General features: G+C 42.4%; 1 protein-coding gene and 10 non-coding genes across 11 annotated transcripts; 10 read left to right on the top strand and 1 right to left on the bottom strand.

Moving 5' to 3' along the window:
• Positions 1-15497: 15497 nt before the first annotated feature.
• LOC137327534 (acyl-coenzyme A thioesterase 9, mitochondrial-like) lies at positions 15498-52038 on the bottom strand. The gene is made up of 8 exons (XM_067993435.1): positions 51924-52038; positions 47762-47807; positions 44065-44235; positions 41958-41995; positions 39491-39576; positions 20053-20138; positions 19153-19240; positions 15498-15764 (listed from the first exon to the last, which is right to left on the bottom strand). Exons 1-8 carry the CDS (start codon positions 52036-52038, stop codon positions 15513-15515), a joined length of 882 nt encoding a protein of 293 aa, XP_067849536.1. The 3' UTR covers positions 15498-15512.
• Positions 49216-49288, top strand: trnar-ccu (transfer RNA arginine (anticodon CCU)). Its single transcript has one exon. It is a non-coding gene; the product is annotated as a tRNA-Arg (tRNA).
• Positions 52039-62242: 10204 nt separating the features above from the next.
• On the top strand, positions 62243-62315 carry trnar-ccg (transfer RNA arginine (anticodon CCG)). The gene has a single exon. It is a non-coding gene; the product is annotated as a tRNA-Arg (tRNA).
• Positions 62316-67634: 5319 nt separating this feature from the next.
• trnar-ccg (transfer RNA arginine (anticodon CCG)) lies at positions 67635-67707 on the top strand. The gene has a single exon. It is a non-coding gene; the product is annotated as a tRNA-Arg (tRNA).
• Positions 67708-73119: 5412 nt separating this feature from the next.
• Positions 73120-73192, top strand: trnar-ccg (transfer RNA arginine (anticodon CCG)). The gene has a single exon. It is a non-coding gene; the product is annotated as a tRNA-Arg (tRNA).
• Positions 73193-83921: 10729 nt separating this feature from the next.
• Positions 83922-83994, top strand: trnar-ccg (transfer RNA arginine (anticodon CCG)). The gene has a single exon. It is a non-coding gene; the product is annotated as a tRNA-Arg (tRNA).
• A 5927-nt stretch (positions 83995-89921) lies between these two features.
• trnar-ccg (transfer RNA arginine (anticodon CCG)) lies at positions 89922-89994 on the top strand. Its single transcript has one exon. It is a non-coding gene; the product is annotated as a tRNA-Arg (tRNA).
• Positions 89995-95283: 5289 nt separating this feature from the next.
• On the top strand, positions 95284-95356 carry trnar-ccg (transfer RNA arginine (anticodon CCG)). The gene has a single exon. It is a non-coding gene; the product is annotated as a tRNA-Arg (tRNA).
• A 5327-nt stretch (positions 95357-100683) lies between these two features.
• Positions 100684-100756, top strand: trnar-ccg (transfer RNA arginine (anticodon CCG)). The gene has a single exon. It is a non-coding gene; the product is annotated as a tRNA-Arg (tRNA).
• A 5403-nt stretch (positions 100757-106159) lies between these two features.
• Positions 106160-106232, top strand: trnar-ccg (transfer RNA arginine (anticodon CCG)). Its single transcript has one exon. It is a non-coding gene; the product is annotated as a tRNA-Arg (tRNA).
• A 24438-nt stretch (positions 106233-130670) lies between these two features.
• trnar-ccu (transfer RNA arginine (anticodon CCU)) lies at positions 130671-130743 on the top strand. Its single transcript has one exon. It is a non-coding gene; the product is annotated as a tRNA-Arg (tRNA).
• The last annotated feature ends 3324 nt before the right edge of the window (positions 130744-134067 follow it).

Below are 134067 nucleotides of genomic sequence, written 5' to 3'. Positions count from 1 at the left end.
GAGTTTTTCCTCATGTCGCCTTTGGTTCTTTTGCTAATCACCTTAAATGTATGTCCTCTGGTTCTTGACCCTTCCGTCAATGGGAACAGTTTCTCTATCTACTCTGTCTAGACCCTTCATGAAATTGAATCTCTCTTATCAAATCTCCTCGCAACCTTCTCTGCTGCAAGAACAGCCCCAGCTTCTCCAGTCTATTCACATAACTGAAGTCCTTCATCCCTGGGACATTCCAGTAAACTTTTTCTGCACCCTCTCTAAGACCTTCACATCCTTCCGAAAGTGTAGTGCACAGAACTGGACACAATACTCCAGTTGTGGCTGAACTGGTGTTTTATAAAGGTTCACCAGGACTTCCTTGCTTTTTGTACTCTATGCCTCTATTTATAAAGCCCAAAATCCAGTATGCTTTTTTAACTGCTTTCTCAACTTGCCCTGCCACCTTCAACAATTTATGCTCATATACTTATAGATCTCTCTATTCCTGAACCCCTTTTAGAATTGTACCCTTTAATTCTTTCTTTGCATTTTTCGGTTAAATTTCGGCTGCCTATGCCACCAGCCTGTCTATGTCCTCTTGAAGTCTATCACTATCCTGTTCACTGCACTTCCAAGTTTTGTGTCACGTGCAGATTTGGAAATTGTGCCCTGTACATCCAAGTCATTAATATATTTTTAAAAAAAGCAGGGTCCTTGTACTGAGCCCTGGGAAACACCACTCCCTCCAGTCTGAAAAATAACCATTCACCATCACTTTCTGTTTCCTGTCACTTAGCCAATTTCATATCCATGCTGTCACTGCCCCTTTTTATTCCATGGGCTTCAACTGTCATGACCAGCCTATTATGTGGCACTTTATCAAACATCTTTTTGGGAGTCCATATTTACCACATCAACAGCATTACCCTCATTGACCCTCTCTGTTACCTCATCAAGTTATGATGTGGAGATGCCGGTGATGGACTGGGGTTGACAATTGTAAACAATTTTACAACACCAAGTTATAGTCCAGCAATTTTATTTTAAATTCACAAGCTTTCGGAGATTTTCTCCTTCCTCAGGCAAATGTTTCAAGATCTCCTTGAAGCCTACGCATTTATACATATTGAACAATAATACATGGTGTTTACAGACTGCCCCTGCAACTGCCCGTTGCCAAGGCAATCACCGTGTTCAGACAGAGAGGTGTTACCTGCAGAACCTCCGAATACACATTCAACAAAAAAACAAACAGGGAAAAAAAACAGAGAAAAAAAAACACAGAGAGAGGCAGAAACATCCGGAAGGCAGAGAGAGCCAGCAAATGACCCATTATATTAAAAACAGATAACATTTGTTCGCTGGTGGGGTAACGTGTAGCGTGACATGAACCCAAGATCCCGGTTGAGGCCGTCCTCATGGGTGCGGAACTTGGCTATCAATTTCTGCTCGACGATTTTGCGTTGTCGTGTGTCTCGAAGGCCGCCTTGGAGTACGCTTACCCGAAGGTCGCCAAACAGGAGGGTTCCCTCCCAGTCGGGGAACACTTCAGCAGTCATGGACATTCATCCACCGACCTTCGGGTAAGCGTACTCCAAGGCGGCCTTCGAGACACACGACAACGCAAAATCGTCGAGCAGAAATTGATAGCCAAGTTCCGCACCCATGAGGACGGCCTCAACCGGGATCTTGGGTTCATGTCACGCTACACGTTACCCCACCAGCGAACAAATGTTATCTGTTTTTAATATAATGGGTCATTTGCTGGCTCTCTCTGCCTTCCGGATGTTTCTGCCTCTCTCTGTGTTTTTTTTTCTCTGTTTTTTTTCCCTGTTTGTTTTTTTGTTGAATGTGTATTCGGAGGTTCTGCAGGTAACACCTCTCTGTCTGAACACGGTGATTGCCTTGGCAACGGGCAGTTGCAGGGGCAGTCTGTAAACACCATGTATTATTGTTCAATATGTATAAATGCGTAGGCTTCAAGGAGATCTTGAAACATTTGCCTGAGGAAGGAGAAAATCTCCGAAAGCTTGTGAATTTAAAATAAAATTGCTGGACTATAACTTGGTGTTGTAAAATTGTTTACACTCATCAAGTTAGTTAAACACGATTTGCCTTTAACAAATCCATGTTGGCTTTCCTTAATTAATCCCCACTGTCCAAGTGACTTAATTTTGTCCTGGATTATCGTTTCTAAAAGTTTCCTCACCACTGAGGTTAAACTGACTGGCCTGTAGTTGCTGGGTTTATCCTTGCACCCTTTTTTTGAATAGTGGTGTAACATTTGCAATTCTCCAGTCCTCTGGCACTACCCCTGTATTTAAGGATGATTGGAAGATTATGGCCAGTACCTCCGCAATTTCCATCTTTACTTCCCTCAGCAACCTAGGATGCATCCCATCCGGACTGGGTGACTTATCTACTTAAATACAGCTAGCCTTTCTAGTACATCCTCTTTATTAATTTTTAGTCCATCCAGTATCTCAACAACCCTTTCTGTTACTGTGACTTTGGCATCTTCTTCCTTGGTAAAGACAGATGCAAAGTACTCATTTAGTACCTCTGCCTCCATGTGTAGATCTTTTGGTCCCTAATCGTTCCCCGCCCCCCCCCAGCCTTACTTCCCGTTTACTGCTTATATGTGTATAGAAGACTTTTGGATTCCTTTTTACGTTGGCTGCCAGTCTATTCTCATACTCTTTGCCCCTCTTATTTCCTTTTTCACTTCCCCCCTGAACTTTCTGTATTCTGCCTGATTCTCATTTGTATTATCAACATGGCATCTGTCATACACCCCTTTTTTTTTCTGCTTCATCTTTCTATCTCTTTCGTCATCCAGGGTACTCTGGCTTTAGTTGCCCTGCGTTTCCCCTTGTGGGCATGTACCTGGGCTGTACCTGAACCCTCTCTTTAAAGGCCGCCCATTGTTCAGTCATAGTTTTGCCTGCCAATTTATTACCTGGGCCAGATCTGTTCTCATCCCACTGAAATTGGCCCTCCTCCAATTGAGTATTTTTACTTGAGTGTCCTTTTCCATAGCTAATCTAAACCCTATGATACTATGATCACTGTTCTCTAAATGTTCCCCCACTCACACTTGCTCCACTTGACCCACCTCATTCCCCAGAACCAGATCCAGCAATGCCTCCTTCCTCATTGGGCTGGAAACATACTGGTTAAGAAAGTTCTCTTGAACGCACTTCAAAAATTCCTCCCCCTCTTTGTCCTTTACACTATTAATATCTTAGTCGATATGCAGATAGTTGATGTCCCCCATTATCACTACTGCATGACTCTGCACCTCTCTGTAATTTCCTTGCAAATTTGTTCCTCTATATCCTTCCCACTAGTTGGTGGCCTATAGAATACACCTAGTAGTGTAGTGGCACCTCTATTATTTCTTAACTCTTACCAAACAGATTCTGTCCTTGACCCCCTCCAGAACATCCTCTCTGTCTAGTTCTGCAATATTCTCCTAAATCAATATTGCCACTGCCACTCCCACCCCTCCTTTCTTTACCTCCCTATCTTTCCAACACCTTGTATCCAGGAATATTTAGTACTCAATCCTGCCCTTTTTTGAGCCAGGTCTCCATTATCGCCACAACATCATATTCCCATGTGGCTAATTGTGCCTGCAGCTCACCAACCTTGTTTACGAAGCTGTGTGCGTTAACACACATGCACTGCAAATCTGTCTTAAAGCTTGTATTCTCCCATAGTCTGTTCCCATCTAATACCGGACTATTTCTTACTCTAGTGCTATCTGTATCTCTCAATCCTTTGCACCTTGTTTCTCCCTTCCAATGCTACATCCTGCCAAATTAGTTTCGTATAACGTTCAGGGGGGCCTTACTGATTAAAACTTGTAGTTGATTAGAGCACTGTATATTCATTCTTCAACAATTTGCATTTATATAATGCCTTTAATGTAGTAAAAGCATCCCCAGGTGCTTCACAGGAGCATAATCTGACACAATTTGACACCTAGATTAAGCCAGGTGATCAAAAGCTTGGTCAAAGATGTAGGTTTTAAGGACTGTCTTAAAGGAGGAGAGAGAGAGAGGTGGAGTGGTTTAGGGAGGGAATTCCAGAGCTTAAGGCCTAGGCAGCTGAATGCACAGTCACCAATGGTGGAGCGATGAAAATCGAGGATGGACAAGAGGCCAGAATTGGAGGAGTGGAGGATTGTGGGGTGTAATAGAAATAGGGAGAGGTAAGGCCACGAAGCGATTTGAAAACAAGGATGAGAATTTTAAAAATCACGGGGGTGCCGGATTGGGAGCCACGTAGGTCAGTGAGCACACCCAAAGAGCCCTGTGGAACTCCAGTCTGGCCTCAATCACCTGCTTATATGATTTCAACCAGCTACCTAGCCAATGTAATAACTGTCCAACTTTGAGGTTTGTGAAAATACAACAATTGGAATATTTTACATTTTCTTGTGCGCCCAGCAGGGTAAGCGATAGGGAACAACAGGGAACAACACAGAAGTGGGCTCGCAGATTGGGTGCCATCCAGAGGCAGAGTAAACCTCTGCTCTCTCCAATGTCCATTAGCTGCTGACCTCAGGTGAGCACTTCCTGCTGTACCAATGGTCCTTCCAGACTTCTCAACTTAGAATGTCAATTTATCGTTGTTTGCGAGATGTTTTGCATCAATCAGAGCTAAACAGAGTGCCCAAACTCAACTGACAGCGGGTCCTTACACACATATTTATTGCACTAATTGGACTGGATTCAAACCCAGATCCCAGAGATGAAAATTCAGTCTACTAACTCACTACAGCATAAATCTTTATTTTGAGGAAATTATCAACTCAAGAGCTGAACTGTGAACTAATCTGTGAAAACAGACAGAACCCTGGAAACTCACTAATTTATGGGAGCAGCACAGAAGTAACTAATAAGGGACAATGATGATTCTGTAAGGAAACCTGCAAGTTTAAGTTGTGACTGAAGAGCACAAAATCTCTTTAATGGCACAAGTGTGAATTATTCAACCCATGTAGGTTTACAGTGGAAACCTTCAGGTGAATTTCACAATCTACAACACATTTTACACATGGAAGTTTGCAGTTATTGTAGGTCCTATATACTGTGTTTCAAAACATTAAGACAAGTAACTCTAAATATCCCAGCTAGCATTACTTTGACACTGAAGGCAACCCATTCATTTTAAATGGGTTACTGTGGCACTAATATAACACTGTACCTGTGCAGAGGACTTCTTTACCCCATGACACCAGTAGGAAGCTAGCAAAGAAAATAGCTCATGCAAATATATTTGGATATACGCAGAGCAGCAAGCTTGTATTTCAGTTCCTGTGCATTAATTCACTTTGGCCAAACTAAAACCAAAGTATTTATAACAAATACATTTTTGATACATGGTTTGAATTTTCAGTAAAACAAATATAAAATAAACAATTCTGCAGCAGACATTTAACGAAAGTAAACAGTGCACTGATAACATGACAGTTTCTCACAACTGGTACTGATATCGTACGTAACACAGCTTCTCACACCCAGAACTGATATAACACGTGACACATAGGAACATGAATAGGCCATTCAGCCCCTTGAGCCTGTTCCACCATTCAATGAGATCATGGCTGATCTGTATCCTAACTCCATCCACCTACTTCGGCTCCATATCCCTTAATATCTGTGGCTAGCAAAAATCTATCGATCTCAGATTTAAAATTATTCATTGAGCCAGCATCACCTGCTTTTTGCGTGAGAGAGTTCCACACTACTACCACCCACTGCCTGAAAAAGTGTTTACTAAAATAACTCTCGAATGGCCTGGCTCTGATTTTAAGGTCATGTCCCCTTGTCCTAGACTCCCCCGCCAGCGGAAAAAGTTTCTATCTACCCTATCAATTCCTTTCAAAATCCTAAACACCTCAATGAAATTACCCCTTAACCTTCTATATTCCAGGGAATATAAGCCTAGTTTATGTAATCTCTCATAATTTAACCCTCAAAGCCCTGGTAACATTCTGGTGAATCTGCACTGCACTCCTTCCAAGGCCAATATATCCTTTCTAAGGTGCGGTGCCCAGAACTGTATACCATACTCTTGCACCAAGTATTGATACTACATGTGACACATTCACACACCCAATACTGATATCACACATGACACAGCTTCTCACACCCAGCACTGATATCACATGTGACACAACCTCTCACACCCTGCACAAATATCACACAACACAGCATTTCACACCCAGCACTGTTATCACTTGTGACACAGCTTCTCACACCCAGCACTGACATCACATGTGACACAGCTTCTCACACCCAGCAGTGGCCCACACAGCCCAACGGTGCCTGGACGAATAAACTCGGCCAAGGAACTGAAAGGACTAAAGGGTTACTGTTGCTGATAATCATCAGCAAAGTGATGGAAGGTGTCGTCGACAGTGCTAACAAGCGGCAGTTACCAATAACCTGCTCACCGATGCTCAGTTTGGGTTCCGCCAGAACCACTCGGCTCCAGACCTCATTACAGACTTGGTCCAAACATGGACTAAAGAGCTGAATTCCAGAGGTGAGGTGAGAGTGACTGCCCTTGACATCAAGGCAGCATTTGACCGAGTGTGGCACCAAGGAGCCCTAGTAAAATTGAAGTCAATGGGAATCAGGGGGAAAACTCTCCAGTGGCTGGAGTCATACCTAGCAGAAAAGAAGATGGTAGTGGTTGTTGGAGGCCAATCATCTCAGCCCCTGGACATTGCTGCAGGAGTTCCTCAGGGCAGTGTCCCAGGCCCAACCATCTTCAGCTGCTTCATCAATGACCTTCCCTCCACCATAAGGTCAGAAATGAGGATGTTCGCTGATGATTGCTCGGTGTTCAGTTCCATTCGCAACCCCTCAGATGATGAAGCAGTCCGAGCCCACATGCAGCAAGACCTGGACAACATCCAGGCTTGGGCTCATAAGTGGCAAGTAACATTCGCACCAGACAAGTGCCAGGCAATGACCATCTCCAACAAGAGAAAGTCTAACCATCTCCCCTTGACATTCAACGGCATTACCATCACCGAATCCCCCACCCTCAACATCCTGGGGGTCACCATTGACCAGAAACTTAACTGGACCAGCCATATAAATACTGTGGCTACAAGAGCAGGTCAGAGGCTGGGAATTCTGCAGCGAGTGACTCACCTCCTGACTCCCCAAAGCCTTTCCACCATCTACAAGGCACAAGTCAGGAGTGTGATGGAATACTCTTCACTTGCCTGGATGAGGGCAGCTCCAACAACACTCAAGAAGCTTAACACCATCCAGGACAAAGCAGCCAGCTTGATTGGCACCCCATCCACCCCCCTAAACATTCACTCCCTTCACCACCGTCACACTGTGGCTGCAGTGTGCACCACCCACAGGAAGCACTGCCGCAACTCGCCAAGGCTTCTTCGACAGCTCCTCCCAAACCCACGACCTCTACCACCTAGAAGGACAAGGGCAGCAGGCACATGGGAACAACACCCCTCCAAGTCACACACTATCCCGACTTGGAAATATATCGCCATTCCTTTATCGTCGCTGGGTCAAAATCCTGGCACTCCTTTCCTAACATCACTGTGGGAGAACCTTCACCACACGGACTGCAGTGGTTCAAAAAGGCGGCTCACCACCACCTTCTCAAGGGCAATTAGGGATGGGCAATAAATGCTGGCCTCGCCAGAGATGCCCACATCCCATGAACGAATAAAAAAAAAATAATGGTGAATGGATACCTAATGTGTTCATACTGTAGTCCTCCATCTGCTGGGTTAATGCCTGCGTTAAAATAGCAGGAGAGCATCGTACAAACACATTAGCCCCTCATCCACTGTTATCACAGGTTTTGTCACAGAACTATGTAGTTAAATACATGTGTCTACTGTAAACTGTACGCAGCAAACAAAAATCATTTTAAGTTTTGTCGTAAACATAAAGCTAGTGGAGTAACTCAGATACTAAATGTCTTCGAATATTTGTTTAAAAGTATAAAAGTACATCCTTAATTATCGCCAATCCCTCAGAAGCCAGAATCCAAATAATTTTAATATTTAATTTGTCTTATTCACGGACATCTGCCTTTTCAGAATGACCCACTTATTTTCTGTCCAGTTGGCAGCGAGTGGGCTGGCCAGACTTTGGTTTTCGTTGATTCTTGCTTTAAAATGTCGTTTTCCATTCAAATAAAGCATAGATTCTGTAAGTAGAAACCAGAACATCAGAATAGCCGGTATATGTTTAATAACAGATGATCAGCAGTGCATCTTTGTATATTCAAGACTGAGATCGGTAGATATGGGGATAGGGTGGAAAAGTGGAGTTGAGGTCAAAGATCGGCCGTGATCTTATTGAATGGTGGAGCAGGCTCGAGGGGCCATATGGCCTACTCCTGATCCTATTTCTTATGTTCTTAAAAACAATTGAACAGGAAAGAAAAGTTAGAGGAACCTTTTTGTGGGTACCAGGATGATGTGTAAGATTCTCAAAATTCACAGATTCCCCAAAACTCGGAGGAAAACCCTAAAGAAAAGGACTTTGGACTCTGTTCAAACCATTTCAGGGTGATGAAATATTGGACTGACTCACACACACGCCGCACCAGGAAGCATCAACCAGGGAAAAGTACTTTTCGAGGAATCCACGTCCTTTAAGGGACTCGCTTCCTCGTAGGGGCGACTGTAAGAATTCTGGGAATTCACCTTTTCCCTGAGTATGGAAAACTTTGGCCATTGACTAAAATCCTAAGATGGAAGGATAGGTGAGAGGTCACCAGATGAATCAACAACACACACAGTGGAATGTGGGAGAATTACTGCTTCAATCATGTCTCTGTGTTAATGCAAAACCTACAGCAGGTGGTCAACACTCAGCACTAATTCGAAAGGCACTAGGCCATTGAAAGAGGCAACTGCTCCAGACATGATGGGGCCATGTCTTTGTTTTAAAGCAAAACCTAGGACGTTGGATACAAAAGGAAGCCTTGTGTGACAAGCTCTAAAAATCGGAATTAACAATGACCCATCGGGAGAAGCAATTGTAACATGATGAGGGACCATCAAAAAGCCATCAAAGATTCTTAAGGACTTTGTAAGAACTGTTTAAACAGACATGAAGTGCCTTTTTTTAAGTGACGAAGACCATTGTAAGAGAGGGATATAGAAGTGGAAACTCGAAACCTCTCTCTCTGGCTCTTGCTGGCTCTTGTGTTCTGCTGCTCTTGTTCTGCCTGTCTCAGTTCAATTGTAAACAATTTTACAACACCAAGTTATAGTCCAGCAATTTTATTTTAAATTCAAAATAAAATTGCTGGACTATAACTTGGTGTTGTAAAATTGTTTACAATTGTCAACCCCAGTCCATCACCGGCATCTCCACATCATGTCTCAGTTCAGTTCAGCCAGGAGTTCGACACCTCGGGAGGCGACAGTTCAACAAGGCGAGGGGGCAACAGAGAGAAGGTCAGCAGCTCTAGAAGCAGGCCGACACACAAGAAGAAACCAGAGCAACAGCCCCAGTGACCATCAGACACCTCACGGCAACAAGGGCCTTACGAAACAACCAACCGAATATTACCACCAACCAACCGGGTAATATTGGGCCGCCGCGACCAAAGAAAACCAACTCGGGAGAAAACTGAAGATCCACAAAGTTTCCACTCGACAATCTATTCCTGACTTACCTCTGGGTGAATTACTGTCAAGGATTCGTTTGGTGAGCGTTATCTCTGGTCCTTTAGAGTCCAATTAAGCGAGTACAGTGGGATTGGGAGGGGTGAGGTATCATTCCACTGTAATTTCCCTCGTGTGTACCGAAGTGTTCCCCATTTTATTAGAGTGTTAAGATTGTCGTGTTGTATTTCCTCTCTTGAATAAAGGTCAAAGTTTCTTGCACCAAAACCAGTTGTCTGCTGCACTGTCACAACCCCCAAATAAGTCCAAGGTCTAGAACCCAGGGAGTGGGAGTGATTCGAACCGCTCAGAAGTCAGAGGCGAAGCTGACACACACCACCACCCCCTACAGATGTAACTTTAAGGTCAGCCCTTTATTTGATAATAAACTCCCTGTATTTTCCTTCTCTGGTCACCCAACCCAATATCCCGAGTGCAGTTGAAGGGATTGGTAGCTAGCGCTGCCCTGGGCTGGACATTCTGATGTTAATGAGAGCAAGCCAGAGGTTATGCTCTGCTGGTCTGTGAGGCAGTTCCTGGCTTCTGTTCATCACCTTCCAGCAGGCACCTGGCAGTATGGTGAAATTGCTGAAGTTTGTATCCTGTGTGGTACATGTCATCTCTTCTCTTGCCAGGCCTTGAACCCTCTCGAGTTGAATACTCCTGAGTGCATCGCACTGTGCTGCATTGGTGTGAGTCGAGACGGACTGGGGGGGGGGATTCTTTGGGGAGGTCTTTTTTTGAGGATAGATTTTGTCGAGGCTGGCAGGGAGATAGTGTCATAGCCTGGAACCTGGCCTCCCCAGAAAGCCTATGGTCTGTCCCCTCTCTACTGCCTAGTGACAGTGTCAGAAATTCAGGAAGTCAAGTTTCCCATCCTGAGTTGGCAGCTGTGAGCATTCAAGATGTATTCGAGCCCAGTGGTCAGTTCAGAGGATCATGGAAGTTGCTCCAGTCCCACAATAGATTATTGATTCAATGCACTCTGAAGTGGCTGAGCAAGTGCAGACTTGTTAAGGATGGGGAATAAACATGGTCTTGCCAGTTTCACCTACGCCCCGAGAGCAAAAAACTACTTTCTACAATAATGACTATGAAATCAGTCAATGCCATTTATTTTATTTATGAAGGAGGCTGATGTAACTAACTCATTACATGAGTTATGCAGTCCCAACCTATTGCAGAAAAAAACACACGGGCAAAAATTGGATAAGGGTCCATTCTGGGCGATGATAGCTAACACCCCGCGCCCCACGGACCCTGCGCAGGCAGGACGCAAGTTTGGTCCCAAGGGAGCACTTACCTGCAATCAGCATTCCTTTCCGGGCCTTGCACCTGGAATCAATGCAATTTGCACTTTCCACCACCAGAGGGAGCCCAATCTCTTAAAGGGAGGATGTTTCTTAGAAATCTCTTAAAGGTAGCTGGTACCTGTTATTTGCTGAAAATAACAGACTACTGTCTGCACGGAGTCTGAACGGAGATCAGACATCGCACACATAAAACACAGATGCAGGTCCCATCCCTATGTTTACACACTGATGAGTTTTGTTAAAACATTGAATAAATGTTGTGCACTAAATCCCACATCCTCCAATCTGCACACCAGACCTCACCAATCTGCCGATCTGAGTTGGTACCAGGCCTGCGAGAGTCCGTGCACCAAGGTTCTCTGTTGATGCACTAGAGACCTTGGGTGCAAGAGGTGGACGGAAGGAGGGACATCCTATATCCGCGGGGGTGGGGGGGGGGGGGCAAGAGGCCTCCAGACGTATATCCAAAAGGCAGTGGGAGGCAGCGGGGGATGAAGTCAATGCCAGGCACACAGCATCATGAACATGGATGCAGTGCAGGAAGAAGTTCAATGCTTTGATATGAGTGGACAAAGTGAGTGAGGTCAACTGTCAAGTGGTGTCTCCTACCAATTGCTCCACGTACTACACCCCCATCACCCACACACCAATAAACTCTTTCCATCAGTACTCAACTCTTCCAATCAGATGCATCCTCTCACCCTTACACATTACCACTGTTTGAAGCCGCCCACCCACAACTCACAGGCCGCACACACTGGCAGATATTCAACCATGACAGGCACATCACCCAGACACACGTTCCGCTTTCTTGCAGGAGAAGGTGGCACATATCAGGAGGCAGCAAGTGGCAGTGCCATTTTTTTTTATTCGTTCATGGGATGTGGGCGTCGCTGGCGAGGCCAACATTTATTGCCCATCCCTAATTGCCCTTGAGAAGGTGGTGGTGAGCCGCCTTCTTGAAACACTGCAGTCCGTGTGGTGAAGGTTCACCCACAGTGCTGTTAGGAAGGGAGTTCCAGGATTATGACCCAGCGACGATGAAGGAACGGCGATATATTTCCAAGTCGGGATGGTGTGTGACTTGGAGGGGAACATGCAGGTGGTGTTGTTCCCATGTACCTGCTGCTCTTGTCCTTCTAGGTGGTAGAGGTCGCGGGTTTGGGAGGTGCTGTCGAAGAAGCCTTGGCGAGTTGCTGCAGTGCATCCTGTGGATGATACACACTGCAGCCACGGTGTGCCGGTGGTGAAGGGAGTGAATGTTTAGGGTGGTGGATGGGGTGCCAATCCAGCGGGCTGCTTTGTCCTGGATGGTGTCGAGCTTCTTGAGTGTTGTTGGAGCTGCACTCATCCAGGCAAGTGGAGAGTATTCCATCACACTCCTGACTTGTGCCTTGTACATGGTGGAAAGGCTTTGGGGAGTCAGGAGGTGAGTCACTCGCCGCAGAATACCCAGCCTCTGACCTGCTCTTGTAGCCACAGTATTTATATGGCTGGTCCAGTTAAGTTTCTGGTCAATGGTGACCCCCAGGATGTTGAGGGTGGGGGATTCGGCGATGGTAATGCCGTTGAATGTCAAGGGGAGGTGGTTAGACTCTCTATTGTTGGAGATGGTCATTGCGTGGCACTTATCTGGCACGAATGTTACTTGCCACTTATCAGCCCAAGCCTCGATGTTGTCCAGGTCTTGCTGCATGCGGGCTCGGACTGCTTCATTATCTGAGGGGTTGCGAATGGAACTGAACACTGTGCAATCATCAGCGAACATCCCCATTTCTGACCTTATGATGGAGGGAAGGTCATTGATGAAGCAGCTGAAGATGGTTGGGCCTAGGACACTGCCCTGAGGAACTCCTGCAGCAATGTCCTGGGGCTGAGATGATTGGCCAACAACAACCACTACCATCTTCCTTTGTGCCAGGTATGACTCCAGCCACTGGAGAGTTTTCCCCCTGATTCCCATTGACTTCAATTTTACTAGGGCTCCTTGGTGCCACACTCGGTCAAATGCTGCCTTGATGTCAAGGGCAGTCACTCTCACCTCACCTCTGGAATTCAGCTCTTTTGTCCATGTTTGGACCAAGGCTGTAATGAGGTCTGGAGCCGAGTGGTCCGGGTGAAACCCAAACTGAGCATCGGTGAGCAGGTTATTGGTGAGTAAGTGCCGCTTGATAGCACTGTCGACGACACCTTCCATCACTTTGCTGATGATTGAGAGTAGACTGATGGGGCGGTAATTGGCCCGATTGGATTTGTCCTGCTTTTTGTGGACAGGACATACCTGGGCAATTTTCCACATTGTCGGGTAGATGCCAGTGTTGTAGCTGTACTGAAACAGCTTGGCTAGAGGCGTGGCTAGTTCTGGAGCACAAGTCTTCAGCACTACAGCTGGGATGTTGTTGGGGCCCATAGTCTTTGCTGTATCCAGTGCACTCAGCCGTTTCTTGATATTACGTGGAGTGAATCGAATTGACTGAAGACTGGCTTCCGTGATGGTGGGGATATCGGGAGGAGGCCGAGATGGATCATCCACTCGGCACTTCTGGCTGAAGATGGTTGCAAACGCTTCAGCCTTGTCTTTTGCACTCATGTGCTGGACTCCGTGATCGTTGAGGATGGGGATGTTTACAGAGCCTCCTCCTCCTGTTAGTTATTTAATTGTCCACCACCATTCACGACTGGATGTGGCAGGACTGCAGAGCTTTGATCTGATCCATTGGTTGTGGAATCGCTTAGCTCTGTCTATAGCATGTTGCTTCTGCTGTTTAGCATGCATGTAGTCCTGAGTTGTAGCTTCACCAGGTTAGCACCTCATTTTTAGGTATGCCTGCTGCTGCTCCTGGCATGCTCTTCTACACTCTTCATTGAACCAGGGTTGATCCCCTGGCTTGTTGGTAATGGGGCCATGAGGTTACAGATTGTGCTGGAATACAATTCTGCTGCTGCTGTTGGCCCACAGCGCCTCATGGATGCCTAGTTTTGAGCTGCTAGATCTGTTCTGAATCTATCCTATTTAGCACGGTGGTAGTGCCACACAACACGTTGGATGGTGTCCTCGGTGCGAAGACGGGACTTCATCTCCACGAGGACTGTGCGGTGGTCACTCCTACCAATACTGTCATGGACAGATGCATTTGCGACAGGTAGATTGGTGAGGACGAGGTCAAGTAGGTTTTACCCCTTGTGTTGGTTCGCTCACCACCTGCCGCAGGCACGGTCTGGCAGCTATGTCCTGTAGTACTCGGCCAGCAGTGATGCTACCGAGCCACTCTTTGGTGATGGACTTTGAAGTCCCCTACCCAGAGTAAATTCTGTGCCCTTGCTACCCTCAGTGCTGCTCAACATGGAGGAGGACTGATTCATCAGCTGAGGGAGGACAATAGGTGGTAATCAGCAGGAGGTTTCCTTGCCCATCTTTGACCTGATGCCATGAGATTTCTTGGGGACCAGAGTCAATGTTGAAGACACCCTCCTGACTGTATATCACTGTACCGCCACCTTCTGGTGGGTCAGGACATATCCAGGGATGGTGATGTTGGCTGAAAGGTCTGATTCTGTGAGTGTGGCTATGTCCGGCTGTTGCTTGACTTGTCCGTGAGACAGCTCTCACAATTTTGACACAAGTCCCCAGATGTTCGTGTGGATGACTTTGTAGGATCGACTGGGCTGGGTTTGCCTTTGTCATGTCCGGTACCTAGTGGTCGGTCTGGTTTTATTCATAATGTGACTTTTTTTAAAGCAAGATTTTACAACTGAGTGGCTTGCTAGGCCATTAAGAATCAACCACATTGCTGTGGGTCTGGAGTCACCTTTCGGCCAGACTGGGTAAGGACGGCAGGATTGCATTATGACAATCCGGTAGTTTCATGGCCACCATTACTGATACTGGGATTTTAATTCCAGATTTTATTTAGTTAATTGAATTTAAATTCCCCAGCTGCCATGGCAGGATTTAAACTCATGACTCCGGATTATTAGTCCGGGCCTCTGGATTACTAGCCCAGCAACATAACCACTATGCTACCGAGCCACTCTTGGTGATGGACATTGAAGTCCCCCACCCAGAGTACATTCTGTGCCTTTGCTACCCTCAGTGCTTCCTCCAAGTGGTGTTACTATACTCCTGCATTCTATTAATATACCCCGCGTTCTACTAACACATCCCCGCGTTCTATTAATATACTCCTGCGTTCTATTAATATACCCCTCCCAAACCCGCGACCTCTACCACCTAGAAGGACAAGAGCAGCAGGCACATGGGAACAACACCACCTGCACGTTCCCCTCCAAGTCACACACCGTCCCGACTTGGAAATATATCACCGTTCCTTCATCGTCGCTGGGTCAAAATCCTGGAATTCCCTTCCTCACAGCACTGCGGGAGAACCGTCACCACACGGACTGCAGCGGTTCAAGAAGGCGGCTCACCACCACCTTCTCAAGGGCAATTAGGGATGGGCAATAAATGCTGGTTTCGCCAGCGACTCCCACATCCCATGAACGAATAAAAAAAAAACACGCCCCTGCGTTCCATTAATATACTACCTCTGGATCCTCCCAGTCCTAGCGATAACACACCATGCTTGGGTATTATATTGTTCCGAACATTTCCAGCTATTCACTCTCCTCACTAATGCATTACCTCCGTAGGTCTTTGGGATAATCTGCATCATTTCTTTCTCAGAGTCGAAGGTAAAGTGGAAGATATTAGTGGTGCTGTGCTCTTTTGTAAGCGGGTCGACAACCTCACTGTGCACTCTGACCTGGATATAGTTCTTTTCGGTGTAACATATCTGTAGAGTGAGGAAAGGAAGTTGTCAATGAAATAATACAAAACAGCAGGTTCATCTTGTAAGGCTTTAATTTCCTTAATCTTAAAAATTACTAAATCATTTTATAAGATCACTGGAATAGATAATACGAGGGGACTACAGTTCAATAAGTGTGAATACCACAAATTGACACCTAAGCACACTGAGTCAGTGCAGAGACAGCCCTGCTGAGATGAGCAAGCTTTTCCACTGCTCTATAATGAAATGGATACCTTAGGGCCAACTTTATGAATGAACTGTACCGACGAGGGACCTTGCTGCCAGCCGCATGCATCAGGAGATGATTGGAGGGGCTGCCGTTTGTTTCTGTCCATTTTGGATATATGTGGTCAGTTTGTAACATGCATTTGTAAAATCAGCCCTCCTGTTTCTTACATTCCTTCAGAATTTTCAAGCCTAGGGCCTTGAACAAAATGACATGAACAACCAGCAGCTCTCGAGGTGATGTTCATGGGTTGTCTGGAACACATCCTCAGAACGGATCAGCTGGGCGGGTGGGAAATGTTACATTGTTTTACAGCAAAGCTGAGCATTCACAGAACGTGCCGGGACTTGCAGTTTATAAATGCTGCGGTTTAGTAGGAAACGCAACATGGGGCCAGAGAGCAGAGCAGAGCAGTTCGGCCCACGCTGAAACATGGATGAAACGAGTTCAGTGTCCTGTTACTCGGTAACTGGGAGTGATGAAGTGGAGGGTCTGAAGCCGGCGGAGGCTGAGGATGGGAGTGGAGGGTGGGTTAAAGCTGCATTATTGTTCATCAGGCATTACAGGCTCTAATACATAGTCAGTTATATGGTTTATCCTCTCAGTGTTATCCCAGTTATTGCTCATGCTTTATTCTGTTTCACAACAACCTTCAAAGAAGATTAACTGGTCTTAATGATGGCTTCTGCTGTGTGGATTACACTCAGAGAGGCAGGCAGCCTAAATCTGCATTGGAGGAGTTATAAGAACATAAGAAATAGGAGCAGGAGTAGGCCAATCGGCCCCTCGAGCCTGCTCCGCCATTCAATAAGATCATGGCTGATCTGATCCTAACCTCAAATCTAAATTCATGTCCAATTCCCTGCCCGCTCCCCGTAACCCCTAATTCCCTTTACTTCTAGGAAACTGTCTATTTCTGTTTTAAATTTATTTAATGATGTAGCTTCCACAGCTTCCTGGGGCAGCAAATTCCACAGACCTACTACCCTCTGAGTGAAGAAGTTTCTCCTCATCTCAGTTTTGAAAGAGCAGCCCCTTATTCTAAGATTATGCCCCCTAGTTCTAGTTTCACCCATCCTTGGGAACATCCTTACCACATCCACCCGATCAAGCCCCTTCACAATCTTATATGTTTCAATAAGATCGCCTCTCATTCTTCTGAACTCCAATGAATAGAGTCCCAATCTACTCAACCTCTCCTCATATGTCCGCCCCCTCATCCCCAGGATTAACCGAGTGAACCTTCTTTGTACTGCCTCGAGAGCAAGTATGTCTTTTCTTAAGTATGGACACCAAAACTGTATGCAGTTATAGTCCACATAGTGTTTGCACAGAATGACATTGATGAACTCAAAGTTGTATCCCACTTCCCGGTCGAGGCTCGTCATTTCGGGAGCTGACAGCTGACAGTTATAACTGTGGGAAATCTCGTGAACGCAGTCCCAGGAACCTGAGAGGGGGTCAGGTCTCCAAAGGGAAACATTGTTGGAGAGATTTCAAATACAAACAGGACACTGATTGGGTAAGTTTAATGATTTGGTTGTGAATTATATATTTTAAAAATATTTGTTTTATTACAAATCCTATTTTAGTATTATGAACTCTGGCTATTGGCAAAATAAGATGGTAGACAAAAGTATTTTCAAAATATACATCGAGTAATTTCATTCATTCTCCTCCTTGCTCTTTTTCGGTAACTGTTTCCTGACTGTGGATTTTTGATTCTGTTTTTTTTTTACTTCCACCACTTGCTTCTCAGAGTTTAATTGTTATTTAGTCAGGAGACTTCTGCTGAGTGGAATGTACTCGTTAGTTTCAGGCTATGGTTCAGTAGCGTCTAACAGTGTATCTGTAGTAAAGCAGTGGTGTGTGCTACATGCACCTGTTTAAATATAAAGGCCCAGAATTTGCTGTAGCAGGACAGCGAACGGCTCCTGCCATTACTTAGACTCGCCCTGGCCCGTTTAATCTCCCAGATATTTTGTGCAGCAAGTTGCTGGAAGTGGGAGATGGAAAGGGCACGGTGCCCTCTACAGGGCATCTGGGATCTTTGTGAACAGGGCAAGTAACTGGGTATCTCCTTAACCAGATTGAAGGACTGCGAAATGAACAGCGCAAAGACTGAGAAGGAAGTGTAAATTAGAGAGGGTGAATTCAATGTCAAATCAGGTACAGAAAGAGAAATAAAGAGAGGGAAAGAAAGATTGGATTAAGAGACAGAGAAAAGAGACAGAAAGGAGAAGTTAAAAAAAAATTTTAATTAAAAAAAAAAATCTCCAACAACAATTAAAACCTGAAGGAATGAGACTCCACACTTGTAATAGTTAATTTTCAGTGCCAGAGAGGTTGACTGGCAGTGATTAACATTTATCACATTGTTAAAAAGGTACTTAGACTGAAATGGACAAGACTTAACTTTCTATGGCGAGTTTGTATCTATTGCAAAAATACAGCAACTTCACGCCGTTCAAAGCATTTCGAAGATGAGGCAGACAGCGAGATGCCGTTATCGCGAAGCTAACGACAGAACGGCACATCTTGGACAGTAACTTTTGAAATTCCGAGTTTAACCACACATCTGCCCCTTGCCTGAAGTTGCTGTAACATTTGTGCATAAATAATAGCGAGCGCCATTACCATTAGCCTCATCGTTACTTTGACAGCAAAACCTGGGCCAACATTATATTACTGGTCGATATCCCCTGACATTGTTCACGGTAAAGAGGATTAAATGCTGCATTGTAATAATAGGAATATTAGACCATATAATGCACAATGTATTGTTTTGGTGCTGAGGCGTTTAAGTTGGCCTAGCCAATTAAGGCCAGAAGGTCTACTTATTAAACGTAGAAACAGTCTGAAGTCACTCCGAGTTTAACTGCTATTTGGTCAGGCACGAGTGCTATTAGTTATACTCAGTGCTGTGTGGATCCAGGGTACATCTTGGGAAAGGATAGAAAAGTTGGCTGAAGGTTGGAGAACATGAATATGTCGGAGTGGGGGAGGGGAGGATAGCCAGTGAGGTGAACCAGAGCTCAGTGCTGGGTCTTTCTGGCTGGATCAACTACAATGGGCCAAATTATCTCGTGCTCAACAACACCGTAAACTAATACTGACATTTCATACTGTAAATCCATACGTTACCTGTGATGAAAGGTACAGCAGGGAACCAATCTCAACTGGTTTCTGAAATATGATGTCGTCTACAGCGATCACATAAGGTCTTGAACCCCTGAAAGAAATCAACAAGGAATTGAACAAGTTACAGACATGAAAGAGAGGATTTCAGCAACAATGTATTTAAAAATAGAATTAAAGACATAGTAACCGCTCTGCTCATACAAGGGTAACACTCCCTTTATTTCTTCCCTGCCCTAGTTTCCCCATGTCACACACTATCTGTGGTCAAGTGGGAGACCGATTCCCAGACCTTGATCAATATAATTCTGAGCCAGCTGTGATGGCACTGAACCAGCTGTGATGGCACTGAGCCAGCTGTGATGGCACTGAGCCAGCTGTGATGGCACTGAGCCAGCTGTGATGGCACTGAGCCAGTAAGCACGGATACCTGAACCATCAGATACCAAGAGGGGTGCACTGGTTATCCTGGCACTAATGGACAAACCTTTTCCACTTATCATTGTTAGCTTTTTGCGATGCCAACTGACACAAAGAGCCAAAGAGTGAAATCTGTCCATAAAGATGGATTACCTACCCAGGGCTAGACTTTTTGAAAGACTACTGATAATGTAGGGCCAAGGTTAAACGATTGCAGAGAAAGCAGGCAAATCTGGACTTCCTGAAACATTTGCCTTACTGCAGCCTATTTAATTATCTGAAGCCTGGAAGCAGAGTTTTGGAGAATCAGGGTCAAATCAGTCAACTAGAAAGTGAGATGTGAAAAACAGGAGCATCAATAATGGGAGGAGGAAACTCCACATTGTATTTAACGATCAATGAAGTGTAACTAGTGTTTCCATTACCAAACTCTCTATAAATACAACTGTACACATGCACAATATATACAAAATATAAGATTCTTACCCATAGACACAAGCACTTGCCCATGCCAACTCAAAGGCTTTCCTCATCAGAAACCCACCAAAGATTTTGTTGTAAATATTACGTTCCTGATTTTAAAAAAGACAAGTTACTGTACTGTTCACCTATAAGGTTCACTAACATTTCAACCACAGATCCACTCACCTTTAATAAGCACACACTTCAATGGGAAAGGGAACACTCCAACATTTAAATGAGCAGAAATGGTTTTCTTCGGGGAAGGGGTCCATTTTCAATTAGTTTCCAGGGGGTGTGGGAAGAGAATCGGACAAACAAGTATTAAATAATTAGTTGATAACCAGCCTGCCTCTTTAGCTGTTTAAACAAACCCTTGAAATTTTACCTCAAAGGTTCCAAAGTTCATTTTTACCAAGTGCTGATGTGTGTGGGAGGAAAAATACTCAATTACTGCTACATCCTCATGTTGGAATAATGTAAGGATCACCTGCAGGAAATCACGCTGATATATGTTCGGAGCTTTCTGCCCCGTGTTTACACAGACTGACCGCAGTGCACTGGTGATTATAGCAGCACCTGCCTGCTGGGAGTTCGAGCTGTTGGCTCCTCAGCTGCTGGGAAGACAAACTCAAGTTCTGTTCTGGCTCAGTGGCTGCACTCTTGTCTCCGAGTTAGAAGGTTGTGGGTTCATAGTCCCAGTACAGAGACTTGAGCGCAAAATCTAAGCTGAGACTTCAGTGCAGGACTGAGGGAGTGCTGCACTGTCGGAGGTGCCGTCCTTTGAATGAGACATTAAACCAAGGCCCTTCTGCCCTCTCAGGTATTGTAAAAGATCCCAGGGCACGATTTTGAATAAAAGCAGGAGAGTTCTCCCCGGTGTCCTGGCCAATATTTATCCCTCAGCCAACTTCACTAAAACAGATTACCTGGTCATTATCTCATTGCTGTTTGAGGGACCTTCCTGTGCGCAAATTGGCTGCCACATTTCCTATGTTACAACAGTGACTACACTTCAAAAAGTACTTCATTGACTATAAAGCACTTTGTGATGTCCTAAAGTAATGAAAGGTGCTGTAGAAATGCAAGCCTTCCTTTCTTTGAAGGGCTCGTTGTTGGGACTGGTATTCTTCAACATGTTTGGAAATGATCTGGAAGAGGGTCTAGTAGCTTCATCCAGATGACACTAAAATAGGAGTGGTTAATACGGTGGAATATGGGGATAAACTTCAGGAGGATCTAGATTGCTGAGGTGGCAGACAATTGACTGATGCAATTGAATGTGGATAAGTGTGAAGTCACTTAGGGGCAAGGGACAAGCAGAGAAAAACTCAAAAATCACTTTAAACAGGGAAATATACATTTAAAATTTGCATTGAGAAATCCCATCAATACACACAGAGATTCAAGCACATTGCACGGTCTGTGTTCAGGCTTTTGAGAGCGGCTGAGGCCTTTAAGTAAAAACATTAAGACAGGTAATTAGATAGTACATGAGGGAGAAAGGAATAGAAGGATATGCTGATAGTGTGAGCTGAAGAGGGGTGGGAGGAGGCTCGTGTGGAGCATAAACACCAGCATAGACCAGCTGGGCCGAATGGCCTCATTCTGTGCTGTAGACTCGATGTACGAACATACGAATTAAGAACAGGAGTAGGCCATTCGGCCCCTTGAGCCTGCTCTGCCATTTGATAAGATCATGGCTGATCTGATTGTGACCTCAACCCTACTTTCCCGTCTACCTTGGAAATATATCGCCGTTCCTTCATTGTCGTTGGGTCAAAATCCTGGAACTCCCTACCTAACAGCACTGTGGGAGAACCGTCACCACACGGACTGCAGCGGTTCAAGAAGGCGGCTCACAACCACCTTCTCAAGGGCAATTAGGGATGGGCAATAAATGCTGGCCTTGCCAGCGATGCCCATATCCCATGAATGAATAAAAAAAAACTACTATAACCTTTGACTCCCTTGTTAATCAGGAATCTATCTAACTCAACCTTAAAATTATTCAATGACCCTGCCTCCACCGCTCTCTGGGGAAGGGAGTTCCACAGACTCACGACCCTCTGAGAGAAAACATTTCTCCTCATCTCCTTCTTAAATGGGAGTCCCCTTATTTTTAAACTGTGGCCCCTAGTTCTAGTCTCTCCCACAAGGGAAACATCCTCTCAGCATCTACCTCTTCTAGTCCCCTCAGGCTCTTATATGTTTCAATAAGATCACCTCTCATTCTTCTAAACTCCAGTGTATACAGGCCCAACATGTCCAACTTTCCTCATAAGATAACCCCCTCATCCCAGGAATCAGTCGAGTGAACCTTCTCTGAACCACCTCCAAAGCAATTATGTCCTTTCTTAAATAAGGAGACCGAAACTGCACACATTATTCTAGATGTGGTCTCACCAATGCCCTGTACAACTGTAGCAAAACATCTCTACTTTTATATTCCATTCCCCTTGCAATAAATGACAACATTCCATTTGCCTTCCTAAGTACTTGCTGTAGCTGCATATTGACTTTTTGTGATTCATGTGCTAGGACACCCAGATCCCTCTGTATGTCAGAGTTCTGCAATCTCTCTCCATTTAAATAATATACTGCTTTTCTATTCCTCCTGCCAAAGTGGACAAGTTCACATTTTCCCACATTATACTCCATCTGCCAAATTTTTGCCCACTCACTTAACCTATCTATATCTCTTTGCAGACTCCTTATATCCTCTTCACAACTTACTTTCCTAACTACTTTTGTGTCATCAGCAAATTTAGCAACCACATTCGGTCCCTTCATCCAAGTCATTGATATAGATTGTAAATAGTTGAGGCCCCAGCACTGATCCCTGTGGCACTCCACTCGTTACATCTTGCCAACCTGAAAATGACCCATTTATTAGTACTCTCTGTTTACTGTTAGCTAACCAATCCTTTATCCATGCGAATATGTTACCCCCTACACCATGAGCTCTTATTTTGTGTAGTAGCCTTTGATATGGCACCTTGTCAAAAGCTTTCTGGAAATCCAAGTACACCACATCGACAGGATCCCCTTTATCCACATTGCTTGTTACTTCCTCAAAGAACTCTAATAAATTAGTCAAACACGATTTCCCTTTCACAAAGCCGTGTTGACTCTGCCTGATTGCATTGAGATTTTCTAAGTGCCCTGCTATAACCTCCTTAATAATAGATTCTAGCATTTTCCCTATGACAGATGTTAAGCTAACTGGCCTGTAGTTTCCTGCTTTCTGTCTTCCTCCTTTCTTGAATAGAGGAGTTACATTCGCTATTTTCCAATCTGATGAGACCCTTCCAGAATCTGGGGAATTTTGGAAAATTAATACCAATGCATCTACTATCTCTGCAGCCACTTCTTTTAAGACCCTAGGATGAAGTCCTTCAGGACCTGGGGATTTGTCAGCTTTTAGTTCTAATATTCTTTTCAAAACCCTTTCCCTGGTGATTGTAAATGTTTTAAGTTCCTCCCTCCCTTTCACCTCTTGATTCACAATTATTTCTGGCATGTTATTTGTATCCTCTACAGTGAAGACGGATGAAAAATATATGTTTAATTCATCCACCATTTCCTTATTCTCCATTATTAATTTCCCAGACTCTCTCCCTAGAGGACCAACGCTCACTTTACTTACTCTTTTCCTTTTTAAATACCTGCAGAAACTCTTACTATCTGTTTTTATATTTCTAGCTAGCTTTCTCTCGTACTCTAATTTCTCCCTCCTTATTATTCTTTTAGTCATTCTTTACTGTTTTTTATATATTGTCTAATCTTCTGACCTGCCACTAGTCTTCACAGAATTGTATGCTTTTGTACTTTTCTACGAAAGGTAATCAGTCACTAATTATTTTTTATGTAGGTTTTATCAGGTTACTGTGAAGTACGCCATTTTCCCAATGTTCTTATTTTTGACTCGGGGGAAATAGCAATACTTGAATAATTGGCACTCTCCTTTCTAAGAATTAGAATTAATAAATTTCTATATCAGTCAATCAGCTACAAGAAACTTGGAGACAGGAAATTTACAACTGGAATCATTTGAATATAAGATTTGAACCAGAGCAGCAGAGGGTGGGTGATGAAATCTTATGCTCGGTACATGGTTCGAAAAGATTGATAATTTCAAACAAGAACAAAAATAATCCACAAATAAATCAAATCACATTGCACTAAAAACATTAATATGATTAAAATACTGTACCGTTTAAATGAATAGGATCAAACAGAAACAGCAGAGAGAAACACACAAGAAATGAAAATGAATTTTCTGGCAAAAGAACCAAAGGTGACCTGAGGAAAAACTTTTAACACAGCGAGTGGTTAGGATCTGGAATGCACTGCCCGAGGGGGTGGTGGAGGCAGATTCAATCATGGCCTCCAAAAGGGAATTGGATAAGTACTTGAAAGGAAAAAACTTGCAGGGCTACGGGGAAAGGGCGGGGGAGTGCGACTAGCTGGATTGCTCTTGCAGAGAGCCGGCGCGGACTGGATGGGCCAAATGGCCTCCTTCCATGCTGTAACCTTTCTATGATTCTATGATTCAACTGCTTGTAAAGAGATCAGAAAAAAAAGCCAGAATTACAAGTAGTGTATTAAGGGTGTTATCAAATGGAATGATATTTAAAAATGAAGCAAAAATATTGAGTCAGTTGGAAAAGATGAGAGATTTGAGCACGGTTCACAAAAATCCCTCTATTTGAGAAATAGGGTTGGACATTTAGGACTGAGATGAGGAGAAATTTCTTCACTCTGAGGGTGGTGAACCTGTGGAATTCTCTACCACAGAAGGCTGTGGAGGCCAAGTCACTGAATATATTTAAGAAGGATCTAGATAGATTTCTAGACACAAAAGGCATCAAGGGGTATGGGGAGAGAGCGGGAATATGGTATTGAGATAGAGGATCAGCCACGACCATATTGAATGGCAGAGCAGGCTCGAAGGGCCGAATGGCCTACTCCTGCTCCTATTTTCTATGTGTCTATGTTTCTAAAATTGTGTAAATCATTCCAAAAGCAGGACGGATGTAAGCACAGAGCTGTGACTAAAACTGTAGTGTTCATGGGCCTACTATCTCTGTATTGCAAAATTGATTGGTTTCCCCTCCCCCACAGATTGCACAAATAACATGGGCTGAATTGCCGTGTGCAGATGTAAAGGCCTCTGAGAATTAGTCACGAGCAAACCACAGAGTTATTTTGGAGCCTTAAAAATACCAGATTACTTTTCATAGTTCAGCCTCCATTTACAAAACACCTTTCCATCCTACGGCTTTTCACCCTAACTGGGACCACTTGAAAGATCATCCCTTTTGTCTGTGCACTTGCCCATTTTTACTCTGCCTCCACTACCTCCTCCTTCAATGGGACTGAGGTACAATTCTAAAGGGAGGTCTAAAATACGGTGCGTGCTGGAGGAAGCAAAGTGGCTCAAATAGCTCCTGCAGAGACAGGAGGGCAGCGTCCTGTGGGTTAACCTGCTTGAATGACAGCCTCTTTACTCATGTGGAGGATGATTTAGTCAGAAAAAAAGATGGAAGGTGAGTAAAAAGGATACAGAGGCACTGGGGAAGGTGAATAAAAGGTTTAAAGGATGATACCAGAACTGAGGTTATAATTATCAGGAAAAACTGAACAGACTGAGGAGTGACCTAATAGAGGTCTTTAAAATTATGATGGGGTTCGAAAGGATAGACGTAAAGAAGGTGTTTCAACTCAGAGTGGGGTCCAAAACTAGGGGCCATAAATATAAGATAGTCACTAATAAATCCAATAAGGAATTGAGGAGAAACCTCTTTACTCAGAGAGTGGTGAGAATGTGGATCTCACTACCATATGGAGTGGTTAATGCGAATAGTATACTTTCATTTAAGGGGAAGCTAGATAAGTACATGAGGGAGGAAGGAATAGAAGGATATGCTGATAGGGTGAGATGAAGTAAGGTGGGAGGAGGCTGGCGTGGAGCATAAACACCGGCATGGACCTGTCGGGCTGAATGGCCTGTTTCTGTGCTGTAAACATTATAATGTAATGTATTCAATAAACCTCCACACACTAATGGATATTAGCACAGCACAGAAAATGAAGGTACAACACTTAGCTGTGGATATCATTATGCCAAATATTATACCTTAGAGACCATGTAATGCTGGTACATGAATGTTTTTAATGAGGGTTATATTATGCTCAAGCACACACACTGCTGGACATACTTCCAGTGATGGTCTGAGTCAATGTAGTAAAGGTTAATGCGATTTTCCTACTTTTCAGATGTTCACAATCTGTTTAAAGATGTACAAACTTAACATTTAGCAAATTCATAATGGAGGGCAGAAAATTCAGCATGTGCCTCAAAGCTTAATTTGCCTTGGAAGAGGAAAGGAACTGGAGGCCTGCCTAAAAACACAAAGTATTGCTCTTCTTTATCTCTGCAAATATTCTGTTAAATTAATATAATTTCCCAGGAGCAGCACCATGGAGAAGGCCACAGTTATCAGTGGGATCATGGAATGCAGAGAATGGTTCAACACTTACACTGTTTCCTATCTGTGGTGAGCTGCTTGGATGTTGAATGGTGAACTCCTGCCTTTTCTGCCTCTATGTCCCTGCTTGGGGCTGTTATTTTAGCACCTCTCCTACTTACAAAGCTTTCTTGACTCAAGACTAACTAGAGGGATGACAAGTTTCCCTTCAATCCTTTTCAGAATCCTAAACAAAAACATCACACAAGGTTTGAGATCTCTCCAAATATATCAGGACAGTTTAACACAGTGTTTGATGCTGATGCTGGCAAGGATTGCTAATATTGGGGAAAGAGCACACTGTGTGTAACAAAAGCATAAACCTGTACTTTATAGACAGCACAGACAGAAAGCCTTTCCCCACTGTCATTAACAGCCTTCCAAAGAATTGGAGGGGAAATATGAGGTGTGAATTTTAATTACAAGCAGGAAAGGGTCATTGTTTATCTATACCTGTGCGTAAGATGATAAAGAGGTCACCGTTTGGGGGTTTACTGGCTGTGGCTGTGTTATATACATATCCTGGCTGGATATGTGAAGGGTCGTGAATCTTTGGAATTCTTTACCCCAAAAAGCTGTGGAGGCTGAGTCATTGAATACATTCAAGGCTGAGTTAGACACATTTTTGATCAGCAAGGGAGTCAAAGGATATGGGGAAAAGGCGGGAAAATGGAGTTGACGTAAAAATCAGATCAGCCATGATCTCATTGAATGGCGGAGCAGGGCTCGAGGGGCCGAATGGCCTACTCCTGCTCCTATCTCTTATGGTCTTATGGTCGAATGGATTTCCATCCTGGCAGAGTAACTTAGCCAAAGATGGTAAACTCGACACCAGCTCCTTTCCAGTGCACTCCTATCACCCATTTCTTGGAGGTGCTTCAATCTTCAAGTGCGGTGATATTTAGATGGTAACTCTCCGCCATGACTTCAGTCCCAATTCCCACTGCCGATTTTAAATCTTCTCTCCCTGAGCTGTCTCCAATTAGAAATCAAATGCAAGTGCCCAGAGTGGACTGAAGACGTGCCATTTAAATAGCACACCAGGGGGAGTGAGAGAGAACATGCAGCTGACAGAGACAAGGGGGTCAATTTTCGGATAGTAGAGTGGGTTTGTTGGGGGAGCGGGGGGGTTCGCAAAATGGCAGAATCCCGGAGCAGGTTCGGAGCCCGGCTCCAACCCGTTGACTTCCGAGTTCCCCAGTGACATCTTCAGGTGGGTGTGCACCTCCCGAATGCGGGACTCCCACCGGTAATTAAAGCCAGCGGGATGCTGCTTTATCGTTAGGCAAATGTAAGGAATCTTACAACACCAGGCTGGAGAACAGCGTCCACGACACCACACAACCCTGCCACGGCAACCTCTGCAAGACATGCCAGATCATCGACACAGATACCACCATCACACGAGAGGACACCACCCACCAGGTACATGGTTCATACTCCTGTGACTCGGCCAATGTTGTCTCCCTCATACGTTGCAGGAAAGGATGCCCCAGAGCATGGTACATTGGCGAGACCATGCAGACACTGCGACAACGGATGAATGGACACCGCGCAACAATCACCAGACAGGAGGGTTCCCTCCCAGTCGGGGAACACTTTAGCAGTCAAGGACATTCAGCCACCGATCTTCGGGTAAGCATTCTCCAAGGCGGCCTTCGAGACACACGACAATGCAAAATCGTCGAGCAGAAATTGATAGCCAAGTTCCGCACCCATGAGGACGGCCTCAACCGGGATCTTGGGTTCATGTCACGCTACACGTAACCCCAACAGCAGGAAAAAAAAGTTATCTGTCTTTAATACAACTGGACATTCTCTCTCTCTCTCTCTCTGCCTTTCGGGTCTCTTTCTCTCTCTGTCTATGTAATTTGACCCATTGTGTATTCAGAATACTGGGACCTACTGTTTTCCGTGGCTAACCTGTCTGAACACCAACGACACTTTTGATTGGTGTGATGGTGTCCCAGCCTAATATAAGATATGCGATTTGAGAACCTCTCATTCACTCACTCACTTGATGAAGGAGATAATCTCCGAAAGCTTGTGATTTTCAAATAAAACTGTTGGACTATAACCTGGTGTTGTAAGATTCCTTACATTTGTCCACCCCAGTCCATCACCGGCATCTCCACATTATAGTTAGGGAGATAGTTGAGGTACTTGAGAGACCTCATTGAATGGAGATTTTGGCAGGGGTGCAATTTTAAAGGATCCTCAGCGTGTTTCCTGTGCTGTGGGAAACACTCCCTGTTGGAGCAGTCATGTTTCAGCCAACAGCCAGTGGGAGATGCAAAGGATTATTTGACAGGTGGGGGGAAACCCTCATTTATTGCAGCAGGGCACTCTGTCACTTCAGACAAAGTTTTGGCTGCAACACCTTTGTCTTTCCACTCAAAATTCTTAATTTATACCCATGCTGTGCAAACACATTTACCGACTTTGCGAACCCCATCAAATTCACACCGTCAGGATTGGGGGGGGGGTGCGGGCGCCATGGCTGCATTCATCACTTCATCCGAGGACGAGCAACATCACCAGCCTCGCCAGGCACGCCGTCCACCTCCGTCACGTGGAGCTCCACAACACAGTGCTGCGCCACAGGAACCTGCACGACAGCACGGAGGGCAACGACAGAGTGACATCACAGGAGGCACCAAGAGTGGCTCAGGTAGCACCTGAAGGACATAGCTGCCAGACTGGGCCTGCGGCAGGTGGTGAGCGAAACAACACGAGGGATAAAACCGACTTGTCCTCATCCTCACCAATCTACCTGTCGCAGATGCACCTGTCCATGACAGTATGGGAAGGAGTGACCACCACACAGTCCTTGTGGAGACCAAGTCCCATCTTCGCACTGAGGACACCACCCAACGTGTTGTGTGGCACGACCACCGTGCTAAATGGGATAGATTCAGAACAGATCTAGCAGCTCAAAACTGGGCATCCATGAGGTGCTGTGGGCCATCAGCAGCAGCAGAATTGTATTCCAGCACAATCTGTAACCTCATGGCCCGGCATATTCCTCACTCTACCATTACCAACAAGCCAGGGGATCAACACCTGGTTCAATGAGGAGTGTGGAAGAGCATGCCAGGAGCAGCACCAGGCATACCTAAAAAGGAGGTGCCAACCTGGTGAAGCTACAACTCAGCACGCTAAACGGCTAAGCTCTGCAGTCCTGCCACATCCAGTCGTGAATGGTGGTGGACAATTAACCAACTAACAGGAGGAGGAGGCTCTGTAAACATCCCCATCCTCAATGATGGCGGAGTCCAGCACGTGAGTGCAAAAGACAAGGCTGAAGCATTTTGTAACCATCTTCAGCCAGAAGTGCTGAGTGGATGATCCATCTCGGCCTCCTCCCGATATCCCCACCATCACAGCAGCCAGTCTTCAGCCAATTCGATTCACTCCACGTGATTGCAAGAAATGGCTGAGTGCACTGGATAAGCAAAGGCTATGGGCCCCGACAACATCCCGGCTGTAGTGCTGAAGACTTGTGCTCCAGAACTAGCCGCGCCTCTAGCCAAACTGTTCCAATACAGCTACAACACTGGCATCTCCCCGACAATGTGGAAAATTGCCCAGGTATGTCCTGTCCACAAAAAGCAGGACAAATCCAATCCGGTCAATTACCGCCCCATCAATCTACTCTCAATCATCAGCAAAGTGATGGAAGGAGTCGTCGACAGTGCTATCAAGCGGCACTTACTCACCAATAACCTGCTCACCGATGCTCAGTTTGGGTTCTGCCAGGACCACTCGGCTCCAGACCTCATTACAGCCTTGGTCCAAACATGGACAAAGGAGCTGAATTCCAGAGGTGAGGTGAGAGTGACTGCCCTTGACAACAAGGCAGCATTTGACCGAGTGTGGCACCAAGGAGCCCTAGTAAAATTGAAGTCAATGGAATCAGGGGGAAAACTCTCCAGTGGTTGGAATCATACCGAGCACAAAGGAAGATGGTAATGGTTGTTGGAGGCCAAACATCTCAGCCCTAGGCCATTGCTGCAGGAGTTCCTCAGGGCAGTGTCCGAGGCCCAACCATCTTCAGCTGCTTCATCAATGACCTTCCCTCCATCATAAGGTCAGAAATGGGGATGTTCGCTGATGATTGCACAGTGTTCAGTTCCATTCGCACCCCCTCAGATAATGAAGCAGTCTGTTCCCACATGCAGCAAGACCTGGACAGCATCCAGGCTTGGGCTGATAAGTGGCAAGTAATATTCGCGCCAGACAAGTGCCAGGCAATGACCATCTCCAACAAGAGAGAGTCTAATCACCTCCCCTTGACATTCAACGGCATTACCATCGCCAAATCCCCCACCATCAACATCCTGGGGGTCACCATTGGCCAGAAACTTAACTGGACCAGCCACATAAATAATGTGGCTACAAGAGCAGGTCAGAGGCTGGGTATTCTGTGGCAAGTGACTCACCTCCTGAGTCCCCAAAGCCTTTCCACCATCTACAAGGCACAAGTCAGGAGTGTGATGGAATACTCTCCACTTGCCTGGATGAGTGCAGCTCCAACAACACTCAAGAAGCTCGACACCATCCAGGACAAAGCAGCCTGCTTGATTGGCACCCCATCCACCATCCTAAACATTCACTCCCTCCATTATCGGTGCACCGTGGCTGCAGTGTGTACCATCCACAGGATGCACTGCAGCAACTCGCCAAGGCTTCTTCAACAGCACCTCCCAAACCCATGACCTCTACCACCTAGAAGGACAAGAGCAGCAGGCACATGGGAACACCACCACCTGCACGTTCCCCTCCAAGTCACACAACATCCTGACTTGGAACTATATTGCCGTTCCTTCATCGTCGCTGGGTCAAAATCCTGGAACTCCCTTCCTAACAGCACTGTGGGAGAACCGTCACCACACGGACTGCAGCGGTTCAAGAAGGCGGCTCACCACCACCTTCTCAAGGGCAATTAGGGATGGGCAATAAATGCTGGCCTCGCCAGGGATGCCCACATCCCATGAACGAATAAAATAAAGGAGGAGGTTCAGGGGGATTCCTTGCCGAGATATACAAAATATTAAGAGGTACAACTTGGGTAAATGAGAATATTACATCAAATAAAGCCAATAAGCAAAACATAAATTTAAATTTTGAAACAAATATTAGGAAGGATTTCTTTACTAAAAGTGCGATAAAAATCTGAACAATTTCCCAGAGGGGGCAGTAGAGGCAAAAACATTCGAGCATTCAAAATCAGACTGGAAGCTATAATGGAAGAGTTATGGTACAAGAGGGAGAGCTTTGTTGAGCAATGGTTTACTACACCATGACTTTTATGTTCTTGGGACAAAGTTCAACTTTCACATAAAATCAGGGAACGACCACCACGTGACAAAGCACTAGGAATAAGATTCCTTTAAGGAATTTCTACTCGACACATATGGTGAGGCAGGACATCAATTCTCTGCTGAACGACTGTCTCCACCTCTTAATGGTGTTGTTTTCAGTTACTGAGTACCTGTTAGCCTTTCTTATTGTGTTTGATGTGACTTGAGTTTTAGGGGGATAAATTCAATCAGAGCTTGTGAACTGTTTACTTGTATTATATTAGCTCAGTTTACTCGGCATTTGGTAACCAATCAGTACTCAGTAATCAACACAGCCCACTAGCTGATTCAGTACCTGGCCTGAAATCACTGCAGCTTGCCAAGGGCTCGTCCTTGCACTAGACACCTGCCTCCATTACCTGACACTGACCCACAACTTTTCTACATGACGTGAAGCTATTCCGGACTCAGTTAAAGGGTTTAATGCAAATGTTCACTCCAGGATATCCAAACTAAACTCCTAGCAGTGCCAGTTCACCTCAAACCACTGCATCAAAGCAGCTTTCAACTCCCAGGTCTGAAAATGAGTTCAACCTTGGTAGAGAGTGGTGGTAAGATCAACCCCAAAGGTGCACCTGTTAAGCTGTGTTTACATCAGCTCCTGGAGTCTCCCAGCCCCCCCGGCCGGTGACCCCCCGGGGTCTCCCAGCCCCCCCGGCCGGTGACCCCCCGGGGTCTCCCAGCCCCCCCGGCCGGTGACCCCCCGGGGTCTCCCAGCCCCCCCGGCCGGTGACCCCCCGGGGTCTCCCAGCCCCCCCGGCCGGTGACCCCCCGGGGTCTCCCAGACCCCCCGGCCGGTGACCCCCGGGGTCTCCCAGCCCCCCCGGCAGGTGACCCTCGGGGTCTCCCTGCCCCCGACTTTAATTTCGGCACCAATCCACCAAAGCAAAATCCATCGAGGAACTAAGAAAAGCAAGGCATGGACTGAGGAATTGTACTGAAGAGTCTAGTCCTTACCGAGGGAGTGCAACACTGTCGGAGGCAACATCTTTTGGATGAGATGTTAAGCCGAGGTCCCGTCTGCCCTCTCAGGTGGATGCAAAAGATCCCATGGCACTATTTCGATGAGCTGGGGTGTTCTCCCAGTGTCCTGGACAATATTTATCCCTCATCCAACACCACTAAAAACAGATTATTTGGTCATTTATCTCACTGCTATTTGTGAGACCTTGTGTTCAAATTGGCTGCCACGTTTCCTACATTACAACAGTGACTACACTCAAAAAGTACTTTGTTGGATGTAAAGCACTTTGGGACGTCCTGAGCATGTGAAAGGCACTATATAAGTGCAAGTTCTTTCTTTCCTTTCTTATTTAAGAATACGTTAGGTAGGTGGTTGAAGAAAGGGGCAGGCACATGGGGCAAGGACTACTGTTTTCGTGGAAGATAAACAACATGGACTGGTTGGGCAGAACGGCCTGTTTCCTTGTTGTAATTTCTATCCAATTCCGTGGTCCCTGCAGATGGTAAACCTCTGCTGCCATCAGACATATGTGCAAAGCTCTTTTGAGCATCTGAGTTAGTCAATCCTAGATGGATTACCCAATCTGATTCCCTCTGCTCCTCGTTCAACATTCCCTGACTTGACATGCCCCCGGTCAAACCAGTCAATGTAGGGACAGCTGGCTTGAACATGAGTGCTGCCTGAATATTGGCAAAGTTCTGTATCTTTTAATTTTTAGGGTGGGAGGAGCAGTAGGAAATATGTGCATTTCACTGGAAACCTGAGTTCAGTTCATTCACTGGCTTATTTTACATGGTTCACAGTGGTGCCTCATCTCACTAAAGTACTTTTCAGTTTGCCTTCTGTGAAGACAGGAGTGTGTGCATGGAGGTACACACACGATCACAGTCCATTAACAAGGGTCTGTATTATACTATCGTTTAACTAGATACTGGGCGGGATTGTTGGGGATGTACAGGAATGACCAGTGACACCAAACCCAGGAGAATATCTAGGGAATATTATTATTTATGATAATCCATGAAATCCATGAAATCTGTAACAGATTAAGTCACTAAGTTGCTCTGCTTGATACTACAAATCTTCAAAGCAAAATAGTTTAATAAGATTGGACAGCTGAAGCCTGTGATGTATGGCTCCCTAATGACATGGGAGGTCCTGTATGCTTCCTATGCCCAGGGTGACCACTATGTGCAGGAAGTATCTCTAACTGCTTGTGCTCCTCAAGGTTTGTGAGTTTCATCAGCAGCTGGCAACACTCCATCACATACAAGAAGCTGAAGGGTTTCTGGAATGCACATTCTGGCAGAGCAAGCTAGTGAGGAAGGGAAGAGGGTGATTATCCATTGGGGTAGGATGAGGAGGTAGGCGGCAGTGCAGTGATCGGCTGAGAGTGCTGAACTGACAACAGGTAGTTAGCACTGAAGACCTGTGACAATCATAACTCAAAGGAGGGCACCAGAAGGCAAACCACAGCACACTATGGGGCAAGTGTTTGCCAACGGATGGGGGAGGTGAACTGCAAAAATGTAGTAGTAATAGGGGTTTCCATAATCAGAGGAATAGACAGGCACCTTTCCAACCACATCCAAAAGCCCTGAATGGTTTCTTTGCCTCCCAAGTGCCAGGGTAAGTGATATAGTGGAGTGGAGAAGGAAGGGAAATTGTAGCTTATGTTGGAACATAAGGCATAGGAATGAATAGAATCGAGGTCCTGCAAAGTGAGTTTCAGCAATTAGTAGATTGATCGAACAGCAGGATATAATTTCAGGATTACTCCTCGTGCCATACACTAATCAGTATTGGAAAAAGCAAGATAAGGGAGGTAATGCATGGCGAGAAAGATGGTGTCACTTTTCTCTCTTTTCCCTTGTTTTAAATAAGATGTGCCGCTGAAGTGGAGACGCTGATCACCTGTTAATAAAAATATACTGGCTATTGTGATGTTTTGGCTTCTACTCTCAGAGTCCATGGGCCAGGAATTGCTGAAATGGTGATCTCACGGTGAGCGGCACTAATTGATAATGGAGCAATGATGTTAATGTCACATCTGGGACCTCCTGAACATCGTGCCCAGTGGCCTCTCCTTAACCAATGAAAGAAAAGGACAGAGAAAGAAACAGAGCAAACGATGGAGAAGGAAATAGGGTGAATTAGAGTCAAATTAGATACAGAAAGAGAAATAAAGAGGGAAAGAAAGGGTGGATTAAGAGAGAGAGAAAAAGAGAGACAGAAAGGAAACAAAAGAAAAAAATTAAAAAGAACAAGCAGAAGAGGAGGAAGATGTTGTATCACAGTTGTGTTTGAGAATTGTTGTATTGGTCTTTAAGAAGTCAATGAGTGAATGGCGGAGTCGGTGTGAGAAACGTACAAACATTCTTGACCCATGACATACAGAACCAGCCCCGTCCAACACGATCAGGAACAGTGAAACTGTTTTCATAGGAACAACTACTACTGGGGGATGGAGCAAAGCTATCCTGTCCTAAAGAATAATCCCTCCGGATTTAAGTGTCTTATATAAGTGTCTTATATAAGTTCCTTTGTTGAGGTTGAAGAGGAGACAGGGTCTGTATACTGAAAAATATGCCTGGTAGAAAGGTAGTGACTTAATCAACAAAATAGGATCAGTGAGAGCATGGCCCAAAGATAAAAACTTCAACATAGAACAAAGCATTTTACAAAAATAAAACTGCACAGTACTGGAGACAGGATGATATGTACAGTGACTCAGGCTGAGCAATGCAGAAGAATGTAAGCCTTTGATTACTACAAAAACGAAAATGAGTTGAGTTTCCCCCACCGATTGCTCAACTTGTACATACACCACATTGTTGGACTTAAACGTAGGGGGCATGATTAAGAAGTTCGCAGATGATACAAAAATTGGCCGTGTGGTTGATAGTGAGGAGGAAAGCTGTAGACTACAGGAAGATATCAATGGACTGGTCAGATGGGCAGAAAAGTGGCAAATGGAATTCAGTCTGGAGAAGTGTGAGGTAATGCATTTGATGAGGGCAAACAAGGCAAGGGAATACGCAATAAATGGGAGGATACTGAGAGGTGTAGAGGGACCTTGGAGTGCATGCAAACAGATCCCTGAAGGTAGCAGGACACGTAGATAAGGTGGTTAAGAATGCATATGGAATACTTTCCTTTATTAGCCGAGGCATAGAATATAAGAGCAGGAAGGTTATGCCACAGCTTGAGTACTGCGCACAGTTCTGGTCACCACATTGCAGGAAGGATATAATTGCACTAGAGAGGGTACAGAGGAGATTTACGAGGATGTTGCCAGGACTGGAGAATTTTAGCTATGAGGAAAGATTGGATAGGCTGGGGTTGTTCTCTTTGGAATAGAGGAGGCTGAGGGGTTGATTGAGGTGTATAAAATTATGAGGGGCCTAGATAGAGTGGATAGGAAGGACCTATTTCCCTTAGTGGAGAGGTCAATAACCAGGGGGCATAGATTTAAAGTGATTGGTAGAAGGATTAGAGGGGAGCTGAGGAAAAATCTTTTCACCCAGAGGATTGTAGGGGTCTGGAACTCACTGCCTGAGAGGGTGGTAGAGGCAGAAACCCTCAACTCATTAAAAAAGACCTGGATGTGCACCTGAAGTGCTGTAACCTACAGGGCTACGGACCAAGTGCTGGAAAGTGGGATTAGGCTGGGTGGCTCATTCTCGGCTGGCGCGGACACGATGGGCTGAATGGCCTCCTTCTGTGCCGTAAATTTTCTATGATTCTATGATTGGCACTGAGTCACAGAGCATTTGGAATAATGCTGACAGGGAAAAGGAGCATCAGCTTGGGTTCTTAATGCTGATCAGAAAACCCTGTTGGGAGGTGTACATTTCTGGACTCCTGCTAACGGTTGGGTTGAACTGTGATGGCCCTCATGCTCACTGCCCATGAACATACATGAAGAATACGGTTACCTGGGTGAAATATTGGAGGGTTGCCATCACCCATTGAACTTTACCTAGTATGAGTCACTGCTTTCAGGAGAAGAGGAATAAATAACTTGGAAATATATCGCCGTTCCTTCATCGTCGCTGGGTCAAAATCCTGGAACTCCCTTCCTAACAGCACTGTGGGAGAACCTTCACCACACGGACTGCAGCGGTTCAAGAAGGCGGCTCACCGTCACCTTCTCAAGGGCAATTAGGGATAGGCAATAAATGCTGGCCTTGCCAGCGATGCCCACCTCCCATGAACGAATAAAAAAAGTGAAAAACAGGGAGAGGGAAAGGAATTGTACGGAAAGGGTTAATTCTTCATCTTAACTTTTAGTTTTTTGCCTGTTAATTAAGTTTCTGTTAGAAGGCTGGAAATGTTAGTTTCAGTTTCATATCCAGTGAAATGAAAAGCAAAGACAGAGGGGACATGTAGCTGGTGAGAGTTCAGCAGAGGCAAGGATAGGCTTTCTTTGTTGGAGTGCTGCATCAACCTCCATAGGTCTTGCAGCCGTGAGATAATTGACAGTCTAACGGTGCTGGCCATTCGAGAAGCTGTCGCTCGGATGGTCAACTCCTCTGCGAACATTGAGAAGGAATGTGGTCAAGTGAGAAGGAAAGTTTTGGGCCTCTGTAACTGTCTCCAGTTGAATGATTTGAGTGACAGCTCAGACAAGGAGAAGCCGTGATTAAAGTATGGGGAGTGATTTCTGTTAAAACTGGAGTTGTGGCAGCTAATTGGATGAGGTAATGTGGAAACAGGCAGATTCTCACATAGCAAGTGAAAGAAAGGTAAGATAATAAGGGTCTAAATGGGGTAGAGGAGCAGAGGGATCTGGGGGTACAGATACACAAATCACTAAAAGTAGCGATGCAGGTTAATAAGGCCACAAAGAAAGCAAATCTAGCACTGGTGCATTTCTAGAGGGATAGAATTGAAAAGCAGAGAAGTTATGTTAAATTTGTATAGAATCTTGATTAGACTGCACTTGGAGTACTGTAAACAGTTCTGGTCTCCATATTATAAAAAGGATATAGAGGCACTGGAGAAGGTGCAAAAAATATTTTGATGATACCAGAACTGAGAGTTCATACCTAACAGGAAAGATTGAACAGGCTGGGGCTTTTTTCCCGAGAAAAGAGAAGACTGAGGGGTGACCTGATAGAGGTCTCTAAGATTATGGAAGGGCTTGATAGGGTAGACAGAGAGAAGATGTTTCCACTTGTGGGGGAGACCAGAACTAGGGGCCATAAACAAAAGATAGTCACCATTAAATCCCTCTCTTTACCCAGAGAGTGGTTAGAATGTGGAACTCACTACCACAAGGAATGGTTGAGGCTAATAGCAAAGATTCATTTAAGGGGAAGCTAGATGAACACATGAAGGAGAAAGGAATAGAAGGATATGCTGATAGGGCTAGATGAAGTAGGGTGGGAGAAGGCTCATGTGGAGACACTGGCATGGTCCTGTTGGGCCGAATGGCCTGTTTCTGTGCTGTAAATTCTACGCAATTCTACATAATTTCTAAGGTTTAAAAGGTGTCTGATTAGAATAGATACTTCAGAATTCGATTAAGATCTGACCACCCAACCACAGAGAGCTCGGAACTGCAGTGTGGGTGAATTCTCCGGTAAACTCGCAATGTATCGCCAAAAGTGTGCTGTTAAGTGTATGGGTAATTAATGTCAAATAGTAGTTTTCACTAGGTTTAAATTCTGTAAACATCAACAATAAATGTTTTTGAACCCAATTATTTGGAGGAGTAACTTATAAACTTATAAGTAAGAACACCAATTCCCTAACAGAATGTGAGGAAAAGTGTGAAAATGTTTTTTTTAATAAACAGCGAAACCTCCTGGAAGATCATTCTGGGCATTAATCACTCTGCATAATGAGGGGTGTCATCATATTCTGTCTGATTCAGCTTCTCCTGCAACTCCCATAACACACCATGCTTCCCCCATCACCTGGAGTGGTTCTTCATCGCCCAACATCTAGTAAAAAAGTCGAGTTCTCGGAGATTGTAACAGAGCCCTTGCTCTCCATATCAGCAACTGGAACATCACACATGCATTCTCCTCTTTTTACAGATGGCGGACAATAACCGTGCTCCACTTTTGGCACCTCACTGGGGGACAAACAAATGTAGGAAGATGGAAATACCTCATCCAACTTTCCTCACCCTCTGTGGGGAGATTCCAGTTCCTGAAATCCCAAACCCAGTCTAAGGGGTGGGGTGGTGGAGGGGGAGGGGGCTCAGACTCGGCCTCTTCCACTCCATACTACTTAGAAATGGCTCAATAGCTAAAGACTGAGAATGATTTTCTATTTAGACTTAGATATCTAACTGTATCAGGCCAAAGATAATCACATCCAAAGAGAAGCTCCAGCTGGCAGTTTTAGTCATTATCAAAGTCACTTATTCCTCTATTATGACTAGTTCAGCAACACTTTCATTTATATAGTACCTTTAATGTAGATAAACATCCCAAGAGTAAGAAGCAAATGGAAGTAGGTGAATAGAATGGACCTGTAGCAATACTCAGGATAGCTGTAGTTCGTTGAGCAGATTTAACAGATGTTATAACAAGAAATGAGTTTTATTATGCTTTAAATGGTTGCATTGAATGCTTACAGATGTCACCTACCTCTGGATGACATATCTCCAGACTTTTAAGAGTTGTATCTGCCATCCACACTGAATTCTTTGGTAAGATCCGACTGTGGAAGCTTACTGTCCTAAAAAATATTAGTTAGCAGTTAGTTTATGAAGAGGAGCAACTAAAGATGATATTTTTTTCTAGTTCTCTCTTCTTTCAATTACCCATCTCCACATCACTCTGCTACACTTCCAGCCACTCTAAACTCAGCACACAAATGGTGGCCAAAACTAATGGATGCTTATCTTTGGAATATCCCATTCAAATCTAAAAGCCAACAAAGAAATTGCTACAGAATTTATCCTAGAACTGGTGTCAGCCTCGGCTCTGATGGTAGCACTCTTGCCCCAGTCCGAAGGTCCAAAGTTCAAATCCACGCCAGGACTTGAGCACCTAATCTCGGCTGACTGTAGGTTTTAGGGATAATATTGGAAAAATGACTGTTAGGATAACTTGACATGAGCATAAAGCACCATGGGTTAACTAGTATACAGGGTACAGCATGTGTCTAAAACATCTCTGCAATAAAAACAGAAAATGCTGGAAATACGCAGCAAGTCAGGCAGCATCTGTGGAGAAAGAACAGGTCGTTGACCTTTCGTCAGAACTGGAAGATTTAACAGTTTTTAAGCAAGTTCAGAGCCAGGAAAAGTGGGGGGGGGGGGAAGAACAAAAGGGTAAGTCTCTGATAGGGTGGAGGGCAGGAGTGATTAAATGACAAAAGGGATGATGGTGCAAGGCAAGGAGGGTGGTAATGGGACAAGTAAAGAAACAAAAGATGGGTCCAGAGGAGCTGTAAATAAGTTATTGAAATCAATATTGAGTCCAGAAGGTTGTGAAGTGCCTAATCGAAAGATGAGGTGCTGTTCCTTGAGCTTCTGTTAATCTTCACTGGAACAGTGTAGGAGGCCGAGAACAGAGAGATCAGAGTGGGAGTGGGACGGAGAATTAAAATGGCAAGTGGCCGGGAGGTCAGGGTCACGCTTGAGGACTGAGCGAAGGTGTTCAGCAAACCGATCACCCAATCTGCTTTTGGTCTCCTCAATGTAGAGGAGACTGCACCGTGAGCAGCGAATACTGTATACTAAATTGAAAGTCGTACAAGTAAATCGCTGTTTCACCGTTCCTTTAGATTGGAAAATTGCATGTCACTCCGCTATTTAAGAAAGGTGAGAGAGGGAAACCAGGGAATTGTAGACCACTTAACCTAAAATCTGTTGTCGGGAAATTACTAGAGTCTATAATTAAGGATAGAGTAGGAACATTTTCAGCTGATCAGAGAGAACCAGCATAAATTTGTAAAGAGTAGGTCATGCCTGATGAACTTGATTGAGGGTGTCGCAGAGGGAACAGTCCCTTCGGAATGCTGAAAGGGGAGGGGAAGATGTGTTTGGTGGTGGCATTGCGCTGGAGATGGCAGATATGGCAGAGGATGATCTGTTGAATGTGAAGGCTGCTGGGGTGGAAGGTGAGAACAAGGGGGACCCTGTCGTTGTTCTCAGAGGGAGGGGAAGGGGTGAGGGCAGAAGTGCGGGAAGTGAGGCAGACACGGTCAAGGGCCCTGTCAACTACAATGGAGGGAAATCCTTGGTTGAGGAAAAAGGGAGCACTGGTGTGGAAGGTGGCATCTTCAGAACAGATGCGATGGAGAAACTGGGAGAAGGGAATAGAGTCCTTACAGGAAGCTGGGTGGGAGGAAGTGTAGTCAAAGTAGCGGTGGGAGTCGGTGAGCTTATAATAGATATTGGTTGACAGCCTATCCCCAGAAACGGAGATAGAGAAGTTGAGGAAGGGAAGGGAAGAGTCGGAGATGGACCACATGAAGGGGAGGGAAGGGTGGAAATTGTTGATTAAATTTTTCAGATTGGGGCGAGAGCAGGAAACGGCACCAATACACTCATCAATGAACCAGCAAAAGAGGTGAGGATGGGGACCTGAGTAGGACTGGAACAGAGAATGTTCCATGTATCCCACAAAAAGGCAGGCATAGCTAGGATCCATACAGGTTCCCATAGCGACACCTTTTATTTGAAAATCCCAAACTTTGTTGTCACCGAATTGCTATTTCCTGATTTGCCTCATCATCTACTCAATGCAACCTGGGCTTTGGCCTCTCATAGATTCCACACTGACCAGATAGAACTGTGACATTGCTGCATTCAGAATCAACATCCCCCAGTACTGCTCTACACACATCTCCCGTGTAGTGTTCAGTATATTTCCAAGTTTGTTGATTTAAAAAAATTACCAACACGGAGCAGGATAACAAGCTGATCATTGTGATTTAGGATCTGAAGATGCAGTAGAGGATGCCATGTACCCTCGACTCTTGTATTATCTTTACCATTTACTACCCTTTCAGACATTTCACACTATCTGCTGTTCTTGGTGTGCCTCTTGCTTAAGCCAAAAAAATTCCAGTAGCTTTTTAAACTGTCGTCTACCAGAGTTTTACCTCCAAATGAGTCGAGGTCTTCAAGGATCCTGCCAAATCTGTGTAAGGAAGAATACACCAAGACTCAATATAAAAATATCATATGTAATTTGAGAACGTTTGATGCCACAGTTAAAAGGTAATTGAAACTATAAATCATAATTGATCAGCTGCTGTACAAAAGGCTAAGGACGGAGGAAGCCCTAGAGGAGTACAAAAAGTGCAGGGGGATACTTAAAAAGGAAATTAGGAGATCAAGGAGGGGCCATGAAAAAACTCTGGCGAGCAAAATAAAGGAAAATCCTAAGATGTTTTATAAGTATATTAAGGGTAAGAGGATAACTAGGGAAAAAATAGGGCCCATTAGGGACAAAAATGGCAATCTGTGTGTGGAGCCGGAAGATGTAGGAGGGGTTCTAAATGAATTTTTTGCATCTGTTTTCACTATGGAGAAGGACGATGTAGACATAGAAATACGACTGGGGGACTGTGATATACTCGAACATATTAACATCGAGCGGGAGGAGGTATTGGCGGTTTTAGCAGGCCTAAAAATGGATAAATCCCCAGGCCCGGACGAAATGTATCCCAGGCTACTGTGTGAGGCAAAGGAGGAGATTGCGGGGGCTCTAACACATATATTCAGAACCTCTCTGGCCACAGGGGATGTGCCAGAGGACTGGAGAACCGCTAATGTAGTACCATTATTCAAGAAGGGGAGTAGGGAAAAACCGGGGAACTACAGGTCAGTGAGCCTAACATCAGTGGTAGGAAAATTATTGGAAAAAATTCTGAAGGACAAAATTAGTCTCCACTTGGAGAAGCAAGGATTAATCAGGGATAGTCAACATGGCTTTGTCAAGGGAAGATCATGTCTGACTAATTTGATTGAATTTTTTGAGGGGGTGACTAGGCGTGTGGATGAGGGTAACGCAGTGGATGTGGTATACATGGATTTCAGTAAGGCCTTCGATAAAGTCCCCCACAGGAGACTGGTCAAGAAGGTACGAGCCCATGGAATCCAGGGTGCCTTGGCACTTTGGATACAAAACTGGCTTAGTGGCAGAAGGCAGAGGGTGATGGTCGAAGGTTGTTTTTGTGACTGGAAGCCTGTGGCCAGTGGGGTACCACAGGGATCTGTGCTGGGGCCCTTGCTGTTTGTGGTCTACATTAATGACTTGGATATGAATGTAAAAGGTATGATCAGTAAGTTCGCTGATGATACAAAAATTGGTAGGGTGGTAAATAGCGAGGAGGATAGCCTCAGTCTGCAGGACGATATAGATGGGTTGGTCAGATGGGCGGAACAGTGGCAAATGGAATTTAACCCGGAAAAGTGCGAGGTGATGCACTTTGGAGGGTCTAACAAGGCAAGGGACTACACAATGAATGGGAGGACCCTAGGCAAGACAGAGGGTCAGAGGGATCTTGGTGTGCAAGTTCACAGATCCCTGAAGGCGGCGGAACAGGTAGATAAGGTGGTAAAGAAGGCATATGGGATACTTGCCTTTATTAGCCGAGGCATAGAATATAAGAGCAAGGAGGTTATGATGGAGCTGTATAAAACACTGGTTAGGCCACAGCTGGAGTACTGTGTGCAGTTCTGGTCGCCACACTACAGGAAGGATGTGATCGCTTTGGAGAGGGTGCAGAGGAGATTCACCAGGATGTTACCAGGGCTGGAGCGCTTCAGCTATGAAGAGAGACTGGGAAGATTGGGTTTGTTTTCCTTGGAGCAGAGGAGGCTGAGGGGGGACATGATTGAGGTGTACAAAATTATGAGGGGCATAGATAGGATGGATACTAAGGAGCTTTTTCCCTTCGTTGAGGGTTCTATAACAAGGGGGCATAGATTCAAGGTAAAAGGCGGGAGGTTTAGAGGGGATTTGAGAAAGAACTTTTTCACCCAGAGGGTGGTTGGAGTCTGGAACTCACTGCCTGAGAGGGTTGTGGAGGCAGGAACCCTCACAACATTCAAGAAGCATTTGGATGAGCACTTGAAATGCCATAGCATACAAGGCTACGGACCAAATGCTGGAATATGGGATTAGATTAGACTGGGCTTGATGGCCGGCGCGGACACGATGGGCCGAAGGGCCTCTATCCGTGCTGTATAACTCTCTATGACTCTATATGCTCATGTACATTCACGTACTTTTCTCTTAGGGCAGGCTGGCTTCCCAATGGTAGATAAGCCTCCAGATAACTGTCCTTCATTCGTCGACATGGCAAGTCTTCCTGGCGACTGACCAGTTGAGAACTTAATGAAGTTCTTTCCTTTACAGATTGGAGATGTTCACTGGAAAAGAGTTAAGATAAAACTAGAACTGCAACCAATGCAGAATATCCAGTGAAAGCTGGATGGAAAGACATCGAGGTAAGGGTGCAGGAGACAAGAGAAAGGTTTTAAAAAGAAAGGGAGGGCAGGGTAAGGGATGACAGCGAGGGCAGTGCAGGGCACCTTTAAAAACTGACAATGGTGATATTGTAAATGAAAATAAGGAAATGGCAGATGTTAAATAATTACTTTGCATCAGTATTTACAGTAGAGGAAGAGGACAGCATGCCGGACACCCCAAGGAAACTAATTTCGAATCAGGGATGGGGACTCACCATAATTAACGTAAACTAATTAACAGTAACGAAGAAAATAATGGCACTAAAGAGTGACAAATCCCCAGGACCAGATGGTTTCCATCCCAGGGTTTTAAAGGAAGTAGTTGAGAACATTGCAGAAGCCCTAACTATAATCCTTCAATGTTCTCTTGATTCAGGAACCGTTCCTTTAGATTGGAAAATTGCACATGTCACTCCACTATTTAAGAAAGGTGAGGGAAGGAAACCAGAGAATTATAGACCAGTTAGCCTAACATCTGTTGTTGGGAAATTACTAGAGTCTATTATTAAGGATAGAGTGACTATCCTTGAAAATTTTCAGCTGATCAGAGACAGCCAGCTTGGATTTATAAAGGATAGGTCATACTTGACGAACCTGATTGAATTTTTTGAAGAGGTGACTGAAGTAGTGGACAGGGGAATGTCAATGGATGTTGTTTATATGGACTTCCAGAAGGCATTTGATAAAGTCCCACATAAGAGACTGTTAGCTGAAGTTGAAGCTCATGGAATTGAGGGCAAATTATTGACCTGGTTAGGAAATTGGCTGAGCGACAGGAGACAGAGAGTAAGGATAACGGGGGTGATTTTAAACTCCAAGAACAGGTGGGTTAGGGGTGGGTGGGAGTTGAAAATAATTGTTTTTTGGGTCTCAACCGCAACCTGGCTTCACTTCTGGGTTTAACATTGGTGCGTAAAAGTATCGGCTTCCCACTGGGAATACAAAGTCCAAAGATTTTGCAGTTGTGACCCAAAAAAACAACTATTTTCAACTCCCACCCGCCCCCAACCCACCCGTTCTTGGGGTTTAAAATCACCCCCAATGAGCAGGTACTCAAATAGGCAGGATGTAACTAGTGGTGTCCCACAGGGATCTGTGTTGGGGCCTCAACTATTCACTGTATTTATTAACGACTCAGATGTCGGGATAGAGAGCCACATATCCAAGTTTGCTGATGACACAAAGATAGGCAGCATTGTAAGCAGTGTAGGTGGAAGTGCAAAATTACAGAGAGATATTAATAGATTAAGTGAATGGGCACAACTGTGGCAAATGGATGTCAATGTAGGCAAGTGCGAGGTCATCCTCTTTGGACCAAAAAAGGATAGATCAGAGTACTTTCTAAATGGTGAAAAGCTCAAAACAGTGGAGGTCCAAAGAGACTTAGGGGTCCATGAACATAGATCATTAAAATGTCATGGGCAGGTACAGAAAATAATCAAAAAGGCTAATGGAATGCTGGCCTTTCTATCTAGACGACTAGAATACAAGGGGGTAGAAGTTATGCTGCAGCTGTACAAAGCCCTGGTTAGACCACACCTGGAATACTGTGTTCAGTTCTGGGCACCGCACCTTAGGAGGGATATATTGGCCTTGGAGGGAGTGCAGCGTAGGTTTACTAGAATGATACCTGGACTCCAAAGGTTAAATTACAAGGAGAGATTACACAAACTAGGGTTGTATTCCCTGGAATTTAGAAGATTAAGTGTTGATTTAATCAAAGTTTTCAAGATATTAAGGGGAACTGATAGGGTAGATAGAGGGAAACTATTTCTGCTGATTGGGGAGTCTAGGACTAGGGTACACAGTCTAGAAATTAGAGCCAGGACTTGCAGGAGTGAAGTTAAGAAACACTTCGACACACAAAGGGTGGTAGAAGTTTGGAACTCTCTTCCGCAAACGGCAGTCGATGCTAGCTCAATTGTTAATTTTAAATCTGAGATTGATAGATTTTTGTTAACCCAAGGTATTAAGGGATAAGGGGCTAAGGCGGGTATATGGAGTTAGGTCACAGATCGGCCATGATCTCATTGAATGGCAGAACAGGCTCGAGGGGCTAAACGGTCTACTCCTGTTCCTATCTTCCTATGGAGCAATAGTGGGGAAAGGAATAGGAGAATGTCTCCCCTCTGAACCCACAGCGATCAAATCCCCTCTTCCCCACATTCCATTGAGCCTTTCACCGGGTACAACTGCTCTTACCCTGGTGGGGGGGGGGGGGGTTGGTGGTTGTGGGGGAGGAAGGGTGATGGAAGTGAGGGAGGGAGGGCTAGAGATTGAGTTAATGGGAAAGAGAGATGATAGGGAGGGGAGGATATAGGCCTGGAGGGATGGTGCAAATGGGAAGGGATAAGGAAGGCAAAGGAGGAGGGAGGAAGCAGGGTGGATGGGATGGTAGGTGAGAGGGAGATAGAGACAAGGAGCAAAAGGCAGAAGGAGCAAGCTGGATGGAGAGGAGATGGAGTGTTGGGCTCCTGAAGCAGATATCAGGCAAGGGGATAGGGGCACAGCCCGAGTTGCATTGCTTTCCTTTGCTGTCCTACGGACCTCTTACCCACCATCCCGGCCTGTGACCTGGACAGATCCCGTCCCCACCTGCAACTAGAAACCTGCCTACAGCCCTGACCAGCTTCCCAACAATGAAAAGAAGAGAGAGGTGAGCGAGGGCAAAAGAACAGAGGAGAGCATGAACTAGTCAAAGTGAACCGCCCCCCCAGCCTCCGTCTCTCCAGTCTTTTATCATAACTCAGGCCTTCAACACTGGAACAGCCTCGTGCCTCTTCTCTGCACCTGCCTCCGTGTGTCAATGACTCACTTGTGTTGCAGTGACCAGAACTAGAAATATTATTGGAGGCCAGGTCTGACCAGATCTCCACTTCCTCCATTTAACTATGTAGCTCAACATTCTGTTGGTTTTGTTGATTGCTGCTGTGCATCGGTTGGACAGGTTTAGTGTCAAGACTCCCTAGTTTCTTTCAGTTTCAGGTTCAGCTATTTCAACACCATTCGTGCAGTAAGTGTTGCCTATTTTTACTTCCTACGTGCGTTACTTTGCACTTGTCAGCATTACATTGTGTCAGTTATTCTTCTACCACATATATAATCCGTCCAACTCACTGGGTAATTTCTCAACTCCCTCCTCTGATCACGCTGCCCCTCCTAGTTTATCATCTGCAAATTTTACCACTTGAAATACGGTTCTGAATCAAGGCAATTTATTCAAATTAGGAACAGCCGTAGTCCCATCACTGAACCTTGAGGCACCTTGCTTACTATCTCCCCACCCCGACAGTTAGCAAAAGATTACTCAATACCCAAAGGCTACAAGAGAAAAATGTACATCATATTCTTATATTTCCATTATTACAACATACTCTTAAAATTACATTGCGCATTTGTTAAATAGTTGAACCTTGTATCACCATACCTCCAGTTTTTAGACGCACCAACGATATTCTGCAGTTCCAGCCGTACTGAACAAAAAAGAGGGTCTTAATTAACGTCAAATCAGATTTAAACTTTTATCTTGAAAAAGTATTTTCCTTCAAATACATTTTGCTTCTGCTGAACTGATAACTGCCAAAACAGACACAAAAAGTAAAATCTTGAAACTAAAATGATATTTTATTTTAGAAAACAAAAGCAAAATACTGCAGATGTTTGAAATCTGAACTAGAAACAGAAAATGCTGGAAACACTAAGCCGGTCAGGCAGCATCTGTGGAGAAAGAAACAGAGTTAATGGGGCCGATTTTCAGATGGCCGAGCGGGTGCGTTGGGGGCTGGGGCTCCTAAAATGGCGGAATCCCGGAGTGGGTTCGGAGCCCGGCTCCAACCCGCTGACTTCCGGGTTCCCCAGTGACGTGTTCGGGTGCGCGCAGCTCCCGCATGCGGGACTCCCACTGGCAATTAATGCCAGCGGGATGCTACTTTACATTGTTGTTTAGATACTTGAAGTACTTGAAAGACCTCATTGAGTGGAGATTTTGGCAGGGGTGCAATTTTGAAGGATCCTCAGCATGTTTCCTGTGCTGTGGGAAACACTCCCTGTTGGAGCAGAAGTGCCCTCCACCATCACAGCGGTCGCTGAAGGCCCTGTAAGAGAACAGAAGGCAATATTAACCATGATGACAGATATTGAGGTGCTGAAGATGGCGAGGCATGTTAACATCATTTGCTATTGTGAGTGCTGAATGTTAAAGTTCTGTCACCAGACGTTTGTCGGGTGGCAGTCTCGGCGTCCCCAACGGACAGGCACTCGAGGGTGCGGCTCAGTTCAAGATCCTCCTGCTCCGCATCCGTGAGGACGACCTGATGTTGTGGCCCCCCCTCCTGTCTTCGCCCTCTCCCTTGCATTCAGGAATCTAATCTCTGAAAAGGGGAGAAAACAGAGAGGGGTGAGTGAGAATGTAGAGCACTGACCAAGTGCATCAAGGCTTCATGTACACTTATGTGGCTCTAGTGGCCTAATGGATAAGGCACTGGCTTCCAGAATCAGGGATTGTGGGTTCGAGTCCCATCTGGGGTGAGTTTGGTTTTAAATAAACTTCATTCTGTGAAAACCAGCTCTTTGGCCTCATTGCTCAAATAACTTCATTCTGGAGTGATGTCTTGCAAATTATTGAAACTTACACCAGGGCAAGCAAGGAAACATCTACAAAGCCACTTGCTTTTCACATAAAATCAACATTTTGCCCAGCACTCAACTGTACCAATTGCTGAAGCACAAAAGCAAGTCAGATCCTGTCACGTCATTATTGGGATCTTTGGAACTGATACAAACTGAAAAGAAAGGGATGGCCCAAAAAAAGGCATCAAATTTGGCAGTGACGAGATAGAGACAAAGGGGCATGTTTCAAGCACCAAGCTGCTATCATATACAGCCCCAGTGGCCTAATGGATAAGGTACTGGTCTCCTAAACCAGTGATTGTGGGTTTAAGTCCCATCTGGGGTGAGGTCACGTTTGGCTGTGAAACAAACGCCAAAGCATCTTCCGTCAGCATTCCATGACAGTCAGGTAGCTTTCCTTTTAACTTATCAAGCAATCCAAGCAGTTCTTGTTCAGCACCCTTCTCACTCCATCACTTGCTTTCCAGTGGCACAAACCAATGTGATGCTTCTACCAAGCTGTGTGCCATCCCAATACTCAGGGAACAATGTCACCTCCACTTTCCAGGCAAATCATGTCCCTTTAACACATGTCTTCCTTTTACCCAACGATCCACTACATTGTGCCTGAGCCCATTCCATCATTTCAGAATTATCCCAAATCCAGACACATTATTGTTGGACTGACAGGACTTGTCAACGTACAATTTTATTTCCCCCCAAAATACTTTCTTCCTCGATTCACAGCATTGGACAGGAACCATTTAGACTGGACTCCTTTTATTTTAAAATAGAATTTGATTATCCCCTTAAACTACAGGTAAATTTTACCTTCTCGAGTCCACAACACCTATCAATTTATCTTATCAATTCGATTTTCAGATACCAATTATGTCCAGACTTTGTGATTTTACAGTAGAGACAGAAGTGTTTGTAATTATTTTTGGATATATTTCCCCCAGCCCCCTCCCCCTCACCCCACCCCCCACCCTATACGCACTCTGTCTCAGAAAATAAATGGGTTAAAGCAAAACAAATCAAAACATTTTCAAAAGAGGAAAAGCAACTTGGTATATTCTTCGTTAAGTATAGAAGATATTTGATCAAGGCTGATGATTGTTTTTCCTTCTCTATGTAATTCTGAATTTTCAAAATCCAAGTCATAAGCCTTAGTCCAAAACATCACCATGCTGTGAGATTTGATATCTGCTGATGATTGTGGATAAGATCTTAAATTCTTAACACCACAGGATCACTTCCTGCACCAACACTTTTCCAGCAAAGGTTGTTCCGTAAATTTGTGAAACTACTGTTATGTCAAAGAACTTCTCTTGGTAATCCTGCATCAACACTCATGCCGTCCCAAAGACCATATCCGCTGTTTAAAAAGAAACACAGAAAATCCGTTTTGACTTTTCTTGAGAGTCCAGGGGTTAAATTTGTTGATTCATGATTTCATGATTCCATTCTGTCACCGTGGGGAAATATCCAATTAAATTTTGTCAATTATTTTAAATAAATGCAAAGATTGTTGCTTGGTGAATTATAAGCAGATGTTGATGTCCTTGAAAGGGCTTAACTTTTTAGCAGAAACAAAACACTGGAGCCAGATATCATCAGACTCACACAACGTACGTCAGCGAATGTCAAGGTAGCTTTCACGTAAATTTTAAAAAACCTTTTGTGTCGGGGGATAGCATTTCAGTTCAATCATGTCCGTTTTTTTTTAAAAGGAATACTTGTGCTTGGCCTTTTTATCCACAATCTTTGCAGATTAAATTCCAATTGTTGTTAAACCATTTAACATTTATTTAAGCGATGTCAAAGATTTATTAACTCTTGGATAGTCCAACGACACGACATTTCCCAATTCTTCTCATGGAGATACGAGATCCAAAGGGTAAATTTTTTCTTTTCTCAGTCGCTTTTTTTCTGACCACAGCCAATCACAAGATTAAAGGGATGCTGTCTGTTTGCTAACAGCTAATACATTCCAGTACAACCAAGATGATTATATAAAAATTTTAAAAATTGATGTCCTGTACTAGATAACAAGATATCGTTCTTCGGTTACAGATACACACAACATTAACTCCTTATAGATCAATTCACACTCACCAATACACAACACAACTTCAATCAGATCAATTCACACTCACCAATACTCAACACAACTTCAATCAGATCAATTCACACTCAGCAATACTCAACACAACTTCAATCAGATCAATTCACACTCACCAATACTCAACACAACTTCAATCAGATCAATTCACACTCACCAATACTCAATACATTGAGCATTTAAGAAATTCAAAATACCAATTTTCGTATTTGATATTTTGAGACCCTCACATTTAAATTGATAAGAACCAGAATTTCACTGTGGCCTCATTAAAAGTCCGGTTTCCACAATCTGATAGTTTAGTTAACCTCAATAACTTCAATTTTAATTCAACAATATCAAAATCAAACACAAGACAGAACAGATAAAATTATCAATATAGCACATGCTTACTAAAACCCAGTAAATTACATTATTTTTCATTTTGTTTGTTCTTCAGGCACGCCTTTCCAAAAACTGTAAAAATACTGGAAATAACTGCTTTCACATCTATGCAAAATCTCTGTCACATTATACAAAAGACGACAACACAAAACAGGCATTAAAAAGGATCCGTAGACCGCAAAAGCGAAAAGAAAGCACTCACAGTGGGGACAGGCTTTGTTGAGAGTCAGTACACTGAGAACAAAAGAACACATTCTGTACCTTGTGACACTTTCCCTTTCTCCTTTTTGATTCCATCATAGATTAGCCTTTTTATACTTCAACCATATTTTAATTTCTGATAATTCTGACTTAACTCCATTCCGAACTGACTGAAAGTCTCAAGCTCACAGTCTGTATCCTCCAGCCTGGTGTGGTGAAGGTCCCACCATCTTTCTTCTTCTTCTTCTTTCTTCCTTATCTTTCAACTTACCCTTCCGAATTTCACCTTCCTCTCTCAACCTCACTAACTCTTGTGGCTGAAACAACAAGACTCCCGCTTTCCAATTCTGCTCTTTAATTTTCTTCACCTTTACCAGTTTCTTCATCTTAGTCTCCACCTCACACAAAGTCTGACAGATTTTCAATGATACAGTACAAGTTCCTTTGTTCTCCAAGATATACTTTGCATCAGGTTTTTACCTAATTCCTTTACAGCCTCTCTCTGCTGTGAAAGGGCTCATTTTAACTCCTCGTCCTCCTGCACAATTTCTTTCCTCTTCTCTCAATGGCATGCATGACCCGAATGACTTTTCCACGTATATGTCGATTGTCGAACATAAACCATCCGGTGCACTCGCCATGGTTTATTCTCTTTTGGGTTTGAGGGTTGGCTCCCTTTAGCTCACTTGGTGACAACCACCTATTCCCCCTTCCCCTCACATCTCATGGGGTTGAAGGGTTGCCTACCTTTCCTTGGCTTCCAACTATTTATTCCTCCTTCCCAGCTCGTTTTAATCACTCAGTCAATCTCCAAAGAATAGCTACTTTAAACCTTTAAAACTCCGACCCATCAAGGGACAACAATTGTTTATGGATTTTCCCATTACTGTCGTTTCAATGGGTTGTTAATCCTTCAACAATAACTTCCGCGCAATACAAGTCCGAGTGGTTATAACTGTTGGCCAGAGGCTGCAGAAGACTGCTGAGCTGAATTCAAAGTGCTAACAAAGACACTGACCTTTTGAACTGAGGTGACCTGGAGTTCAGTCACTGGTCTGAACTGGCCAGAACCGGTTTGAATTCGTTCCGCTTCTTACAGAGACAAAGAAACGGTGTGCTACCTGAGCTCTTGGAACAGAGCCAATCAGGGGATGACATCGGTCACTCCAGCAACTCTGAGCCAACCGGAGAAGACAGCATCGTTCGAAAAGACAGACTTGGGGAATAAAAGCTGAGGAGTTGCTGGCTTGGGCTCAGTGTGTGTCTTTGTTTGTTTGTGAGCAAGAGAGAGAGAGTGTGTGTGTGTGTGTGTGTGTGTGTGTTTTTGTTGGTGTGTCTTTGTTTGTGAAGGAGACTCTGGGAGACTCTGGAAACTAACCCTCGTGGAAGTAGGAACCCTGCGTCAAGGACGTGGAGACGACGTCGGGAGTAAGAGGGAGAATTGCCTGGCCAGCAGCGTCTCTCTTTTCCGGGTAATATAATATCCTTTCTATTCTGGGACCACTCTGGGAGTGTCGTCAGGAAACCTAGTGGGTGTGCGTTTAAAGCCTGATACTCGGGGAGTATTAATAGGAAACCTAGTGGGTGTGCGTTTAAAGCCTGATACTCGGGGAGTATTAATAGGAAACCTAATGGGTGTGCGTTTAAAGCCTGATACTCGGGGAGTATTAATAGAGAAACCTAGTGGGTGTGCGTTTAAAGCCTGATACTTGGGGAGTATTAATAGGAAATCTAGTGGGTGTGCGTTTAAAGCCTGATACTCGGGGAGTATTAATAGGAAACCTAATGGGTGTGCGTTTAAAGCCTGATACTCGGGGAGTATTAATAGAGAAACCTAGTGGGTGTGCGTTTAAAGCCTGATACTTGGGGAGTATTAATAGGAAATCTAGTGGGTGTGCGTTTAAAGCCTGATACTCGGGGAGTATTAATAGAGAAACCTAGTGGGTGTGCGTTTAAATCCTAGTTTGAGTATAAACCTGTATAACCTGCTGTAAACTACATGCCTATATCTAACTAGACGTATAAGCGGTATGTACATGATCTAATAACGTTAATAAAGCGAATTGAGAATTAAGAGAGAATTGACTCTTCCTCTGTGTACTAAGCTAAAACCGTTAACCGGTGACTTCCGGTCAACATATTTGGCGTCCCTGGGTGGGCTCGAGGATAAATCTCTCCGTTGCGTCAGTGGGAGCCTCGAGGCGAACCGAATTTGGCAAAGTATACAGAGAACAGGAGTTTGAGTTAATTCATAGTTAATAACGTAAGATGACGAATAAAGGGAAATCACCAAGCCCTGGGGACTTGGACTGTTTTGATTGGAAGGGACTCCTTCAAAAATACGTAATAGGGAAGTGGCCGCAATACGGGGAGTATGCGGGTCACATTGGAGACAAGGGAACGCCTGTTGGGGAGGCCCTTTGGAAAATTGCGCAAACAAAGATGTCAGATAGGAAATTTAAAAAGATACAAAAGTCCGTAGCGATCAGATGTTTACTTGAGGAATGGATAGAATGCCGACAGCAGGCTAGGAGAGAGAAAGAAGAGACTCAGAAAATCCAAGATGAATTAGGGAAGAGAATAAAAAACTCCGTGAGGAGATCGCCCGCCTTAGTGAGAAGGTAACTGATCTACAGGGACAGAGAAGTGCAGATTTGATGCACATGAACCAATATCAGTTACAGTGCGAAAAATTGACTCATGAAAAGAATAAGAGGGAGGGAGAAGCCCAAGCAGCTAAAGCTGAGGTGGAGAGATGGAAACAACAATGTGGTGATTTAAAAACTGCTATGAATGTGATTCACAGAGCAGCTCAGGAGAAGAGGAGTAGTACTGGTGATCACACAACGTGTCAGAAAGTGATAGGGAGGCTGCAAGATCAGCTAGCCGCACAGAGGGGCATATTGTGTGCTTTTGCACCCGGGAGAGGTGAAGAAAGTGGTCTAGGGGATGTTGATTGGGATGATTCAGCAGACAAGGCGGATAGATACAGCAGCGGTGATAGGGAACCTCCACTAGGGGACCCACCGCCAGCATATGCTCCAGAGCAGAAAAAACCGTCTGCCCCAATGGCCCCCCTGGTAACTACTAGAGCACAGATGGGGGAAGATGGCCAGGATATGACATATTCCACCCCACTTGGGGTACAGGAACTGAGGGTTATTGCGAAAGATATTGGAACGTGTGCACCTGGGGATGATCCTAGGGAGTTGTTCCTAGCGGTCAGGCAACAGAGAGCGATACACGGCTTAGATGATGCTGAGGAAAGGAAATTAATCCTAATGTGCCTACACCCACATATACACTCCGCCCTACCGGAGGAACAAAAACTTGGTAGAGGCACAAATGAAGCCTTAAAGGACCAGGTATTATCTGTCATGGGCGATAACAGAGGGGATCCAGTGGAGGTGCTGATGAGATGCTATCAAAGGAAAGGTGAACACCCCACTGTATTTTCGGCTCGCATTTGGGCGGTGTTTCAGGGGGTCTATGGTACAGACTTAGACAGGGATAATTTACAGCGGGAGGTTAGGAACCGATGGCTGAGAACACTAGTGTCGCATGGCACTGAGGAGTCGAGGAAGGCACTAGATCAGTTTGACCCCGCTGATGACACACATACGGAACCCTGGATAATTAGGAAGATGGTTAGAGTATGGGAAAGGGAAATACCCAAACGATCCAAGGCATCCGGGGACAGAGCAATGCCTGTTAAAGATCAGATGATAACCTGGAGAAATGAAGGAAGGGGACCTACTCAGGGGGAACCTCCTCCAGCTTATCAGACAGTGGGAAGAGGCAGAGGCAAAGGAAACTTCTCAGGAACGGGGAGAACTCAAGGCGAGGTGTCCAAATGCTATAACTGTGGCCGAGAGGGACACTTCGCAAGGGACTGCCCGAACCCAAGACGAGAGAGTGCAGGTCGGGGAAGGAATCAGAGCCTACCCGTGGAAGGGCCGAATAGACCAAGTCCTCAGTGTGATACGACAGAAATATCACCCAGTTCCGGGTTGTACCCTGAACTGCAATGACGGTGTCAGGCCTCTCCGTTATGGGTGTGTGACGCGCGGTTGGATGACATGGGGAGACCCCTAGTGGATGGTAGGGTCGGAGGCCGCCCTCTTACATTTCTTTGGGACACAGGGGGATCCCGAACCACCGTTAACACCATTCAGATCAATGACACAGATTGGAAAATTCAAAATAAAATTATTCTAAGTGGATTCACAGGGCATTCACAAGTGGGATATGTGAGTGTACCGTTGGCAGTCGGTGTGGGAGACATAGTGATAGAGCATTCAGTGGTTCTTATTAAATTATCTAGAGAACAAGAACATATATTAGGGAGTGACTATATGGCCAAAGCGGGATTCTGCTTCGACCCCGTTAATTGTATGATTTGGCAAATGCCTTTGGGTATGGGCAGTATAAATCACACACTCGTCCCGGTGGGGGAATATCAGGATAGGATATGCACGATCGGGGAAATGTGGATAGAACCAGGAGAAATGAGTAACGATCGTGAAGTACAACAGATTATTGTACAAAACTCAATAGTATTTGCCCGACATAAACATGATTGTGGGAAAATGACCGGGAGTGTGTGTATACAAGGTCCAGACCCCAAACCACAGAAGCAGTATGGTTTCCCAAAACAAGCAGAAGAAGAGATAGAGAAGGTGATACAGAGTCTGCTGCAGCAAGGGATATTAAGACCAATAGCTTCTACTAATAACGCACCTATTTGGCCAGTAAGGAAACCCGACGGTAGCTGGTGACTAATGATAGACTACAGAGAATTAAATAAAGTCACCCCGTTAACAGCCCCTACAGTAGCAACTCGCCCAGAGACAGTAGTTCGACAAAATGAGGATGCGCAGTGGTTTACGGTTTTGGACATAAGTAACGGTTTTTGGTCTATTCCACTGGAGAAAGAATGTCAATATAAATTTGCATTTACTTTCCAAGGACAGCAATATACATGGACCGCCCTGCCGCAGGGGTTTCACAATTCCCCGTCCATATTTCACCAACGACTGAGGGAAGGGTTAAAAGGATTCTCAAGGCCTGAATGTCTAGTGCAGTATGTGGACGACTTACTCCTACAAACTGAAACCAAGAAGGAACATTATCAACTGCTAAGTGAATTACTGCAGTTGTTACATGACTTGGGATTAAAGATTAACCCTAAAAAAGCGCAGATCATGAAACAAAAAGTTACTTACTTGGGAGTGATTCTGACGCCGGGACAAAGGGACATTGACAAGCGAAGGGTAGAGACAGTTGGCAGACTCTCTGTTCCGCGGGATGTGAAAGGGTTAAGGTCCTTCTTAGGGTTGGTGGGATATTGCAGGGACCATATTGATGGATTCGCCACAAAGGCGGCCCCACTGATGGAATTATTAAAAAAGAATGTGGCCTGGGAGTGGAAAACAGAACACAGCCAGGCCATGACTGATTTAAAGCAAGCACTAGCTGTTGCGCCTGCTTTAAAAACCCCAAATCAAACTGAGCCGTTTGCATTGGAGGTGGCTACCACAAACACCACCCTCTCGGCAGTTCTATTACAGGAGACACACGGGAAATTACGACCAGTAGCGTACGCCTCACGTATGCTCTCACCAGTCGAGCAGGGGTATAGGGTATGCGAAAGACACTTGCTAGCTGTCTTTTGGGCAGTGCAGCATTTTACTTATATAGTGGGACTAAATCCACTTACAATATTAACAGAACACACCCCAGTACAGTTACTGTTAGATGGAAGGATTAAGGATGGTTCAGTTAGCCAAAATAGAATCGCTAGATGGACATTGTTGCTGCAAGGGAGAAATATAACCATAAAGGGGGTAAAAACCACCACTATGTTAGCAGACAACTTAGTTTATCGGGGAGATAAACATGAGTGTCAATTGATGATAGCAAATGACCCCAAGGGCCCATTTGTATCAAAACAAAAAGGAGGGGGTAAGACGGGGCCTGAAAGCAGAAAGACAAAGGAAACAGGAAAGGAAGAACCCTCTTTTAAAATTTTTGTGGATGGCTCTTCATCAGTACAGGATGGGGAAAGGAGAACTGGCTGTGGGATCTAGATAGAGTTGAGCCCTGGACAGAGAGTAATGATTAGAATATACCAGCCCACCTCATTCTTGAGTCCAAAGTTTGCCGGTCCCTATGAGATAGTAGACAAAGCTAGTCCATCTGTATACAGGATATTAATGGCACCAGATAAGAGTGGCTGGTACCACATTAATCAGCTAAAGTTGGTAGGAGAAAAACAAGATAATCATCATTGGCATGTGCTGCTCGATGCTAACGATGTTCTGAATTCTGAAGGTCAGGGAGATCACGAACAGGACCAGCTACAGGTCCAAGAGGAGGTGATCGAAAACAAATTTGATACTGTGCGTTCGCATGCAGAGGTGAATCCAGGAACAAAATGAAGGGAAAATAAAACAAAAAGGGGGAGTAAGTGGGTTCGAAGAAACGGACGGTTAGAATCTGAAACAAATTGGGAACAGGATTTGGACGGTCTGGCTCAGTATATGGAGAGACTGGACTTATGATAGTACCTGAAAGAAACTGTACATAAGAGCAGAAATTACGCTTGTTTATTCCAGGTCCAGCCTAGAATGAAGGGGATAATGCATTTTGTTGCTATCGGATTGATCGTCATCAGAACTGTGGTTGAACCTGCCTCGGAGTCGTCACGACGAATGAACATGCCTGAAGCAGTGTCGACAATGGAAGGATATCCCGAGACCAGGGACAACTTTGCTCTGCAGAATAAGACAGTCCGAACCAACAAAGGGAAAAGAGGGGATTTAAATTTGTATTATACGGGAGTGAATGGGTGAGCGTGTGTAGGAAAGACTTTGGGTATACCGGAGGGAGCGGGAGTACGGTTTTCATGTAACACAGTTCTAGAGGTGACATTATCGGTAATCCCAGAGGGAAATATTATTAATCAATTTGTGGGTCCATTTATGGAGCGACCATCGGGGAGCGACGGTCGAGGTAAAATTATGGTCCACTGGGACCACACCTATGTAAATATTGATTGGGGTAGTGACTTAAAGGGAAATATTACGTTGGGGCGGTGTTTCATATTCCCCGGCACGGAAACAATTTGACCTATCTGTTAAAAAGAGTTCATAACGTGGGCAAGTATCATGAGGGTACTTGGATCTCTTTGAGCAATCCACCATCTCATGCTATTGTAATGGACGGTGCTGAGAAAGGGGTAGAGTTGTCAAAGTGTCACCAAGGAGGGAATCACTGGGCCTGTCCAGAAGAGATAACGAGACAGAGACTTACTAATTGTGGGTTCAGTACTTATGAAAATTGTTCATTGTCCATTTTGCAAGTTAACAACCAGTCCTTTTTACAATACGCCCTTGTGGGACAAACTTATTACATAGCCACGGCGGCTATGAGCTATAACAAAGGATGGAAACAGTGCCCTCTGGAGGGACACAATGTGGCCATTAACAATGTGACCTCAGACTTGGTTGTCGGTGGACATGTTCTGCTTAAGCCAATAATGAGGATGGTAATAAACGAAAACCTCACAGTCCAACGTACCGATATAGACCAAGATCTGTGGAAATATGTTCCTACCGAACTACCACCCATTCCGCACCTGACTGCAGATTGGATGCAAATAGCGGAGGAAGCCAATGAGATAATTCATCAATGGACTAAACACACTAAAATAATTAAAACGCATGCTGATAAAGCAGGTGAACTGTTACGGGACCCCGGGTTCTGGAATAAGTTTTGGAATTGGGGATCTAATGTTCAAATACATCCATGGGTCAGGATTTTATCACATGCTGCTGTAATTGTGATTTTATGTGCATTAATACTTGTCATATTTAATGTATATCAGCTTAGAAGGTGGAAAAATGAAATTTTGCAACAATTGAGTGTTAGTGCTATAATGAAACAGAAGAAGCGATTATCAACATAAGGACAGTGTGTGAAGTATATTTTATACGCTTCCTTTTTGTATTGTTTATATAACCATTTAGATATTTTTTCTATAATCATATGAAATCGCGGATGTAACATACCCATTGGGGGACAATGACGGCCTCAGGAGTGGTACCCAGAAAGGGAGAATAATGATCCTAAGATAGGCATCTTTGGATCAAAAGGGGGGAGATGTTGGCCAGAGGCTGCAGAAGACTGTTGAGCTGGATTCAAAGTGCTAACAAAGACACTGACCTTTTGAACTGAGGTGACCTGGAGTTCAGTCACTGGTCTGAACTGGCCAGAACCGGTTTGAATTCGTTCCGCTTCTTACAGAGACAAAGAAACGGTGTGCTACCTGAGCTCTTGGAACAGAGCCAATCAGGGGATGACATCGGTCACTCCAGCAACTCTGAGCCAACCGGAGAAGACAGCATCGTTCGAAAAGACAGACTTGGGGAATAAAAGCTGAGGAGTTGCTGGCTTGGGGTCAGTGTGTGTCTTTGTTTGTTTGTGAGCAAGAGAGAGAGAGAGTGTGTGTGTGTGTGTGTGTGTGTGTGTTTTTGTTGGTGTGTCTTTGTTTGTGAAGGAGACTCTGGGAGACTCTGGAAACTAACCCTCGTGGAAGTAGGAACCCTGCGTCAAGGACGTGGAGACGACGTTGGGAGTAAGAGGGAGAATTGCCTGGCCAGCAGCGTCTCTCTTTTCCGGGTAATATAATATCCTTTCTATTCTGGGACCACTCTGGGAGTGTCGTCAGGAAACCTAGTGGGTGTGCGTTTAAAGCCTGATACTCGGGGAGTATTAATAGGAAACCTAATGGGTGTGCGTTTAAATCCTAGTTTGAGTATAAACCTGTATAACCTGCTGTAAACTACATGCCTATATCTAACTAGACGTATAAGCGGTATGTACATGATCTAATAACGTTAATAAAGCGAATTGAGAATTAAGAGAGAATTGATTCTTCCTCTGTGTACTAAGCTAAAACCGTTAACCGGTGACTTCCAGTCAACATTACATAACAAGCTTTAATAGATTGACTCACACAGTATTATAGTTATAATACAACCATCTTCGGATTACATTGAATGACAAGAAATTAATACAACTTGGTTTTACTTCACCACTCCCAAAATTGATCCAATCTGACCTATGTGGATTGCCTGGGCAATGGACTTCCAACCGTCCTCACGAGAACGCTAACTCTTAGGGGGGAGCTTCCCGATCTTTACATTCTGCGGCTGCATCGTTCTGCACATAATCATCTTTGTCCTTATCTCCTGGTTGTAAATTATCCCACTGTGCTGACCCTGTGAAAACACCCAAACATGAGTCGTGGCTGTCTCATCCCTTACCTCTGTTGTATAAACATCTGATAGTGGTTACTGTGGATTCACTCATGGTGTTGCATGGCCCAATCATGTCTCCTGTTTATGTAGCCTTTCACTGTAATCAGGTTTTAGAGTATGTGGTTTCTTAGCAAATATCTGGTACAAACTGACTCTAAACTTTGGTTGTTTTGATCATTCTAATGCCTCAGCTTTCTTTCAATGACCTCTTGGGGTTCTAAGTTTTCTTTCTCATAAAGCTGCTGAACTTTGTCCCCCCTTTAACATCCACCCTCTTGCTGCAATGCTTGGTGCTATTCTTGTCTATGCTTGTTTCAAACCATGTCCTTACACAACCAATCTAGACAGTTCCTGTTTGGCACCCTTCTCACTCCGTTGCTTGCTTTCCAGTGTCACAAACAAATGTAACGTTTCCACCAAGCTGTGCACCATGCCAACACTAAGGGAACAATGTCACCTGCACTTTCCAGACAAATTCTGCTCCATTAACTTCATCCTCATTTTACCCAACACCACAGGCACAGTTGCTACTTTGAAATGTCGACACCCAATTACATTACATGTACGATTCAGGTTATCAGATTCAGTGACCAAATACAGAGCACATTCTTTCTCCAAGTGAGAAAATTCGAGCTTCAGATGCTCTCTGGGCTAGAACATTACAAAAATACTCAGCAGACAAAGGCACAGTGTGCTGGGGTACTGAGTTGCACAGACCAGGCAGTTGCCAGGCTCAATACCTGCTGTGAGCTGAGGTTAGCTCCTCTCAGCCAGGGGAGGTAGTGAACAGATACAGTAAGCAGATTGACAATAATCAAGCTTCAATCACACAGATTTCTTGAGACCCACCTTGTACACTACAGCATTGAATGCCTCCACCTTCATGGTGTGGAAGTAACATAATGATGTTTTTGTTGATGATTTATATCATTGCCTTGTATTTTTGAAAACTCGTGAATACTCGCGAATCTCTGATGGAGCCCCAATCCCTCTAACATTTGTTATCAAATATCAAGGTCCTTTATAAATCAGAGCATATATCCAGGAACAGGAGGCTAATCAATGTAACCGTGCTTGTCAAAGTGAAGGACATCATGCTGAAGGAAAACTTTGTCAACCTGCCAATTGACAACCAATCACTGCTAAAGTGTATGGAATTGGTGGGGATGTTGATGGAAACAAAGGGAGTGGTCACAAGGACAGGTAGAATATAGTGAGAATATAGAGCACTAACCAAGTGCATCAAGGCTGCTAATACACTCATGTGATCCCAGTGGCCTAATGGATAAGGCATTGGCTTCCGGAGCCAGGGATTGTGGGTTCGAGTCCCATCTGGGGTGTGCTTCATTTTAAATAAACTTCATTCTGTGAAAACCAGCTCTTTGTCCTCATTGCTCAAATACACAAATAGCTTCATTCCAGAGGGATATCTTGCAAATTATTGAAATGGACACCCAGGGCAAGTGAGGAAACATTTCCAAAACCACTTGCTTTTCACATAAAATCAACATTTTGCCCAACACTCAAATGTACCAATTGCTAATGCACAAAAACAGGTCAGATCCTGATACAGTGTGATTGTGTATGAAAAGGACCGGCCCAGAAAAAGGCATCAAATTTGGCAGTGACTAGGCAGAGACAAACGGGCAAGTTTCAAGCACCAAGCTGTGATCACATATTGCCCCAGTGGCCTAATGGATAAGGCACTGGCTTCATAACCCAGTGATTGTGGGTTTCAGTCCCATCTGGGGTGAGGTCACTTTTGGCTGTGAAACAAACGCCAAAGCATCTTCCGTCAGCATTCCATGACAGTCAGGGAGCTTTCCTTTTAACTTGTCAAGCAATCCAAGCAGTTCTTGTTCAGCACCCTTCTCACTCCATCACTTGCTTTCCAGTGGCACAAACCAATGTGATGCTTCTACCAAGCTGTGTGCCATCCCAATACTCAGGGAACAATGTCACCTCCACTTTCCAGGAAAACACTGCCCCTTTTACACATGTCTTCATTTTGCCCAACGATCCACTACATTGTGTCTGAGCCCATTCCATCATTTCAGAATTATCCCAAATCCAGACACATTATTGTTGGACTGACAGGACTTGTCAACGTACAATTTTATTTCCCCCCAAAATACTTTCTTCCTCGATTCACAGCATTGGACAGGAACCATTTAGACTGGACTCCTTTTATTTTAAAATAGAATTTGATTATCCCTTTAAACTACAGGTAAATTTTACCTTCTCGAGTCCACAACACCTATCAATTTATCTTATCAATTCCAATTTCAGATACCAATTATGTCCAGACTTTGTGATTTTACCGTAGAGACAGAAGTGTTTGCAATTACTTTTGGATATATCTCCCCCAGCCCCCTCCCCCTCACCCCACCCCCCACCCTATACGCACTCTGCCTCAGAAAATAAATGGGTTAAAGCAAAACAAATCAAAACATTTTCAAAAGAGGAAAAGCAACTTGGTATATTCTTCGTTAAGTATAGAAGATATTTGATCAAGGCTGATGATTGCTTTGCCTTCTCTATGTAATTCTGAATTTTCAAAATCCAAGTCATAAGCCTTAGTCCAAAACATCACCATGCTGTGAGATTTGATATCTGCTGATGATTGTGGATAAGATCTTAAATTCTTAACACCACAGGATCACTTCCTGCACCAACACTTTTCCAGCAAAGGTTGCTCCGTAAATTTGTGAAACGACTGTTTTGTCAAAGAACTTCTCTTGGTAATCCTGCATCAACACTCATGCCGTCCCAAAGACCATATCCGCTGTTTAAAAAGAAACACAGAAAATCTGTTTTGACTTTTCTTGAGAGTCCACGGGTTAAATTTGTTGATTCATGATTTCATGATTCCATTCTGTCACCGTGGGGAAATATCCAATTAAATTTTGTCAATTATTTTAAATAAATGCAAAGATTGTTGCTTGGTGAATTATAAGCAGATGTTGATGTCCTTGAAAGGGCTTAACTTTTTAGCAGAAACAAAACACCGGAGCCAGATATCACCAGACTCACACAACGTACGTCAGCAAATGTCAAGGTAGCTTTCACGTAAATTTTAAAAAACCTTTTGTGTCGGGGGATAGCATTTCAGTTCAATCATGTCCGTTTTTTTTTAAAAGGAATACTTGTGCTTGGCCTTTTCATCCACAATCTTTGCAGATTAAATTCCAATTGTTGTTAAAACATTTAACATTTATTTAAGCGATGTCGATAATTCATTAACTCTTCGATAATCCAACGACACGACATTTCCCAATTCTTCTCATAGAGATACGAGATCCAAAGGGTAATTTTTTTCTTTTCTCAGTCGCTTTTTTTCTGACCACAGCCAATCACAAGATTAAAGGGATGCTGTCAGTTTGCGAACAGCTAATACATTCCAGTACAACCAAGATGATTATATAAAAATTTTAAAAATTGATGTCCTGTACTAGATAACAAGATATCGTTCTTCGATTACAGTTACACACAACATTAACTCCTTATACATCAATACGCACCCACCAATACTAATCACAACTCCACAATCAGATCAATTCACACTCACCAATACTCAACACAACTTAAATCAGATCAATTCACACTCACCAATACTCAACACAACTTCAATCAGATCAATTCACACTCACCAATACTCAACACAACTTCAATCAGATCAATTCACACTCACCAATACTCAATACATTGAGCATTTAAGAAATTCAAAATACCAATTTTCGTATTTGATATTTTGAGACTCTCACATTTAAATTTATAAGAACCAGAATTTCACTGTGGCCTCAATAAAAGTCAGGTTTCCACAATCTGATAGTTTAGTTAACCTCAATAACTTCAATTTTAATTCAACAATATCAAAATCAAATACAAGACACAACAGATAAAATTATCAATATAGCACATGCTTACTAAAACCCAGTAAATTACATTATTTTTCATTTTGTTTGTCCTTCAGGCACGCCTTTCCAAAAACTGTAAAAATACTGGAAATAACTGCTTTCACATCTATGCAAAATCTCTAACATTACACAAAAGACGACAACACATAACAAGTATTAAAAAGGGGCCGTAGACCGCAAAATCAAAAAGAAAGCACTCACAGTGGGGACAGGCTTTGTTGAGAGTCACTACACTGAGAACAAAAGAACACATTCTGTACCTTGTGACACTTTCCCTTTCTCCTTTTTGATTCCATCATAGATTACCCTTTTTATACTTCAATCATATTTTAATTTCTGATAATTCTGACTTAACTCCATTCTGAACCGACTGAAAGTCTTAAGCTCAAAGTCTGTGTCCTCCAGCCTGGTGTGGTGAAGGTCCCTCCATCTTTCTTTTTCTTCTTCTTTCTTCCTTATCTTTCAACTTACCCTTCCGAATTTCACCTTCCTCTCTCAACCTCACTAACTCTTGTGGCTGAAACAACAAGACTCCCGATTTCCAATTCTGCTCTTTAATTTTCTTCACCTTTACCAGTTTCTTCATCTTAGTCTCCACCTCACACAAAGTCTGACAGATTTTCAATGATACAGTACAAGTTCCTTTGTTCTCCAAGATATACTTTGCATCTGATTTTTACCTAATTCCTTTCCAGCCTCTCTCTGCTGTGAAAGGATTCATTTTAACTCCTCGCCCTCCTGCACAATTCCTTTCCTCTTCTCTCAATGGCATGCATGACCCAAATGACTTTTCCACGTATGTGTCGATTGTCGAACATAAACCATCTATTGCACTCGGCATGGTTTATTCTCTTTTTGGTTTGAGGGTTGGCTCCCTTTAGCTCACTTGGTGACAACCACCTATTCCCCCTTCCCCTCACATCTCATGGGGTTGAGGGGTTGCCTACCTTTCCTTGGCTTCCAACTATTTATTCCTCCTTCCCAGCTCGTCTTAATCACTCAGTCAATCTCCAAAGAATAGCTACTTTAAACCTTTAAAACTCCGGCCCATCAAGGGACAACAATTGTTTATGGATTTTCCCATTACTGTCACTTCAATGGGTTGTTAATCCTTCAACAATAACCTCCGCGCAATACAAGTCCGAGTGGTTATAACATAACAAGCTTTAATAGATTGACTCACACAGTATTATAGTTATAATACAACCATCTTCGGATTACATTGAATGACAAGAAATCAATATAACTTGGTTTTACTTCCCAACTCCCAAAATTGATCCAATCTGACCGCTGTGGATTGCCTGGGCAATGGACTTCCAACCGTCCTCATGAGAACGCTAACTCTTAGGAGGGAGCTTCCCGATCTTTACATTCTGCGGCTGCATCGTTCTGCACATAATCATCTTTGTCCTTATCTCCTGGTTGTAAATTATCCCACTGTGCTGACTCTGTGAAAACAACCAAACATGAGTCGTGGCTGTCTCATCCCTTACCTCTGTTGTATAAACATCTGATAGTGGTTAGTATGGATTCACTCATGGTGTTGCATGGCCCAATCATGTCTCCTGTTTATGTAGCATTTCACTGTAATCAGGTTTTAGAGTATATGCTTTCTTAGCAAATATCTGGTGCAAACTGACTCCAAACTTTGGTTGTTTTGATCATTCTAATGCCTCAGCTTTCTTTCAATGACCTCTTGGGGTTCTAAGTTATCTTTCTCATAAAGCTGCTGAACTTTGCCGCCCTTTAACATCCACACTCTTGCTGCAATGCTTGGTGCTATTCTTGTCTATGCTTGTTTCAAACCATGTCCTTACACAACCAATCTAGACAGTTCCTGTTTGGCACCCTTCTCACACCATTGCTTGCTTTCCAGTGGCACAAACAAATGTCACATTTACACCAAGCTGTGCACCATGCCAACACTAAGGGAACAATGTCACCTGCACTTTCCAGGCAAATTCTGCTCCATTAACTTCATCCTCATTTTACCCAACACCACAGGCACAGTTGCTACTTTGAAATGTCGACACCCAATTACATTACATGTACGATTCAGGTTATCAGATTCAGTGACCAAATACAGAGCACATTCTTTCTCCAAGTGAGAAAATTCGAGCTTCAGATGCTCTCTGGGCTAGAACATTACAAAAATACTCAGCAGACAAAGGCACAGTGTGCTGGGGTACTGAGTTGCACAGAGCAGGCAGTTGCCAGGCTGTGAGCTGAGGTAAGCTCCTCTCAGCCAGGGGAGGTAGTGAACAGATACAGTAAGCAGATTGACAATAATCAAGCTTCAATCACACAGATTTCTCGAGACCGACCTTGTACACTACAGCATTGAATGCCTCCACCTTCATGGTGTGGAAGTAACATAATGATGTTTTTGTTGATGATTTATATCATTGCCTTGTATTTTTGAAAACTCGTGAATACTCGCGAATCTCTGATGGAGCCCCAATCCCTCTAACAATTGTTATCAAATATCAAGGTCCTTTATAAATCAGAGCATATATCCAGGAACAGGAGGCTAATCAATGTAACCGTGCTTGTCAAAGTGAAGGACATCATGCTGAAGGAAAACTTTGTCAACCTGCCAATCGACAACCAATCACTGCTAAAGTGTATGGAATTGGTGGGGATGTTGATGGAAACAAAGGGAGTGGTCACAAGGACAGGTAGAATATAGTGAGAATATAGAGCACTAACCAAGTGCATCAAGGCTGCTAATACACTCATGTGATCCCAGTGGCCTAATGGATAAGGCATTGGCTTCCGGAGCCAGGGATTGTGGGTTCGAGTCCCATCTGGGGTGTGCTTCATTTTAAATAAACTTCATTCTGTGAAAACCAGCTCTTTGTCCTCATTGCTCAAATACACAAATAGCTTCATTCCGGAGGGACATCTTGCAAATTATTGAAATGGACACCCAGGGCAAGTGAGGAAACATTTCCAAAACCACTTGCTTTTCACAAAAAATCAACATTTTGCCCAACACACAAATGTACCAATTGCTAATGCACAAAAACAGGTCAGATCCTGATACAGTGTGATTGTGTATGAAAAGGACCGGCCCAGAAAAAGGCATCAAATTTGGCAGTGACTGGGCAGAGACAAACGGGCAAGTTTCAAGCACCAAGCTGTGATCACATATTGCCCCAGTGGCCTAATGGATAAGGCACTGGCTTCATAAACCAGTGATTGTGGGTTTAAGTCCCATCTGGGGTGAGGTCACTTTTGGCTGTGAAACAAACGCCAAAGCATCTTCCGTCAGCATTCCATGAGGAGTCAGGTAGCTTTCCTTTTAACTTATCAAGCAATGCAAGCAGTTCCTGTCCAGCACCCTTCTCACTCCATCACTTGCTTACCAGTGGCACAAACCAATGTGATGCTTCTACCAAGCTGTGTGCCATCCCAATACTCAGGGAACAATGTCACCTGCACTTTCCAGAAAAATAATGTCCCTTTAACACATGTCTTCCTTTTACCCAACGATCCACTACATTGTGTCTGAGCCCATTCCATCATTTCAGAATTATCCCAAATCCAGACACATTATTGTTGGACTGACAGGACTTGTCAACGTACAATTTTATTTCCCCCCAAAATACTTTCTTCCTCGATTCACAGCATTGGACAGGAACCATTTAGACTGGACTCCTTTTATTTTAAAATGGAATTTGATTATCCCCTTAAACTACAGGTAAATTTTACCTTCTCGAGTCCACAACACCTATCAATTTATCTTATCAATTCCAATTTCAGATCCCAATTATGTCCAGACTTTGTGATTTTACAGTAGAGACAGAAGTGTTTGCAATTACTTTTGGATATATTTACCCCAGCCCCCTCCCCCTCACCCCACCCCCCACCCTATACGCATTCTGTCTCAGAAAATAAATGGGTTAAAGCAAAACAAATCAAAACATTTTCAAAAGAGAAAAAGCAACTTGGTATATTCTTCGTTAAGTATAGAAGATATTTGATCAATGCTGATGATTGTTTTTCCTTCTCTATGTAATTCTGAATTTTCAAAATCCAAATCTTAAGCCTTCATCCAAAACAGCACCATGCTGTGAGATTTGATATCTGCTGATGATTATGGATAAGATCTTAAATTCTTAACACCACAGGATCACTTCATGCACCAACACTTTTCCAGCAAAGGTTGCTCCGTAAATTTATGAAACTACTGTTATGTCAAAGAACTTCTCTTGGTAATCCTGCATCAAAACTCATGCCATCCCAAAGACCATATCCACTGTTTAAAAAGAAACACAGAAAATCCGTTTTGACTTTTCTTGAGAGTCCACGGGATAAATTTGTTGATTCATGATTTCATGATTCCATTCTGTCACCGTGGGGAAATATCCAATTAAATTTTGTCAATTTTTAAAAATAAATGCAAAGATTGTTGCTTGGTGAATTATAAACAGATGTTGATGGCCTTGAAAGGGCTTAACTTTTTTGCAGAAACAAAACACCGGAGCCAGATATCATCAGACTCACACAACGTACGTCAGCGAATGTCAAGGTAGCTTTCACGTAAATTTAAAAAACCTTTTGTGTCGGGGGATAGCATTTCAGTTCAATCATGTCCGTTTTTTTTTAAAAGGAACACTTGTGCCTGGCCTTTTTATCCACAATCTTTGCAGATTAAATTCCAATTGTTGTTAAAGCATTTAGCATTTATTTAAACGATGTCGAAAATTTATTAACTCTTGGATAGTCGAACGACACGACATTTCCCAATTCTTCTCATGGAGATACGAGATCCAAAGGGTAATTTTTTTCTTTCTCAGTCGTTTTTTTTCTGACCACAGCCAATCACAAGATTAAAGGGATGCTGTCAGTTTGCTAACAGCTAATACATTCCAGTACAACCAAGATGATTATATAAAAATTTTCAAAATTGATGTCCTGTACTAGATAACAAGATATCGTTCTTCGATTACAGTTACACACAACATTAACTCCTTATAGATCAATTCACACTCACCAATACTAATCACAACTTCAATCAGATCAATTCACACTCACCAATACTCAACACAACTTCAATCAGATCAATTCACACTCACCAATACTCAACACAACTTCAATCAGATCAATTCACACTCACCAATACTCAACACAACTTCAATCAGAACAATTCACACTCACCAATACTCAACACAACTTCAATCAGATCAATTCACACTCACCAATACTCAACACAACTTCAATCAGATCAATTCACACTCACCAATACACAACACATTGAGCATTGAAGAAATTCAAAATACCAATTTTCGTATTTGATATTTTGAGACTCTCACATTTAAATTGATAAGAACCAGAATTTCACTGTGGCCTCAATGAAAGTCTGGTTTCCACAATCTGATGGATTAGTTAACCTCAATAACTCCAATTTTAATTCAACAATATCAAAATCAAACACAAGACAGAACAGATAAAATTATCAACATAGCACATGCTTACTAAAACCCAGTAAATTACATCATTTTTCATTTTGTTTGTTCTTCAGCCACTCCTTCCCAAAAACTGTAAAAATACTGGAAATAACTGCTTTCACAGCTATGCAAAATCTTTGTAACATTACACAAAAGATGAAAACACATAACAAGCATTAAAAAGGGGTCGTAGACCGCAACAGTGAAAAGAAAGCACTCACAGTGAGGTCAGGCTTCGTGGAGAGTCAGTACACTGAGAACAAAAGAACTCATTCTGTACCTTGTGACACTCTCCCCTTCTCCTTTTTGATTCCATCATAGATTACCCTTTTTATACTTCAATCATATTTTAATTTCTGATAATTCTGACTTAACTCCATTCCGAACCGACTCAAAGTCTCAAGCTCACAGTCTGTATCCTCCAGCCTGGTGTGGTGAAAGTCCCTCCATCTTTCTTTTTCTTCTTCTTTCTTCCTTATCTTTCAACTTACCCTTCCGAATTTCAACTTCCTCTCTCAACCTCACTAACTCTTGTGGCTGAAACAACAAGACGCCCGCTTTCCAATTCTGCTCTTAAATTTTCTTCACCTTCACCAGTTTCTTCATCTTAGTCTCCACCTCACACAAAGTCTGACAGATTTTCAATGATACAGTACAAGTTCCTTTGTTCTCCAAGATATACTTTGCATCAGGTTTTTACCTAATTCCTTTACAGCCTCTCTCTGCTGTGTAAGGATTCATTTTAACTCCTCGCCCTCCTGCACAATTCCTTTCCTCTTCTCTCAATGGCATGCATGACCCAAATGACTTTTCCACGTATATGTCGATTGTCGAACATAAACCATCTATTGCACTCGCCATGGTTTATTCTCTTTTTGGTTTGAGGGTTGGCTACCTTTCGCTTACTTGGTGACATCCACCTATTCCTCCTTCCCCTCACATCTCATGGGGTTGAGCGGTTGCCTACTTTTCCTTGGCTTCCAACTATTTATTCCTCCTTCCCAGCTCGTCTTAATCACTCAGTCAATCTCCAAAGAATAGCTACTTTAAACCTTTAAAACTTCGGCCCATCAAGGGACAACAATTGTTTATGGATTTTCCCATTACTGTCACTTCAATGGGTTGTTAATCCTTCAACAATAACCTCTGCACAATACAAGTCCGAGTGGTTATAACATAACAAGCTTTAATAGATTGACTCACACAGTATTATAGTTATAATACAACCATCTTCGGATTACATTGAATGACAAGAAATCAATACAACTTGGTTTTACTTCCCCACTCCCAAAATTGATCCAATCTGACCGCTGTGGATTGCCTGGGCAATGGACTTCCAACCGTCCTTACGAGAACGCTAACTCTTAGGAGGGAGATCCCTATCTTTACATTCTGCGGCTGCATCGTTCTGCACATAATCATCTTTGTCCTTATCTCCTGGTTGTAAATTATCCCACTGTGCTGACTCTGTGAAAACAACCAAACATGAGTCGTGGCTGTCTCATCCCTTACCTCTGTTGTATAAACATCTGATAGTGGTTAGTGTGGATTCACTCATGGTGTTGCATGGCCCAATCATGTCTCCTGTTTATGTAGCCTTTCACTGTAATCAGGTTTTAGAGTATGTGGTTTCTTAGCAAATATCTGGTACAAACTGACTCCAAACTTTGGTTGTTTTCATCATTCTAATGCCTCAGCTTTCTTTCAATGACCTCTTGGGATTCTGTATTTTATCTTTCTCATAAAGCTGCTGAACTTTGCCCCCCTTTAACATCCACCCTCTTGCTACAATGCTTGGTGCTATTCTTGTCTATGCTTGTTTCAAACCATGTCCTTACACAACCAATCTAGACAGTTCCTGTTTGGCACCCTTCTCACTCCATTGCTTGCTTTCCAGTGTCACAAACAAATGTAACGTTTCCACCAGGCTGTGCACCATGCCAACACTAAGGGAACAATGTCACTTGCACTTTCCAGCCAAATTCTGCTCCATTAACTTCATCCTCATTTTACCCAACACCACAGGCACAGTTGCTACTTTGAAATGTCGACACCCAATTACATTACATGTACGATTCAAGTTATCAGATTCAGTGACCAAATACAGAGCACATTCTTTCTCCAAGTGAGAAAATTCGAGCTTCAGATGCTCTCTGGGCTAGAACATTACAAAAATACTCAGCAGGCAAAGGCACAGTGTGCTGGGGTACTGAGTTGCACAGAGCAGGCAGTTGTTAGGCTCAATACCTGCTGTGAGCTGAGGTTAGCTCCTCTCAGCCAGGGGAGGTAGTGAACAGATACAGTAAGCAGATTGACAATAATCAAGCTTCAATCACACAGATTTCTCGAGACCCACATTGTACACTACAGCATTGAATGCCTCCACCTTCATGGTGTGGAAGTAACATAATGATGTTTTTGTTGATGATTTATATCATTGCCTTGTATTTTTGAAAACTCGTGAATACTCGCGAATCTCTGATGGAGCCCCAATCCCTCGAACAATTGTTATCAAATATCAAGGTCCTTTATAAATCAGAGCATATATCCAGGAACAGGAGGCTAATCAACGTAACCGTGCTTGTCAAAGTGAAGGACATCATGCTGAAGGAAAGCTTTGTCAACCTGCCAATCGACGACCAATCACTGCTAAAGTGTATGGAATTAGTGGGGATGTTGATGGAAACAAAGGGAGTGGTCACAAGGACAGGTAGAATTTAGTGAGAATGTAGAGCACTAACCAAGTGCATCAAGGCTGCTAATACACTCATGTGGCCCCAGTGGCCTAATGGATAAGGCATTGGCTTCCGGAGCCAGGGATTGTGGGTTCGAGTCCCATCTGGGGTGAGTTTGGTTTCAAATCAACTTCATTCTGTGAAAACCAGCTCTTTGACCTCATTGCTCAAATACACAAATAGCTTCATTCCAGAGGGACATCTTGCAAATTATTGAAATGGACACCCAGGGCAAGTGAGGAAACATTTCCAAAACCACTTGCTTTTCACATAAAATCAACATTTTGCCCAACACTCAAATGTACCAATTGCTAATGCACAAAAACAGGTCAGATCCTGATACAGTGTGATTGTGTATGAAAAGGACCGGCCCAGAAAAAGGCATCAAATTTGGCAGTGACTGGGCAGAGGCAAAGGGGCAAGTTTCAAGCACCAAGCTGTGATCACATATTGCCCCAGTGGCCGAATGGATAAGGCACTGGCTTCATAACCCAGTGATTGTGGGTTTAAGTCCCATCTGGGGTGAGGTCACTTTTGGCTGTGAAACAAACGCCAAAGCATCTTCCGTCAGCATTCCATGACAGTCAGGTAGCTTTCCTTTTAACTTATCAAGCAATCCAAGCAGTTCTTGTTCAGCACCCTTCTCACTCCATCACTTGCTTTCCAGTGGCACAAACCAATGTGATGCTTCTACCAAGCTGTGTGCCATCCCAATACTCAGGGAACAATGTCACCTCCACTTTCCAGGCAAATAATGTCCCTTTAACACATGTCTTCATTTTACCCAACGATCCACTACATTGTGTCTGAGCCCATTCCATCATTTCAGAATTATCCCAAATCCAGACACATTATTGTTGGACTGACAGGACTTGTCAACGTACAATTTTATTTCCCCCCAAAATACTTTCTTCCTCGATTCACAGCATTGGACAGGAACCATTTAGACTGGACTCCTTTTATTTTAAAATAGAATTTGATTATCCCCTTAAACTACAGGTAAATTTTACCTTCTCGAGTCCACAACACCTATCAATTTATCTTATCAATTCCAATTTCAGATACCAATTATGGCCACACTTTGTGATTTTACCGTAGAGACAGAAGTGTTTGTAATTACTTTTGGATAGATTTCCACCAGCCCCCTCCCCCTCACCCCACCCCCCACCCTATACGCACTCTGTCTCGGAAAATAAATGGGTTAAAGCAAAACAAATCAAAACATTTTCAAAAGAGGAAAAGCAACTTGGTATATTCTTCGTTAAGTATAGAAGATATTTGATCAAGGCTGATGATTGCTTTTCCTTCTCTATGTAATTCTGAATTTTCAAAATCCAAGTCATAAGCCTTAGTCCAAAACATCACCATGCTGTGAGATTTGATATCTGCTGATGTCTGTGGATAAGATCTTAAATTCTTAACACCACTGGATCACTTCCTGCACCAACACTTTTCCAGCAAAGGTTGTTCCGTAAATTTGTGAAACTACTGTTATGTCAAAGAACTTCTCTTGGTAATCCTGCATCAACACTCATGCCGTCCCAAAAACCATATCCACTGTTTAAAAAGAAACACAGAAAATCCGTTTTGACTTTTCTTGAGAGTCCACGGGATAAATTTGTTGATTCATGATTTCATGATTCCATTCTGTCACCGTGGGGAAATATCCAATTAAATTTTGTCAATTTTTAAAAATAAATGCAAAGATTGTTGCTTGGTGAATTATAAACAGATGTTGATGTCCTTGAAAGGGCTTAACTTCTTTGCAGAAACAAAACACCGGAGCCAGATATCATCAGACTCACACAACGTACGTCAGCGAATGTCAAGGCAGCTTTCACGTAACTTTTAAAAAATCTTTTGTGTCGGGGGATAGCATTTCAGTTCAATCATGTCCGTTTTTTTTTAAAAGGAATACTTGTGCCTGGCCTTTTTATCCACAATCTTTGCAGAATAAATTCCAATTGTTGTTAAAGCATTTAGCATTTATTTAAGCGATGTCGAAAATTTATTAACTCTTGGATAATCCAACGACACGACATTTCCCAAATCTTCTCATAGAGATACGAGATCCAAAGGGTAATTTTTTTCTTTTCTCAGTCGCTTTTTTTCTGACCACAGCCAATCACAAGATTAAAGGGATGCTGTCAGTTTGCTAACAGCTAATACATTCCAGTAAAACCAAGATGATTATATAAAAATTATAAAAATTGATGTCCTGTACTAGATAACAAGATATCGTTCTTCAATTACAGTTACACACAACATTAACTCCTTATAGATCAATTCACACTCACCAATACTAATCACAACTCCACAATCCGATCAATTCACACTCACCAATACTGATCACAACTTCAATCAGATCAATTCACACTAACCAATATACAACACGTTGAGCATTGAAGAAATTCAAAATACCAATTTTCATATTTGATATTTTGAGACTCTCACATTTAAATTGATAAGAACCAGAATTTCACTGTGGCCTCAATGAAAGTCTGGTTTCCACAATCTGATAGTTTAGTGAACCTCAATAACTTCAATTTTAATTCAACAATATCAAAATCAAACACAAGACAGAACAGATAAAATTATCAATATAGCACATGATTACTAAAACCCAGTAAATTACATCATTTTTCATTTTGTTTGTTCTTCAGCCACGCCTTTCCAAAAACTGTAAAAATACTGGAAATAACTGCTTTCACAGCTATGCAAAATCTTTGTAACATTACACAAAAGATGAAAACACGTAACAAGCATTAAAAAGGGGTCGTAGACCGCAACAGTGAAAAGAAAGCACTGACAGTCAGGACAGGCTTCGTGGAGAGTCAGTACACTGAGAACAAAAGAACACATTCTGTACCTTGTGACACTCTCCCCTTCTCCTTTTTGATTCCATCATAGATTACCCTTTTTATACTTCAATCATATTTTAATTTCTGATAATTCTGACTTAACTCCATTCCGAACCGACTCAAAGTCTCAAGCTCACAGTCTGTATCCTCCAGCCTGGTGTGGTGAAGGTCCCTCCATCTTTCTTTTTCTTCTTCTTTCTTCCTTATCTTTCAACTTACCCTTCCGAATTTCAACTTCCTCTCTCAACCTCACTAACTCTTGTGGCTGAAACAACAAGACTCCCGATTTCCAATTCTGCTCTTTAATTTTCTTCACCTTCACCAGTTTCTTCATCTTAGTCTCCACCTCACACAAAGTCTGACAGATTTTCAATGATACAGTACAAGTTCCTTTGTTCTCCAAGATATACTTTGCATCAGGTTTTTACCTAATTCCTTTACAGCCTCGCTCTGCTGTGAAAGATTCATTTTAACTCCTCGCCCTCCTGCACAATTCCTTTCCTCTTCTCTCAATGGCATGCATGACCCGAATGACTTTTCCACGTATGTGTCGATTGTCGAACATAAACCATCCGGTGCACTCGCCATGGTTTATTCTCTTTTTGGTTTGAGGGTTGGCTACCTTTAGCTCACTTGGTGACAACCACCTATTCCCCCTTCCCCTCACATCTCATGGGGTTGAGGGGTTGCCTACCTTTCCTTGGCTTCCAACTATTTATTCCTCCTTCCCAGCTCGTCTTAATCACTCAGTCAATCTCCAAAGAATAGCTACTTTAAACCTTTAAAACTCCGGCCCATCAAGGGACAACAATTGTTTATGGATTTTCTCATTACTGTCGCTTCAATGGGTTGTTAATCCTTCAACAATAACCTCTGCGCAACACAAGTCCGAGTGGTTATAACATAACAAGCTTTAATAGATTGACTCACACAGTATTATAGTTATAATACAACCATCTTCGGATTACATTAAATGACAAGAAATCAATACAACTTGGTTTTACTTCCCCACTCCCAAAATTGATCCAATCTGACCTCTGTGGATTGCCTGGGCAATGGACTTCCAACCGTCCTCACGAGAACGCTAACTCTTAGGAGGGAGCTTCCCTATCTTTACATTCTGCGGCTGCATCGTTCTGCACATAATCATCTTTGTCCTTATCTCCTGGTTGTAAATTATCCCACTGTGCTGACTCTGTGAAAACAACCAAACATGAGCCGTGGCTGTCTCATCCCTTACCTCTGTTGTATAAACATCTGATAGTGGTTAGTGTGGATTCACTCATGGTATTGCATGGCCCAATCATGTCTTTCAAGCCTTTCACTGTAATCAGGTTTTAGAGTATGTGGTTTCTTAGCAAATATCTGGTGCAAACTGACTCCAAACTTTGATTGTTTTCATCATTCTAATGCCTCAGCTTTCTTTCAATGACTTCTTGGGGTTCTAAGTTATCTTTCTCATAAAGCTGCTGAACTTTGTCCCCCCTTTAACATCCACCCTCTTGCTACAATGCTTGGTGCTATTCTTGTCTATTCTTGTTTCAAACCATGTCCTTACACAACCAATCTAGGCAGTTCCTGTTTGGCACCCTTCTCACTCCATTGCTTGCTTTCCAGTGTCACAAACAAATGTAACGTTTCCACCAAGCTGTGCACCATGCCGACACTAAGGGAACAATGTCACCTGCACTTTCCAGCCAAATTCTGCTCCATTAACTTCATCCTCATTTTACCCAACACCACAGGCACAGTTGCTACTTTGAAATGTCGACACCCAATTACATTACATGTACGATTCAGGTTATCAGATTCAGTGACCAAATACAGAGCACATTCTTTCTCCAAGTGAGAAAATTCGAGCTTCAAATGCTCTCTGGGCTAGAACATTACAAAAGTATTCAGCAGGCAAACGCACAGTGTGCTGGGGTACTGAGTTGCACCGAGCAGGCAGTTGCCAGGCTCAATACCTGCTGTGAGCTGAGGTTAGCTCCTCTCAGCCAGGGGAGGTAGTGAACAGATACAGTAAGCAGATTGACAATAATCAAGCTTCAATCACACAGATTTCTCGAGACCCACCTTGTACACTATAGCATTGAATGCCTCCACCTTCATGGTGTGGAAGTAACATAATGATGTTTTTGTTGGTGATTTATATCATTGCCTTGTATTTTTGAAAACTCGTGAATACTCGCGAATCTCTGATGGAGCCCCAATCCCTCGAACAATTGTTATCAAATATCAAGGTCCTTTATAAATCAGAGCATATATCCAGGAACAGGAGGCTAATCAATGTAACCGTGCTTGTCAAAGTGAAGGACATCAAGCTGAAGGAAAGCTTTGTCAACCTGCCAATCGACGACCAATCACTGCTAAAGTTTATGGAATTGGTGGGGATGTTGATGGAAACAAAGGGAGTGGTCACAAGGACAGGTAGAATATAGTGAGAATGTAGAGCACTAACCAAGTGCATCAAGGCTGCTAATACACTCATGTGATCCCAGTGGCCTAATGGATAAGGCACTGGCTTCCGGAGCCAGGGATTGTGGGTTCGAGTCCCATCTGTGGTGTGCTTCATTTTAAATAAACTTCATTCTGTGAAAACCAGCTCTTTGTCCACATTGCTCAAATACACAAATAGCTTCATTCCAGAGGGATATCTTGCAAATTATTGAAATGAACACCCAGGGCAAGCGAGGAAACATTTACAAAACCACTTGCTTTTCACATAAAATCAACATTTTGCCCAACACACAAATGTACCAATTGCTAATGCACAAAAACAGGTCAGATCCTGATACAGTGTGATTGTGTATGAAAAGGACCGGCCCAGAAAAAGGCATCAAATTTGGCAGTGACTGGGCAGAGACAAACGGGCAAGTTTCAAGCACCAAGCTGTGATCACATATTGCCCCAGTGGCCGAATGGATAAGGCACTGGCTTCATAACCCAGTGATTGTGGGTTTAAGTCCCATCTGGGGTGGGGTCACTTTTGGCTGTGAAACAAACGCCAAAGCATCTTCCGTCAGCATTCCATGACAGTCAGGGAGCTTTCCTTTTAACTTGTCAAGCAATCCAAGCAGTTCTTGTTCAGCACCCTTCTCACTCCATCACTTGCTTTCCAGTAGCACAAACCAATGTGATGCTTCTACCAAGCTGTGTGCCATCCCAATACTCAGGGAACAATGTCACCTCCACTTTCCAGGCAAATACTGCCCCTTTAACACATGTCTTCCTTTTACCCAACGATCCACTACATTGTGCCTGAGCCCATTCCATCATTTCAGAATTATCCCAAATCCAGACACATTATTGTTGGACTGACAGGGCTTGTCAACGTACAATTTTATTTCCCCCCAAAATACTTTCTTCCTTGATTCACAGCATTGGACAGGAACCATTTAGACTGGACTCCTTTTATTTTAAAATAGAATTTGATTATCCCCTTAAACTACAGGTAAATTTTACCTTCTCGAGTCCACAACACCTATCAATTTATCTTATCAATTCCAATTTCAGATACCAATTATGTCCAGGCTTTGTGATTTTACAGTAGACACAGAAGTGTTTGCAATTACTTTTGGATATATCTCCCCCAGCCCCCTCCCCCTCACCCCACCCCCCACCCTATACGCACTCTGTCTCAGAAAATAAATGGGTTAAAGCAAAACAAATCAAAACATTTTCAAAAGAGGAAAAGCAACTTGATATATTCTTCGTTAAGTATAGAAGATATTTGATCAAGGCTGATGATTGCTTTTCCTTCTCTATGTAATTCTGAATTTTCAAAATCCAAGTCATAAGCCTTAGTCCAAAACATCACCATGCTGTGAGATTTGATATCTGCTGATGTCTGTGGATAAGATCTTAAATTCTTAACACCACTGGATCACTTCCTGCACCAACACTTTTCCAGCAAAGGTTGTTCCGTAAATTTGTGAAACTACTGTTATGTCAAAGAACTTCTCTTGGTAATCCTGCATCAACACTCATGCCGTCCCAAAAACCATATCCACTGTTTAAAAAGAAACACAGAAAATCCGTTTTGACTTTTCTTGAGAGTCCACAGGTTAAATTTGTTGATTCATGATTTGATGATTCCATTCTGTCACCGTGGGGAAATATCCAATTAAATTTTGTCAATTATTTTAAATAAATGCAAAGATTGTTGCTTGGTGAATTATAAACAGATGTTGATGTCCTTGAAAGGGCTTAACTTCTTTGCAGAAACAAAACACCGGAGCCAGATATCATCAGACTCACGCAGCGTACGTCAGCGAATGTCAAGGTAGCTTTCACGTAACTTTTAAAAAACCTTTTGTGTCGGGGGATAGCATTTCAGTTCAATCATGTCCGTTTTTTTAAAAAAGGAATACTTGTGCTTGGCCTTTTTATCCACAATCTTTGCAGAATAAATTCCAATTGTGGTTAAACCATTTAGCATTTATTTAAGCGATGTCGATAATTTATTAACTCTTGGATAATCCAACGACACGACATTTCCCAAATCTTCTCATAGAGATACGAGATCCAAAGGGTAATTTTTTTCTTTTCACAGTCGCTTTTTTTCTGACCACAGCCAATCACAAGATTAAAGGGATGCTGTCAGTTTGATAACAGCTAATACATTCCAGTAAAACCAAGATGATTATATAAAAATTTTCAAAATTGATGTCCTGTACAAGATAAAAAGATATCGTTCTTCGGTTACAGTTACACACAACATTAACTCCTTATAGATCAATTCACACTCACCAACACTCAACACAACTTCAATCAGATCAATTCACACTCACCAATACTCAACACAACTCCACAATCAGATCAATTCACACTCACCAACACTCAACACAACTTCAATCAGATCAATTCACACTCACCAATACTCAACACAACTTCAATCAGATTAATTCACACTCACCAATACTCAACACAACTTCAATCAGATTAATTCACACTCACCAATACTCAACACAACTTCAATCAGATTAATTCACACTCACCAATACACAATACATTGAGCATTTAAGAAATTCAAAATACCAATTTTCGTATTTGATATTTTGAGACCATCACATTTAAATTGATAAGAACCAGAATTTCACTGTGGCCTCATTAAAAGTCCGGTTTCCACAATCTGATAGTTTAGTGAACCTCAATAACTTCAATTTTAATTCAACAATATCAAAATCAAACACAAGACAGAACAGATAAAATTATCAATTGAGCATATGCTTACTAAAACCCAGTAAATTACATTATTTTTCATTTTGTTTGTTCTTCAGGCACGCCTTTCCAAAAACTGTAAAAATACTGGAAATAACTGCTTTCACATCTATGCAAAATCTCTGTAACATTACACAAAAGACGACAACACAAAACAGGCATTAAAAGGGGGCCGTAGACCGCAAATGCGAAAAGAAAGCACTCACAGTGGGGACAGGCTTTGTTGAGAGTCAGGACACTGAGAACAAAAGAACTCATTCTGTACCTTGTGACACTTTCCCTTTCTCCTTTTTGATTCCATCATAGATTACCCTTTTTATACATCAATCATATTTTAATTTCTGATAATTCTGACTTAACTCCATTCCGAACTGACTGAAAGTCTCAAGCTCAAAGTCTGTATCCTCCAGCCTGGTGTGGTGAAGGTCCCTCCATCTTTCTTTTTCTTCTTCTTTCTTCCTTCTCTTTCAAATTACCCTTCCGAATTTCACCTTCCTCTCTCAACCTCACTAACTCTTGTGGCTGAAACAACAAGACTCCCGATTTCCAATTCTGCTCTTTAATTTTCTTCACCTTTACCAGTTTCTTCATCTTAGTCTCCACCTCACACAAAGTCTGACAGATTTTCAATGATACAGTACAAGTTCCTTTGTTCTCCAAGATATACTTTGCATCTGATTTTACCTAATTCCTTTACAGCCTCTCTCTGCTGTGAAAGGACTCATTTTAACTCCTCGCCCTCCTGCACAATTCCTTTCCTCTTCTCTCAATGGCGTGCATGACCCTAATGACTTTTCCACGTATATGTCGATTGTCGAACATAAACCATCTAGTGCACTTGGCATGGTTTATTCTCTTTTGGGTTTGAGGGTTGGCTACCTTTAGCTCACTTGGTGACAACCACCTATTCCCCCTTCCCCTCACATCTCATGGGGTTGAGGGGTTGCCTACCTTTCCTTGGCTTCCAACTATTTATTCCTCCTTCCCAGCTCATCTTAATCACTCAGTCAATCTCCAAAGAATAGCTACTTTAAACCTTTAAAACTCCGGCCCATCAAGGGACAACAATTGTTTATGGATTTTCCCATTACTGTCATTTCAATGGGTTGTTAATCCTTCAACAATAACCTCTGCGCAACACAAGTCCGAGTGGTTATAACATAACAAGCTTTAATAGATTGACTCACACAGTATTATAGTTATAATACAACCATCTTCGGATTACATTGAATGACAAGAAATCAATACAACTTGGTTTTACTTCACCACTCCCAAAATTGATCCAATCTGACCTCTGTGGATTGTCTGGGCAATGGACTTCCAACCGTCCTCACGAGAACACTAACTCTTAGGAGGGAGATCCCTATCTTTACATTCTGCGGCTGCATCGTTCTGCACATAATCATCTTTGTCCTTATCTCCTGGTTGTAAATTATCCCATTGTGCTGACTCTTTGAAAACAACCAAACATGAGTCGTGGCTGTCTCATCCCTTACCTCTGTTGTATAAACATCTGATAGTGGTTACTGTGGATTCACTCATGGTGTTGCGTGGCCCAATCATGTCTCCTGTTTATGTAGCCTTTCACTGTAATCAGGTTTTAGAGTATGTGGTTTCTTAGCAAATATCTGGTACAAACTGACTCCAAACTTTGGTTGTTTTGATCATTCTAATGCCTCAGCTTTCTTTCAATGACCTCTTGGGGTTCTAAGTTATCTTTCTCATAAAGCTGCTGAACTTTGCCCCCCCTTTAACATCCACCCTCTTGCTACAATGCTTGGTGCTATTCTTGTCTATGCTTGTTTCAAACCATGTCCTTACACAACCAATCTAGACAGTTCCTGTTTGGCACCCTTCTCACTCTATTGCTTGCTTTCCAGTGTCACAAACAAATGTAACATTTCCACCAGGCTGTGCACCATGCCAACACTAAGGGAACAATGTCACCTGCACTTTCCAGACAAATTCTGCTCCATTAACTTCATCCTCATTTTACCCAACACCACAGGCACAGTTGCTACTTTGAAATGTCGACACCCAATTACATTACATGTACGATTCAGGTTATCAGATTCAGTAACCAAATACAGAGCACATTCTTTCTCCAAGTGAGAAAATTCGAGCTTCAGATGCTCTCTCGGCTAGAACATTACAAAAATACTCAGCAGGCAAATGCACAGTGTGCTGGGGTACTGAGTTGCACAGACCAGGCAGTTGCCAGGCTCAATACCTGCTGTGAGCTGAGGTTAGCTCCTCTCAGCCAGGGGAGGTAGTGAACAGATACAGTAAGCAGATTGACAATAATCAAGCTTCAATCACACAGATTTCTCGAGACCCACCTTGTACACTACAGCATTGAATGCCTCCACCTTCATGGTGTGGAAGTAACATAATGATGTTTTTGTTGGTGATTTATATCATTGCCTTGTATTTTTGAAAACTCGTGAATACTCGCGAATCTCTGATGGAGCCCCAATCCCTCTAACAATTGTTATCAAATATCAAGGTCCTTTATAAATCAGAGCATATATCCAGGAACAGGAGGCTAATCAACGTAACCGTGCTTGTCAAAGTGAAGGACATCATGCTGAAGGAAAGCTTTGTCAACCTGCCAATCGACGACCAATCACTGCGAAAGTGTATGGAATTAGTGGGGATGTTGATGGAAACAAAGGGAGTGGTCACAAGGACAGGTAGAATATAGTGAGAATGTAGAGCACTAACCAAGTGCATCAAGGCTGCTAATACACTCATGTGATCCCAGTGGCCTAATGGATAAGGCATTGGCTTCCGGAGCCAGGGATTGTGGGTTCGAGTCCCATCTGGGGTGTGCTTCATTTTAAATAAACTTCATTCTGTGAAAACCAGCTCTTTGTCCACATTGCTCAAATGCACAAATAGCTTCATTCCAGAGGGATATCTTGCAAATTATTGAAATGGACACCCAGGGCAAGCGAGAAAACATTTCCAAAACCACTTGCTTTTCACATAAAATCAACATTTTGCCCAACACACAAATGTACCAATTGCTAATGCACAAAAACAGGTCAGATCCTGATACAGTGTGATTGTGTATGAAAAGGACCGGCCCAGAAAAAGGCATCAAATTTGGCAGTGACTGGGCAGAGACAAACGGGCAAGTTTCAAGCACCAAGCTGTGATCACATATTGCCCCAGTGGCCGAATGGATAAGGCACTGGCTTCATAACCCAGTGATTGTGGGTTTAAGTCCCATCTGGGGTGGGGTCACTTTTGGCTGTGAAACAAACGCCAAAGCATCTTCCGTCAGCATTCCATGACAGTCAGGGAGCTTTCCTTTTAACTTATCAAGCAATCCAAGCAGTTCTTGTTCAGCACCCTTCTCACTCCATCACTTGCTTACCAGTAGCACAAACCAATGTGATGCTTCTACCAAGCTGTGCGCCATCCCAATACTCAGGGAACAATGTCACCTCCACTTTCCAGGCAAATACTGCCCCTTTCACACATGTCTTCATTTTACCCAACGATCCACTACATTGTGTCTGAGCCCATTCCATCATTTCAGAATTATCCCAAATCCAGACACATTATTGTTGGACTGACAGGACTTGTCAACGTACAATTTTATTTCCCCCCAAGATACTTTCTTCCTTGATTCACAGCATTGGACAGGAACCATTTAGACTGGACTCCTTTTATTTTAAAATAGAATTTGATTATCCCCTTAAACTACAGGTAAATTTTACCTTCTCGAGTCCACAACACCTATCAATTTATCTTATCAATTCCAATTTCAGATACCAATTATGGCCACACTTTGTGATTTTACCGTAGAGACAGAAGTGTTTGTAATTACTTTTGGATAGATTTCCACCAGCCCCCTCCCCCTCACCCCACCCCCCACCCTATACGCACTCTGTCTCGGAAAATAAATGGGTTAAAGCAAAACAAATCAAAACATTTTCAAAAGAGGAAAAGCAACTTGGTATATTCTTCGTTAAGTATAGAAAAAATTTGATCAAGGCTGATGATTGCTTTGCCTTCTCTATGTAATTCTGAATTTTCAAAATCCAAGTCATAAGCCTTAGTCCAAAACATCACCATGCTGTGAGATTTGATATCTGCTGATGTCTGTGGATAAGATCTTAAATTCTTAACACCACTGGATCACTTCCTGCACCAACACTTTTCCAGCAAAGGTTGTTCCGTAAATTTGTGAAACTACTGTTATGTCAAAGAACTTCTCTTGGTAATCCTGCATCAACACTCATGCCGTCCCAAAAACCATATCCGCTGTTTAAAAAGAAACACAGAAGATCCGTTTTGACTTTTCTTGAGAGTCCACGGGATAAATTTGTTGATTCATGATTTCATGATTCCATTCTGTCACCGTGGGGAAATTTTGTCAATTTTTAAAAATAAATGCAAAGATTGTTGCTTGGTGAATTATAAACAGATGTTGATGTCCTTGAAAGGGCTTAACTTCTTTGCAGAAACAAAACACCGGAGCCAGATATCATCAGACTCACACAACGTACGTCAGCGAATGTCAAGGTAGCTTTCACGTAACTTTTAAAAAACCTTTTGTGTCGGGGGATAGCATTTCAGTTCAATCATGTCCGTTTTTTTTTAAAAGGAACACTTGTGCCTGGCCTTTTTATCCACAATCTTTGCAGAATAAATTCCAATTGTTGTTAAAGCATTTAGCATTTATTTAAGCGATGTCGAAAATTTATTAACTCTTGGATAATCCAACGACACGACATTTCCCAATTCTTCTCATAGAGATACGAGATCCAAAGGGTAATTTTTTTCTTTTCTCAGTCGCTTTTTTTCTGACCACAGCCAATCACAAGATTAAAGGGATGCTGTCAGTTTGATAACAGCTAATACATTCCAGTAAAACCAAGATGATTATATAAAAATTATAAAAATTGATGTCCTGTACTAGATAACAAGATATCGTTCTTCAATTACAGTTGAACACAACATTAACTCCTTATAGATCAATTCACACTCACCAATACTAATCACAACTCCACAATCAGATCAATTCACACTCACCAATACTAATCACAACTTCAATCAGATCAATTCACACTCACCAATACACAACACGTTGAGCATTGAAGAAATTCAAAATACCAATTTTCATATTTGATATTTTGAGACTCTCACATTTAAATTGATAAGAACCAGAATTTCACTGTGGCCTCAATGAAAGTCTGGTTTCCACAATCTGATGGATTAGTTAACCTCAATAACTTCAATTTTAATTCAACAATATCAAAATCAAACACAAGACAGAACAGATAAAATTATCAATATAGCACATCCTTACTAAAACCCAGTAAATTACATCATTTTTCATTTTGTTTGTTCTTCAGCCACGCCTTTCCAAAAACTGTAAAAATACTGGAAATAACTGCTTTCACAGCTATGCAAAATCTTTGTAACATTACACAAAAGATGAAAACACGTAACAAGCATTAAAAAGGGGTCGTAGACCGCAACAGTGAAAAGAAAGCACTGACAGTCAGGACAGGCTTCGTGGAGAGTCAGTACACTGAGAACAAAAGAATACATTCTGTACCTTGTGACACTCTCCCCTTCTCCTTTTTGATTCCATCATAGATTACCCTTTTTATACTTCAATCATATTTTAATTTCTGATAATTCCGACTTAACTCCATTCCGAACCGACTCAAAGTCTCAAGCTCACAGTCTGTATCCTCCAGCCTGGTGTGGTGAAGGTCCCTCCATCTTTCTTTTTCTTCTTCTTTCTTCCTTATCTTTCAACTTACCCTTCCGAATTTCATCTTCCTCTCTCAACCTCACTAACTCTTGTGGCTGAAACAACAAGACTCCCGCTTTCTAATTCTGCTCTTTAATTTTCTTCACCTTCACCAGTTTCTTCATCTTAGTCTCCACCTCACACAAAGTCTGACAGATTTTCAATGATACAGTACAAGTTCCTTTGTTCTCCAAGATATACTTTGCATCAGGTTTTTACCTAATTCCTTTACAGCCTCGCTCTGCTGTGAAAGGATTCATTTTAACTCCTCGCCCTCCTGCACAATTCCTTTCCTCTTCTCTCAATGGCATGCATGACCCGAATGACTTTTCCACGTATATGTCGATTGTCGAACATAAACCATCCGGTGCACTCGCCATGGTTTATTCTCTTTTGGGTTTGAGGGTTGGCTACCTTTAGCTCACTTGGTGACAACCACCTATTCCTCCTTCCCCTCACATCTCATGGGGTTGAGGGGTTGCCTACTTTTCCTTGGCTTCCAACTATTTATTCCTCCTTCCCAGCTCGTCTTAATCACTCAGTCAATCTCCAAAGAATAGCTACTTTAAACCTTTAAAACTCCGGCCCATCAAGGGACAACAATTGTTTATGGATTTTCCCATTACTGTCACTTCAATGGGTTGTTAATCCTTCAACAATAAGCTCTGCGCAATACAAGTCCGAGTGGTTATAACATAACAAGCTTTAATAGATTGACTCACACAGTATTATAGTTATAATACAACCATCTTCGGATTACATTGAATGACAAGAAATCAATACAACTTGGTTTTACTTCCCCACTCCCAAAATTGATCCAATCTGACCGCTGTGGATTGCCTGGGCAATGGACTTCCAACCGTCCTCACGAGAACGCTAACTCTTCGGAGGGAGATCCCTATCTTTACATTCTGCGGCTGCATCGTTCTGCACATAATCATCTTTGTCCTTATCTCCTGGTTGTAAATTATCCCACTGTGCTGACTCTGTGAAAACAACCAAACATGAGCCGTGGCTGTCTCATCCCTTACCTCTGTTGTATAAACATCTGATAGTGGTTAGTGTGGATTCACTCATGTTGTTGCATGGCCCAATCATGTCTCCTGTTTATGTAGCCTTTCACTGTAATCAGGTTTTAGAGTATGTGGTTTCTTAGCAAATATCTGGTACAAACTGACTCCAAACTTTGGTTGTTTTCATCATTCTAATGCCTCAGCTTTCTTTCAATGACCTCTTGGGATTCTGTATTTTATCTTTCTCATAAAGCTGCTGAACTTTGCCCCCCTTTAACATCCACCCTCTTGCTACAATGCTTGGTGCTGTTGTGGGAAAAAATCACCACTCGGAGTCAGACTTAAAGATTCAACATGCAGTTTATTGGACAAAGCTTTGGGAGAAGGACTGACACTCCGTAGTGAACGCAGCTACCTTCTCAACTTTAAAATGGTTGTCATGCTTTTTTATACCTTTGAAATACAGATTTCAGTAGCTTTTACATCATAAATCTTGATTACACACATTAACCAATGAAGTCCGCACAGCAACAACGGACAGTTTACACATTAACCAATTAAGTCCGCATAGCAACAACGGACTGCTTACGCATTAACCAATTAAGTCCGAACAACTATTATCACCTTAATACAGCATGCCTTTGTTTCATGCAGTCTGGTTCGAAAGTTTTATCAGTTCGTTATGAAATGTCCTTTGTCTTCCCAGACTGTAAGCCAGTTCTGGAATGTACAAACTCAACACTTTTAACTGTCTTTCCCACAGTCACAGAATCCATTTTATTTAATAGTGTCCCTTTGTTAACAGAATCCATTTTGTTTAATAGTGTCCATTTTATTAGTAGTCAAGCGTTATATTTAAGCCTTTAATTAAGGTTAGTCTAATCTACACAAAGCGCATTTCAATGTGGTTTTAGGGGAAATACCACTGTCATGTACCCATCAGTCACTTCATCGTTGCCTTTAATTCAACAGTCCAAAATCCACGCTAACAGTGCTATTCTTGTCTATGCTTGTTTCAAACCATGTCCTTACACAACCAATCTAGGCAGTTCCTGTTTGGCACCCTTCTCACTCCATTGCTTGCTTTCCAGTGTCACAAACAAATGTAACGTTTCCACCAAGCTGTGCACCATGCCAACACTAAGGGAACAATGTCACCTGCACTTTCCAGACAAATTCTGCTCCATTAACTTCATCCTCATTTTACCCAACACCACAGGCACAGTTGCTACTTTGAAATGTCGACACCCAATTACATTACATGTACGATTCAGGTTATCAGATTCAGTGACCAAATACAGAGCACATTCTTTCTCCAAGTGAGAAAATTCGAGCTTCAGATGCTCTCTGTTCTAGAACATTACAAAAATACTCAGCAGGCAAAGGCACAGTGTGCTGGGGTACTGAGTTGCACAGGCCAGGCAGTTGCGAGGCTCAATACCTGCTGTGAGCTGAGGTGAGCTCCTCTCAGCCAGGGGAGGTAGTGAACAGATACAGTAAGCAGATTGACAATAATCAAGCTTCAATCACACAGATTTCTCGAGACCCACCTTGTACACTACAGCATTGAATGCCTCCACCTTCATGGTGTGGAAGTAACATAATGATGTTTTTGTTGATGATTTATATCATTGCCTTGTATTTTTGAAAACTCGTGAATACTCGCGAATCTCTGATGGAGCCCCAATCCCTCTAACAATTGTTATCAAATATCAAGGTCCTTTATAAATCAGAGCATATATCCAGGAACAGGAGGCTAATCAACGTAACCGTGCTTGTCAAAGTGAAGGACATCATGCTGAAGGAAAGCTTTGTCAACCTGCCAATCGACGACCAATCACTGCTAAAGTGTATGGAATTGGTGGGGATGTTGATGGAAACAAAGGGAGTGGTCACAAGGACAGGTAGAATATAGTGAGAATGTAGAGCACTAACCAAGTGCATCAAGGCTGCTAATACACTCATGTGATCCCAGTGGCCTAATGGATAAGGCACTGGCTTCCGGAGCCAGGGATTATGGGTTCGAGTCCCATCTGGGGTGAGTTTGGTTTCAAATCAATTTCATTCTGTGAAAACCAGCTCTTTGTCCACATTGCTCAAATACACAAATAGCTTCATTCCAGAGGGATATCTTGCAAATTATTGAAATGAACACCCAGGGCAAGCGAGGAAACATTTCCAAAACCACTTGCTTTTCACATAAAATCAACATTTTGCCCAACACTCAAATGTACCAATTGCTATTGCACAAAAACAGGTCAGATCCTGATACAGTGTGATTGTGTATGAAAAGGACCGGCCCAGAAAAAGGCATCAAATTTGGCAGTGACTGGGCAGAGACAAAGGGGCAAGTTTCAAGCACCAAGCTGTGATCACATATTGCCCCAGTGGCCTAATGGATAAAGCACTGGCTTCATAAACCAGTGATTGTGGGTTTAAGCCCCATCTGGGGTGGGGTCACTTTTGGCTGTGAAACAAACGCCAAAGCATCTTCCGTCAGCATTCCATGACAGTCAGGTAGCTTTCCTTTTAACTTATCAAGCAATCCAAGCAGTTCCTGTCCAGCACCCTTCTCACTCCATCACTTGCTTACCAGTGGCACAAACCAATGTGATGCTTCTACCAAGCTGTGTGCCATCCCAATACTCAGGGAACAATGTCACCTCCACTTTCCAGGCAAATACTGCCCCTTTAACACATGTCTTCATTTTACCCAACGATCCACTACATTGTGCCTGAGCCCATTCCATCATTTCAGAATTATCCCAAATCCAGACACATTATTGTTGGACTGACAGGACTTGTCAACGTACAATTTTATTTCCCCCCAAAATACTTTCTTCCTCGATTCACAGCATTGGACAGGAACCATTTAGACTGGACTCCTTTTATTTTAAAATGGAATTTGATTATCCCCTTAAACTACAGGTAAATTTTACCTTCTCGAGTCCACAACACCTATCAATTTATCTTATCAATTCCAATTTCAGATCCCAATTATGTCCAGACTTTGTGATTTTACAGTTGAGACAGAAGTGTTTGCAATTATTTTTGGATATATCTCCCCCAGCCCCCTCCCCCTCACCCCACCCCCACCCTATACGCACTCTGTCTCAGAAAATAAATGGGTTAAAGCAAAACAAATCAAAACATTTTCAAAAGAGGAAAAGCAACTTGGTATATTCTTTGTTAAGTATAGAAGATATTTGATCAAGGCTGATGGTTGCTTTGCCTTCTCTATGTAATTCTGAATTTTCAAAATCCAAATCTTAAGCCTTAGTCCAAAACATCACCATGCTGTGAGATTTGATATCTGCTGATGATTGTGGATAAGATCTTCAATTCTTAACACCACAGGATCACTTCCTGCACCAACACTTTTCCAGCAAAGGTTGCTCCGTAAATTTGTGAAACTACTGTTATGTCAAAGAACTTCTCTTGGTAATCCTGCATCAAAACTCATGCCATCCCAAAGACCATATCCACTGTTTAAAAAGAAACACAGAAAATCCGTTTTGACTTTTCTTGAGAGTCCACGGGATAAATTTGTTGATTCATGATTTCATGATTCCATTCTGTCACCGTGGGGAAATATCCAATTAAATTTTGTCAATTTTTAAAAATAAATGCAAAGATTGTTGCTTGGTGAATTATAAACAGATGTTGATGTCCTTGAAAGGGCTTAACTTTTTTGCAGAAACAAAACACCGGAGCCAGATAACATCAGACTCACACAACATACGTCAGCGAATGTCAAGGTAGCTTTCACGTAACTTTTAAAAAACCTTTTGTGTCGGGGGATAGCATTTCAGTTCAATCATGTCCGTTTTTTTTTAAAAGGAACACTTGTGCCTGGCCTTTTTATCCACAATCTTTGCAGATTAAATTCCAATTGTTGTTAAAGCATTTAGCATTTATTTAAGCGATGTCGAAAATGTATTAACTCTTGGATACTCCAACGACACGACATTTCCCAAATCTTCTCATAGAGATACGAGATCCAAAGGGTAATTTTTTTCTTTCTCAGTCGTTTTTTTTCTGACCACAGCCAATCACAAGATTAAAGGGATGCTGTCAGTTTGCTAACAGCGAATACATTCCAGTACAACCAAGATGATTATATAAAAATTTTCAAAATTGATGTCCTGTACTAGATAACAAGATATCGTTCTTCGATTACAGTTACACACAACATTAACTCCTTATAGATCAATTCACACTCACCAATACTAATCACAACTTCAATCAGATCAATTCACACTCACCAATACTAATCACAACTTCAATCAGATCAATTCACACTCACCAATACTCAACACAACTTCAATCAGATCAATTCACACTCACCAATACACAACACATTGAGCATTGAAGAAATTCAAAATACCAATTTTCATATTTGATATTTTGAGACTCTCACATTTAAATTGATAAGAACCAGAATTTCGCTGTGGCCTCAATGAAAGTCTGGTTTCCACAATCTGATGGATTAGTTAACCTCAATAACTCCAATTTTAATTCAACAATATCAAAATCAAACACAAGACAGAACAGATAAAATTATCAACATAGCACATTCTTACTAAAACCCAGTAAATTACATCATTTTTCATTTTGTTTGTTCTTCAGCCACGCCTTCCCAAAAACTGTAAAAATACTGGAAATAACTGCTTTCACAGCTATGCAAAATCTTTGTAACATTACACAAAAGAGGAAAACACATAACAAGCATTAAAAAGGGGTCGTAGACCGCAACAGTGAAAAGAAAGCACTGACAGTCAGGACAGGCTTCGTGGAGAGTCAGTACACTGAGAACAAAAGAACACATTCTGTACCTTGTGACACTCTCCCCTTCTCCTTTTTGATTCCATCATAGATTACCCTTTTTATACTTCAATCATATTTTAATTTCTGATAATTCTGACTTAACTCCATTCCGAACCGACTCAAAGTCTCAAGCTCACAGTCTGTATCCTCCAGCCTGGTGTGGTGAAGGTCCCTCCATCTTTCTTTTTCTTCTTCTTTCTTCCTTCTCTTTCAACTTACCCTTCCGAATTTCAACTTCCTCTCTCAACCTTACTAACTCTTGTGGCTGAAACAACAAGACTCCCGCTTTCCAATTCTGCTCTTTAATTTCCTTCACCTTCACCAGTTTCTTCATCTTAGTCTCCACCTCACACAAAGTCTGACAGATTTTCAATGATACAGTACAAGTTCCTTTGTTCTCCAAGATATACTTTGCATCAGGTTTTTACCTAATTCCTTTACAGCCTCGCTCTGCTGTGAAAGGATTCATTTTAACTCCTCGCCCTCCTGCACAATTCCTTTCCTCTTCTCTCAATGGCATGCATGACCCAAATGACTTTTCCACGTATATGTCGATTGTCGAACATAAACCATCCGGTGCACTCGCCATGGTTTATTCTCCTTTTGGTTTGAGGGTTGGCTACCTTTAGCTCACTTGGTGACAACCACCTATTCCCCCTTCCCCTCACATCTCATGGGGTTGAGGGGTTGCCTACCTTTCCTTGGCTTCCAACTATTTATTCCTCCTTCCCAGCTCGTCTTAATCACTCAGTCAATCTCCAAAGAATAGCTACTTTAAACCTTTAAAACTCCGGCCCATCAAGGGACAACAATTGTTTATGGATTTTCTCATTACTGTCGCTTCAATGGGTTGTTAATCCTTCAACAATAACCTCTGCGCAACACAAGTCCGAGTGGTTATAACATAACAAGCTTTAATAGATTGACTCACACAGTATTATAGTTATAATACAACCATCTTCGGATTACATTAAATGACAAGAAATCAATACAACTTGGTTTTACTTCCCCACTCCCAAAATTGATCCAATCTGACCTCTGTGGATTGCCTGGGCAATGGACTTCCAACCGTCCTCACGAGAACGCTAACTCTTAGGAGGGAGCTTCCCTATCTTTACATTCTGCGGCTGCATCGTTCTGCACATAATCATCTTTGTCCTTATCTCCTGGTTGTAAATTATCCCACTGTGCTGACTCTGTGAAAACAACCAAACATGAGCCGTGGCTGTCTCATCCCTGACCTCTGTTGTATAAACATCTGATAGTGGTTAGTGTGGATTCACTCATGGTGTTGCATGGCCCAATCATGTCTCCTGTTTATGTAGCCTTTCACTGTAATCAGGTTTTAGAGTATGTGGTTTCTTAGCAAATATCTGGTGCAAACTGACTCCAAACTTTGGTTGTTTTCATCATTCTAATGCCTCAGCTTTCTTTCAATGACCTCTTGGGATTCTGTATTTTATCTTTCTCATAAAGCTGCTGAACTTTGCCCCCCTTTAACATCCACCCTCTTGCTACAATGCTTGGTGCTATTCTTGTCTATGCTTGTTTCAAACCATGTCCTTACACAACCAATCTAGGCAGTTCCTGTTTGGCACCCTTCTCACTCTATTGCTTGCTTTCCAGTATCACAAACAAATGTAACGTTTCCACCAAGCTGTGCACCATGCCAACACTAAGGGAACAATGTCACCTGCACTTTCCAGCCAAATTCTGCTCCATTAACTTCATCCTCATTTTACCCAACACCACAGGCACAGTTGCTACTTTGAAATGTCGACTCCCAATTACATTACATGTACGATTCAGGTTATCAGATTCAGTGACCAAATACAGAGCACATTCTTTCTCCAAGTGAGAAAATTCGAGCTTCAGATGCTCTCTGTTCTAGAACATTACAAAAATACTCAGCAGGCAAAGGCACAGTGTGCTGGGGTACTGAGTTGCACAGAGCAGGCAGTTGCCAGGCTCAATACCTGCTGTGAGCTGAGGTTAGCTCCTCTCAGCCAGGGGAGGTCGTGAACAGATACAGTAAGCAGATTGACAATAATCAAGCTTCAATCACACAGATTTCTCGAGACCCACCTTGTACACTACAGCATTGAATGCCTCCACCTTCATGGTGTGGAAGTAACATAATGATGTTTTTGTTGATGATTTATATCATTGCCTTGTATTTTTGAAAACTCGTGAATACTCGCGAATCTCTGATGGAGCCCCAATCCCTCTAACAATTGTTATCAAATATCAAGGTCCTTTATAAATCAGAGCATATATCCAGGAACAGGAGGCTAATCAATGTAACCGTGCTTGTCAAAGTGAAGGACATCATGCTGAAGGAAAGCTTTGTCAACCTGCCAATCGACGACCAATCACTGCTAAAGTGTATGGAATTGGTGGGGATGTTGATGGAAACAAAGGGAGTGGTCACAAGGACAGGTAGAATATAGTGAGAATGTAGAGCACTAACCAAGTGCATCAAGGCTGCTAATACACTCATGTGGCCCCAGTGGCCTAATGGATAAGGCATTGGCTTCCGGAGCCAGGGATTGTGGGTTCGAGTCCCATCTGGGGTGTGCTTCATTTTAAATAAACTTCATTCTGTGAAAACCAGCTCTTTGTCCTCATTGCTCAAATACACAAATAGCTTCATTCCAGAGGGATATCTTGCAAATTATTGAAATGGACACCCTGGGCAAGTGAGGAAACATTTCCAAAACCACTTGCTTTTCACATAAAATCAACATTTTGCCCAACACTCAAATGTACCAATTGCTAATGCACAAAAACAGGTCAGATCCTGATACAGTGTGATTGTGTATGAAAAGGACCGGCCCAGAAAAAGGCATCAAATTTGGCAGTGACTAGGCAGAGACAAACGGGCAAGTTTCAAGCACCAAGCTGTGATCACATATTGCCCCAGTGGCCTAATGGATAAGGCACTGGCTTCATAACCCAGTGATTGTGGGTTTAAGTCCCATCTGGGGTGAGGTCACTTTTGGCTGTGAAACAAACGCCAAAGCATCTTCCGTCAGCATTCCATGACAGTCAGGGAGCTTTCCTTTTAACTTGTCAAGCAATCCAAGCAGTTCTTGTTCAGCACCCTTCTCACTCCATCACTTGCTTTCCAGTGGCACAAACCAATGTGATGCTTCTACCAAGCTGTGTGCCATCCCAATACTCAGGGAACAATGTCACCTCCACTTTCCAGGAAAACACTGCCCCTTTTACACATGTCTTCATTTTACCCAACGATCCACTACATTGTGTCTGAGCCCATTCCATCATTTCAGAATTATCCCAAATCCAGACACATTATTGTTGGACTGACAGGACTTGTCAACGTACAATTTTATTTCCCCCCAAAATACTTTCTTCCTCGATTCACAGCATTGGACAGGAACCATTTAGACTGGACTCCTTTTATTTTAAAATAGAATTTGATTATCCTTTTAAACTACAGGTAAATTTTACCTTCTCGAGTCCACAACACCTATCAATTTATCTTATCAATTCCAATTTCAGATACCAATTATGTCCAGACTTTGTGATTTTACAGTAGAGACAGAAGTGTTTGCAATTACTTTTGGATATATCTCCCCCAGCCCCCTCCCCCTCACCCCACCCCCCACCCTATACGCACTCTGCCTCAGAAAATAAATGGGTTAAAGCAAAACAAATCAAAACATTTTCAAAAGAGGAAAAGCAACTTGGTATATTCTTCGTTAAGTATAGAAGATATTTGATCAAGGCTGATGATTGCTTTGCCTTCTCTATGTAATTCTGAATTTTCAAAATCCAAATCTTAAGCCTTAGTCCAAAACATCACCATGCTGTGAGATTTGATATCTGCTGATGATTGTGGATAAGATCTTAAATTCTTAACACCACAGGATCACTTCCTGCACCAACACTTTTCCAGCAAAGGTTGCTCCGTAAATTTGTGAAACGACTGTTTTGTCAAAGAACTTCTCTTGGTAATCCTGCATCAACACTCATGCCGTCCCAAAGACCATATCCGCTGTTTAAAAAGGAACACAGAAAATCTGTTTTGACTTTTCTTGAGAGTCCACGGGTTAAATTTGTTGATTCATGATTTCATGATTCCATTCTGTCACCGTGGGGAAATATCCAATTAAATTTTGTCAATTATTTTAAATAAATGCAAAGATTGTTGCTTGGTGAATTATAAGCAGATGTTGATATCCTTGAAAGGGCTTAACTTTTTAGCAGAAACAAAACACCGGAGCCAGATATCACCAGACTCACACAACGTACGTCAGCGAATGTCAAGGTAGCTTTCACGTAAATTTTAAAAAACCTTTTGTGTCGGGGGATAGCATTTCAGTTCAATCATGTCCGTTTTTTTTAAAAAGGAATACTTGTGCTTGGCCTTTTCATCCACAATCTTTGCAGATTAAATTCCAATTGTTGTTAAAACATTTAACATTTATTTAAGCGATGTCGATAATTCATTAACTCTTCGATAATCCAACGACACGACATTTCCCAATTCTTCTCATAGAGATACGAGATCCAAAGGGTAATTTTTTTCTTTTCTCAGTCGCTTTTTTTCTGACCACAGCCAATCACAAGATTAAAGGGATGCTGTCAGTTTGCTAACAGCTAATACATTCCAGTACAACCAAGATGATTATATAAAAATTTTAAAAATTGATGTCCTGTACTAGATAACAAGATATCGTTCTTCGATTACAGTTACACACATTAACTCCTTATACATCAATACGCACCCACCAATACTAATCACAACTCCACAATCAGATCAATTCACACTCACCAATACTCAACACAACTTCAATCAGATCAATTCACACTCACCAATACTCAACACAACTTCAATCAGATCAATTCACACTCACCAATACTCAACACAACTTCAATCAGATCAATTCACACTCACCAATACTCAATACATTGAGCATTTAAGAAATTCAAAATACCAATTTTCGTATTTGATATTTTGAGACTCTCACATTTAAATTTATAAGAACCAGAATTTCACTGTGGCCTCAATAAAAGTCAGGTTTCCACAATCTGATAGTTTAGTTAACCTCAATAACTTCAATTTTAATTCAACAATATCAAAATCAAATACAAGACACAACAGATAAAATTATCAATATAGCACATGCTTACTAAAACCCAGTAAATTACATTATTTTTCATTTTGTTTGTCCTTCAGGCACGCCTTTCCAAAAACTGTAAAAATACTGGAAATAACTGCTTTCACATCTATGCAAAATCTCTAACATTACACAAAAGACGACAACACATAACAAGTATTAAAAAGGGGCCGTAGACCGCAAAATCAAAAAGAAAGCACTCACAGTGGGGACAGGCTTTGTTGAGAGTCACTACACTGAGAACAAAAGAACACATTCTGTAACCTGTGACACTTTCCCTTTCTCCTTTTTGATTCCATCATAGATTACCCTTTTTATACTTCAATCATATTTTAATTTCTGATAATTCTGACTTAACTCCATTCTGAACCGACTGAAAGTCTCAAGCTCAAAGTCTGTGTCCTCCAGCCTGGTGTGGTGAAGGTCCCTCCATCTTTCTTTTTCTTCTTCTTTCTTCCTTATCTTTCAACTTACCCTTCCGAATTTCACCTTCCTCTCTCAACCTCACTAACTCTTGTGGCTGAAACAACAAGACTCCCGATTTCCAATTCTGCTCTTTAATTTTCTTCACCTTTACCAGTTTCTTCATCTTAGTCTCCACCTCACACAAAGTCTGACAGATTTTCAATGATACAGTACAAGTTCCTTTGTTCTCCAAGATATACTTTGCATCTGATTTTTACCTAATTCCTTTCCAGCCTCTCTCTGCTGTGAAAGGATTCATTTTAACTCCTCGCCCTCCTGCACAATTCCTTTCCTCTTCTCTCAATGGCATGCATGACCCAAATGACTTTTCCACGTATGTGTCGATTGTCGATCATAAACCATCTAGTGCACTCGGCATGGTTTATTCTCTTTTTGGTTTGAGGGTTGGCTCCCTTTAGCTCACTTGGTGACAACCACCTATTCCCCCTTCCCCTCACATCTCATGGGGTTGAGGGGTTGCCTACCTTTCCTTGGCTTCCAACTATTTATTCCTCCTTCCCAGCTCGTCTTAATCACTCAGTCAATCTCCAAAGAATAGCTACTTTAAACCTTTAAAACTCCGGCCCATCAAGGGACAACAATTGTTTATGGATTTTCCCATTACTGTCACTTCAATGGGTTGTTAATCCTTCAACAATAACCTCCGCGCAATACAAGTCCGAGTGGTTATAACATAACAAGCTTTAATAGATTGACTCACACAGTATTATAGTTATAATACAACCATCTTCGGATTACATTAAATGACAAGAAATCAATATAACTTGGTTTTACTTCCCAACTCCCAAAATTGATCCAATCTGACCGCTGTGGATTGCCTGGGCAATGGACTTCCAACCGTCCTCATGAGAACGCTAACTCTTAGGAGGGAGCTTCCCTACCTTTACATTCTGCGGCTGCATCGTTCTGCACATAATCATCTTTGTCCTTATCTCCTGGTTGTAAATTATCCCACTGTGCTGACTCTGTGAAAACAACCAAACATGAGTCGTGGCTGTCTCATCCCTTACCTCTGTTGTATAAACATCTGATAGTGGTTAGTATGGATTCACTCATGGTGTTGCATGGCCCAATCATGTCTCCTGTTTATGTAGCATTTCACTGTAATCAGGTTTTAGAGTATATGCTTTCTTAGCAAATATCTGGTGCAAACTGACTCCAAACTTTGGTTGTTTTGATCATTCTAATGCCTCAGCTTTCTTTCAATGACCTCTTGGGGTTCTAAGTTATCTTTCTCATAAAGCTGCTGAACTTTGCCGCCCTTTAACATCCACCCTCTTGCTGCAATGCTTGGTGCTATTCTTGTCTATGCTTGTTTCAAACCATGTCCTTACACAACCAATCTAGACAGTTCCTGTTTGGCACCCTTCTCACTCCATTGCTTGCTTTCCAGTGGCACAAACAAATGTCACATTGACACCAAGCTGTGCACCATGCCAACACTAAGGGAACAATGTCACCTGCACTTTCCAGGCAAATTCTGCTCCATTAACTTCATCCTCATTTTACCCAACACCACAGGCACAGTTGCTACTTTGAAATGTCGACACCCAATTACATTACATGTACGATTCAGGTTATCAGATTCAGTGACCAAATACAGAGCACATTCTTTCTCCAAGTGAGAAAATTCGAGCTTCAGATGCTCTCTGGGCTAGAACATTACAAAAATACACAGCAGACAAAGGCACAGTGTGCTGGGGTACTGAGTTGCACAGAGCAGGCAGTTGCCAGGCTCAATACCTGCTGTGAGCTGAGGTAAGCTCCTCTCAGCCAGGGGAGGTAGTGAACAGATACAGTAAGCAGATTGACAATAATCAAGCTTCAATCACACAGATTTCTCGAGACCCACCTTGTACACTACAGCATTGAATGCCTCCACCTTCATGGTGTGGAAGTAACATAATGATGTTTTTGTTGATGATTTATATCATTGCCTTGTATTTTTGAAAACTCGTGAATACTCGCGAATCTCTGATGGAGCCCCAATCCCTCTAACATTTGTTATCAAATATCAAGGTCCTTTATAAATCAGAGCATATATCCAGGAACAGGAGGCTAATCAATGTAACCGTGCTTGTCAAAGTGAAGGACATCATGCTGAAGGAAAACTTTGTCAACCTGCCAATCGACAACCAATCACTGCTAAAGTGTATGGAATTGGTGGGGATGTTGATGGAAACAAAGGGAGTGGTCACAAGGACAGGTAGAATATAGTGAGAATATAGAGCACTAACCAAGTGCATCAAGGCTGCTAATACACTCATGTGATCCCAGTGGCCTAATGGATAAGGCATTGGCTTCCGGAGCCAGGGATTGTGGGTTCGAGTCCCATCTGGGGTGTGCTTCATTTTAAATAAACTTCATTCTGTGAAAACCAGCTCTTTGTCCTCATTGCTCAAATACACAAATAGCTTCATTCCGGAGGGACATCTTGCAAATTATTGAAATGGACACCCAGGGCAAGTGAGGAAACATTTACAAAACCACTTGCTTTTCACAAAAAATCAACATTTTGCCCAACACACAAATGTACCAATTGCTAATGCACAAAAACAGGTCAGATCCTGATACAGTGTGATTGTGTATGAAAAGGACCGGCCCAGAAAAAGGCATCAAATTTGGAAGTGACTGGGCAGAGACAAACGGGCAAGTTTCAAGCACCAAGCTGTGATCACATATTGCCCCAGTGGCCGAATGGATAAGGCACTGGCTTCATAACCCAGTGATTGTGGGTTTAAGCCCCATCTGGGGTGGGGTCACTTTTGGCTGTGAAACAAACGCCAAAGCATCTTCCGTAAGCATTCCATGACAGTCAGGGAGCTTTCCTTTTAACTTATCAAGCAATGCAAGCAGTTCCTGTCCAGCACCCTTCTCACTCCATCACTTGCTTACCAGTGGCACAAACCAATGTGATGCTTCTACCAAGCTGTGTGCCATCCCAATACTCAGGGAACAATGTCACCTGCACTTTCCAGAAAAATAATGTCCCTTTAACACATGTCTTCCTTTTACCCAACGATCCACTACATTGTGTCTGAGCCCATTCCATCATTTCAGAATTATCCCAAATCCAGACACATTATTGTTGGACTGACAGGACTTGTCAACGTACAATTTTATTTCCCCCCAAAATACTTTCTTCCTCGATTCACAGCATTGGACAGGAACCATTTAGACTGGACTCCTTTTATTTTAAAATGGAATTTGATTATCCCCTTAAACTACAGGTAAATTTTACCTTCTCGAGTCCACAACACCTATCAATTTATCTTATCAATTCCAATTTCAGATCCCAATTATGTCCAGACTTTGTGATTTTACAGTAGAGACAGAAGTGTTTGCAATTACTTTTGGATATATTTACCCCAGCCCCCTCCCCCTCACCCCACCCCCCACCCTATACGCATTCTGTCTCAGAAAATAAATGGGTTAAAGCAAAACAAATCAAAACATTTTCAAAAGAGAAAAAGCAACTTGGTATATTCTTCGTTAAGTATAGAAGATATTTGATCAATGCTGATGATTGTTTTTCCTTCTCTATGTAATTCTGAATTTTCAAAATCCAAATCTTAAGCCTTCATCCAAAACAGCACCATGCTGTGAGATTTGATATCTGCTGATGATTATGGATAAGATCTTAAATTCTTAACACCACAGGATCACTTCATGCACCAACACTTTTCCAGCAAAGGTTGCTCCGTAAATTTATGAAACTACTGTTATGTCAAAGAACTTCTCTTGGTAATCCTGCATCAAAACTCATGCCATCCCAAAGACCATATCCACTGTTTAAAAAGAAACACAGAAAATCCGTTTTGACTTTTCTTGAGAGTCCACGGGATAAATTTGTTGATTCATGATTTCATGATTCCATTCTGTCACCGTGGGGAAATATCCAATTAAATTTTGTCAATTTTTAAAAATAAATGCAAAGATTGTTGCTTGGTGAATTATAAACAGATGTTGATGGCCTTGAAAGGGCTTAACTTTTTTGCAGAAACAAAACACCGGAGCCAGATATCATCAGACTCACACAACGTACGTCAGCAAATGTCAAGGTAGCTTTCACGTAAATTTTAAAAAACTTTTGTGTCGGGGGATAGCATTTCAGTTCAATCATGTCCGTTTTTTTTTAAAAGGAACACTTGTGCCTGGCCTTTTTATCCACAATCTTTGCAGATTAAATTCCAATTGTTGTTAAAGCATTTAGCATTTATTTAAACGATGTCGAAAATTTATTAACTCTTGGATAGTCGAACGACACGACATTTCCCAATTCTTCTCATAGAGATACGAGATCCAAAGGGTAATTTTTTTCTTTCTCAGTCGTTTTTTTTCTGACCACAGCCAATCACAAGATTAAAGGGATGCTGTCAGTTTGCTAACAGCTAATACATTCCAGTACAACCAAGATGATTATATAAAAATTTTCAAAATTGATGTCCTGTACTAGATAACAAGATATCATTCTTCGATTACAGTTACACACAACATTAACTCCTTATAGATCAATTCACACTCACCAATACTAATCACAACTTCAATCAGATCAATTCACACTCACCAATACTCAACACAACTTCAATCAGATCAATTCACACTCACCAATACTCAACACAACTTCAATCAGATCAATTCACACTCACCAATACTCAACACAACTTCAATCAGAACAATTCACACTCACCAATACTCAACACAACTTCAATCAGATCAATTCACACTCACCAATACCCAACACAACTTCAATCAGATCAATTCACACTCACCAATACACAACATATTGAGCATTGAAGAAATTCAAAATACCAATTTTCGTATTTGATATTTTGAGACTCTCACATTTAAATTGATAAGAACCAGAATTTCACTGTGGCCTCAATGAAAGTCTGGTTTCCACAATCTGATGGATTAGTTAACCTCAATAACTCCAATTTTAATTCAACAATATCAAAATCAAACACAAGACAGAACAGATAAAATTATCAACATAGCACATGCTTACTAAAACCCAGTAAATTACATCATTTTTCATTTTGTTTGTTCTTCAGCCACTCCTTCCCAAAAACTGTAAAAATACTGGAAATAACTGCTTTCACAGCTATGCAAAATCTTTGTAACATTACACAAAAGATGAAAACACATAACAAGCATTAAAAAGGGGTCGTAGACCGCAACAGTGAAAAGAAAGCACTCACAGTGAGGTCAGGCTTCGTGGAGAGTCAGTACACTGAGAACAAAAGAACTCATTCTGTACCTTGTGACACTCTCCCCTTCTCCTTTTGGATTCCATCATAGATTACCCTTTTTATACTTCAATCATATTTTAATTTCTGATAATTCTGACTTAACTCCATTCCGAACCGACTCAAAGTCTCAAGCTCACAGTCTGTATCCTCCAGCCTGGTGTGGTGAAAGTCCCTCCATCTTTCTTTTTCTTCTTCTTTCTTCCTTATCTTTCAACTTACCCTTCCGAATTTCAACTTCCTCTCTCAACCTCACTAACTCTTGTGGCTGAAACAACAAGACTCCCGCTTTCCAATTCTGCTCTTAAATTTTCTTCACCTTCACCAGTTTCTTCATCTTAGTCTCCACCTCACACAAAGTCTGACAGATTTTCAATGATACAGTACAAGTTCCTTTGTTCTCCAAGATATACTTTGCATCAGGTTTTTACCTAATTCCTTTACAGCCTCTCTCTGCTGTGTAAGGATTCATTTTAACTCCTCGCCCTCCTGCACAATTCCTTTCCTCTTCTCTCAATGGCAAGCATGACCCAAATGACTTTTCCACGTATATGTCGATTGTCGAACATAAACCATCCGGTGCACTCGCCATGGTTTATTCTCTTTTTGGTTTGAGGGTTGGCTACCTTTCGCTTACTTGGTGACATCCACCTATTCCTCCTTCCCCTCACATCTCATGGGGTTGAGCGGTTGCCTACTTTTCCTTGGCTTCCAACTATTTATTCCTCCTTCCCAGCTCGTCTTAATCACTCAGTCAATCTCCAAAGAATAGCTACTTTAAACCTTTAAAACTTCGGCCCATCAAGGGACAACAATTGTTTATGGATTTTCCCATTACTGTCACTTCAATGGGTTGTTAATCCTTCAACAATAACCTCTGCACAATACAAGTCCGAGTGGTTATAACATAACAAGCTTTAATAGATTGACTCACACAGTATTATAGTTATAATACAACCATCTTCGGATTACATTGAATGACAAGAAATCAATACAACTTGGTTTTACTTCCCCACTCCCAAAATTGATCCAATCTGACCGCTGTGGATTGCCTGGGCAATGGACTTCCAACCGTCCTCACGAGAACGCTAACTCTTAGGAGGGAGATCCCTATCTTTACATTCTGCGGCTGCATCGTTCTGCACATAATCATCTTTGTCCTTATCTCCTGGTTGTAAATTATCCCACTGTGCTGACTCTGTGAAAACAACCAAACATGAGTCGTGGCTGTCTCATCCCTTACCTCTGTTGTATAAACATCTGATAGTGGTTAGTGTGGATTCACTCATGGTGTTGCATGGCCCAATCATGTCTCCTGTTTATGTAGCCTTTCACTGTAATCAGGTTTTAGAGTATGTGGTTTCTTAGCAAATATCTGGTACAAACTGACTCCAAACTTTGGTTGTTTTCATCATTCTAATGCCTCAGCTTTCTTTCAATGACCTCTTGGGATTCTGTATTTTATCTTTCTCATAAAGCTGCTGAACTTTGCCCCCCTTTAACATCCACCCTCTTGCTACAATGCTTGGTGCTATTCTTGTCTATGCTTGTTTCAAACCATGTCCTTACACAACCAATCTAGACAGTTCCTGTTTGGCACCCTTCTCACTCCATTGCTTGCTTTCCAGTGTCACAAACAAATGTAACGTTTCCACCAGGCTGTGCACCATGCCAACACTAAGGGAACAATGTCACTTGCACTTTCCAGCCAAATTCTGCTCCATTAACTTCATCCTCATTTTACCCAACACCACAGGCACAGTTGCTACTTTGAAATGTCGACACCCAATTACATTACATGTACGATTCAAGTTATCAGATTCAGTGACCAAATACAGAGCACATTCTTTCTCCAAGTGAGAAAATTCGAGCTTCAAATGCTCTCTGGGCTAGAACATTACAAAAATACTCAGCAGGCAAAGGCACAGTGTGCTGGGGTACTGAGTTGCACAGAGCAGGCAGTTGTTAGGCTCAATACCTGCTGTGAGCTGAGGTTACCTCCTCTCAGCCAGGGGAGGTAGTGAACAGATACAGTAAGCAGATTGACAATAATCAAGCTTCAATCACACAGATTTCTCGAGACCCACATTGTACACTACAGCATTGAATGCCTCCACCTTCATGGTGTGGAAGTAACATAATGATGTTTTTGTTGATGATTTATATCATTGCCTTGTATTTTTGAAAACTCGTGAATACTCGCGAATCTCTGATGGAGCCCCAATCCCTCGAACAATTGTTATCAAATATCAAGGTCCTTTATAAATCAGAGCATATATCCAGGAACAGGAGGCTAATCAACGTAACCGTGCTTGTCAAAGTGAAGGACATCATGCTGAAGGAAAGCTTTGTCAACCTGCCAATCGACGACCAATCACTGCTAAAGTGTATGGAATTAGTGGGGATGTTGATGGAAACAAAGGGAGTGGTCACAAGGACAGGTAGAATTTAGTGAGAATGTAGAGCACTAACCAAGTGCATCAAGGCTGCTAATGTGGCCCCAGTGGCCTAATGGATAAGGTACTGGCTTCCGGAGCCAGGGATTGTGGGTTCGAGTCCCATCTGGGGTGTGCTTCATTTTAAATAAACTTCATTCTGTGAAAACCAGCTCTTTGACCTCATTGCTCAAATACACAAATAGCTTCATTCCAGAGGGATATCTTGCAAATTATTGAAATGGACACCCAGGGCAAGCGAGAAAACATTTCCAAAACCACTTGCTTTTCACATAAAATCAACATTTTGCCCAACACTCAAATGTACCAATTGCTAATGCACAAAAACAGGTCAGATCCTGATACAGTGTGATTGTGTATGAAAAGGACCGGCCCAGAAAAAGGCATCAAATTTGGCAGTGACTGGGCAGAGACAAAGGGGCAAGTTTCAAGCACCAAGCTGTGATCACATATTGCCCCAGTGGCCGAATGGATTAGGCACTGGCTTCATAACCCAGTGATTGTGGGTTTAAGCCCCATCTGGGGTGGGGTCACTTTTGGCTGTGAAACAAACGCCAAAGCATCTTCCGTCAGCATTCCATGACAGTCAGGGAGCTTTCCTTTTAACTTGTCAAGCAATCCAAGCAGTTCTTGTTCAGCACCCTTCTCACTCCATCACTTGCTTTCCAGTAGCACAAACCAATGTGATGCTTCTACCAAGCTGTGTGCCATCCCAATACTCAGGGAACAATGTCACCTCCACTTTCCAGGCAAATAATGTCCCTTTAACACATGTCTTCATTTTACCCAACGATCCACTACATTGTGCCTGAGCCCATTCCATCATTTCAGAATTATCCCAAATCCAGACACATTATTGTTGGACTGACAGGACTTGTCAACGTACAATTTTATTTCCCCCCAAAATACTTTCTTCCTCGATTCACAGCATTGGACAGGAACCATTTAGACTGGACTCCTTTTATTTTAAAATAGAATTTGATTATCCCCTTAAACTACAGGTAAATTTTACCTTCTCGAGTCCACAACTCCAATCAATTTATCTTATCAATTCCAATTTCAGATCCCAATTATGTCCAGACTTTGTGATTTTACAGTGGACACAGAAGTGTTTGCAATTACTTTTGGATATATCTCCCCCAGCCCCCTCCCCCTCACCCCACCCCCCACCCTATACGCACTCTGTCTCAGAAAATAAATGGGTTAAAGCAAAACAAATCAAAACGTTTTCAAAAGAGGAAAAGCAACTTGGTATATTCTTCGTTAAGTATAGAAGATATTTGATCAAGGCTGATGATTGCTTTGCCTTCTCTGTGTAATTCTGAATTTTCAAAATCCAAGTCATAAGCCTTAGTCCAACACATCACCATGCTGTGAGATTTGATATCTGCTGATGATTGTGGATAAGATCTTAAATTCTTAACACCACTGGATCACTTCCTGCACCAACACTTTTCCAGCAAAGATTGCTCTGTAAATTTGTGAAACTACTGTTATGTCAAAGAACTTCTCTTGGTAATCCTGCATCAACACTCATGCCGTCCCAAAAACCATATCCACTGTTTAAAAAGAAACACAGAAAATCCGTTTTGACTTTTCTTGAGAGTCCACGGGTTAAATTTGTTGATTCATGATTTCATGATTCCATTCTGTCACCGTGGGGAAATATCCAATTAAATTTTGTCAATTATTTTTTAAAAATGCAAAGATTGTTGCTTGGTGAATTATAAACAGATGTTGACGGCCTTGAAAGGGCTTAACTTTTTTGCAGAAACAAAACACCGGAGCCAGATATCATCAGACTCACACAACGTACGTCAGCGAATGTCAAGGTAGCTTTCACGTAACTTTTAAAAAACCTTTTGTGTCGGGGGATAGCATTTCAGTTCAATCATGTCCGTTTTTTTTTAAAAGGAACACTTGTGCCTGGCCTTTTTATCCACAATCTTTGCAGATTAAATTCCAATTGTTGTTAAAGCATTTAGCATTTATTTAAGCGATGTCGAAAATTTATTAACTCTTAGATTGTCCAACGACACGACATTTCCCAAATCTTCTCATGGAGATACGAGATCCAAAGGGTAATTTTTTTCTTTTCACAGTCGCTTTTTTTCTGACCACAGCCAATCATAAGATTAAAGGGATGCTGTCAGTTTGCTAACAGCTAATACATTCCAGTAAAACCAAGATGATTATATAAAAATTTTCAAAATTGATGTCCTGTACTAGATAACAAGATATTGTTCTTCAATTAGAGTTACACACAACATTAACTCCTTATAGATCAATACACACCCACCAATAATTAACACAACTCCACAATCAGATCAATTCACACCCACCAATACTCAACACAACTTCAATCAGATCAATTCACACTCACCAATACTCAACACAACTTCAATCAGATCAATTCACACTCACCAATACTCAATACATTGAGCATTTAAGAAATTCAAAATACCAATTTTCGTATTTGATATTTTGAGACTCTCACATTTAAATTGATAAGAACCAGAATTTCACTGTGGCCACAGTAAAAGTCTAGTTTCCACTGTTTGATTGCTCAGCTAACCGCAATAACTCCAAATTTAATTCAACAATATCAAAATTAAACACAAGAAAGAACAGATAAAATTATCAATGTTGCACATGCTTACTAAAACCCAATAAATTACATCATTTTTCATTTTGTTTGTTCTTCAGGCACGCCTTTCCAAAAACTGTAAAAATACTGGAAATAACTGCTTTCACAGCTAATCAAAATCTTTGTAACATTACACAAAAGAGGAAAACACATAACAAGTATTAAAAAGGGGCCGTAGACCGCAACAGCAAAAAGAAAGCACTCACAGTGAGGACAGGCTTTGTTGAGAGTCAGTACACTGAGAACAAAAGAACTCATTCTGTACCTTGTGACATTCTCCCTTTCTCCTTTTTGATTCCATCATAGATTACCCTTTTTTTACTTCAATCATATTTTAATTTCTGATGTTTGTGACTTAACCCCATTCTGTACCGAATGAAAGTCTCAAGCTCACAGTCTGTATCCTCCAGCCTGGTGTGGTGAAGGTCCCTCCATCTTTCTTTTTCTTCTTCTTTCTTCCTGATCTTTCAACCTACCCTTCCGAATTTCACCTTCCTCTCTCAACCTCTCTAACTCTTGTGGATGAAACAACAAGACTCCCGCTTTCCAATTCTGCTCTTTAATTTTCTTCACCTTTACCAGTTTCTTCATCTTAGTCTCCGCCTCACACAAAGTCTGACAGATTTTAACTAATACTGTACAAGTTCCTATGTTCTCCAGGATATACTTTGCATCAGATTTTTACATAATTCCTTTACAGCCTCTCTCTGCTGGGAATGGACTCATTTTAACTCCTCGTCCTCCTGCACAATTCCTTTCCTCTTTTTGCCACGGCATGCATGACCTGAATGACTTTTCCACATCTGTGTCGATTGTCGAACATAAACCATCCGGTGCACTCGCCATGGTTTATTCTCTTTCGGTTTGAGGGGTGGCTACCTTCAGCCCTCTCGGTCACAAGCACCTATTCCTCCTCCCCATCTCATCTCACGGGCAACAGAGTTTGCCTACTTTTCCTGGGCTTCCAACTATTTATTCCTCCTTCCCAGCTCGTCTAAATGACACAGTCAATCTCTTAACAAAAGCTACTTTAAACATTTAAAATTCTGGCCCATCCAGGGACACCATTGGTTAACGGATTTTCCCGTTACTGTCGCTTCAATGGGTTGTTAATCATTTAACAATAACTGCCGCATGATACAAGCCTGCGTGGTTATAAAATAATAAGCTTTAATAGATTGATTCACACTGTATTATAGTTATACTACAACTGTCTTCAGATTACATTAAATGACAAGAAATCAATACACCTGAATTTACTTCCCTGGACTGAAAATTGAACAAATCTGACCTCTGTGGATTGCCTAGGCAATGGACTTCCAACCGTCTTCATGAGAATGCTAACTCTTGGGAGGGAGCATACCCCATCATTACACTATGCGGCTGCATTGTTCTGCATGTAATCATCTTTGTCCTTATCTCCTGGTTGTAAATTATCCCACTGTTCTGACTCTGTGAAAACACCCAAACATGATCCATAGCTGTCTCATCCCTTACCTCTGTTGTATAAACATCTGATAGTGGTTAGTGTGGATTCACTCATGGTGTTGCATGGCCCCATCATGTCTACTGTTTATGTAGTCTTTCACTGTTATCAGGTTTTAGAGTATGTGGTTTCTTAGCAAGTATCTGATGCAAATTGTCTCCTGACTTTGGTTGTTTTGATCACTCTAATGCCTCAGCATTCTTTCAATGACCTCTTGGGATTCTGTATTTTATCTTTCTCATAAAGCTGCTGAACTTTGTCCCCCCTTTAACATCCACCCTCTTGCTACAATGCTTGATGCTATTCTTGTCTATGCTTGTTTCAAACCATGTCCTTACACAACCAATCTAGGCAGTTCCTGTTTGGCACCCTTCTCACTCTGTTGCTTGCATTCCAGTGGCACAAACAAATGCAACGTTTCCACCAAGCTGTGCACCATCCCAACACTAAGGGAACAATGTCACCTGCACTTTCCAGCCAAATTCTGCTCCATTAAAGCTGCCTTCATTTTACCCAACACCCCAGGCACAGTTGCTACTTTGAAATGTCGACACCCAATTACATTACATGTACGATTCATGTTATCAGATTCAGTGGCCAAATACAGAGCACATTCTTCCTCCAACCTGGAAAATTCTAGCTTCAAATGCTGTCTGAGCTACCACATTACAAAAATACTCAGCAGGCAAATGCACAGTGTGCTGGGGTACTGAGCTGCACAGACCAGGCAGTTGCCAGGCTCAATACCTGCTGTGAGCTGAGGTTAGCTCCTCTCAGCCACGGGAGGTAGTGAACAGATACAGTAAGCAGATTGACGATAATCAAGCTTCAATCACACAGATTTCTTGAGACCCACCTTGCACACTCCGGCATTGAATGCCTTCACCTTCATGGTGTCGAAGTAACATAATGGTGTATTTGACGATGATTTGCATCATTGCCTTGTGCTTTTGAACCCTTACGAACACTCGCGAATCTCTGATGGATTCTCAAGCGCTCTCACAGTTGTTATCAAATATCAAGGTCCATTATAATTCAGAGCTTATATCCAGCAATAGAAGCCTAATCAACATAGCGGTGCTTGTCAAATTGAAGGGCATCATGCTGAAGGAAAGATTTGTAAACCTGCTTCCTAATGATAGGCAATGACATTTAAATGTATCATTTAGCATGGGGCTTCAGGAAATCAAATGTGCTGAGAACAACTATCAATCAACTGCATGGAAGTAAGGGGAATTAGATAAAGACTATATCGTGCCTTTCAAAACCTTAAGACATCCCAATGCACTTTACAATCAATGAAGTAGTTTTAACGTGTAGTTACTGTTGTAATCTAGGAAACATGACAGCCAATTTGCACACAGCAAGGTCCCACAAACAGCAATGTGATAATGACCAGATCATCTCTTTTTTTCAGCGGTGTTGGTTGAGGGATAAATATTGGCTCGGGACACTGAGGACAAGTCGTCTGCTCCTCTTCAAAATAGTGCCTGGGCTGGTTTACATACATCTGAGAGGGCAAATGGAGTGTTAGTTTGATGTCTCATCTGCAAGACAGGAACTCCAACAGAACAGTATTCCCTCAGTGCTATAGTGGAAGCACCAGCCTGGATTTGGCATTCATATCTCTGGAGTTGGACGATGAACCCACAACCTTCTGACTCAGGCAAGAGTATGACCAACTGAGCCACAGCTGATAGCACACCTGATCTGTTGATGAAAATGAGGTGAGTGGCTAGAAGGACAGGTAGAATTTAGTGAGAGGGTCGAGCAATGACCAAGTGTATGAAATCTTCTGACACAGTCATGTGGTCACAGTGAAGGGAAATGATATGTTTATACTTCATTTACTTATGATCAATCATAGTTAACCTTGTTTGTATGTTTTTTTTTTACCCACAAACATTTAACCGAATGATTCATTTAGTACATCTATTTAGTATGTTAACCAAACAATTATGGAGCTAGTTTAGTCAAACAAACTGTGTGTTTTAAATTTGTGTTTTACATTTAATCATGATAGCTTTTAGTAGCCTGAAACATATAATCATTAATATAGTTGCACGTGCTTTCGGAAACCTCTGTAAAGCATTCATTAGCATAATGTTTCTCTGTGTCAGTCTGGGAAGATGACAGGCAGTCGTCCCCAGTACAGAGATAACAGAGATAGGAAGGGCGAGCAGCTGCCAGCCGGCCTTGACAAGACAGAGGCCCATGTCTGGAAACAGTAATGGCTACATGCTTTGCAGCCGTACGAAAACTGTAGGGTCTGCAACAAAGTTGAATAAAGAGAGGTTAAAGGTCTCCAATTTAGAAGGAGGTAACCCACGGGTATGTGAACATCACCATCCCAAGGCCCACTGTTGACTAACGTGCAACAGCTGGAGCCAGAATACAACTCTGCCCGAAACACCACTCTGGTGAGGTTTGCCTTTGTTGTTCAGAATAAATCGCTTTGACATACTCTGCGTGTACTTGACTCTGTCTTATTCCAAATAAAGTACTCAACTGTTACCAATTGATTCGTGATAGACTTTCCTAGATTGTAGAGACTCCCCAAGGTTCTCTGCTGTGAGGCCCAGGCTATATCATTTTCGTGGCCTCCGACGGGGATTCTTACACCAGTGGCCTAATGGATAAGGCACGAGCCTCCGATAGCATCTCATAATATATTCAAGACTGAGATTGATTGATTTTTGGACTCCAAGTGATTCAAGAGATCTTGGGCAGGAAAGTGGAGGTGAGGTCAAATATCAGCCATGATCTTACTGAATGGCGGCGGAGGCTCGAGGGCCGTATAGCCTACTCCTTATCCTATTTCTTATGTTCTCCTAAGCCATGGATTGTGGTTTCAAGTCCCATCCGGGGTAAGCTTGGTTTTAAATCAACTTCATTCTGTGTAAACCAGCTCTTTGTCATTGTTGCTGAAATACACAGAGATCAAATCATTCAATCACAGGAGAGATGTCTTGTAGATCGATGAAACTTACAGTCAGGGAAAGCAAGGAAACCTCTGGAAACCCACTTGCTTTTCACATACAATCAACAATTTGCCCAGCACTCAACCATACCAATTGCTAATGCAAGTCAGATCCTAAGAACATAGGAACATAGGAACAGGAGTAGGCCATTCAGCCCCTCGTGCCTGCTCCGCCATTTGATAAGATCATGGCTGATCTGTGATCTAACTCCATATACCTGCCTTTGGCCCATATCCCTTAATACCTTTGATTGCCAAAAAGCTATCTATCTCACATTTAAATTTAGCAATTGAGCTAGTATCAATTGCCGTTTGCGGAAGAGAGTTCCAAACTTCTACCACCCTTTGTGTGTACAAATGTTTTCTAATCTCGCTCCTGAAAGGTCTGGCTCTAATTTTTAGACTGTGCCCCCTACTCCTAGAATCCCCAACCAGCGGAAATAGTTTCTCTCTATCCACCCTATCTGTTCCCCTTAATATCTTATAAACTTCAATCAGATCACCCCTTAACCTTCGAAACTCTAGAGAATACAACCCCAATTTGTGTAATCTCTCCTCGTAACTTAACCCTTGAAGTCCAGGTATCATTCTAGTAAACCCACGCAGCACTCTCTCCAAGGCCAATATGTCCTTCCAAAGGTGCGGTGCCCAGAACTGCTCACAGTACTCCAGGTGTGGTCTAACCAGGGTTTTGTATAGCTGCAGCATAACTTCTGTACCCTTGTACTCCAGTCCTCCAGATATAAAGGCCAGCATTCCATTAGCCTTATTGATTATTTTCTGCACCTGTTCATGACACTTCATTGATCTATGTACCTGTACCCCTAAGTCCTTTTGGACATCCACTGTTTTTAACTTCTTACCATTTAGAAAGTACCCTGTTCTATCCTTTTTTGATCCAAAGTGGATGACCTTACATTTGTCTACATTGAATTCCATTTGCCACAGTTTTGCCCATTCACCTAATCTATCAATATCGCTTTGTAATTTTATGTTTTCATCCACACTGCTTACAATGCCACCAATCTTTGTGTCATCGGCAAACTTAGATATGAGACTTTCTATGCCTTCATCTAAGTCGTTAATAAATATTGTGAATAATTGAGGCCCCAAGACAGGTCCCTGTGGGACTCCACTAGTCACATCCTGCCAATGTGAGTACCTACCCATTATCCCTACTCTCTGTCGCCTTTCGCTCAGCCAACTTCCTAACCAAGTCCGTACTTTTCCCTCGATTCCATGGGGTTCTAGCTTAGCTAACAGTCTCTTATGTGGGACCTTATCAAATGCCTTCTGGAAGTCCATATAAATAACATCCATTGACGGCCTACCTTTCACAAATCTATGCTGGCTCTCTCTGATTAACTGAAAATTCTCGAGGTGTTCAGTCACCCCATCCTTAATTATAGACTCCAGCATTTTCCCCACAACAGATGTTAGGCTAACTGGTCTATAATTCCCCGGTTTCCCTCTCTTTCCTTTCTTAAAAAGCGGAGTGACATGTGCAATTTTCCAATCTAGAGGGTCAGTTCCTGAATCTAGAGAACTTTGAAAGATTATAGTTAGGGCATCTGCAATGTGCTCACCTACTTCCTTTAAAACCCTGGGATGGAAACCGTCTGGTCCTGGGGATTTGTTACTCTTTAGTGCTATTATTTTCTTCATTACTGTTGCTTTACTTATGTTAATTTTATCGAGACCCTGTCCCCGATTCAATATTAGTTTTCTTGGGATTTCCGGCATGCTATCCTCTTTTTCCACTGTAAATACTGACGCAAAGTAATTGTTCAACATGTCCACCATTTCCTCATTGTCAACGACAATATCCCCACTTTCCGTTTTGAAGGGGCCAACACTGCTCCTGACCACCCTCTTTTTTCTAATGTAACTATAAAAGTTCTTCGTATTGGTTTTGATATCCCTTGCAAGTTTCTTTTCATACTCTCTCTTTGTAGCTCTTACTATCTGTTTTGTGACCCTTTGTTGATCTTTCCCATTCGCCAGGATCTGTGCCATTTTTTGCCTTTTTGTATGCCCTTTCCTTATGTCTTATACTGTCCCTTACCTCTTTAGTTCTCCATGGCTGTTTTTTTTGGCAAGTAGAGTTCTTGCCCCTCAGGGGTATAAACCGATTCTGTATCACGTTAAATGTTTCTTTAAACATTTCCCACTGATCATCAGTCATTTTACCCATTAACAGATTTGCCCAGTTTACCGTGGACAGTCTCTGTCTCATCCCATTGAAGTCGGCCACACCCAAGTCTAGAATCTTAGCACCTAATTCATTTTTTTCCCTTTCAAACACTACATTGAACTCGATCATGTTATGATCGCTATTGGATAGCTGTTCACGCACAGTTAAGCCGTTAACTAAATCTGGTTCATTACTCATTACTAAATCTAGTATGGCTTGCCCCCTTGTTGCCTCTAGGCCATACTGCTGTCGAAAACTATCCCGGACGCACTCAAGAAATTCACTACCTTTCTGACAGTTGCTAGTCTGCTTTTCCCAATCTATGTGAAGGTTGAAGTCCCCCATTAAGACCACTGTGCCTTTGTTACACGCTTTTCTAATCTCTGCATTTATACAATCTAGCACTTCAGAGCTGGTGCAGGGGTCCTATATACAACTCCCTCTATAGTCTTAAATCCTTTTCTATTTCTCAATTCAACCCATAAGGTCTCTGTTGGCTGCTTACCTCTCGTTATATCCTCCTTTATCATTGAAGTGATTTCATCTCTAATCACTAAGGCTACTCCACCCCCTCTTCCATTTTCCCTATCTCTCCTGTAGACCTTATAACCCGGTATATTTAGTTCCCAATCCTGACCATCCTGCAGCCATGTCTCAGTAATAGCTATCATGTCATACCCTCCAATTTGAATTTGAACCTGTCGTTCATTTAATTTATTCCTTATACTCTGTGCATTTGTATATAGAACTCTTAGTTGGGCCACACACCCTAGCCTGACCTTCAGCTTTGATGCTGGGTTAATCACCTTACGCCTTCTAGTTTTCACTTTAGCTGTCGTGCCTAAAGTACACTTTCTTTCTGCTTTTCCCTTTCACTTGTTCTTGAACAACTGTTTGTATTATTTGTATTGTAGATTTCCCCTGGGTCTTCCTCTCTCTTGCTGCTCTCAACTTTACTCCCTTCTGTCTCCCCGCTCAGGTTCCCATCCCCCTGCTACTCTAGTTTAAACCTTCCCCAACAGCACTAGCAAACACCCCCGCGAGGACATTGGTCCCGGTCCTGCTCGGGTGTAACCCATCACGCTTGTACAGGTCCCACCTTCCCCAGAACCGGTCCCAATGTCCCAGGAATCTAAATCCCTCCCTCCTACACCATCCCTGCAGCCACGCATTCATCCTGCCTATTCTCCTGTTCCTATACTCACTAGCACGTGGCACTGGTAGTAATCCTGAGATCACTACCTTTGAAGTCCTGCTTTTTAATTTATCTCCTAACTCCTTAAATTCACCTTGCAGGACCTCATCCCTTTTTTTACCTATGTCGTTGGTACCGATATGGACCACGACTACTGGCTGTTCACCCTCCCCCTCCAGAACGTCCTGCAGCCGCTCCGCGACATCCTTGACCCTAGCACCAGGGAGGCAACATACCATCCTGGAGTCACGTTTGCTGCCGCAGAAATGCCTATCTGTTCCCCTTACAATTGAATCCCCTATCACTATAGCCCTGCCACTCTTCTTCCTCCCCTCCTGTGCAGCAGAGCCACCCGTGGTGCCACGAACTTGGCTCTTGCTGCTTTCCCCTGATAAGCCATCTCCCTGTCACGTCATTACTGGGATCTTTGGAATTGATAGAAATAAATAGAAACAAAGGGGCAGGTTTCAAGCACCAAGCTCCTATTACATACAGCCCCAATGGGCTAATGGATAAGGCACTAGCCTCCTACACTTGGGATTATAGGGTCAAGTTCCATCTGGAGTGAAGTAAGTTCTGCTCCTGCAAAAAATGTATGAGCATCTTCTGTAAACATTGCAACAGGCTGGTAGCTTTCTTTTTAAGTTATCAAGCAATCTAGGCAGTTCTTGTCTGGCACCCTTCTCACTCTGTCGCTTGCCTTCCAGTGTCACAGACCAATGCGAAGCTTCGACCGAGCTGTGTGCCATCACAACACTCAGGGAATAATGTCATCTGCAGTTTCCAGGCAAATATTGCCCGTTTAATGCATGTCTTCATTTTACCCAACACCCCAGGCACAGTTGCTACTTTGAAATGTCGACAACCAATTACATTACATGTATGATTCTTGTTATCAGGTTCAGTGGCCAAATACAGAGCATACTCTTCCTCCAAGCTGGAAAATTCCATCTTCAAATGCTCTCTGGGCTACCACATTACAAAAATACTCAGCAGGCAAATGCACAGTGTGCTGGGGTACTGAGCTGCACAGGCCAGGCAGTTGCCAGGCTCAATACCTGCTGTGAGCTGAGGTTAGCTCCTCTCAGCCAGGGGAGGTAGTAAACAGAAACAGTGAGCAGATTGACAATAATAAAGCTTCAATCACACAGATTTCTTGAGACCCACCTGTGCACTGCAGCATCGAATGCCTCCATCTTCATGGTGTGGAAGTAACATAATAATGTATTTGACGATGATTGACATCATTGCCGTGCGTTTTTGAACCCTTACGAACACTCGTGAATCTCTGAAGGAGTCCCCAGCCCGCAAACAGTTCTCACCAAATATCAAGGTCCATTGTAAGTCAGAGCATATATCCAGCAATAGAAGCCTAATCAACGTAGTGGTGCTTGTCAAAGTGAACGGCAGCATGCTGAAGGAAAGATTTTAAACGTGTAACCTAATGATAGGCAGTGACATTTCCAAGGTAGTAAAATGTATCATTTAGCATGGGGCTTCAGGAAATTGCTAAAGTATGTGGAATTGGTTGATATGTTGATGAAAACAAAGGGAGTGACCGCAAGGACTGGGAGAATGTAGCGAGAATGTAGAGCAATGACCAAGTGCATCAAGGCTGCAACAACAAACTTGTGGCCGAATGGATAAGAAATTGGTTTCTGGTGTCTAGGATTGTGGGTTTGAGTCCCCTCTGGGGTACGCTTGGTTTTAAATCAACTTCACTCTGTGAAAACCAGCTCTTTGTCCTCATTACTCAAATACACAAATATCAAATAGCTTCAATCTGAAGTGCTGTCTTGCAAATCATTGAAACTTACAGCCAGCGGAAACATCTACAAAGTCGTTTGGTTTTCACATAAAATCAACATTTTGCCCAGCACTCAACTGTACCAATTGCTGACGCACAAAAGCAAGTCAGATCCTGTCACGTCATTGCTGGGATCTTTGGAACTGATACAATGTGATTGTGTATGAAAAGAAAGGGACGGCCCATAAAAAGGCATCAAAGTTGGCAGTGACTAGATAGGGACAAAGGGGCAAGTTGCACGCACCAAACTCTTATCACATACAGCCCCAGTGGCCGAATGGCTAAAGCACTAGCCTCCTAAACCAGGGATTGTGCGTTCAAAGTCCCAGCTGGAGTGAGGGCACTTTTGGCTATGAAACAAATGCCAAAGCATCTTCCGTAAACATTGCCGCATTCCATGACAGTCAGGTAGCTTTCCTTTTAACTTATCAACCAATCCAAGCAGTTCCTGTCCAGCACCCTTCTCACTCCATCACTTGCTTTCCAGTAGCACAAACCAATGTGATGCTTCTACCAAGCTGTGCGCCATCCCAATACTCAGGGAACAATGTCACCTCCACTTTCCAGGCAAATACTGCCCCTTTAACGCATGTCTTCATTTTACCCAACGATCCACTACATTGTGCCTGAGCCCATTCCATCATTTCAGAATTATCCCAAATCCAGACACATTATTGTTGGACTGACAGGACTTGTCAACGTACAATTTTATTTCCCCCCAAAATACTTTCTTCCTTGATTCACAGCATTGGACAGGAACCATTCAGACTGGACTCCTTTTATTTTAAAATAGAATTTGATTATCCCCTTAAACTACAGGTAAATTTTACCTTCTCGAGTCCACAACACCTATCAATTTATCTTATCAATTCCAATTTCAGATACCAATTATGTCCAGGCTTTGTGATTTTACCGTAGAGACAGAAGTGTTTGTAATTATTTTTGGATATATTTCCACCAGCCCCCTCCCCCTCACCCCACCCCCCACCCTATAAGCACTCTGTCTCAGAAAATAAATGGGTTAAAGCAAAACAAATCAAAACGTTTTCAAAAGAGGAAAAGCAACTTGGTATATTCTTCGTTAAGTATAGAAGAAATTTGATCAAGGCTGATGACTGCTTTTCCTTCTCTATGTAATTCTGAATTTTCAAAATCCAAGTCGTAAGCCTTAGTCCAAAACATCACCATGCTGTGAGATTTGATATCTGCCGATGCCTGCGGATAAGATCTTAAATTCTTAACACAACTGGATCACTTCCTGCACCAACACATTTCCAGCAATGCTTGCTCCCGAACTTTGTGAAGCCACTATTATGTAAAAGAACTACTCTTGGTAATCCGTCACCATCAACACTCATGCCGTCCCGAAAACCATATCCCCTGTTTAAAAAGAAACACAGAAAATCCATTGTGGCTCTTCTTGAGAGCCCAAGGGGTTAATTTGTTGATTCATGATTTCATTCTGTCACCGTGGGGAAATATTCAATTAAATTTTGCCAATTATTTTGAATAAATGGAAAGGTTGTTGCTTGGTGAATTAAAAACAGATGTTGATGTCCTTGGAAGGAGTTAACTTCTTTGGAGAAACAAAACGACGGAGCCAGATATCATCAGACTCACACAGCGTACGTCAGCGTAGTTTTCACATAAATTTTTTTAAAACCTTTTGTGTCGGGGGATAGCATTTCAGTTCGTTCATGTCAGTTTTTTTTTAAAGGAGCACTTGGGCCTGGCCTTTTTATCCACAATCGTTGCAGATTAAATTCCAATTGATATTAAAAATTTAGCATTTATTTAAGTGATGTCCAAAATTTATTAACTCTTAGAGAGTCCAACGACACGACATTTCCCAATTCTTCTCATGGAGATACGAGATCCGTCAGATAATCTTTTTCTTTTCTCAGTCGCTTTTTTTCTGACCACAGCCAATCACAAGATTAAAGGGATGCTGTCAGTTTGCTAACAGCTATCACATTCCAGTACAACCAAGATGATCGTCTCAAAATTTTCAAAATTGATGTCCTGTACTAGATAACAAGATATCATTCTTCGATTACAGTTACACACAACATTAACTCCTTATAGATCAATTCACACCCACGAATACTCAACACAACTCCACAATCAGATCAATTCACACTCACCAATACTCAACACAACTTCAATCAGATCAATTCACACTCACCAATACTCAACACAACTTCAATCAGATCAATTCACACTCACCAATACTCAACACATTAAGCATTTAAGAAATTCAAATACCAATTTTCGTATGTGATAATTTGAGACACTAACATTTTAAATTTATAAGAACCAGAATTTCACTGTGGCCACAATAAAAGTCTGGTTTCCACAAACTGATAGATCAGTTAACCTCAATAACTCCAATTTTAATTCAACAATATCAAAATTAAACACAAGGGAGTACAGATAAAATCATCAATATAGCACATGCTTACTAAAACCCAGTAAATTACATCGTCTTTCGTTCTTCAGGAGCACCTTTCCAAAAACTGTAAACATACTGGAAATAACTGCTTTTGCACTTAATCAAAATCTTTGTGACATTACACAAAAGAGGAAAACACATAACAAGTATTAAAAAGGGGCCGTAGCCCACAACAGCGAAAAGAAAGCATTCACAGTGAGGACAGGCTTTTTAAAGAGCCAGGGCACTGAAAACAAAAGAACACATTCTGTAGCTTGTGATCCTCTCCCTTTCTCCTTCTTTATTTCATCATAGATTACTCTTTTTTTTACTTCAACCAGGTTTTAAGCCTGGTGTGGTGAAGGCCCCTCCATCTTTCTTTTTCTTCTTCTTTCTTCCTTATCTTTCAATTTACCCTTCCAAATTTCAACTTCCTCTCTCAATCTCACTAACTCTTGTGGCTGAAACAACAAGACTCACGATTTCCAATTCTGCTCTTTAATTTTCTTCACCTTTACCAGTTTCTTCCTCTCAGTCTCCACCTCACACAAAGTCTGACAGATTTTAACTAATACAGTACAAGTTCCTATGTTCTCCAGGATATGCTTTGCATCTGATTTTTACATAATTCCTTTACAGCCTCATTCTGCTGTGAAAGGGCTCATTTTAACTCCTTGTCCTCCTGCACAATTTCTTTCCTCTTCTCTTAATGGCATGCGTGACCCGAATGACTTTTCCACATCTGTGTGGATTGCCGAACATGAACCATCCGGTGCACTCACCATGGTTTATTCTCCTATGGGTTTGAGGGGTGGCTACCATTAGCCCAGTCGATCACAACCACCTATTCCTCCTTCCCGTTTCCACGGCTACCTTTCCCCGGCTTCCAACTACTTATTCCTCCTCCCCATCTCGTGTGACTTACTTAGTCAATATGTTAACGCTAGCTACTTTAAACCTTTAAAACTCGGGCCCACCCAGGGACACCATTTGTTTACGGATTTTCCCGTTAGTGTCGTTTAAAGGATTATTAATCCTTTAACAATAACTGCAGTGTGATACAAGCCCGAGTGGTTATAAAATAACAAGCTTTAATAGATTGACTCACACAGTATTATAGTTATAATACAACTATCTTCAGACTAAATTAAATGACAAGAAATCAATACAACCTGGTTTTACTTCATCGGTCTCAAAATTCATCCAATCTGACCTCTGTGGTTTGCCTGGGCAATGGACCTATGTCCATCCTCTCGAGAGCTCTAACTCTCGGGAGGGAGCATGCCCTTCCTTTACACTATTCAGCTGCATTGTTCTGCACGTCCGATTCTTTGTCCTTATCTCCTGGTTATAAATCATCCCATTGTGCTGACTATGTGAAAACACCCAAACATGAGCCGTGGCTGTCTCATCCCTTACCTCTGTTGTGTAAACATCTGATAGTGGTTAGTATGTATTCACTCATGGTCTTCCACGGACCCATCATGTCTCCTGTTTATGTAGCCTTTCACTGTTATCAGGTCTTAGTGTATGTGGTTTCTTAGCAAATATCTGGTACAAACTGTCTCCTGACTTTCGTTGTTTTGATCATTCTAATGCCTCAGCTTTCTTTCAATGACCTCTTGGGGTTCTAAGTTATCTTTCTCATAAAGCTGCTGAACTTTGCCGCCCTTTAACATCCACCCTCTTGCTGCAATGCTTGGTGCTATTCTTGTCTATGCTTGTTTCAAACCATGTCCTTACACAACCAATCTAGGCAGTTCCTGTTTGGCCCCTTCTCACTCTGTTGCTTGCATTCCAGTGGCACAAACGAATGCAACGTTTCCACCAACACTAAGGGAACAATGTCACCTGCACTTTCCAGCCAAATTCTGCTCCATTAAAGCCTGCCTTCATTTTACCCAACACCCCAGGCACAGTTGCTACTTTGAAATGTCGACACCCAATTACATTACATATAAGATTCAGGTTATCAGATTCAGTGACCAAATACAGAGCACACTCTTCTTCCAACCTGGAAAATTTGAGCTTCAAATGCTGTCTGAGCTACCACATTACAAAAATATTCAGCAGGCAAATGGACAGTGTGCTGGGGTACTGAGCTGCACAGACCAGGCAGTTGCCAGGCTCAATACCTGCTGTGAGCTGAGGTTAGCTCCTCTCAGCCAGGGGAGGTAGTGAACAGAAACAGTGAGCAGATTGACAATAATCAAGCCTCAATCATTTTGATTTCTTGAGACCCACCTGTGCACTATGGCATCGAATGCCTCCATCTTCATGACGTGGAAGTAACATAATGACGTATTTGATGATGATTGTTATCATTGCCTTGTGTTTTTGAACCCTTACGAACCCTCGCAAATCTCTGAAGGAGTCCCCAGCCCGCTAACAGTTGTCACCAAATATCAAGGTACATTATAAGTCAGAGCATATATCCAGCAACAGAAGCCTAATCAACGTAGCGGTGCTTGTCAAATTGAAGGGCATCATGCTGAAAGAAAGCTTTGTAAACCTGCTGCCTAATGATAGGCAGTGACATTTCCAAGATAGTAAAATGTATAATTTAGCATGGGGCTTCAGGAAATCAAATGTGCTCACAACAACTACCAATCACTGCTGAAGTGTGTGGAATTGGTAGATATGTTGATGGAAACAAAGGGAATGGCCACTAGGACAGGTCGAATATAGTGAGAATGTAGAGCACTGACTAAGTGCATCAAGGCTGCTTGTGCGCTCATCTGGCCCCAGTAGCCAAATGGATAAGACACTGGCTTCCGGAGTCAGGGATTGTGGGTTTAAGTCCCATCTGGGGTGAGCTTGGTTTTAAATCATCTTCATTCTGTGAAAACCAGCTCTTTGTCCTCATGGCTGAAATACACAGAGATCAAATTGCTTCGGTCAGGGGAGATTCCTTGCAAATCAATTAAACTTATACACAAGGTAAGCAAGGAAAAAGCTTCTTTTCACATATCATAGAATGATAGAATGATGGTTGAGAAAGTGGTTAAAAATGTAGATGGGATCCTGGGCTTTATAAATAGAGGCATAGAGTACAAAAGTATGGAAGTCATGATGAACCTTTATAAAACACTGGTTCAACCATAACTGGAGTATTGTGTCCAGTTCTGGGCACCACACTTTAGGAAAGATGTGAAGGCCTTAGAGAGACTGCAGAAGAGATTTACTAGAATGATTCCAGGGATGAGGGACTCTACGTGAATAGACTGGAGAAGCTGGGGTTGTTCTCCTTGGAACAGAGAAGGTTGCGAGGAGATTTGAGAGAGGTATTCAAAATCATGAAGGGTCTAGACAGAGTAGATGGTGAGATACTATTTCCATTGATGGAAGGGTCAAGGACCAGAGGACATAGATTTAAGGTGATTGGCAAAAGAACCAAAGGTGACATGAGGAAAAACATTTTTACACAGCGAGTGGTTATGATCTGGAATGCACTGCCTGAGGGGGTGGTGGAGGCAGATTCAATCATGGCCTTCAAAAGAGAACTGGATAAGTACTTGAAAGGAAGAAATTTGCAGGGCTACGGGGGAGTGGGACTAGCTGGATTGCTCTTGCATAAAGCCGGTGCGACTCGATGGGCCGAATTGCCTTCTTCTCTGCTGTAACCTTTCTATGATTCTATGATCCTCTGTAGCACAGAAGGAGACCATTTGGCCCATCATGCCTGTGCTGGCTGTTTGGTAGAGCTATCCAATTAGCCCCATTCCCCTGCTCTTTCCCCATGACCTGGTAATTTTTTTCCCTTCAAGCATTTATCCAAATACCTTTTGAAATTTACTATTGAATTTGACAGGAGAAATTAAAATGGGAAATAAGGAATTGGCAGAGACATTAAACAAATATTTTGTACCTGTCTTCGCAATAGAACAGTGGTTTTCAAAGTACGGGATCATTAATCACTGGGTCGCTTCCTCGTGAGGCCGAGTATCTTGTCCACCTTGATCGCGCTGCCTCTGTCTCGTGTCAAGCTCATCATGGAGAGCTGCCCGGACATGTCGGGCTTTAACCAGGATGCTCTGAGCCCTCTCACTCCCTTATTGCTGCTACACGCTGCTCCCCTGGTGGCGGGGGAGGGGACGAGACGAGCAGGTCCATTGTGGGTGCCGTAGGCCGCAGGCTGGAGAACAACCCTGGTGACCAACATCGAGGAGATCTTCTGGTCTTTTGTGGTAAAGAAGATAAAGGAAATAGAGGATGAGAAGCAGCAGAGGTGGGGGTGGGGGGAGGCCAGTTCAATTTTTAAAAATGGGGTCGGGTGAAGAAGGAAACAATACAATAGTTTTTAAAAAAATATCGGCCATGTGGCTCATGTGCTCAGTAAATTTTAAACCGTTTTCGACCTGATCCTGGTGGCTGTGAAGACTCCGGGTGAAAAAGGGAGGCGGACCTGGAGTAACGTGTTCGTACAGAGAGATCTGAGTTTCCAATCCAGAGTTTAATTTCAGTCCGTTTAATCACTCGCCCCCCACGCTTTTTACTGGGCTCAGAAAACAGGCCTCGTCCTGCTGTCCTTTAAAAAGAAAACACCCAGCACATCCTGGCCAGTGTACTGGGAGCAGTATGGCGGCCCCTCCTTCAACTGATCAACCCAGAGGGCCGCTTTTCCTGGAGTTTTTTTTGGGAGGGATGGAGGTTGATTCTGACTCCGACTCCTCTTAAGAAGTTTCTTCCCGAATCACTGAACTACCGGTCATCTTGTTCGCGTTGCAACTTTTCTTTTTTGGAAATAGGCGTTCACGAAGGACTGAAAATGTAATCCTCCTAAAGGTAATTTTATATTCTAGCTATCGAATTTCAGGAATAAACTGTATTGAATTGGTTTCACCTTGTGCTGTAGTGTTGGCCTCTTTTTAGGAAGTGACCCTGTTCTTTTCCCCACCGGAAACGGTAGCAGTTTATAATCTAAAAGTTTGTTCTTCCACATATAGCTGGCTAACGTGAACACATCTGACACTTACAAGTTGAAACTACAGTGAAGGCACCTCGTCAAACCCTCATGCCCACCCCTCCGAAAAAGTATTTAGAAAGTTACTGTTCAAGTCTTCAACATCAACGTTATCTCAGCTACTATAATTTGTACTATTATATTGCAACTACTCTGTGTTTGTTTTGTACTGGTGTAGATCTGAGACTGCAGCAAGTTGGCAATGTCAAGTAATATTGCTCCACATGCACCACTCAGATTGGGGAAGAGCAGAGCTCTGCCTGTGCATATCCAAACATGTGCACAGAGCTATGTTTATCAGCTGAGAAATTTAGATGCAATCCAGCAGCAAGGAAAGCCTAGGTTATTTAAAAAAAATATATACTTTAATAGGTTAATCCTGAATCAATAATGAAGCTAAACTTGATGCCTGAGCAATAAAATGAGCTGGTGCAACTCACCGATGATAGCACACTGAAAACACGCCACATGTCATTAAGTTTGCCATCTTTTTGGATCAATAATTTCAACGAATATCCACTGTTAAGTAAGATCAGTGTTCTGTTGCTGCCGTTCACAACAACCTACATCTGCGAACTGGGATTTTCGACTTTGACAAGGTTAAAAACAAGAGAAAGAAACCGACTCAACAACGCACCTGATATGTGTGTAGCACTTACATCTTGTGATCCAGATTGGAACGAGATCATGAACAACAGGCAGACCCACTCGTCACATTAAGTAAGTGGAACTCAAACTGATCTTTTTTACGGTATTTATACTGTGTTTAAAATGTTTTTCAAGTAATGTTGATGTCTAATATTAGTTATTACTTGACTCCAGTCAGAAGATATTATTGTTTTGGGTCCCTGGGGTAAGTGTTTTTCTTCCACTGGGTCACTTGAAAAAAAGTTTGAAAAACACTGCAATAGAAGACACAAAAAACATACCGGAAATAGTGGGGGACCAAGGGTCAAATGAAAGTGAGGAATTTAAAGTAAGTAAGATTAGCCAAGAAAAAGTACTGGAGAAATTAATGGGACTAAAAGCCAACAAATTCCATGGACCTGATGGCCTACATCCTAGAGTTTTAAAAGAGGTGGCTGCAGAGATAGTGGATGCATTGGTTTTGATTTTCCAGAATTCACTAGATTCTAGAACGGTTCCTGTGGGTTCGAAGGTAGCAAATGTAACCCTGCTATTCAAGAAAGGAGGGAGAGAGAAAACAGGGAACTAAACGCCAGTTAGTCTGATATCAGTAGTAGGCAAAATGCTAGAATCTATCAGGGCGCTTAGAAAATCATAATATAATTAGGCAGAGTCAACAGGATTTTATGAAAGGGAAATTGTGTTTGACAAATTTATTAGAGGTTTTTCAGTGTGTAACTAGCAGGGTAGATAAGGAGGAACCAGTGGATGTAGTATATTTGGATTTTCAAAAGGCATTCGATACGATGCCACACAAAAGGTGGTTACACAAGATTAGGGCTCGTGGGATTGGAGGTAATATATTAGCATGGATTGAGAATTGCTTAACAGACAGAAAACAGAGAGTAGGAATAAACGGGTCATTTTCGGGTTGGCAGGTTGTAACTAGTGGGGTGCCACAAGGATCAGTGCTTGGGCCTCAGCTGTTTACAATTCATATTAATGACAATGAGGGGACCAAGTGTAATGTGTCCAAGTTTGCTGACAATACAAGGCTAGGTGGGAAAGTAAGCTGTGAGGAGGACACAAAGAGGCTGCAAAGGGATATAGACAGATTAAGTGAATGGGCGAGAAGGTGAAATTATCCACTTTGGTAGGAAGAATAGAAAAGCAGAATATTTTTTAAAAGGTGAGAGACTAAGAAATGTTGGTAGTCAGAGAGATTTGGGTGTCCTTGTACACGAATCACAGAATGTTAACGTGCAGGTACAGCAAGCAATTCGGAAGTACTGTGTACATTTTTGGTCTCCTTACCCATGGCAGGATATACTTGCCTTAGAGGGAATGCAACAAAGGTTCACTAGATTGATTCCTGGGATGAGAGGGTTGTCCTATGAGGAGAGATTGAGTAGAATGGGCCTATGTTCTCTGGAGTGAAGAAGAATGAGAGGTGATCTCAATGAAACATTTAAGATTCTGAGAGGGCTTGACAGAGTAGATTCTGAGAGGCTGTTTCCCCTGGTGGGAGAGTCTAGAACTAGGGCTCATAGTCTCAGGATAAGGGGTTGGCCATTTAGGACCAAGATAAAGAAGGATTTCTTCACTCAGAGGGTGGAGAATCTCTACCCCAAAGGGCTGTGGATGCTCAGTTGTTGAGTATATTCAAGACTGAGATCAATAGATTTTTGGACACTAGGGGAATCAAGGGATATGGGGATAGAGCGGGAAAGTGGAGTTGAGGTTGAGGATCAGCCATGATCTGATTCTATGGCGAAGCAGGCTCAAGGGGCCATATGGCCTACTCCTGCTCCTATTTGTTATGTTCTTACGTTCTTAAATCACTGGAAATCACAGCCAGGGCAAGCTAAGAAACCTCTGCAAAGCCACTTGCTTTTCATGTAGAATCAACATTTTGCCTGGCACTCAACTATACAATGCCTAATGTGCAAAAGCAAGTCAGCTCCTGTTACGTCATTGCTGGGATCTTTGGATCTATTTTACCAAATGAGGAATCTGGAATGATTCAGGCAACGTGATTCCCTAGTTTGAATGGAGTGGATAATTGTACAAGTTACACTGCTCGATTTTTAAGAAAAATCAGTTTTTATGGCATCCAGGCTTTCTTTATCGAATAAGTTCTTGAAATATATGTAAATGAAATTCATGAAAGTGGTGGTCTATGAAAAGAAAGGGCCAACCCATAAAAAGGCATCAAATTTAACAGTGAAACAAAAGCCAAAGCACCTTCTGTACACATTGCCACATTCTGTGACAGTCAGGTCATTTTCCTTTTAATGTATCAACAACTCAAGAGGGTTCCTGTCCACACCCTTCTCACTCTGTCACTTGCTTTCCAGTGGCACAAACCAGTGCAACACTTCTACCAAGCTGTGCGCCATCCCAATACTCAGGGAACAATGTCACCTGCACTTTCCAGGCAAATACTGCCACTTTAACGCCTCTCTTCATTTTACCCAACACCCCAGGCACAGTTGCTACTTTGAAATATCGACACCCAATTACATTACATGTACGATTCATGTTATCAGGTTCAGTGTCCAAACATGTAGCACACTCTTCCTCCAAGCTTGAAAATTCTAGCTTCAAATGCTCTCTGGGCTACCACATTACAAAAATATTCAGCAGCCAAATACACAGTGTGCTGGGGTACTGAGCTGCACAGGCCAGGCAGTCGCCAGACTCAATACCTGCTGTGAGCCCAGGTTAGCTCCTCTCAGCCAGGGGAGGTAGTGAACAGATACAGTAAGCAGATTGACAATAATCGAGCTACAGTCACATAGATTTCTTGAGACCCACCTGTACACTGCAACATCGAATGCCTTCACCTTCCTGATGTGGAAGTAACATAATGATGTATTTGACGATTATTCCCTTGTTGAACCCTTACAAACACTCGCGAATCTCTGAAGGAGTCCCCAGCCCGCTAACAGTTGTTACCAAATATCAAAGTACATCATAAATCAGAGCATATATCCAGCAATAGAAGCCTAATCAACATAGCGGTGCTTGTCAAATTGAAGGGCAGCATGCTGAAGGAAAGATTTGTAAACCTGATTCCCAATGATAGGCAGTGACATTTCCACGATAGTAAAATATATCATTTAGCATGGGGCTTCAGGAAATCAAATGTGCTCACAACAACTACCAATCACTGCTGAAGTGTGTGGAATTGGTAGATATGTTTTTGGAAACAAAGTGAGTGGCCACAAGGACAGGTAGAATAGTGAGAATGTAGAGCACTGACTAAGTGCATCAAGTTGTTGATATAGTCATGTGGCCTAATGGTCAAGGCACTGGCTTACTAAACCAGCAATTATAGGTTCAAGTGCTACTGGGGGAGAGCTTGGTTTTAAATCAACTTCATTCTGTGAAAACCAGCTCTTCAACATCATTACCTTGTGTTTTTGAACACTCGCGAATCTCTGAAGGAGTCGCCAGCCCGTTAACAGTTATCACCAGTTATCAAGGTCCATTATAAGTCAGAGCATATATCCAGCAATAGAAGCCTAATCAACATAGCGGTGCTTGTCAAATTGAAGGACAGCATGCTGAAGGAAAGATTTGTAAACCTGATTCCCAATGATAGGCAGTGACATTTCCAAGATGGTAAAATATATCATGTAACATGAGGCTTCACAAAATCAAATGTGCTCACAACGACTACCAATCACTGCTAAAGTGTGTGGAATTGGTGGATATGTTGATGGAAACAAAGTGAGTGGCCACAAGGACATGTAGAATATAGTGAGAATGTAAAGCACTGACCAAGTGCATGAAGTTTGTTGCTACTATCATATACCATCAGTGGCCTAATGGATAAGGCACTGGCTTTATAATTCAGGGATTATAGGTGCATTTCCCATCTGGGATAACCTTGGTTCTAAATCAACTTTATTCTGTGAAATCCAGCTCTTGTCCTCATAGCTCAAATAGCTTTACTCCAGAGTGATATCGAGCAAATCAAAGAAACTTATAGCCAGGGGAAACAATAAAATCAACATTTTGACCAGCACTCAAATGTACCAATGCCTAACATGCAAAAACAATTCAAGTCCTGTTACATCATTACTGGGATCTTTCAATTAATATAATATGAGTGTGTATGAAAAGAAAGGATCGGCCCACAAAAGGCATCAAATTTGGCAGTGACTAGATAGGGACAAAGGGACAAGTTGCAAGCACCAAGCACTTATTTCATACAGCCCCAGTGGCCTAATGGATAAGGCACTGGCCTCCTAAGCCAGGGATTGTGGGTTCAAGTCCCATCTGGGGTGCAGCAACTTTTGGCTCTGAAACAAAAGCCAAAACACCTGCTCTGAACATTGCTCCATTCCGTGACAGTCAGGGAGCTTTCCTTTTTACTTACCAACCAATCCAGGGAGTTCCTGTCCAGCACCATTCTCACTCTGTCACTTGCTTTCCAGTGGCACGAACCAATGTGATGCTTCTACCAAGCTGTGCGCCATCCCAATACTCAGGGAATAATGTCACCTCCACTTTCCACGAAAATACTGACCCTTTAACGCATGTCTTCCTTTTATGCAACAACCTGCTACATTGTGCCTGAGTCGATTCCATCATTTCAGAATTATCCCAAATCCTGACAGCATTATTGTTGGACTGACAGGACTTGACAACGTACAGTATTATTTCCCCCCCCAAAATACTTTCTTCCTTGATTCACAGAATTGGACAGGAATCATTTAGACTGGACTCCTTTAATTTAAAAATATAATTTGATTATCCCCTTAAACTACAGGTAAATTTTCCCTTCTCAGGTGCTTGAACCACAACTCTTATTAACTTATCTTATCAATTCCAATTTGTGAAACCAATTCTGTGCACGCTTTGTGATTTTACAGTAGAGACAGAAATGCTTGTAATTTCTTTTGGATATATCTCCCCCCTCCCTCACCTCACCCCCACCCTATAAGCACTCTGTCTCAGAAAATAAATGAATGAAAGCAAAACAAATCAAAACATTTTCAAAAGAGGAAAAGCAACTAGGTATATTCTTCGTTAAGTATAGAAGAAATTTGATCAAGGCTGATGATTGCTTTGCCTTCTCTATGTAATTCTGAATTTTCAAAATTCAAGTCTTAAGCCTTAGCCCAAAACGTCACCAAGCTGAGAGATTTGATATCTGCCGATGTCTGCGGATAAGATCTTAAATTCTTAACACCACTGGATCACTTCCTGCACCAACACTTTTCCAGCAATGGTTGCTCCCTAACTTTGTGAAGTCGCTATTATGTAAGAACATAAGAACATAAGGAATAGGAGCAGGATTAGGCTACATGGCCCCTCGAGCCTGCGCCGCCATTCAATCAGATCATGGCTAATCTTCAATCTCAACTCCACTTTCCTGCTCGTTCCCCCATACACCTTGATTCCCCTAGAGTCCAGATATCTGTCTATCTCAACCTTGAATATATTCAACGACTCAGCATCCACAGCCCTCTGGGTTGGAGAAAAGTGTCAAAGAACTACTCTTGGTAATCCTGCACCATCAACACTCATGCCGTCCTGAAAACCATATGCCCGTGGGGAAATATCCAATTAAATTATGCTAATTATTTTAAATAAATGCAAATATTGTTGCTTAGTGAATTAAAAACAGATGTCCGTGTCCTTGGAAGGGTTTAACTTCTTTGCAGAAACAAAATGAAGGAGCCAGATATCATCAGACTCACGCAGCGTACGTCAACATAGCTTTCATGTAAATTTAAAATAAACCTTTTGTGTTTGGGCATAGCATTTCAGTTCGTTCATACCAGGTTTTTTTTAAGAGACGTACTCATGCCTGGCTTTTTTATCCACAGTCATTGCAGATTAAATTCCAATTGTTGTTAAAGCATTTTGCACTTATTTAAGAGGTGTACAGAATTTATTAAATCTTAGAGAGACCAACGACATAACATTTCCCAATTCTTGTCATAGAGATACGAGATCCATTAGTTAATCTTTTTCTTTGTTCGGTCACATTTTTCTGACCACAGCCAATCATAAGATTAAAGGGATGCTGTCAGTTTGCTAACAGTTATCACATTCCAGTACAACCAAGATGATTATCTCAAAATTTTCAAAATTGATGTCCTGTACTAGACAACAAGATATCATTCTTCGATTACAGTTACACACAACATTAACTCCTTATAGATCAATACACACCCACCAATACTCAACACAACTCCGCAATCAGATCAATTCACACTCACCAATACTCAACACATTGAGCATTTAACAAATTCAAAATATCAATTTTCCTTCGTGATTATCTCAAGTCCGGAATTTGAGACACTCACATTTAAATTTATAAGAACCAGAATTTCACTGTGGCCACAATAAAAGTCTAGTTTCCACTGTTTGATAGTTCAGTTAACCTCAATAACTCCAATTTTAATTCAACAATATCAAAGTTAAACACAAGACGGAACAGATAAAATTATCAATAAAGCACATGCTTACTAAAACCTAGTGAATTACATCATCTTTCGTTTCGTTCGTTTGTTCTTCAGGCATGCCTTTCCAAAAACTGGAAAAATACCGGAAATAACTGCTTTCACAGCTAATCAAAATCTTTGTAACATTACACAAAAGAGGAAAACACATAACAAGCATTAAAAAGGGGCTGTAGCCTGCAACAGCAAAAAGAAAGCACTCACAGTGAGGACAGTGTTTTTGAAGAGACAGTACACTGAGAACAAAAGGACACATTCTGTAGCTTGTGACACTTTCCGTTTCTCCTTCTTGAATTCCATCATAGATTACCCTTTTTTTTAACTTGAACTACATTTCAATTACTGGTGTTTGTGACTTAACTCCATTCTGTACCGACTCAAAGTCTCAAGCTCACAGTCTGTATCCTCCAGCCTGGTGTGGTGAAAGTCCCTCCATCTTTCTTTTTCTTCTTCTTTCTTCCTGATCTTTCAACCTACCCTTCCGAATTTCACCTTCCTCTCTCAACCTCTCTAACTCTTGTGGCTGAAACAACAAGACTCCCGCTTTCCAATCTTCCTCTTTAATTTTCTTCACCCTCACCAGTTTCTTCATCTTAGTCTCCACCTCACACAAAGTCTGACAGATTTTAACTAATACTGTACAAGTTCCTATGTTCTACAGGATATACTTTGCATCTGATTTTACATAATTCCTTTACAGCCTCTCTCTGCTGTGAAAGAACTCATTTTAGCTCCTCGTCCTCCTGCACAATTTCTTTCCTCTTCTTTCAATAGCATGCATGACCTGAATGACTGTTCCACGTATATGTAGATTGTCAAACATAAACCATCCGGTGCACTCGCCACAGTTTATTTTCTTATAGACTTGAGGGGTGGCTACCTTTAGCTCAGTCGATCACAACCACATAATCCTCCTCCCAGGCTCATCTCATGGGCTTGAGGTGTTGGCTACCTTTCCTCGGCTTCCATTTACTTATTACTCCTCCCCGTCTTGTCGGAATTACTCAGTCAATCTCTTAACATTAGATACTTTAAATGTTTAAAAATCGGGCCCACCCAGGGACGCAATTTGTTTGTGGATTTTTCCGTTACTGTCTCTTCAAAGGGCCGTTAATCCTTCAACAATAGCTGCCACGT

Source organism: Heptranchias perlo, chromosome 11, assembly GCF_035084215.1.
Source record: "Heptranchias perlo isolate sHepPer1 chromosome 11, sHepPer1.hap1, whole genome shotgun sequence".
Lineage (NCBI taxonomy): Eukaryota > Metazoa > Chordata > Chondrichthyes > Hexanchiformes > Hexanchidae > Heptranchias > Heptranchias perlo.
This window is presented reverse-complemented; position numbering and strand designations above follow the sequence as displayed.

What these genes read in the sequence shown, in the direction of transcription:
- LOC137327534 (XM_067993435.1), bottom strand. Translation starts at nt 52,038, where the DNA reads ATGAAGAAACTGGTAAAGGTGAAGAAAATTAAAGAGCAGAATTGGAAA. An exon ending in GGAAGGTGAAATTCGGAAGG is followed by an intron (nt 47,808 to 51,923) that starts GTAAGTTGAAAG and finishes TTTTTTGTTCAG; the next exon opens with TACGGCTGGAACTGCAGAAT. An exon ending in GCAAGTGCTTGTGTCTATGG is followed by an intron (nt 19,241 to 20,052) that starts GTAAGAATCTTA and finishes GATTTCTTTCAG; the next exon opens with GGGTTCAAGACCTTATGTGA.